This window comes from Pristiophorus japonicus, chromosome 1 (assembly GCF_044704955.1).
Source record: "Pristiophorus japonicus isolate sPriJap1 chromosome 1, sPriJap1.hap1, whole genome shotgun sequence".
NCBI lineage: Eukaryota > Metazoa > Chordata > Chondrichthyes > Pristiophoridae > Pristiophorus > Pristiophorus japonicus.
Genome location: NC_091977.1, coordinates 202,782,929 through 202,927,107, shown reverse-complemented (window position 1 = coordinate 202,927,107; position 144,179 = coordinate 202,782,929). Strand labels below are relative to the sequence as shown.

The window sequence follows — 144,179 nt, the reverse complement described above, 5'->3', positions numbered from 1 at the left end:
ATTCACCTCGGTTGGCTGATGACTAGAAATGGTGTGGAATTCTCAGCAATATTGGCCGGTCATATCCATCGACTTAACTGTCTGACAAGCTAAATCAAAAGTCAAGTTAGGCATTGTCAACAACTTTCTTCTGATTTTCTCATTTTTCATCCCACAACCAAAACGGTCACGCAATGCTCAGTTCTGAAAGTTTCTGAACTGAGAGTGAATGGATAGCTTTTTTAAAGTTACAATGTACTCACTGATACAGGTTGAACCTCCATAAGCCGGCACCATCAGGACCTAGCCTGTTCCGAATGAGGGATATTTCCGGATAAGAGGAGGTCACGTGTTTTCAGTGTGTGTGTGCGCCAATTGGTTGGAACCACTGTCAGTCAGTCAGTCTCAGCTCATATTGGAGACCAAACTATTCTAGAGTTCTAGAGTTAGAATATTCTCAATATCTATGGGATGGTTAGCTGATCCAAAATATAAAAAAGATAAGTACTTTGAAAACATTTTCTGAACAAGTATTATTGGAATTTCCATCAGTGTGGTATTGGTGGGTCATTGGGCCCTGAGTTGTCGGTGGGCCATCGGGCCCTGCAGTATTGGCGGGCTGTCGGGCCCCGAGGTGTCGGAGTGCTGTCAGGCTCCAAGTTGTTGGAGGGCCATCAGGACCTGAATTGTTGGAGGGCTGTCGGGCCCCAAGGTGTTGGTGGGCCGAGCGAGGTGTTCTAGGTTGAGGGGGCTTCTGCTACTGCTGATGACTTTCTTTCTATTAAGTGTGTGGATTTTCTGTTTAGGTGAATGGTTTAATTAAATTATAAAGGAAAGGTATCACCGTTGTGCCTAAAATGAGAATGGCATTCCCCTCATAGCAACATGCCAGTGCAATATGGGAGACAAGATCAGGTTGCGCAGGAGCACCCACCAGAGATGCAGCCAGTGGCGGATCCAAGCCAAGAGCCCACTGGAATGAGATGAAGGCCTCATTGGTTCCAGGACCCTCCTGCAGAGCTAACTGTTAGCACATGAGTTTGGAATTTGTCCTTATGTATTTTGTTTCAACTTCTTGTTAATGGGGTAGAGTTTCCGTTTTGGGTGCAATCGACAATTCAGGCACCCAATGCGGGCGCAAAATCTGTTCAAAATTGCACTCATTTTCTGAATTGAATTTTTTGCTCAAGTTTCCACTCAAACTCATTTGCATATCACCAAATGTAAAGTCTTCAATGAACCAGGGCAATCGGGCAGTGTTTTAGAATATAATATTTTTCTTGCATTACAAAATATCCCTTGATATATTATGCTATTATATGTTATGCTCAACCTTTATAAAACGCTGGTTAGGCTTGTGTATTGTGTTCAATTCTGTGCACCACATGTTAGGAAAGATGTCAAGATCCTGCAGAGGGCGCAGAAGAGATTTACCAGCATGGTACCAGGGATGAGAAACTTCAGTTATGCACTGAAAAACTACACAACCTAGCAGAAACTCCAGGCCCATGTTATTTGTTTTCTTCAAGTCTGACATAGATTGATACAGTTGCTAATCTGATGTAAACTATTGTTGGAGTAATGAGATGATCAGAAATCTATGTCTGGTGCGACTTTCATAGGCAGTTCCCCGAAATCGAGGAAGACTTGCTTCCACTTCAAAAGCGAGTTCTCAGGTGACTGAACAGTCCAATTCGGGAATTACAGTCTTTGTCACAGGTGGGATAGACTGTTGTTGGAGGAAAGGGTGGGTGGGGAGTCTGGTTTTCCGCACGCTCCTTCCGTTGTCTGCGCTTGTTTTTTGCATGCTCTCGCCGATGAGACTCGAGGTGCTCAGCGCCTTCCCAGATGCTCTTTCTCCACTTAGGGCAGTCTTTGGCCAAGGAATTCCCAGATGTCGGTGGGGATGTTGTACTTTATCAAGGAGGCTTCGAGGGTGTCCTTGTAATGTTTCCTCTGCTCACCTGGGGCTCGCTTACTGTGTAGGAGTTCCGAGTAGAGTGCTTGCTTTGGGAGTCTTTAGTCTGGCATGCGGACAATGTGGCCTGCCCAGTGGAGCTGGTCGAGTGCGGTCAGTGCTTCGATGCTGGGGATGTTGGCCTGATAGAGGACACTGACGTTGATGCGTCTGTCCTCCCAGGGGATTTGCAGGATCTTGCAGAGGCATCGTTGGTGGTATTTCTCCAGCGATTTGAAGTGTCTACTGTATATAGTCCACGTCTCTGAGCCATGCAGGAGAGCGGGTATCACTACAGCCTTGTAGACCATAAGCTTGGTACCAGATTTGAGCGTCTGATCTTCGAACATTCTCTTCCTCAGGCGGCCAAGCGCTGCGCTGGTGCACTGGAGGCGGTGTTGAACCTCATTGTCAATGTCTGCCCTTGCTGATAATATGCTCCCAAGGTATGGGAAGTGGTCCACGTTGTCCAGGGCCACACCATGGATCTTGATGACTGGGGAGCAGTGCTGTGTGGCGGGGTCAGGTTGGTGGAGGACCTTTGTCTTATGGATGTTTGGTGTAAGGCCCATGCTTTCATACCAGTACAAACCTGAGCAGGACTGGAACCAATGACTTAGGGGGAGTGTTTGCTAGCACTGTTGAGGAGGATTTAAACTAATAGGGCATGGGGATGGGAATCTATGCAGGAAAACAGGGGGAAGTAAAATGGGGTCAAAAGCAAAAGGTATAAAGGAGAAAAGTGAAAGTGGAGGGCAGAAAAATCAAAGGCAAAAATCAAAAAGGGCCACATTACAACATAATTCTAAAAGGACAAAGAGTATTAAAAAAACCTAAAGGCTATCTGTCTCAATGCAAGGAGCATTCATAATAAGGTGGATGAATTAACTACGCAGATAGCTATTAACGGGATATAATGTAATTCGGAATACGGAGACATGGCTGGGAACTCAACATCCAAGGGTATTCAATATTCAGGAATGATAGACTGAAAGGAAAAGGAGGTGCGGTAGCGTTGCTGGTTAAAGAGGAGATTAACGCAATAGTAAGGAAGGACATTAACGTGGATGAGGTAGAATCTGTATGGATAGAGCTGCGGAACACCAAAGGGCAGAAAACGCTAGTGGGAGTTGTGTACAGACCACCAAACAGTCATAGTGAGGTTGCGGATGGCATCAAACAGGAAATTAGGGATGTGTGCAATAAAGGTACAACAGTCATCATGGGTGACTTTAATCTACATATAGATTGGGCTAAACAAACTGGTAGCAATATGGTGGAGGAGGATTTCCTGGAGTGTATAAGGGAAGGTTTTCTAGACCAATATGTCGAAGAACCAACTAGAGGGCTGGCCATCCTAGACAGGGTGTTGTGTAATGAGAGAGCATTAATTAGCAATCTTGTTGTGCGAGGCCCCTTGGGGAAGAGTGACCATAATATGGTAGAATTCTTCATTAAGATAGAGAGTGCCACAGTTAATTCAGAGACTAGAGTCCTGAACTTAAAGAAAGGTTACTTCGACGGTATAGAAATATAGAAAATAAGTGCAGGAGCAGGCCCTTCGGGCCTTCGAGTCTGCACCCCCATTCAATATGATCATGGCTGATCATTCAACCTCAGTATCCTCAGACACGTGATTTGGCTAGGATAGACTGCCGAATGATATTAAAGGGTTGACGGTGGATCGGCAAGGACAGACATTTAAAGATCACATGGATGTACTTCAACAATTGTACATCCCTGTCTGGCGTAAAAATAAAACGGGGAAGGTGGCTCAACCGTGGCTTACAAGGGAAATTAGGGATAGTGTTAAATCCAAGGAAGAGGCATATAAAGTGGCCAAAAAAAGCAGCAAACCTGAGGACTAGGAGAAATTTAGAATTCAGCAGAGGAGGACAAAGGGTTTAATTAGGAGGGGGAAATTAGAATATGTGAGTAAGCTTGCAGGGAACATAAAAACTGACTGCAAAAGCTTCTACAGCTACGTGAAGAGAAAAAGATTAGTGAAGACAAATGTAGGTCCTTTATAGTCAGAATCAGGTGAATTTATAATGGGGAACAAAGAAATGGCAGACCAACTGAAAAAATACTTTGGTTCTGTCTTCACTAAGGAAGACACAAATAACCTTCCAGAAATACTAGGGGACCGAAAGTCTAGTGAGAAGGAGGAACTAAAGGAAATCCTTATTCGTCAGCAAATTATATTAGGAAAACTGATTGGGTTGAAGGCTAATAAATCTACAGGGCCTGATAGTCTGCATCCCAATGTACTTAAGGAAGTGGCCCTAGAAATAGTGGATGCATTGGTGATCATTTTCATAGAAATATAGAAACATAGAAAATAGATGCAGGAGCCCTTCGAGCCTGCACCACCATTCGATAAGATCATGGCTGATCATTCCCTCAGTACCCCTTTCCTGCTTTCTCTCCATACCCCTTGATCCCCTTAGCCGTAAGGGCCATGTCTAACTCCCTCTTGAATATATCCAATGAACTGGCATCAACAACTCTCTACGGCAGGGAATTCCACAGGTTAACAACTCTCTGAGTGAAGAAGTTTTTCCTCATCTCAGTCCCAAATGGCCTACCCCTTATCCTAAGACTGTGTCCCCTGGTTCTGCACTTCCCCAACATTGGGAACAATCTACCCGCATCTAACCTGTCCCGTCCCGTCAGAATCTTGTATGTTTCTATGAGATTCCCTCTCATCCTTCTAAACTCCAATGTATAAAGGCCCAGTTGATCCAGTCTCTCCTCATATGTCAGTCCAACCATCCCGGGAATCAATCTGGTGAACCTTCGCTGCATTCTCTCAATAGCAAGAACGTCCTTCCTCAGATTAAGAGACCAAAACAGAATAGAATATTCCAGGTGAGGCCACATCAAGGCCCTGTACAACTGCAGTAAGACCTCCTTGCTCCTAAACTCAAATTCCCTAGTTATGAAGGCCAACATACCATTTGCCTTCTTTACCGCCTGCTGTACCTGTATGCCAACTTTCAATGACTTTCCAACATTCTATAGACTCTGGATCAGTTCCTATGGACTGGAGGGTAGCTAATGTAAACCCACTTTTTAAAAAAGGAGGGAGAGAGAAAACAGGGAATTATAGACCGGTCAGCCTTACATCGGTTGTGGGGAAAATGTCGGAATCAATTATTAAAGATGTAATAGCAGCGCATTTGGAAACAGTGACAGGATCGGTCCAAGTCAGCATGGATTTATGAAAAGGAAATCATGCTTGACAAATCTTCTAGAATTTGTGAGGATGCAACTAGTAGAATGGACAAGGGAGAACCAGTGGATGTGGTGTATTTAGACTTTCAAAAGGCTTTTGACAAGGTCTCACACAAGAGATTAGTGTGCAAAATTATTGGGGGTAACGTATTGACGTGGATAGAGAACTGGTTGGCAGACAGGAAGCAAAGAGTAGGAATAAACAGGTCCTTTTCAGAATGGCAGGCAGTGACTAGTGAGGTACCGCAAGGTTCCGCAAGATCCTGCAAATCCCCTGGAAGGACAGACGCACAAACATTAGCGTCCTCGTCCAGTCCAACATCCCCAGCATTGAAGCACTGACCACACTTGATCAGCTCCTCTGGGCAGGCTACATTGTCCGCATGCCAGACACGAGACTCCCAGAGTAAGCGCTCTACTCGGAACTCGTCCACAGCAAACAAGCCAAAGGCGGACAGAGGAAACGTTACAAGGACACGCTCAAAGCCTCCCTGATAAAGTGCGACATCCCAACTGACACCTGGGAGTCCTTGGCCATAGATCACCCTAAGTGGAGGAAGTGCATTCGGGAGGGCGCTGAGTTCATCGAGTATCGTCGCCAAGAACATGCAGAAACCAAGCGCAGGCAGCGGAAGGAGCGTGCGGCAATCTAGGCTCCCTGCCCACCCTTCCTCTCAACGACTATCTGTCCGACCTGTGACAGAGACTGTGGTTCTCATATTGGACTGTACAGCCACCTAAGAACTCATGCTAAGAGTGAAAGCAAGTCTTCCTCGATTCCGAGGGACTGCCTATGATGATGATGATGATGATGATGATGATGATGATGATGATGATGATGATGATGATGACTGCAAGGTTCAGTGCTGGGACCCCAACTATTTACAACATACATTAATGATTAATGAAGGAATTGAATGTAATATCTCCAAGTTTGCAGATGACACTAAGCTGGGTGGCAGTGTGAGCTGTGAGGAGGATGCGAAGAGGCTGCAGGGTGACTTGGACAGGTTAGCGGTGTTATATATGTGGACTTATATTTACTCTGTACAGCCATCAGAGGGCTCATCCCCTGGAGTCCCAAGTGATCCCATAATCCCTTGGGAGCACAGGTATTTAAGGAAGCTTCACAGGTTGGAGAGGCACTCTGGAGACCTGCAATAAAAGACTAAGGTCACACTTTACTTTGAGCTCACGTTGTTCAGTCTGACTCTTTCTCCATACACAACAAGCTGCGTGGGCAAATACATGGCCGATGCGATGTAATGTAGATAAATGTGAGGTTTCCACTTCGGTGGTAAAAACAGGAAGGCAGATTATTATCTGAATGGTGACAGATTAGTAAAAGGGGAGGTGCAACAAGACCTGCGTGTCATGGTACATCTGTCATTGAAAGTTGTCATACAGGTATAGCAGGCGGTGAAGAAGGCAAATGGCATGTTGGCCTTCATAGCGAGAGGATTTGAGTACAGGGGCAGGGAGGTGTTGCTACAGTTGTACAGGGCCTTGGTGAGGCCACACCTTGAATATTGTGTACAGTTTTGGTCTCCTAACTTGAGGAAGGACGTTCTTGCTATTGAGGGAGTGCAGCGAAGGTTCACCAGACTGATTCCCGGGATGGTGGGACTGACCTATCAAGAAAGACTGGATCAACTGGGCTTGTATCCACTGGAGTTCAGAAGAATGAGAGGGGACCTCATAGAAACGTTTAAAATTCTGACGGGTTTAGACAGGTTAGATGCAGGAAGAATGTTCCCAATGTTGGGAAAGTCCAAAACCAGGGGTCACAGTCTAAGGATAAGGGGTAAGCCATTTAGGACCGAGATGAGGAGAAACTTCTTCACCCAGAGAGTGGTGAACCTGTGAATTCTCTACCACAGAAAGTAGTTGAGGCCAATTCACTAAGTATATTCAAAAGGGAGTTAGATGAAGTCCTTACTACTCGGGGGATCAAGGAGTATGGCGAGAAAGCAGGAATGGGGTACTGAAGTTGCATGTTCAGCCATGAACTCATTGAATGGCGGTGCAGGCTAGAAGGGCTGAATGGCCTACTCCTGCACCTATTTTCTATGTTTCTATGTTTCTATGACAGGGACTGACATATGAAGAAAGATTGGATCGACTAAGCTTATATTCAATGGAATTTAGAAGAATGAGAGCGGGTCTCATAGAAATATATAAAATTCTGATGGGATTGGACAGGTTAGATGCAGGATGAATGTTTCCGATGTTGGGGAGGTCCAGAACCAGGGGTCACAGTCTAAGGATAAGGGGTAAGCCATTTAGGACCGAGATGAGGAGAAACTTCTTCACTCTGAGAGTTGTGAGCATATGGAATTCTCTAACACAGAAAGTTGTTGAGGCCAGTTCGTTAGATATATTCAAAATAGAGTTGTTAACCTGTGGAATTCTCTACCGCAGAGAGTTGTTGATGCCAGTTCGTTGGATATATTCAAGAGGGAGTTGGATATGGCCCTTACGGCTAAAGGAATCAAGGGGTATGGAGAGAAAGCAGGAATGGGGTACTGAAGTTGCATGATCAGCCATGATCATATTGAATGGTGGTGCAGACTCGAAGGACAGAATGGCCTACTCCTGCACCTATTTTCTATGTTTCTATGTTTCTATGTACGCCTCGGTAAAAATGTTGATGAAGACTTGGAGTTCAGCCTCTGAATGTGCTCAGACGCAAGCGTCGTCCGCATACTTTAAATCGATGACAGAGGATGGGACGAACTTGGATCTGGCCTGAAGGTCATGAAGGTTGAACAGGTTCCCACTGGTTCTATAGTTTAGTTCCACTCCAGCGGGGAGCTTGTTGAGTGTGAGGTGGAGCATTGCAGCGAGGAGATCGAGAAGAGGGTTGGCGCAATGACGCAGCCCTGCTTGACCCCCATTCGGACGTTGATTGGGTCTGTGGTGGGTCCGTTGGTCAGGAACCCGGCTTGCATGTCGTCGTGGAGCAGGCAGAGGATGGTGACAAACTTCTGAAGGCAGCTGAAACGGAGGAGGACGCTCCATCGTCCCGCGCGGTTAACAGTGTCAAAGGTCTTTGTAAGGTCAAAGAAGGCCATGTACAAAGTGCCGTTCCCTGCATTTCTCTTGCAATTGTCGCATCGTAAAGGTCATGGACTAGATTTTCCATTATTTTGGCAGACATAGCACCCAATTAACGTCCAATGAGGTGTAACGCCCATATCTCACCCATTTAGCCACAAAATGGAAACTGACGCCTGTTAAGCTCATAATAAAGTAATGCGACTGAGTACTACAGACAATGAGCAAGTGTGACCTTAGCTCCTTTATTCAAACTCCAGAGTGCTGATACAGCATGGGACACCTGCTTATATACAGTGCTTCCAAGGGATGCTGGGATCCCTTGGGACTCCAACAGGTAAGCCCTCTGGTGGCGGTATGATACAGGTTGCCTCGGATTGCATAGATAACAACATCCATTTTTCAGACACTTATCGCCGAGCGTTACTTTCGGCATGTAAGTAATGCCGGGAAAAAATAATGCCGCCTGCCCACTTTTTTGGGGCGGAATAATCAGAATGGGCAAAACTAACAGCCATAATATCGGCCAGCATTACTTTCGGCACATAATTAACGCCGAGATTCAATAATACCGACCGCCCACTTTTTTTTGTCGTGAAGATCACATTTGCCGAAACTAACGCCCAGTATATCACCCAACATCACTTTCACCACCTCGCACACATCTCGCCCATGTTATCGCTCGCCCAAAACACCGCATTAAAAAACTGGAACTGTTCACAGCGGTGTGGGCGCCATTTTTCAAATCGCAGATCGCTTCATTCAAAAGGCTGCTTCAACTTCGGGGGAGTTTGGATTGGCTCTGGAGTTCTTCTCAGGTGAAGTGACCATCTGAACAGACATCTTTTCAGACTGTGGACAATTGGGTTTTACTGTAGGTGTCTTTTAGTGTTGAAATTTATTGCTTGTGAACAATCGGCATTATACTTTTATTGGAATGGGACCAGCCATTTCTCACCCTGCATCGATTACTACGCAGATGCTGCAGAGTGCAAATGGCACAACGTCTAATCCATAGCATTATGTGCCCAATCTAAGCTGTGCCAGACTGAGGAGGAGGTCCAGACCATACACATCCTGCACTTACAGGGAGAAGCGGTCTTACCTCGACTTATTGGAGAACATCTGCATTCGGAGACTGCACTTCCACAAAGTTGTTATCAGTGAAATATGCCAGCTCATCAGGTCAGATCTGCAGCCTGCCAGCCCTTCAGGATATCAGTGTCCGTCAAGGTCAAGGTCACTGCGGCACTGTCGATCTATGCATCCAGTTCCTTTCGGGCCTCCGCGGTGGACATTTCCCCTCTGTCTAAATATGCCACACATTGCTACATTAGACAAGTCACGGAGGCCCTGTACGTGCGTAGGATGGACTTTATCGGCTTCCCTATGACCACGGAGGCTCAAACTGACAGGGCTGGAGCAGTCTACCACATTGCTAAATTCCCCAAGGTGCAGGGAGCAATACAGTGTACTCACATGGACATGCGGGCACCTTCTCAGGACCCAGAGGTTTTTCGCAACAGAAAAGGATTTCATTCCCTGAAGGTCCAACTAGTTGTCAACCACTACCAGATAATTATGGCAATGAATGCCAAATGTCCGGGCACCTTCGATGAGACTCACATCCTGCGTGAAAGTGCCGACTCTGACATGTTTACAAGTCAGCCACAAGGACAATGCTGGATACTTGGTGACAAACGATATGGCCTAGCCATCTGGCTGATGACTCCCCTGCGTGACACCCACACTGAGGCCAAGAAGCGATACAATGAGTGCCACAGAGACACATGCAATGTGGTCCAGAAAACAGTTAGTGTGCTTAAGCAGCATTTTAGATGCCTGGAGCACTCAGGAGTCGAGCTACAATACAACCCTGAGCAAATAGCTCAATTCGTGGTCATGTGTTCCATGCTGCACAACCTGGCTATCAGGAGGGGACAACAATTGTCAGAAGGGACTGATGGTCCACCTCAGGAGAGAGAGGAAGAGGAGGACGAGGGGCTGGACGCTGACCTCGGGCCAGACAGTCAGGCTGACTATGCAACCATGCCTACACCCCCCTCCAGACCACAGGAAAGGGCTCGGGGTGGCTATATAGCTGCAAGACTCTTACGTCAGGAACTCATAAATAAGCGATTGGCCTGAAAGAACATTGCTGTTATTGACAAAGCTGACACACTGCTGTGTGTGTACACCTCAGACATCAATGGTGGGCATCATCTTGGTGCCAGTTAAAGTTTAAGTTGATTCAAATTAAATGTAATTATACCCTTTCAAGTTCAGGAATCAACAGTGTGTAACGGTCCAGCTTTCTGAGACAAAGCGCAACAAGGTTATGTTGAATAAAAAACATTTAATACGACCATTGGTCTGAAATCATATGTATCATGGGCAAAAACACCCCACCCCCACCCCATTTTTCGACCATTGACATCAATTAAATGTTCAACATGTCCAGCAGCACAGAACACAAATGCAAAGCAGGAGGGTAGTCCCCTCCCCCGATACATTACAACAAATTGCATACACCCAGATGGAGATATAACACAGACATTACCTGTGGACATGCACCTCACTTTCCTTCCCACCTCCCCTTCTTCTCCCCACCTCTACCCCTTCCCTTCCTCACTCCACGCTGCCTGGCCGAGGAGCTCCTTTGGTGGTGCCTCATTGGGGGAGATGAAGGCAGAGGCGGTGGTTCCTCTGGTACGGGAGCCGGGGGTGCCGAAGTGGGGGCAACCTTGGATCCAGAAGCAGGATCTTGCTCCTGTCTTTCATTTATCATTGGCACTGGGGGTGCGGAATCTAGGGGTGGAGTGCCGTGCTCCGGGATCTCTGGGAGGCCTGTGACACCAGTGTTCCTGGCTATCGCCTCCAGGGCCTCCGCCATCTGCGGAACGTACTGCCGGAGCCGTCGGGATATGTCCCCCAATGCATTTATGATCTGGTCATCTATATCTACAGTTCCCCTGGACAAATTTACCATCTCTCCGCTCTCATCTGGCGCTCGTGGACCACACCTGCCACATCCACGAAACCTCCGCGGGGTCGGCGCTGTGTTGGGGACAAATGTGGTGCCCTGTGGCGAGATGCTTGGGCCTGGTACCTCCAGTGTGGAGTGGGAATGTCCAGAGAAGCACTAGGTGGCCTTGGGGTGGAATGCCTTCTGGAGCGTGGTGATGCAGACTCCTCAAAGTCCGCGCTCTCATCCGTAGAGAACAGACCCAGCTGATTGACCGGCGAGAATCGGAGCTCCTCAGCACCAGATGTAGGATCGTCCACCGAATCCGGCCCATGGCCCCATCTTCTGGCCTCTGTGATTTTGGGACGTGCTGGTGGCTGAGCTGCAAAACATAAATGAGGTTATTAGAGGAGAAGTGGGTGCTAGGGTCACAAGGTGAGTCCAGCGCTACACACAGCATATGCATGACAAAAGCACCATCGCTATCAAAATCATCACAGACATCACATTTCATGACCATCAACACATTCTGCATTGCAATGATTCTCATCAGGCCAGCATTATTTATAGTACAATTTGAGAAACCATTTATCATATATTATTGTTCGGATATGAGTGGATGTGGCATCTATTGACTTTACATCACACAATGGTGTAAGCTTTACTCACGTGGCATCATTTCACGGTCTGCAGATGTTTCCGTGAATGTCCGGGGGTCCTTCCCCACAAGTGCAAGCACCCACTCCTCCATGTCAGTGATGTCGCCCCCCACCCATTCGCCTCTGCTCGGACCTATTCGTCGAGAGCTTCTTCTGTAAAAGGCAACAGGACGACATGGCATGAGATCATTACATGATATCATTGCTAGGTACTGTCACAGAGACTGATAGAACACATAACCGACAGATGTAATTATGATGATTATGATAATTATCATTCTTTAACTAAAGACGTGCATCGTAACCGCAGGCTTTGAGTACAACATTTCCGGTAAAAGTGAAGGACCTGACATCTGATGATAGTCATTCATGATTTGTACAAATCAATTATATAAATACATAAGTACATATGTAAATAAATGTAATACTTACTCTTGCGGATCCGACAAGGTCGTTCCATCGCTTATGCATTGGTTGCCCTCACGCACCTCATTGGTCACCGGCGAGACCACCTCTGCTATTTCGGCCCATATCTTCTGGTAGGTCTTTGGGGTGGGCTTCCCACGCCTTCGCTGTGTCAAATCACCCCAGTGTGACTTGATTTCCTGCAGGAGGGAGGCATTAGCCTCGTCCGAGAATCTCCTCGTTCCTTTGCGTCCTCCAATGTGTTCCTTTTCCAGCTCACTACTCTCGCCAGCGTTAGGCTCCATAGCATGCTGTGTCGCCTCCTCCACTCCCTCCATTATAGGCACCAAATTCTGGAAAATATCTGGCTGATAACAGCTAATTTTTTTTGCACAATTTGCTATAAAGCTCGAAAGTCTCCCTCCTTCCTCCCAAAGCAACGACACCACACCCACACATGCCTTTACTCCCTCTCAGCTCCCTCTCTGTCTCCTCTTATGCGCATTTTGTTGTGCATCTGTAAAGCATGCACTCCCATGTTCCGCCACCAGGGAGCTCATCCCCTGAAGTCCCAAGGGATCCCAGCATCCCTTGGGAGCACTGTATATAAGCCGGCCCCTAAGGCCTGTTCCTCACACTGGAGTGTCTTATTAAAGACTGAGGTCACTGTTACTTTAACCTCCCTGTGTGCAGTCTCATCTGTGTTAGGAACACAATAACTGGCAATGAGAATACGAATCCAATGCAAAGATGCAGCAAACTGTGGGCATCCTGGAGAAGTTCTCGGAGGGTGAGGACTGGGAAGCCTATGTCGAATGGCTAGACCAGTACTTTGTAGCCAACGAGCTGGACAGAGAAGGAGAGCGGTCCTTCTCACAGTCTGCGTGGCACTGACCTACAGCCTCATGAAGAATCTTCTGGCTCTGGTGAAACCCACAGATAAGTTGTATGAGCAGCTGTGTACACTGGTTTGGGAGCATCTTAACCCGAGGGAGTGCGTGCTGATGGCGAGGTATCGGTTCTACACGTGCCAGCGATCTGAAGGTCAGGAATTGGCGAGCTACGTCGCTGAGCTAAGGTGACTTGCAGGATAATGTGAGTTTGATGGCTACCTGGAGCAAATGCTCAGAGACTTTTTTGTACTGGGCATTGGCCACGAGACCATCCGACGAAAACTTTTAACTGTAGAGACACCGACCCTCAGTAAGGCCAGTGCGATAGCACAGGCGTTTATATCCACCAGTGATAACATCAAACAAATCTCTCAGCACACAAGTGCGAGCAATGTTCATAAATTAACTGGAACTATGTTTGCAAGCAGAATTGTACAGTGCAGAAACCACGAGTCTGCAACTGCCAGCAGGCCTCAGGTGATCCAGATGACTCAGAATCCCCAACAAAGGATGAATGCAAGGCAATTCACACCTTGTTGGCATTGTGGAGGCTTCCATTCAGCCTATTCATGCCGCTTCAAAGGGTATGTTTGCAAGAGCTGTGGAACACTGGAGCAACTCCAACGAGCTTGCAAATGAGCTGCAAGTTCTGCAAAACCTGCTAACGAACACGTGGCAGAGGAAGGTCAGTCCATGGTGGATCAAAGCAATTTCGAGCCTCAAAGAGAGGAGGCAGATGCTGAAGTACACAGGGTGCACACATTTTCGATGAAATGTCCACCTATAATGCTAAGCATAAATTTGAATGGCTTACCCGTAGCCATGGAACTGGACACTGGCGCTAGACAATCTATCATGAGTAAAAAGATGTTTGAGCGACTGTGGTGCAACAAGGCATTCATACCAGCCCTGAGCCCCATCCACACGAAACTGAGAACGTACACCAAAGAGCTTATCACTGTCCTGGGCAGCGCCATGGTCATGGTCATTTACGAGGGCACGGTGCACGAACTGCCACTCTGGATTGTCCCAGGCGATGGCCCCACACTTCTTGGAAGGAGCTGGCTGGGCAAAATCCGCTGGAACTGGGATGACATCCGAGCACTATCACATGTCGATGAGGCCTCATGTACCCAGGTTCTTAACTAATTTCCTTCCCTTTTTGAGCCAGGCATTGGAAACTTTTCCGGGGTGAAGGTGCAGATCCACCTAGTTCCAGAGGCACGACCCATTCACCACAAGGCGCGAGTGGTACCTCACATGAAGAGGGAGAGAGTGGAAATCGAGCTGGACAGGCTGCAATGCGAGGGCATCATCTCCCTAGTGGAATTCAGCGAGTGGGCCAGCTTGACTGTTCCAGTACTCAAAAGTGATGGCACGGTCAAGATTTGCGGCGATTATAAAGTAACTATTAATCGTTTCTCGGTACAGGACCAATACCCGCTACCTAAGGCAGATGACCTATTTGCGACGCTGGCAGGAGGCAAGACGTTCACCAAGCTCGGCCTGACTTCAGCCGACATGAAGCAGGAGCTGGAGGAGTCTTCGAAGGGCCTCACCTGCGTCAACACGCACAAGGGACTGTTCATCTACAACAGATGTCCGTTTGTAATTCGGTCGGCTGCAGCGATCTTCCAGAGAAACATGGAGAGCCTACTCAAGTCGGTACCACGCACGGTGGTCTTTCAGGACGACATATTAGTCACGGGTCGGGACACAGCAGAGCACCTTCAAAGACTGGAGGAGGACCTCCAGTGACTGGATCGCGTAGGTCTGCAGCTGAAGAGGTCGTAATGCGTCTTCATGGCAACAGGAGTGGAGTTTTTGGGGAGAAAGATCACGGCGGATGGCATTCGGCCCACAGACGCCAAGACAGAGGCTATCAGGAATGCGCCCAGGCCACAGAACGTCACGGAGCTGTGGTCGTTCCTGGGACTCCTCAAGTATTTTGGTAACTTCCTACCGGGGTTAAGCACCCTTTTAGAGCCCCTACACGTGTTATTGCGCAAAGCTGAGAAGTGGGAATGGGGGAAAAAACCAAGTAATTGCTTTTAAGAAAGCCAGAAACATTTTATGCTCCAACAAGCTGCTTGTATTGTATAACCCGTGTAAAAGACTTGTGCTAGCATGTGATGCGTCGTCGTACGGAGTCGGGTGTGTATTACAACAAGCTAACGTTGCGGGGAAGTTGCAACCTGTCGCCTATGCCTCCAGGAGCTTGTCTAAGGCAGAGAGGGCCCACAGCATGATTGAGAAAGAGGAATTCGCGTGTGTGTTCGGGGTAAAGAAAATGCATCAGTACCTGTTTGGCCTCAAATTTGAGCTGGAAACCGATCACAAGCCCCTCACCTCCCTGTTCGCTGAAAACAAGATAAGTACTAATGCCTCAGCCCACATACAAAGGTGGGCACTCGCGCTATCAGCGTATAACTATACCATCCGCCACAGGCCAGGCACTGAGGACTGTGCGGATTCTCTCAGTCGGCTACCATTGCCCACCACGGGGGTGGAAATGGCGCAGCCTGCAAACTTGTTGATGGTCATGGAAGCATTTGAAAATGATAAATCACCTGTCATGGCCTGCCAGATTAGGACTTGGACCAGCCAAGATCCTCTGCTATCCCTAGCAAAAAACTGTGTACTGCATGGGAGCTGGGCCAGCATCCCCATTGAATTGCAAGAGACAATCAAGCCGTTCCAGCGGCGAAAGGACGAGCTGTACATTCAGGCAGACTGCCTGTTGTGGGGTAACAGCGTAGTGCTACCCAAAAAGGGCAGGGAGACGTTCATCTCGGATCTCCACAGCACACACCAGTTATAGTAATGATGAAAGCGATAGCCAGATCCCACGTGTAGTGGCCCGGTATCGACTCTGACTTAGATTCCTGTGTACGTCAATGCAGCATGTGTGCTCAGTTGAGCAACGCGCCCAGAGAGGCACCACTAAGTTTGTGGTCCTGGCCCTCCAGACCATGGTCGAGGATTCATGTCGACTATGCGGGCCCGTTTCTCGGTAAAATGTTCCTGGTGGTGTTGGATGCTTTTTCAAAATGGATTGAATGTGAAATAATGTCTTGAAGCACTGCCACCGCCACCATTGAAAGCTGAGGGCCACGTTTGCCACCCATGGCCTGCCTGACATACTGGTCAGTGACAACGGGCTATGTTTCACCAGTGCCAAATTTAAAGAATTCATGACCTGCAATGGGATCAAACATGTCACCTTGGCCCCATTTAAACCAGCCTCCAATGGGCAGGCAGAGCGGGCAGTACAAACAATCAGAACCTTAAACGAGTCACAGAAGGCTCACTCCAAGCCCGCCTGTCCCGAGTACTGCTCAGCTAACGCACATGACCCCACTCACTCACAGGGGTGCCCCCGGCGGAGCTACTCATGAAAAGGACACTTAAAACCAGACTCTCGCTGGTTCACCCCAACCTGCATGATCAGGTAGAGAGCAGGCGGCAGCAACAAAATGTAAACGATGGTCGCGCCACTGTGTCACGGGAAATTGATCTGAATGACCCTGTGTATGTGCTAAACTATGGACATGGTCCCAAGTGGATCGCGGGCACGGTGATAGCTAAAGAAGTGAATAGGGTGTTTGTAGTCAAACTAGACAATGGACAAATTTGCAGAAAGCACCTGGACCAAACGAGATTGCGGTTCACAGACTGCCCTGAACAACCCACAGCAGACACCACCTTTTTCGAGCCAACAACATGCACCCAAAGGATCAACGACACCACGCCGGACCAGGAAATCAAACCCATCACGCCCAACAGCCCAGCAAGGCCAGGCTCACCTAGCAGCCCTGCAGGGCCAACAACGCGCCAGCCCAGCGAGGGCACAGCCAACACACCAGAACAGACATTTGTACCGAGGCGGTCTACCAGGGAAAGAAAGGCTCCCGACCACCTCACCTTGTAAATAGTTTTCACTTTGACTTTGGAGGGGGAGTGATGTTGTGTATCTGTAAAGCATGCACTTCCATGTTCCACCACCAGGGAGCTCATCCCCTGAAGTCTCAAGGGTTCACAGCATCCCTTGGGAGCACTGTATATAAGCCGGCCCCTAAGGCCTGTTCCTCACTCTGGAGTGTCTTATTAAAGACTGAGGTCACTGTTACTTTAACCTCCCTGTGTGCAGCCTCATCTATGTTAGGAACACAATACATGTAATGATGACCTTTGACCTCCTGAATCGTAATCAATCATTGCCATGGCGTTGCTAAGGGCGGCGACACTTTACGGCAGAGGTCAGAGAGATTTAACGCTAACGGCCATTTCATATCGCTCACGGTAACACCCAATTTTTAAAATGGAGACTCGCGGCTTTGAAAATGGCCGACAAGCCGCCGATTTGAAAACCCATTTTTACTGCTCACGCCGTAAATAACGCCCATTTTTGGGTGATCTGCACTAAAGTGTAAAATCTAGCCCCATGTCCGTTGTGCCCAATAGTGGACGGAATCCGCACTGTGACTCCGTGAGGAGCGCCTCAGCCACAGGGAGAAGACGGTTGAGGAGGATTCTAGTGATGACATTCCCAGTGGCTGACAACAGGGAAATTGCTCTGTAGTTGTCGCAGTCGGACTTGTCCCCTTTTTTAAAGATGGTCACGATTACTGCATCTCTGAGATCTCCCGGCATGCTCTCCTCCTTCCAGATGAGAGAGATGAGGTCATGCATTCATGCCAATAGTGCCTCTCCTCCATACTTTAATGCCTCAGCGGGGATTCCATCTGCTCCCGATGCCTTGTTGTTCTTGAGCGGGCGGATGGTCTGTTCTACCTCGTTCAGGGCTGGGGTTTTGCTGAGATGGTGGCGGGTAGCATGCTGTGGGATGGAGTAGAGGATGCTCGTGTCAAAGGTAGAGTCTCGATTAAGGATGTCATGTATGTACATGCTGTTTGTAGCCACCAGATGGTGTCATTGTTGGAGGCCACTGAACAGCACACACACGGTGCTGCTCTGGTATAAAAGGCCAGCCATTTTGTGAGTCAGACACTTTGGGACTAAATAAAGCACAGCAAGGTCGTATTTTGCTTAGTTAAACAGTACTCAGTTTGTACCTTTGTTGCAGACATAACATTTGGCGATGAAAATACAAGAAGCTTTGTTTGCAAAATGAGCACGATTGGATTTTTAGAGTGATTCGTAGAGGTAGAAAATTGAGCAGACTTTGTGAGCCATTTGAACCAGTACTTCGTGGCCAACAAAATGAAGGGGGCCGACGATGTAGATCTGCAACGTGCCATATTCCTCACTGTGTGCGGTTCAAACATCTATGGTCTGATAAAGAATCTACTCATGCCTAGTGATCCAACAGAGAAAACGGACAAGGAGTTGTGTACATTGATACGGGAGCACCTCAAGCCAGACGACGGCATCATCATCTCGAGATCCAAGTTTTATACACATGTTCGATCGGATGGCCAGAGCACGGCGGAATTCGTTGCCGACCTGAGACATCTAGTGGGACCGTACAAGTTTGGGACGGGTTTGGCAGATATGCTGCGGGACTTCTTTGTTATCGGTATCAACCGCGATATGATCCTGCGCAAACTTCTGGTGGTGGAGGAGTTGGATTTAAAAAGGGCCATCCAGATCGCTCAATCATGTATGACGATGGACAGGAGTTTAAAGCAAATATCGGTGAAGAACCGAACCTCGGCAAGTAGTGTAAATGCGATTGATTCGATATTCGACAGAGCGGCACATGGCAGGGCCTATCCGGCTGTGTTTGCGACACCTGTGGCTGTCCAAAGTCTGCCAGTGGGAATGTGCCCGACTTCTCCATGTTGGCATTGTGGGGGAAATCATCAGCACCAGCAGTGCCGATTTAAGCAAAATAGTTGCAAAGGCTGTCTGAGAGTGGGGCATCTCCAGCGCAAGTGCCGCAGATGAGCAAGCGAGCTGCGACACACCACGTGGAGGATGAGAGTCAGACTAGCACGGATCCGGATACCCAATCCGAGATGCCAGAGGAGGAAGTGTATGGACTGTACTCTTCCATAACCAAGAGTAAACCAATTTTGATTGAAGTGAAGTTTAACGGGATACTGGTATCGATGGAACTGGACACAGGGGGCGAGTCAATCAATCATGAACGAGAGGGCATTTAATAAGCTGTGGTATACTAAGACTGCGAGACCCAGGCTGAACCCTGTTAATGCCAAGCTGCGCACATACACCAAAGGACTGATAAAGGTGATTGGCAGTGCACAAGTTAATGTGTCATATAACGGTGTGGTTTATGAGTTACCGCTGTGGATTGTTCCAGGCAATGTCCCAACGCCGTTCGGCAGGAGTTGGTTGGAGAAAATCAGATGCGACTGGAACAACATAAAGGCGTTGTCATCGGAGGAGGATACATGTGACCAAGTATTGAGCAAGTTCCCCTCGCTGTTTGAACCGGATATCGGCAACTTCACGGGAGCCAAGGTGCAGATCCACGTAGACTCAGATGCAAGACCCATCCATCATAAAGTTCGGGCAGTGCCGTATATGATAAGGGAGAAGGTCGAAATTCAACTGGACAGACTGAAGGGATCATGTCACTGGTCGAATTTAATGAATGGGCCAGCCCCATTGTTCCTGTGCTGAAAAGTGATGGCACAGTCAGAATCTGTGGAGACTACAAGGCTACGATCAACAGGATTTTGAAACAAGATCAGTACCCATTACCAAGACTTGACGTCAGCCTATATAACGCAGAAGTTGGTCGAAACGTCGAAAAGTCTTACGAGCATTGACACGCACAAAGGACTGTTTATTTACAACAGGTGCCCGTTTGGAATTGGCTCGGCTGCAGCAATATTCCAGAGGCATATGGAAAGTCTACTGAAGCCTGTTGCCAGAACCATCGTGTTCCAAGATGACATCCTGATCACCTGTCATGACTCCAAGGAACATCTGAACAACATGGAAGAAATTCTACTGCGTTTGGACAGAGTGGGACACAGACTTAAACACTTGAAGTGAGTCTTCATGGCACCGGAGGACATAGAAACAGAAACATAGAAAATAGGTGCAGGAGTAGGCCATTCGGCCCTTCGAGCCTGCACCACCATTCAATAAAATCATGGCTGATCATTCACCTCAGTACCCCTTTCCTGCTTTCTCTTCATACCCCTTGATCCCTTTAGCTGTAAGGGCCATATCTAACTCCCTCTTGAATATATCCAATGAACTGGCATCAACAACTCTCTGCGGTAGGGAATTCCCCAGGTTAATAACTCTCTGAGTGAAGAAGTTTTTCCTCATCTCAGTCCTAAATGGCTTACCCCTTATCCTTAGACTATGTCCCCTGGTTCTGGACATCCCCAACATCAGGAACATTCTTCCTGCATCTAACCTATCCAGTCCCGTCAGAATTTTATATGTTTCTATGAGATCCCCTCTCATCCTTCTAAACTCCAGTGAATACAGGCCCAGTTGATCCAGTCTCTCCTCATATGTCAGTCCTGCCAGCCCAGGAATCAGTCTGGTGAACCTTCGCTGCACTCCCTCAATAGCAAGAACGTCCTTCCTCAGATTAGGAGACCCAAACTGAACAATAGGCCGATAAATCCCCAGGACCTGATGGACTGCATCCCAGAGTACTTAAGGAGGTGGCCTTGGAAATAGTGGATGCGTTGACAGTCATTTTCCAACATTCCATTGACTCTGGATCAGTTCCTATGGAGTGGAGGGTAGCCAATGTAACCCCACTTTTAAAAAAAGGAGGGAGAGAGAAAACAGGGAATTATAGACCGGTCAGCCTGACATCGGTAGTGGGTAAAATGATGGAATCAATTATTAAGGATGTCATAGCAGTGCATTTGGAAAGAGGTGACATGATAGGTCCAAGTCAGCATGGATTTGTGAAAGGGAAATCATGCTTGACAAATCTTCTGGAATTTTTTGAGGATGTTTCCAGTAGAGTGGATAAGGGAGAACCAGTTGATGTGGTATATTTGGACTTTCAGAAGGCGTTCGACAAGGTCCCACACAAGAGATTGATGTGCAAAGTTAGAGCACATGGGATTGGGGGTAGTGTACTGACATGGATTGAGAACTGGTTGTCAGACAGGAAGCAAAGAGTAGGAGTAAATGGGTACTTTTCAGAATGGCAGGCAGTGACTAGTGGGGTACCGCAAGGTTCTGTGCTGGGGCCCCAGCTGTTTACACTGTACATTAATGATTTAGATGAGGGGATTAAATGTAGTATCTCCAAATTTGCGGATGACACTAAGTTGGGTGGCAGTGTGAGCTGCGAGGAAGATGCTGTGAGGCTGCAGAGTGACTTGGATAGGTTAGGTGAGTGGGCAAATGCATGGCAGATGAAGTATAATGTGGATAAATGTGAGGTTATCCACTTTGGTGGTAAAAACAGAGAGACAGACTATTATCTGAATGGTGACAGATTAGGAAAAGGGGAGGTGCAAAGAGACCTGGGTGTCATGGTACATCAGTCATTGAAGGTTGGCATGCAGGTGCAGCAGGCGGTTAAGAAAGCAAATGGCATGTTGGCCTTCATAGCAAGGGGATTTGAGTACAGGGGCAGGGAGGTGTTGCTACAGTTGTACAGGGCATTGGTGAGGCCACACCTGGAGTATTGTGTACAGTTTTGGTCTCCTAACCTGAGGAAGGACATTCTTGCTATTGAGGGAATGCAGCGAAGATTCACCAGACTGATTCCCGGGATGGCGGGACTGACCTATCAAGAAAGACTGGATCAACTGGGCTTGTATTCACTGGAGTTCAGAAGAATGAGAGGGGACCTCATAGAAACATTTAAAATTCTGACGGGTTTAGACAGGTTAGATGCAGGAAGAATGTTCCCAATGTTGGGGAAGTCCAGAACCAGAGGTCACAGTCTAAGGATAAGTGGTAAGCCATTTAGGACCGAGATGAGGAGGAACTTCTTCACCCAGAGAGTGGTGAACCTATGGAATTCTCTACCACAGAAAGTTGTTGAGGCCAATTCACTAAATATATTCAAAAAGGAGTTAGATGAGGTCCTTACTACTAGGGGGATCAAGGGGTATGGCGAGAAAGCAGGAATGGGGTACTGAAGTTGAATGTTCAGCCATGAACTCATTGAATAGCGGTGCAGGGTAGAAGGGCCGAATGGCCTACTCCTGCACCTATTTTCTATGTTAATATTCCAGGTGAGGCCTCACTAAGGCTCTGTACAGCTGCAGTAAGACCTCCCTGCTCCTATACTCAAATCCACTAGCTATGAAGGCCAACATACCATTTGCCATCTTCACCGCCTACTGTACCTGCCTGCAAATTTCAATGACTGATGTACCATGACACCCAGGTCTCATTGCAGCTCTCCTTTTCCTAATCTCTGCCATTCAGATAATATTCTGCCTTCGTGTTTTTGCCAGGAAAGTGGATAACCTCACATTTATCCACATTATACTGCATCTGCCATGTATTTGCCCACTCACCTAACCTGTCCAAGTCACCCTGCAGTCTCTTAGCGTCCTCCTCACAGCTCACACCATCACCCAGCTTAGTGTCATCTGCAAACTTGGAGATATTACACTCAATTCCTTCTTCTAAATCATTAATGTATATTGTAAATAGGTAGCTTCCCAGCACCGAGCCCTGCAGCACCCCACTAGTCACTGCCTGCCATTCTGAAAAGGACCCATTTATCCCGACCCTCTGCTTCCTTTCTGCCAACCAGTTCTCTATCCATGTCAGTACATTACCCCCAATACCATGTGCTTTAATTTTGCACACCAATCTCTTGTGTGGGACCTTGTCAAAAGCCTTTTGAAAGTCCAAATACACCACATCCACTTGTTCTCCCTTGTCCACTCTACCAGTTACATCCTCAAAAAATTCTAGATTTGTCAAGCATGATTTCCCTTTCATAAATCCATGCTGACTTGGACCGATCCTGTCACTGCTTTCCAAATGCGCTGCTATTTCATCTTTAATAATTGATTACAACATTTTCCCCACTACTGATGTCAGGCTAACCGGTCTGTAATTACCCGTTTTCTCTCTCCCTCCTTTCTTAAAAAGTGGTATTACATTAGCTACCCTCCAGTCCATAGGAACTGATCCAGAGTCAATAAAATATTGTAAAATGATCACCAATGCATCCACTATTTCTAAGGCCACTTTCTTAAGTACTCTGGGATGCAGACAATCAGGTCCCAGCGATTTATTGGCCTTCAATTCCATCAATTTCCCAACACAATTTCCTGCCTAAGAAGGATTTCCTTCAGTTCCTCCTTCTCACTAGACACTCGGTCCCCCAGTATTTCCAGAAGGTTATTTGTGTCTTCCTTCGTGAAGACAGAACCAAAGTACTTGTTCAACTGGTCCACCATTTCTTTGTTCCCCATTATAAATACACCTGAATCTGACTGCAAGGGACCTACCTTTGTCTTCACTAATCTTTTTCTCTTCACATATCTATTGAAGCTTTTGCAGTCAGTTTTTATGTTTCCAGCAAGCTTCCTCTCATACTCTATTTTCCCCTTTTAATTAAACCCTTTGTCCTCCTCTGCTGAATTATAAAATTCTCCCAGTCCTCAGGTTTGTTGCTTTTTCTGGCCAATTTATATGCCTCTTCCTTGGATTTAACACTATCCTTAATTTCCCTTGTTAGCCACGGTTGAGCCACCTTCCCCGCTTTATTTTTACTCCAGATAGGGATGTACAATTGCTGAAGTTCATCCATGTGATCTTTAAATAAATTCCTCGGGAGGAAAATCGCCACTGATGGCATCAGACCTACTGACGTGAAAACCAAAGCCATCAGGAATGCACCCAAGCCGCAGAACGTGACAAAGCTGCATTCATTCCTGGGTCTACTCAACTACTTTAGTAACTTTCTACCTAACTTGAGCACCTTACTTGAACCACTGCACATGCTATTGATAAAAGGCAACAACTGGGTGTGGGGTGCATTGCAAGACAGAGCTTTTGAGAAAGCCACCAATCTGCTTTGCTCGAACAAACTGCTGGTACATTATGACCCATGCAAACGTTTAGAGTTGGCTTGTGATGCATCGTCATATGGAATTGGTTGCGTGTTACAACAAGCCAATGAGTCGGGGAAACTTCAACCTGTCGCGTATGCATCCAAAAGTTTGTCTAAAGCAGAAACAGCCTACAGTATGGTAGAAAAAGAAGCTTTAGCGTGTGTGTATGGTGTTAAAACAATGCATCAATCCCTGTTCGGTCTGAGGTTCGAATTAGAGAGCGATCACAAGCCGCTCATATTGTTGTTTTCTGAGAGCAAAGGTATCAATACCAACGCTTCATCTGGCATCCAAAGGTGGGCGCTGACATTATCTGCCTATGATGATGTCTTTCACCACAGACCTGGCACAGAGAATTGTGCCGATGCTTTGAGCCGGTTGCCGTTGTCCACACTGGAGGTGGAAACGCCACAATAGGCAGATTTAATGTTAATCATGAATGCTTTTGAGAGTGAAGGCATCCCTGTCACAGCTCAACAAGTTAAGTCCTGGACCAGCCAGGACCCGATATTATCGGTGGTAAAGGGTTGCATCCTCAAAGGGGATTGGTCTGCCATACCTAAGCAAATGTGCGAGGAGGCCAAACCGTACATTCGTCGCAAGGACGAACTGTCTATTCAAGCAGATTGCATATTGTGGGGCAATCGTGTTGTAATGCCTAAGAAAGGAAGAAAGAAGTTTGTGCGTGAGTTACACAGCACACATCCTGGTATAGTGATGATGAAGGCCATCGCCAGGTCCCACATATGGTGGCCAGGAATTGAGTCTGAGCTGGAAGCATGTGTGCATCAGTGCAACACCTGCATGCAGCTCAGCAAAACACCAGTGGAATCGCCGCTGAGTCTGTGGTCATGGCCATCCAAACTTTGGTCCAGGATCCATGTGGATTTTGTAGGTCCCCTCCTGGGCAAGATGTTTTTGTGGTGCTGGATGCTTATTCGAAGTGGATAGAATGCACAATCATGTCATCCAGTACATCCACGGCAACCATAGAGAATCTCAATGTTATGTTCGCAACAGATGATCTGCCTGACATAGTGGTGAGTGATATTGGATCGTGCTTCACCAATCAGGAGTTTCAGGAGTTTGTAAAACTTAACGGCATAAACATGTAAGGTCAGCACCATTCAAGCCTGCGTCCAACGGGCAAGCAGAACGTGCAGTACAAATTATCAAGCAAAGCATGAGGAGAGTAACCCAAGGATCACTGCAGACCCGCTTGTCTTGCATACTACTGAGTTCCAGGACAAGACCCCACACACTCACAGGGATCTCGCCTGCTGAACTCATGAAAAGAGGTCTTAAGACCAAGTTATCTCTTGTACACCCAGATTTAAGTAATTATGTTGAATACAGAAGACAGGGTCAACAAGAGTACCACGATCGCGCAACTGTATCACGCAAGATTTCTGTTAATGATCCTGTATATGTGTTGAATTATGGTCAGGGTCCCAAATGGATTGCTGGTATAGTCATGGCCAAGGAGGGCAACAGAGTATTTGTTATTAAGCTCAAGAATCGGAAAACTTACAGGAAGCACATGGATCAAACAAAGCTGAGGCACACAGATGAACCAGAGCAGTCAGACGAAGAAACCGTCGACGATCAACCAACCTACCAGCAGCCTTCAGTGCACTCAAGGTTCATCAGTGAACCGAAATTTCCATCACGAACTTGTTCAACAAAATGGACTTGCAATTCCTGACATGGCCACTGCCACCCCCAACAAGGCAGCCATCCAGCCACCAGCCACAACAGACTCCGCACCCAAGGCCGGAATTGAAATGAGACGGTCAACCCGGGAGCGTAAAGCACTGGACCGTCTCAACCTGTGAAAGACTGTGAAGCTGTGAAGCACGCACATGGTGCTGCTCTGGTATAAAAGGCCAGCCATTTTGTGAATCAGACACTTTGGGACTAAATAAAGCACAGCAAGGTCGTACCTTGCTTAGTTAAACAGTACTCAGTTTGAATCTTTATTGCATATATAACAAAGGAGATCTTCGAAGTGCTCCTTCCAGTGGGCCCTGACTGCCTCGGTGTCCTTGATGAGTGTCTCCCCATTCTTGGCCAGCAGTGGGGTGGGGCCTTAGGTGCTTGGGCTGTAGGTGGACTTGACTGCGGTGAAGAATTCTCGCACATCATGGCTGTTGGCCGGCTGCTGAATCTCCTGTGCTTTCTCCACCCACCATCTATTCTTTAGGTCCCGGGTTTTTTGTTGGACCTCGGCCTCAAGCTGCCTCGAACAATCCCTGTCCTGCGTCCCTATGGACGACAAACTCATCTTCCTCGGCGACTTCAATGCCAGAGTTGCTAAGGACAGATTTCTGGGGAGGTGTGATCGGCAGAGAGGGGTAAGGGAAAACCAACTCAAGCAGCACCCTGCTGCTGACAAAATGTCTGGACCATGACCCTGTCATCACCAACAGCTTGTTCTGCCAGAGGGACAAGTACTAGGGATTGTGGCAACACCCTCGCTCCAAACACTGGGACCTGCTTGACTACGTCTTCATTCGAAAAAGGGATCACAAGGATGTGCGCATCACCCACGCCATGACAGGAGGCGACGACTGCTGGACGAACCACCGCCGAATCCGCTCCCTCATCAACATCAATATAGCCCCAAAGCGGCGAGGGCAACAGAAGCAGTGCCGCAGAAAAATCAATGCCGGGGCACTCAAAGACCCAGCTAAGAGAGCCCTATACAGCCAGCGCATCACTACTAACCTGGCGACGTTTGATGACCCCGAGATGCAGAGTGCCCACAGCACTTGGTCTGCCCTCCAGGACACCATAACCAGTGCCTGCGAAGAGCCGCTTGTCACTCAACCAAGAAACACTAGGATTGGTTCGAGGAGAATGACCAGGAGATCCAAGAGCTAATAAATCGCAAGCACAGGCCATTGCTGAGCCTAAAACAACAAGCCAATGCGGGAGCAGCAAAGCAGCTTTACAGGTGCTACTTTATGCCCATTCTAAATAGGATATAGTGGAGACGATAGACCTCCTTGCTTATCTTTGGATTCTTCCTGACTTCATCCTAAGTAGGATGGGTACATGACAACATGTTGATTAGCTCTGCTGCTTCTTTCCTTGCCTGGCACACCAAGTTTGCTGGTTGTCTTCCCTTTGCCTCCATAGATAGCAACTTGCCAATGTTAGCCTTGACTAAGTACCAGCATTCTTGCCTTAACATAAGAACATAAGAAGTAGGAGCAGGAGTAGGCCATATGGCCCCCCGAGCTTGCTCTGCCATTTAATACAATCATGGCTGATCCGATCATGGCCTCAGGTCCACTTCCCTACCCGCTCCCCATAAACCCTTATTCCCTTATCAGTTAAGAAACTGTCTATCTCTGTCTGAAATCCATTCAATGTCCAAGCTTCCACAGCACTCTGAGGCAGTGAATTCCACAGATTTACAACACTCTCAGAGAAGAAATTCCTCCTCATCTCAGTTTTAAATGAGCGGCTCCTTATTCTAAGATCATGCCCTCTAGTTCTAGTCTCTCCTATCAGTGGAAACATCCTCTCTGTATCCACCTTGTCAAGCCCCCTCATAATCTGATACATTTCGATAAGATCACCTCTCATTCTTCTGAATTCCAATGAGTAGAGGCCCAACCTACTCAGCCTTTCCTCTTAAGTCAACCTCCTTATCTCCGGAATCAACCTGGTGACTCTTCTCTGAACTGCCTCCAAAGCAAGTGTATCCTTTCATAAATATGGAAACCAAAACTGCACGCAGTATTCCAGGTGTGGCCTTACCAATACCCTATATAATTGTAGCAACACTTCCTTGCTTTTATACTCCATCCCCTTTGCAATAAAGGCCAGGATTCCATTTGCCTTCCTGATCACTTGCTGTAACCTGCATACTAAGCTTTTGTGTTTCATGCACAAGTTTCTGCTGTACTGCAGCACTTTGCAATTTTTCTCCATTTAAATAATAACTTGCTCTTTGATTTTTTTCTGCCAAAGTGCATAACCTCACACTTTCCAACATTATACTCCATCTGCCAAATTTTTGTCCACTCACTTAACCTGTCTATGTCCTTTTGCAGATTTTTTGTGTCCTCCTCACACATTGCTTTTCCTCCCATCTTTGTATCGTCAGCAAACTTGGCTACATTACACTCAGTCCCTTCTTCCAAGTCATTAATATAGATTGTAAATAGTTGGGGTCCCAGCACTGATCCCTGCGGCACCCCACTAGTTACTGGTTGCCAACCAGAGAATGAACCATTTATCCCGACTCTCTGTTTTCTGTTAGTTAGCCAATCCTCTATCGATGCTAATATCTTACCCCCAACCCCGTGAACATTTATCGTGTGGCACCTTGTCAAATGTCTTCTGGAAGTCCAAATACACGACATTCACTGGTTCCCCTTTATCCACCCTGTTCGTTACATCCTCAAAGAATTCCAGCAAATTTGTCAAATATGACTTCCCCTTCATAAATCCATGCTGACTCTGCCTGACTGAATTATGTTTTTCCAAATATCCTGTTACTGCTTCTTTAATAATGGACTCCAACATTTTCCCAACAATAGATGTGAGGCTAACTGGTCTATAGCTTCCTGCCTTTTGTCTGTCCCCTTTTATTAAATAGGGGTGTTACATTTGCAGTTTTCCAATCTGCTGGGACCTCCCCAGAATCCAGGGAATGTTGGTAAATTACAACCAATGCATCCACTATCCCTGCCACTACTTCTCTTAACACCCTAGGATGCAAGCCATCAGGTCCAGGGGATTTATCTGCCTTTAGTCCGATTATCTTACTGAGTACCACCTCCTTTGTGATTGTGATTGTGTTAAGTTCCTCCCCCCCTATAGCCCCTTGACTATCCACTGTTGGGATATTGTTAGTGTCCTCTACCGTAAAGACTGATACAAAATATTTGCTCAGTGTTTCTGCCATCTCCATGTTCCCCATTACTAATTCCCCGATCTCGTCCTCTAAGGGACCAACATTTACTTTAGCCATTCTTTTTCTTTTTATATACCTATATAAACTCTTGCTATCTGTTTTTATATTTCGTGCTAGTTTACTTTCATAATCTATCTTCCCTTTCTTAATCATTTTTTTAGTTGTTCTTTGCTGGCTTTAAAAGCTTCCCAATCTTCTGTCCTCCCACTATTTCCCACTTTGTATGCCCTTGTTTTTAATTGGTTACCGTCCTTTATTTCTTTAGTTAGCCACAGATGGCTATCTTTTCTTTTATACCCTTACCTCCTCACTGGAATATATTTTTCTTGAGAGTTGTGAACTATTTCCTTAAATGTACGCCACTGTTCATCAACCGTCCTACACTTTAATCTATTTTCCCAGTCAACTTTAGCCAACTCTGCCCTCATACCTTGATAGTCTCCTTTATTTAAGTGTAATATGCTGGTTTGAGATCCAACTTTCTCACGCTCCATCTGAATCTGAAATTCCAAGGGGATCCTTTACTAGGATATTGTTAATTAATCCTGTCTCATTACACAGGACCAGATTTAAGATAGCCTGCCCCCCTGGTTGGTTCCGTTACATACTGCTCCAGGAACCCATCCCTTATGCACTCTATGAATTCTTCCTCAAGGCTACCCAGACCAATTTGATTTGCCCAATCAATATGGAGGTTAAAATCACCCATGATTATTGCTGTTCCCTTTTTACAAGCCCCCACTATTTCCTGCTTTATACTTCGACCTACAGAGTTGGTACTGTTAGGGGGCCTATAGACTACACCCACCAGTGACTTTTTCCCCTTATTATTCCTTATCTCCACCCAAACTGTTCAACATCCTGATCTTTTAAGCCAATATCATTTCTCACTATTGCAGTGATTCCATCCTTTATCAACAGAGCTACCCCACCTCCTTTTCCTGTCTGTCTGTCCTTCCAGATTGTCAAGTACCCTTGAATATTTAGTTCCCAGTTCTGGTCACCTTGCAACCACGTCTCTGTAATGGCTATCAAATTATACTGATTTGTATCTATTTTGTGCCGTCAACTTATCTATTTTGTTACGAATGCTGCATGCATTGAGACAAAGAGCCTTTAAATTTGTTTAAGTCCGAATGTTGTGGGTTCAAGCCCCACTTCAGAAACTTGAGCACATTATCCCAGCTGACACTTCAGTGCTGAGGGAGTGCTGCACTATTGGGACGAGACATTAAACCAATACCTTCATTAAACGAATTATATCTGCCCTCTCAGGTCAACATAAAAGTTCCCATTGCATTATTCAGACAGGTAAGAAACTGCCACAAAATCATTGTTTCCTTTGACATTTTTTCTGCAGTTCATGTTAACTTGTTAACAGGTGAGTCAGCAGTCACATTCCGATTGGTTGAGGCCTGTGCATTAAGATAAATTACACCCGGCAAAACTTTCGCTGCTGAAAACCAAATGTTCCCTTAAGTGTGTGAAAAAAGTCACCACAGAATAATTTACAGATCAAGATAGAGTTGGTGTACAATTGAACTTTATTTATTACAAGAGTGGGCAATCTTATAAATTAAAAACTAGCATTCTGTCTAGCTCTTCATTTAATTGTTTATGGTTAGAAAAGTAAAACCTCCGTGTATTGGATCAGGCAATCTGACCCTTCCATTTGAACTAATTACACTGGGTATATACAGTGTACAATCCAGTTTCTAGGTAACTAGGGACAGATGGAAGGACCTTGATTTATATAAGTACAAGTAATTCTATTTAATATCTTTTTCACAATTAGTCGAATGAGGCCATTATAACTATTAAATGGATTACTTATGAAGGCCAAGTGCTTCAAAAGACTGGCAGAAATACAATATTGGGACACATTGAAGCCTCTTTGTCTCCTAATGAAATTAATGCAGACAGATACATCTTGCATACAGTGGGGTGATTTTCAAATGCCCGCTGCTAGTTACTTGCCTGAAAATAGGGCAGCTGGCAGTTTAAAATGGAGGGGAGGAAACCACGATGGTTGCTGCGTTAATTTTTTGTTAGACAGATTTTTGTTAGTTAAAGGTATTAAGGGATATAGAGCAAAGACAGGTAAATGGGGTCGATGTACAGATCAGCCATGATCTAACTGAATGGCGAAGCAGGTTTGAGAGGATGAATGGCCTGCTTCTGTTCTTATCGTCCAATGTTCCTAAGGCCCACCTGATGCAATTTTCTGGTGTGCCTGAGATGGCTGAGTAGTCAGCCTGCCTGTTTGCGGCAGGAAGTTGCTTAAATATGCAAATCCTGCAGGATGCTGTTTGTAATTATCAGGTACAAATGGGCAGAGCTCTTGCTGCCCACACTCCGCCCATTTGTACCAGGCGTTAACTGACCCAGCCAGCAATCCTTAAACTAAAGGGTGGACACTCCACAAAAGGTCCAAAAAACTCATTGGGAGCAGCTTTGTGGGGCCAGGATTACACCTCCTGCTGCACTAATATACTGCGAGTCGCTGCCGGACCGTGCTCACCCGTTTCTGCCCCGACTCCCACCACCACTCCTTGGCCACCAGCTCAGTGAGGGAAGCGGCTGATTCTAACCCCTCCCACAAATGGTTAGCTCCAGTGGGGTGTCCAGTTTGTCTGCAGCATTCAAATAAGGTCTATACCTAAAAATGGTTCAAGCCTCCGAACACCCATTTTGAGGCGGGGGGGTCAGTCCAAAATAATCCTCACAAGTCTCATCCATCTCTTTTTACATCTCAATGTCTCCCCATTAAACTCATTTTTATTTTCTAAAAAAAGATATTGCACTTGTTGTGTATCTGTAACGCATGCACTCCCATGTTCTGCCACCAGGGAGCGCATCACCTGAAGTCCCAAGGGATCCCAGCATTCCTTGGGAGCACTGTATATAAGCCAGCCCCTAAGGCCCATTCCTCACTCTGGAGTGTCTTATTAAAGATTGAGGTCACTGTTACTTTAACCTCCCTGTGTGCAGTCTCATCTATGTTAGGAACACAATAACTGGCGACGAGAATATGAATCCACACAAAGATGCAGCAAACTGTGGGCATCCTGCAGAAGTTCTCGGAGGGTGGGGACTGGGAAGCCTATGTCAAACGGCTAGACCAGTACTTTGTAGCCAATGAACTGGAGGGAGAAGGAAGCGTTGCAAAAAGGAGAGCGGTCCTCCTCACGGTCTGCGGGACACTGACCTACAGCCTCATGAAGAATCTTCTGGCTCCGGTGAAACCCACAGATAAGTCATATGAGGAGCTGTGTACACTGGTTCGGGAGCATCTTAACCCGAGGGAGATCGTGCTGATGGTGAGGAATCGGTTCTACACGTGCCAGCGATCTGAAGGTCAGGAAGTGGCAAGCTACGTCGCCGAGCTAAGGCGACTTGCAGGACAATGTCAGTTTGATGGCTACCTGGAGCAAATGCTCAGAGACCATTTTGTACTGGGCATTGGCCACGAGATCATCCTACGAAAACTTTTGACTGTAGAGACACCGACCCTCAGTAAGGCCATTGCGATAGCACAGGCTTTTATGTCCACCAGTGATAACACCAAACAAATCTCTCAGCACACAAGTGCAAGCAATGTTCATAAATTAACTGGAACTGTGTTTGGGAGCAGAAATGTACAGGTCAAAACCCACGAGTCTGCAACTGCCAGCAGGCCTCTGGTGATCCAGATGACTCAGAGTCCCCAACAAAGGATGAATGCAAGGCAATTCACACCTTGTTGGCATTGTGGAGGCTTCCATTCAGCCTATTCATGCCGCTTCAAAGGGTATGTTTGCAAGAGCTGTGGAACACTGGTGCACCTCCAACGAGGTTGCAAATGAGCTGCAAGCTCTGCAAAACCTGCTAACCACCATGTGGCAGAGGAAGATCGGTCAATGGTGGATCAAAGCAATTTCGAGCCTCAGAGAGACGAGGCAGATGCTGAAGTACACGGGGTGCACACATTTTCGATGAAATGTCCACCTCTAATGCTAAATGTAAAATTGAATGGCTTACCCGTAGCCATGGAATTGGACACTGGCACTAGCCAATCCATCATGAGTAAAAAGATGTTTGAGAGACTGTGGTGTAACAAAGCATTCAGACCAGCCCTGAGCCCCATCCACACGAAACTGAGAACGTACACCAAAGAGCTTATCACTGTCCTGGGCAGCACCATGGTCAAGGTCACCTACGAGGGCATGGTGAACAAACTGCCACTCTGGATTGTCCAGGGCGATGGCTTCACACTGCTTGGAAGGAGTTGGCTCGGCAAAATCCGCTGGAACTGGGATGACATCCGAGCGCTATCACATGTCGATGAGGCCTCATTTACGCAGGTTCTTAACAAATTTCCTTCCCTTTTTGAGCCAGGCATTGGAAAGTTTTCCAGGGCGAAGGTGCAGATCCACTTGGTCCCAGAGGCACCACTCATTCACCACAAGGCGCGAGCTGTACCTCACATGATGAGGGAGAGAGTGGAAATCGAGCTGGACAGGCTGCAATGCGAGGGCATCATCTCCCCAGTGGAATTCAGTGAGTGGGCCAGCCCGATTGTTCCAGTATTCAAAAGTGATAGCACGGTCAGGATTTGTGGCGATTATAAAATAACTATTAATCGTTTCTCACTGCAGGACCAATACCCGCTACCTAAAGCAGGCGACCTATTTGCGATGCTGGCAGGAGGCAAGACGTTCACCAAGCTCGACCTGACTTCGGCCTACATGACACAGGAGCTGGAGGAGTCTTCGAAGGGCCTCACCTGCATCAACACACACAAGGGACTGTTCATCTACAACAGATGCCCGTTTGGAATTTGGTCAGCTGCAGCGATCTTCCAGAGAAACATGGAGAGCCTAATCAAGTCGGTACCACACACGGTGGTCTTTCAGGATGACATATTGGTCACGGGTCGGGGCACCGCCGAGCACCTACAACATCTGGAGGAGGTCGAAATGCGTCTTCATGGCAGCAGAAGTGGAGTTTTTGGGGAGAAAGATCACGGTGGACGGCATTCGGCACATAGATGCCAAGACAGAGACTATCAGGAACGCGCCCAGGCCACAGAACGTCATGGAGCTGCGGTCGTTCCTGGGACTCCTCAACTATTTTGGTAACTTCCTACCGGGCGTTAAGCACCCTTTTAGAGCCTCTACATGTGTTATTGCGTAAAGGTGAGAACTGGGTGTGGGGAAAAAAAAACAAGTAATTGCTTTTGAGAAAGCCAAAACATTTTATGCTCCAACAAGCTGCTTGTATTGCAAACCCGTGTAAAAGACTTGTGCTAGCATGTGATACGTCGGCGTACGGAGTTGGGTGTGTATTACAACAAGCTAACATTGCGGGGAAGTTGCAACCTGTCGCCTATGCTTCCAGGAGCTTGTCAAAGTCCAAGAGGGCCTACAGCATGATTGAGAAAGAGGCATTAGCATGTGTGTTTGGGGTAAAGAAAATGCATCAAATTTGAGCTGGAAACCGATCATAAGCCCCTCATACCCCTGTTCGTTGAAAACAAGGCAATAAATACTAATGACTCAGCCCGCATACAAAGGTGGGTAATCGTGCTATCAGCGTATAACAATACCATCCGCCACAGGCCAGGCACCGAGAACTGTGCAGATGCTCTCAGTCGGCTACCATTGCCCACCACGGGGGTGGAAATGGCGCAGCCTGCAAACTTGTTGATGGTCATGGAAGCATTTGAAAATGATAAATCACCTGTCATGGCCTGCCAGATTAGGACTTGGACCAGCCAAGATCCTCTGCTATCCCTAGCAAAAAACTGTGTACTGCATGGGAGCTGGGCCAGCATCCCCATTGAATTGCAAGAGACAATCAAGCCGTTCCAGCGGCGAAAGGACGAGCTGTACATTCAGGCAGACTGCCTGTTGTGGGGTAACAGCGTAGTGCTACCAAAAAAGGGCAGGGAGACACTCATCTTGGATCTCCACAGCACAAACCCGGGTATAGTAATGATGAAAGTGATAGCCAGATCCCACGTGTGGTGGCCCGGTATCGACTCTGACTTAGAGTCCTGTGTACGGCAATGCAGCGCATGTGCTCAGTTAAGCAACGCGCCCAGAGATGCACCACTAAGTTTGTGGTCCTGGCCCTCCAGACCATGGTCGAGGATCCATATTGACGATGCGGGCCCGTTTCTCGGTAAAATGTTCCTGGTGGTGGTGGATGCTTTTTCAAAATGGATTGAATGTGAAATAATGTCAGGAACCACCGCCACCACCACCATTGAAAGCCTGAGGGCTATGTTTACCACCCACGGCCTGCCTGACATACTGGTCAGTGACAACGGGCCATGTTTCACCAGTGCCGAATTTAAAGAATTCATGACTCGCAATGGGATCAAACATGACACCTCGGCCCCGTTTAAACCAGCCTCCAATGGGCAGGCAGAGCGGGCAGTACAAACAATCAAACAGAGCCTTAAACGAGTCACAGAAGGCTCACTCCGAACCCGCCTGTCCCGAGTACTGCTCAGCTAACGCACGAGACCCCACTCGCTCACAGGAGTGCCCCCGGCTGAGCTACTCATGAAAAGGACACTTAAAACCAGACTCTTGCTGGTTCACCCCAACCTGCATGATCAGGTAGAGAGCAGGCGGCAGCAACAAAATGTGAACGATGGTCGCGTCACTCATGGGAAATTGATCTGAATGACCCTGTGTATGTGCTAAACTATGGACATGGTTCCAAGTGGATTGCGGGCATGGTGATAGTTAAAGAAGTGAATAGGGTGTTTGTAGTCAAACTAGACAATAGACAAATTTGCAGAAAGCACCTGGACCAAACGAGGCTGCAGTTCACAGACTGCCCTGAACAACCCACAGCAGACACCACCATTTTCGAGCCCACAACACACACCCAAAGGATCAACGACACCACGCCGGACCAGGAAATCGAACCAATTATGCCCAACAACTCAACAAGGCCAGTTTCACCTAGCTGCCCTGCAGGGCCAACAACACGCCAGCCCAGCGAGGGCACAGCCAACACACCAGAACAGACATTTGTACCGAGGCGGTCCACCAGGAAAAGAAGGGCTCCCTACCGCTTCACCTTGTAAATAGTTTTCACTTTGACTTTGCGGGGGGAGTGATGTTGTGTATCTGTAAAGCATGCACTCCCATGTTCCGCCACCAGGGAGCTCATCCCCTGAAGTCCTAAAGGATCCCAGCATCCCTTGGGAGCACTGTATATAAGCCGGCCCCTAAGGCCTGTTCCTCACTCTGGAGTGTCTTAATAAGGACTGAGGTCACTGTTACTTTAACCTCCCTGTGTGCAGTCTCATCTGTGTTAGTAATAGCAGTAATCATCCTACCATAAAATCCTTTCTTTCTTATTCATTCAGAATCAATGTAGTCATATCAGCTGGTAAGCTATGTATGTTGGAATCTTGCCTCTATTTCATGGATCGGTGCAATGCCAATTGCTTCCAGCCATATGTACATTATTTAGTTGGTAAGTCTTATTTATATTTCCGATATCAGAACACTGTTGGCAAGTCACATAGTTTTCATTTAGTTGGACAACAAAGTTGATCACAGACACAACAGAATCAATTCTGGCTATGCTTAGTGCACCAGAAATTATTGAGCACTAACTCAATCACTTATTGTGTGAACATCTATCATGTACATCACATTGGCCCAGAATTTGCGGATATAATGACGATGGCCGGGGTTTTCTGGAGGAGGTCGAGGTGGGGGCAGGAGGCTCCGATGTGCTCGGGAAACACGGAAGGCCGGGTTTCCTGTAGGCTCTACTGACTTTAATGGCAGGGCTTGATTTGCATGGGAGACCTTGGTTTCCCTCCTGCAGCTAGCCAGATTGAGTGGCTGGCTGGCTGCAGGTCGATAGGCCTTTGACTTGATGGAGAAGGGAGGGAGGACGAGAGTGAGGGCTGGGCTGCTAGAAGGATCGGGGAGGGGGGCGGTGAGATGACTGGAGATCAGGGTCTGGGTCGAGGATCGTGGGGTGGGGAGAAAGGGGAAGAGAGGACCGGAGATTGGGGGCTGGGGAAATGATCGGGGGGGGAGTGGGGGGAAGAGGGGACCGTGGATCGAGGGCAGGCAAATGATCGGAGGGAGGATGGAGAGAGGACTGGGGATCTGGCCGGGGAAAAGATCGGGGAGGAGGGATCGGGCAGAGATGGGGGTGGGGATGAAAGGATCAGCAATTGGGCTGGGGGAAGGATTGGGGAGGTGGGGGCATTGGGTAGACGATCGGGTGGAGGCAGGAGGGGATCAGGGCCAGTTGACCATGGTGGGTGGAGCAGATTGGGGCCGGCCACTAGAGGATCGTGGCTGACCTCAGTATCATCATCGGGGTGTGGCCTGGGGGTGGGGGGAGGATGGGGGTTGTGGTAGGCCTGGGGGGTGATCACAGGCCCCATGGGGACGTCTCCGATTGCACGGGATGGGCTGGACAGGAACCCTGGATCCAGCAGGTAGGTGATAAGGCATTTAACTCCTGGATGCAGCAGTCCCCATCTTGCTTTAACTGCCAGGATTCACGAATTGTGTGAAACCCGTCCACATGCAGTTAAAAGTAAAGTTAAGATTTTTAAAAAAGGCTTCCAGCCGCATTATACATTTAAATTGACATTCCGCCCCTGAGAGCGGGTTAGTCGCCTGCCCCCCCTGTCCCACCTCAATTAAAACCAGAAGGTTGGAGGCGGGATCAGGTCGGGAATCCCATTTTTAACATGCTTCAAATCCACCCATTGTTTTTGTTATGTATTGATGTGTGTATCGTCCTGGTACCTTAAATGTATAATAAGCACAATGGTACACCACAGAGGGCGCTGTGGTGGGAAACCTGAAAGTACCTGCAAGAGGCAGTATAAAAGGCTGACCAACACACCTGAGAGTCACTCTGAGGCTGTTCAATAAAGGACGAAGGTCACAGCAGTTAGATTAACACCAGACCGTGTGGAGTCAGTGATTTGTGTGCTGCATACACCACAGTTTTAGGTTAGAATTCCCCCAATGAAACTGTCAACGCTCGCTGTATTTACTGTGTAAAACTGACAGCAAATTCTCGCCTCCACACGTGTGCAGTTAAACGTGGAATTCCAGATGTTGCTGTCAGTGATACCCTGCTCCTCCATAGAGTATGCTGTTGCAGTCATCGCAGATGCAATCAGCATAGAATCAGTGAATTGACATCAAATTTTTATGTACTATTCTCGCTGTAAAAACCATTGAAAATGTTAAGCATTGTTGAATGAGGTATAGTTGAGTTTTCAACAGCGTACTAAGTCATAATTACTGGTGAATAACCTCTCTGGGCCTGACAATAACATTTAAGAAATTCATGATTTCTAAATTTTTATTTTTTTTAAAGATTGTTTATGATATTTCAGCTTCTACCTTAATCCCATGTGTATCTCCCAATCTTTATTTTGCTTTCTGTAAAATGATTAAGAAGTAAATGATAACCTGTGCTTTTTACTTCCTGGTTTGTTATCTGTGAAAATTCTTCAATCTGATAGGCTCTCAATCTGCTTGATGACTTCGCGATTGCTGGATGCCACAGATCCCCTATAGATGGTGCCAGATTCAAGGTCATGTCAGAATAGGGGAAATCAACCCTCTAGAGCCCACTAAATTTTTTCTCTCTCTCTCTCTCTCGAGGTCAGCGGTGAGCAATGTCCCTTCGACATTGATTGCAAAATCCAGGCCAATATCATCCCTCAGCATTCCAGCTTATTCACTTGAGTGAAAAGTTAGAACACTCCATAACTGTAAGTGTGACTAAGATTATGCTCAAGAGCAATTCAGCCTTTTACCATTGAGGATGGTTTGGACTAAATAAGTGCTCCACTGCCTTCTTGGAGCACAATCGGCAGCAGGCAGGGCGGAGACTTCAGCAACGTTGCCATGCAGCACTGCTATGTTCAAAGGCTTCTTCCCTCCGTTAAAGGGAAGGGTCATCGCTGCAGGCTCTGCAATATAAAAAGTATCTACCTGGACCATCAAGTCAGCTGCGATCCCGTGCGATCAACCGGCACTCAAGCAGTGTGCCGGGCTGATCGATCGCAGATAGGATCCCATGAAAACAACTGGAACAAGAAAAGTAAGTTATTTTTTTTACTTACCTCGGCCACCTCACCTTTAATCATCACCCCAGAAGCCACCAGCCGCCCAATGCATGTCTCCTACAGTTGCTGTTCTTTTCGCCCGGTGCTGCTGCAGGGAGCGGAAGTCAATTTCGAAGCTGGGGCGCTACGGGGCAATGCATATGGCGATGACATCACAATCTCCAGGTTCAAGAGATCAAGGAGCAATGCTATCGCACCGTCGCAAAACTCCCACCGAATATGGCGGAAGTCGGTGTCAGCGCAGTCGCAAAGTCATTTGCACCCCGGCGCCGCTAACGGAAGGTGCAAAGGCACCCAATTTCACCCCATAATGTTATTAACTACAATAGAAGTACGATTTCAAGTCAACACCTGTGGTGAAGGTTAAGTCAATGGGAAAATTCAAGCGATCACCAGAACTACACATGCACATAAACATGGAATGGCTCAGGCTCAGACTCAGATTAAGGGGCTAAAAGGCTAAAGCTAAAACAATAGAACACAGAAATCAAACCACTTACCTGAGCAGAACTTTTCATTCTTGTTTTAAAGAAATGTAATTTAGAAAATCTGTAGCTCTTCCTTTTATCAATTCTAAATGGTTATTGTGTACAGGGCAAATCAACTGTATAACAGTGATGGAATTAAAATATCTTATTAATAAATTACATAGTCAGAGGTACAAGTAAATAACATGAGGAGAAGATTTGCTCTAGTTGCTTTGTGTTTGTAATGTTATAAACATGAGAGAAAGTTTTCATCTGATTTTTGTCGGGAAATCATAAACCTGTTCTTTTAGAACACATTTACTAATTTTGTTAGAAATACCAAACATAGGAAATTACACGACAAAAATCAGATCGTTCGGCCCAGCCAGTCCATGTTAGTGACTCTCCACTATATGAGCAGTAAAGATAATCCCAGGTGACTGCTCTGGTTCCATATCCCTTTATTCCCCATTCCTTCAATCACCTATTGAAACTATTCTTAAAAGTTGACATAGTCCATGCTTCGATCAATGACTTCAATAGTGCATTCCACAGCCTCATAACCCTCTGTGTAAAATAGTTTCTTCTGTTTCCTGCCCTATCTTCCTTACATTACAACAGTGACTACACTTCAAAAGCCCTTACTTGGCTATAAAAAGCTTTGTGATGCCCTGAGGTCATGAAAAGCATTATATAAATACAAATCTTTCTTTTTCTTTTTACATTCAATCTTATATCTATGTTCCCTTGTTCAAGACCCCTCAATTGTTGGAAGCAGTACAGCCTCAATTTTAACTACTCAGGACAGGCAGGTTACGGGTGGGTGGAAAAACCTGTACCGGGAGCTCAGCATGGGCATGGCGACCAGTAACTAGCGGGATGCCGCAGGGATCAGTGCTGGGACCCCAACTATTTACAATCTATATGAACGACTTGGAAGAAGGGACTGAGTGTAACGCAGTCAAGTTTGCTGATGATACAAAGATGGGAGGAAAAGCACTGTGTGAGGAGGACACAAAAAATCTGCAAAAGGACATAGACAGGCTCAGTGAGTGGGCAAAAATTTGGCAGATGGAGTATAATGTCGGAAAGTGCGAGGTCATGCACTTTGGCAGAAAAAAATCAAAGAGCAAGTTATTATTTAAATGGAGAAAGATTGCAAAGTGCTGCCGTACAGCGGGACCTGGGGGTACTTGTGCATGAAACACAAAAGGATAGTATGCAGGTACAGCAAGTGATCAGGAAGACCAATGGTATCTTGGCCTTTATTGCAAAGGGGATGGAGTATAAAAGCAGGAAAGTCTTGCTACAGCTATACAGGGTATTGGTGAGGCCACACCTGGAATACTGCGTGCAGTTTTGGTTTGCATATTTACGAAAGGATATACTTGCTTTGGAGGCAGTTCAGAGAAGGTTCACTAGGTTGATTCCGGGGATGAGGGGGTTGACTTCTGAGGAAAGGTTGAGTAGGTTGGGCCTCTACTCATTGGAATTCAGAAGAATGAGAGGTGATCTTATTGAAACGTATAAGATTATGAGGGGGCTTGACAAGGTGGATACAGAGAGGATGTTCCCACTGATGGGGGAGACTAGAACTAGAGGGCATAATCTTAGAATAAGGGGCCACCCATTTAAAACAGAGATGAGGAGAAATTTCTTCTCTCAGAGGGTTGTAAATCTGTGGAATTCGCTGCCTCAGACAGCTGTAGAAGCTGGGACATTATGTTCTTATGAGGCCTAATTTATTTTAACTCCTGGACCTAATTTAAATATTGCAGCACTATCTCCCAGCTGAAAGCAGACGACTGACGACAGGACTGGCGGACAGGAGTGTGAAATCGGGTTGGGGACCTTAGGATGCCGGGACCCAACATAACCTCAGCACTGGACAAGGGCTTTGGCAACCGATGCCAGCGCACAGAAGGGGAAGCAAGGCCCTGGGACTCCTTGCGGGGCCTGGGGGGAGCACTCCTGCTCCTCCTGGCCCACAAGGAGTTCTCACAAAAGTCACTTTGGAAAACTTAACGGCCTCTTCTGAGCAGTCGGCGCCTCCTGGTTTACTGTCTTGTTTCACACAGTGCGCAACTCCCCTTGAAGCACCAAAAGATCACACTGTGCACCAATGATGTCATCGGGCCACGACTTTTGATATTAAAGTATGCACCGCCTGCTTGTAATGGGAGCCTTGGCTAACTTGAAATTCGATGAAGATAATATGGCACTGGGTGGGAACAAAGCAACCTCAGGCCGGACAGTAGACTTGGCCTAATCTTAACCCCTTCCATACACTATTCTCGCTGGGGAGGTAAAATCAAGGTCTATATTTCTATTTACTCAATTCCAGCCCTTCATAATTTTAAACACCTCCATCAAGTCACCACATAACCTCCTGTTTTCTAATGAAAGCAGCCTAATTTTTCACAACTTTCTTTGTATTTTATTTCCTCATACCAGGCAGCATCTCAGTGAATCGGCGCTGTACCCTCTCTATTGCCTCAACATCCTTCCTATAGCATGAAGCCCAAAACTGCACACAGTACTTCAAACTAAGATTTTATATTAATTCACCATTTCATCATGGCCGCAAAATTCCCGCTCTTAGTGCCGACATTTAAGGCTGGCTTGGGCAGAAAAATGGCGGTTGCCTCGCTTCCGTCCACTTCCAGCAAGGGCCGCGGCAGTCACCATTTTGGGCAGTTCGGTCGCATGGCCATTGCCTGCCTTCGGCAGAAGAATGCAAATGAGGCAGATTGTGATGTCAATCAGCATGTAACGCTGCTTTGACACACGACCTGCTATTTTAGTCATTGCCATTCGACTGTAAGGCCTTTCCAAAGCACGTTCAGCTACACAACGGATACCGCCCAGCAATATATAAAGGGATCATCAACAACTTTTATATGTAAATTGCTTTTTGATTTCTACTGGCTCTGTATATGTTTGTGGAACTGTTTGGTGCTTCCTACAGTTAGTTACAGTTGGTGAGGTAACAGGGAGTGTTGCTGCAAGTGGAGAAGACCTTGTTTCTGAATTGAAGGGTTCTGCTCCCAGTCATGGGGGCTCTACTTGCAGTTCCCCTCATGCTCGAGTATGACAGGGAGATGGAGCAGAGACAGCAAAGGAGAGGACAAGCTGCTTGCGGAGGGAGGAGGAGGGCCAGGAGGGCCCTCAGCAGGAGGCTTTACCCACCTAGGATCTTCTGAGAGCACGTCTCGTAGGAGCAGTGTATTTGGAGGCACCGCTTCACCAAGGAAGTGGTCACAGAACTCTGCCACCTCCTAGAGGAGGAGGAGGAGGAAGGGAGGAGATAGGCAGCAAATCCCCGTTCCAGACTATCCATGAGTGCCTCATCAGACTTGGGTTCCAATGAATGAAACCCCAGATCCCTGTTGCTGACCACTTCCCCATCTCACCATCCCTCTGTCACGGGACATCACAGCGTCCTCCTGGGCACAACGCTAAAATGTGAGTCACCACCAAACATTCCAAACATAATTTATAAATGATTATTTTGAATCTTACATAACAAAGTCAACTAATCATCCTTGTGCATTCCCTTAGTGTCTGTCTTTGGTGTAACTTATCCTACTCTAATGCTCCTATGCAGCGCTATCCTCCTGGCTGCACCTTTGCACCTTTCTGAATTTCCGTGGGGACACGACAGATGTCCTTGCAGGACGACCTTGAGCAGCTCTGGGACTAGAAGGCTGCACCAGTTGGGCGGCAGCAGTCTGGGCTGGCTGACTGACAGACAAAACTAGCCGAGTGGCAGTGGTGGGAGTAGGAATGTTGTCATCCTGAGAGAGGCCAGTAGGTTCTTTCTCCATGGAACCACGGCCACTCCCCCAGGGCAGCACCTCAGAATTCCTATCTATCTGTTGGAAGGCAGATTGCTGGACTACTGTGAGATCCTGCTAGCCCCTTTCCACACTTGTAAACCCACCCTCGTTGGCAGCAGTCTGACCTTGCATGGCAGCAAGCTGAGACTGCAGGAGAGCAGACTGAGCTTGTGTGGCAGCAAGTTGAGAATGCAGGAGAGCAGACTGAGGTTCTACTGCAGCACTCCGACATTGGGTCGTTTCCACTTGTGCTGCAATGGAAGCTGCAGTAACATCCATCACACCCAGCATCGTGGCTGGGTCCGCAAGTGTTCTAATGGAGTTGCCCATCACTGCTATCCTGGAAATCAGGGGCTTCAAGCTCTGCACAAAGCCCCGTGCAATGTTGGAGCTGGACTCCTCCATGCTCCCTGATACTGACAAGAGGCTGAAGCTTTTCTGTGTGCATGCCCATCACCCTTCTTCTGAACGCCGCCCTATCAAAGTCCTCATCTGAGTCCTGTGCAGCAAAACTCATATGAACTTGCCCTCCTGGGAGCTGGCACCCAAGCGACCCTTTTCCCCTGGCCTAGCTGCAGCCCACTTCTGCCTGGTGACTCATCATGTACAGATCCCACCTCTATACTACCCGCTAAAATTTTTGCAGTGCCACTTTCTGAGCTGGTGCCTGGGAGTGGCAGGTTAGGTGATGGTGCCTCTTCTTCTTCTTCATCACTCTCCTCCTCTAGTTGTTCGTGCACTGAAAGAAGAAAGGTACAAGGGTCAGTTTGTGGTGAGGGAAGGAGAGGAATGCAAGATGTGCATGCTTACACCATCAGTGGCTTGTGAGTGAGAAGAGATTGTGGGATGAGGGGGAAGTGGGATGTGAGAAGAGGGATTTGTAATGAGCGTACTGTCATCATCAATGCTTGCAACCTCGCCACTCACCACAGCCTCAGTGATGGCTCCTCCAATTATCTTCGGCATAGTCTCCTCTGGCACAGTAAAGTTGTACAGATGTACTTGTCCCTGCCCCGCCTGTTTGCTGCTGCTTACGCCAGGTGTGAGCCACCCTGGCCTGCAATAGAAAGGGAAGTGTGTCAGTGAGTTTGGTGCAATGTGTTTGGGTGATGTGCCTGTCATAGTTGAATAGCTGACATTGTGTGCAAGGTGTAAGATGTGGGTGTTCAGCTTGCAGCAGTGGTAAGTGTGTGAGGGTGAGGTAAAACTCTGATTGTGAGGTATGAGTTGTGATTGCTAGAGATTGTTGGTAGGTGAGCAATGGGGGTTGTGGTGCATTGAGCAGTATGTGAGGCTAGTGGTGCAGTTGGTGGGATATGGCATTTGAAAATGCATTGATTCACCTTAACCACTCATGTGAGGTCATTAAACTTCTTAGGGTATTGGATGCAGGGTCTGGGGACAACACTGGTGGCACTAACGGCTTGCACTATCTACTCTCGCAGCCTTCTGACGTTTTGTCTCGAACGCCAGCCCCCATGCAAGTAGAGGACCTGGATAAAAACTGACTGCAAAAGCTTCGATAGATATGTGAAGAGAAAAAGATTAGTGAAGACAAATGTAGGTCCCTTGCAGTCAGATTCAGGTGAATTTATAATGGGGAACAAAGAAATGGCAGACCAGTTGAACAAATACTTTGGTTCTGTCTTCACGAAGGAAGACACAATTAACCTTCCGGATATACTAGGGGACCGAGTTTCTAGTGAGAAGGAGGAACTGAAGGAAACCCTTATTAGGCGGGAAATTGTGTCAGGGAAATTGATGAGATTGAAGGCCGATAAATCCCCAGGACCTGATAGTCTGCATCCCAGAGTACTTAAGGAAGTGACCCTAGAAATAGTGGATGCATTGATCATTTTCCAACAGTCTATCAACTCTGGATCAATTTCTATGGACTGGAGGATAGCTAATGTAACACCACTTTTTAAAAAAGGAGGGAGAGAGAAAGCGGGTAATTATAGACCGGTTAGCCTGACATCAGTGGTGGGGAAAATGTTGGAATCAATTATTAAAGATGAAATAGCAGCGCATTTGGAAAGCAGTGACAGAATCGGTCCAAGTCTGCATGGATTTATGAAGGGGAAATCATGCTTGACAAACCTTCTGGAATTTTTTGAGGATGCAACTAGTAGAGTGGACAAGGGAGAACCAGTGGATGTGGTGTATTTGGACTCTCAAAAGGCTTTTGACAAGGTCCCACACAAGAGATTGGTGTGCAAAATTAAAACGCATGGTATTGGGGGTAATATACTGACATGGATAGAGAACTGGTTGGCAGACAAAAAGCAGAGAGTCGGGATAAACGGGTCCTTTTCAGAATGGCAGGCAGTGTCTAGTGGGGTGCCGCAGGGCTCAGTGCTGCGACCCCAGCTATTTACAATATACATTAATGATTTAGATGAAGGAATTGAGTGTAATATCTCCAAGTTTGCAGATGATACTATGCTGGGTGGCGGTGTGAGCTGTGAGGAGGATGCTAAGAGGCTGCAGGGTGACTTGGACAGGTTAGGTGAGTGGGCAAATGCATGGCAGATGCAGTATAATGTGGATAAATGTGAGGTTATCCACTTTGGGGGCAAAAACATGAAGGCAGAATATTATCTGAATGGTGGCAGATTAGGAAAAGGGGAGGTGCAACAAGACCTGGGTACCATGGTACATCAGTCATTGAAAGATGGCATGCAGGTACAGCAGGCGGTGAAGAAGGCAAATGTTATGTTGGCCTTCATAGCTAGGGGATTTGAATATAGGAGCAGGGAGGTCTTACTGCAGTTGTACAGGGTCTTGGTGAGGCCTCATCTGGAATATTGTGTTCAGTTTTGGTCTCCTAATCTGAGGAAGGACATTCTTGCTATTGAGGGAGTGCAGCAAAGGTTCACCAGACTGATTCCCGGGATGGCAGGACTGACATATGAGGAGAGACTGGATCGACTGGGCCTGTATTCACTGGAGTTTAGAAGGATGAGAGGGGATCTCATAGAAACATATAAAATTCTGACGGGACTGGACAGGTTAGATGCAGGAAGAATGTTCCTGATGTTGGGGAAGTCAAGAACCAGGGGACACAGGCTAAGGATAAGGGGTAGGCCACTTAGGACTGAGATGAGGAGAAACTTCTTCACTCAGAGAGTTGTTAACCTGTGGAATTCCTTACCGCCGTTGATGCCAGTTCATTATATATATTGAAGAGGGAGTTAGATATGGCCCTTACGGCTAAAGGGATCAAGGGGTATGGAGAGAAAGCAGGAAAGGGGTACTGAGGTAAATGATCAGCCATGATCTTATTGAATGGTGGTGCAGGCTCGAAGGGTCGAATGGTCCACTCCTGCACCTATTTTCTATGTTTCTATGTTTCTTCTATTTCAACATAGGCAGTTTCTCAGAGTCGAGGATGACTTGCTTCCACATTAAAAATTAGTTCTCAGGTGACTAAAGAGTCCAATGAAGGACCTGCAGTCTCTGTCACAGGTGGGACAGATGGAGGTTGAAGGAATGAGTGGGTGGGGTGCTTGTGTTGTCGTGCGCTCCTTCCGCTGTTTACGCTTGGCTTCAGCTTGCTCTCGGCGAAGAGGCTTGAGGTGTTCAACGCCTTCCCAGATGCTTTTCCTCCACTTTGGGCGGTCTTGGGCCAGGGATTCCCAGGTGTCAGTGAGGATGCTGCACTTTTTCAAGGAGGCTTTGAGGGTGTCCTTAAAGCATTTCCTCTGTCCACCTGGGGCTCGCTTGTCAGAGCTCTGAGTAGAGCACTTGTTTTGGGAGTCTCATATCAAGCAAGCGGACGATGTGGCCCGTCTAGCGGAGCTGATCGAGCGTGGTCAATGCTTCGATGCTGGGAATAGTGACCTGAGCGAGATCACTGACGTTGGTGTGCCTATCCTGTCAACCCCCTGGACCAAGGCCTCCAGTGCTGTATCTGAGCAGCGAACAGCTCTTTAGCGTCACTATTGTGACATTGCTGCAGCTAATGTGACAATGACGTGCTTCTACAACAAGCACCGCCCCTTTAAGCAGTGCAGAGAGCCTTTCACTCTGCAGGCAAGCTTCAATTGGATAGCATACTGCACCCAATATTGGTCTCCCTGTTCAGGGCTGAGCCAATCAGCAGTGCATATAGTGCTAGGCTCAGCACTGCAATCATGCTAATGAGCAGGCAGCACAAAGTTTGTGTGCTGCCTGCACTCCTTCCAACTAATCGCGATGCCCATGCCCGTTTTCAGGCCTAATCCCATTGTATCCCATTTTATCCCCCTTGACTTTTATATTCTATATTCTTGCGAGCCCCAGTATCCCAAAAACGTTTTATCCATTAGAGGTGTTTAGAACATCATGTGAGTTAAAAGTTTAACAGTCAAACTTCTTTGTATCTTGGATTAGTAGGCTTTCCAGGCTTTCCGATATAAACATGATGGGCTGGATCTTACCTACCTCGGCGGGTCCATGGCAGGTGATGTTGGTGGCGGGTCCCAGCCTTTCTGCCAGCTCCAGCCTCATGTCCAAAATGATTTTCCCCTGATTGGCCTTGTTAAGCTTGCCCAGCGTGTTTGCCGGCCAATTGAAGGAAACAGATCTGATGAAGTCAGTTGATGATGTGTCATCATCCGGTTTCCTTAAAGGGTCCACGTGCAAATTTATTTTGTCATTTGTGCTGTCAGTGTTCTACAGCATTGAGATGCTGCAAACACTGACAAGCACTGCACAGAGATGCACGGTTGCACCCAGGCCATTTTGCACTTCAAGCACAGAGGTTCTCTTTCCTTCCCATGGGTGGAAGGGACCTCCCCCTGGAGGCTAACACAGCCTGGTTGCACATTGTACAGAAGGGCACAAGCAGGGCTGTCGTCAGGAGGATCTGGCTGGAGTGGCGCAAATATTTCAATTATCTCAGTCGATCACGAAACATTATTGCAAAACCACACTCAACCTCATCCTGCTGTGTCACTCATCACATCCCTATCACTCTGCCTTCCCTATCCTACTCCTGCACATCCTGACTCACACCAACTTACCTTGCACCTCCACCCATCCCTCTCTATCTACATCATCATTTCCCCATCTCAATAGCCACCACTCATACTCAGCCTCATCCTCACTCTCTGTATGCATGTAAAGACTGATCACCTTTACTGTGTATCAATAAAGTCTGTTCCATATGCTCCACTATGAAGTCTTGTGCTTACTCGAAATGTGCGTTGTAAACCAGAGGAGAAAGGAGATTGACTGCTAACAAGGTGCTGCTTTTAATATCTTATGAATCTGAATCTCCAAAATCCCTCTGTTCTTCTCCACCAGCCAGCTTTCCCCCATTCTTTATTCTATTCTGTTTTTGATGTCACTAAAATAGCAATCAGAGCAAATCCCCCTCTCATGGAGAATTATATCAAGATCTGATTACCATAAGCAACAGTATTGTGTTTCAAACAGATGGTTTTTCTGCTCGTAGTTATAATTAATTAACTAATCGGCTTGATTCATTTTTTTAAATGATTCCTTTTTAATCAATGCAGACACAAAGGGGTGGATATTTAACTGTTCCTGCCAGGCAGCAAATGGGTGGCAACAGATTGTAAGCCGGTTTTACACCGGACTGGATGTAAAATAGATTGCTGACCTACAGGCGCCCGGTTCCATCCCAGTGGGAACAGTTAAAATTACCGCAAATTTATTCAAATACATTCATGTGATCTAAGTAAGGATTCAGACAGCACCTTGAGCCAAATCAGTAATTATTGGCGTAAATATAATGCTACAATTGTAGTCTCAGAGTTATGGTGTCACCCATTCTGGTTTGGTGTTGTGGCTCAAGGTGTTGTCTGAATCCTTCCCAACTCCCTCCACCTCCCTCTTCTCATTTAAGATGCTCTTTAAAGCATTTGATGAAGTGCCACATAATAGGCTTGCTCGCAAAATTGAAGTCCATGGAATAAAAGGGACAGTGGGAGTATGGATAAGAAATTGGCTAAGTGACAGGAAACAGAGAGTAATGGTGAACGGTTGTTAATCAGACCAGAGGAAGGTACACAGGGGATCAGTACTAGGACCACTGCTTTTCGTGATATAAATTAGTGACTTAGACTTGGATGTACAGAGCACAATTTCAAAATCTGTACATGACACAAAACTTGGCAGTATAGTGAACAGTGAGGAGGATAGTGATAGACTTCAAGAGGACAAAGACAGGCTGATGGAATGGGCAGACATGTGGCAGATGAAATTTAATGCAGAAAAGTGCAAAGTGATACATTTTGGTAGGAAGAATGAGGAGAGGCAATATAAACTAAAGGGTACAATTCTACCAGGGGTGCATGAACAGAGAGACCTGGGCGTATATGTGCGCAAATCATTGAAGGTGGAAGGGCAGGTTGAGAAGGCGATTAAAAAAGCATACGGGATCCTGGGCTTCATAAATAGAGGCATAGGCATAGAAATTCAGGCCATTTGTGCCTACTGTTAGCGCCCGAGGAAGTGCTAACGGAGCGTAAACGACTTTGTGACCGGGTGCGGCGCCATTAACGACACCTGCTATATTCAGCGGGAATTTAGTAGCAGCGGTAATCCTTAGCACCCTACTCCACTGCACCGGTGATGCTGATGTCATCACCGTGCACAGTGTCCCGTTAGTGCCCTGAACCCTAAATTGGGTATCGCCCTCTGAAGCTGCGCTGAATGATGGCTGCAGCAGCTTCAGGGGACATGGACTGGGCAAACGGCTGCTCGCAGAGCGAAAGTTAAAGGGGATGTGTGCTGCTGTTAAAAAATAAATTCCCCGTTTTTTTTCTATGCTCCATTGGCTCTTGAATGTGGGGTCCGTGCCGCGATTGGTCAGCCAGCAGTCTGCTTGAGTGCCAGGCTGTTGGCATGTCACCCTCGCTCCCCAGTGGTCCAGGTAGGTCCCTTTTTATGCTGCAGAGAATGCAGTTTGGGCCCTTCCCTTTAATTCAGGGAAGAAACCCACTGATGTGGCCCAGTGTGTAGCGCTGTGCACCACTCCCGAGGTGTCAGCCCCAGAAAGGAAGTGGAGCACTTCATTTAGTGCTCTTCAGGGGCGGTAACCCCAATTTCTCGCGAGAGGCGAGAATTCTCAGCCAGTGTGTGTGTGTTACCGCTCCCAAACGGGGCACACCCAAATTTTTCCCCGTTAGAGTTACTGAATGTAATGTAGGCAAATTTGATGATGATACAAAGATAGGTGGGAAAGCACGTTGTGAGGAGGACGCAAAGCATCTACATAGGGATACCTATTGTGTTCCTAACACAGATGACAGACTGTACACAGGGAGGTTAAAGTAACAGTGACCTCAGTCTTTGTTAAGGCACTTCAGAGTGAGGAACAGACCTTAGGGTCGGCTTATATACAGTGCTCCCAAGGGTTGCTGGGATTCCGTGGAACTTCAGGGGATGAGCTCCCTGCTGGCGGAACATGGGAATTAATGCTTTACAGATACACATCACTTCCCCAGCAAAGTCAAAGTGAAAACTATTTACAGGGTGAGGTGGTCGGGAGCCTTTCTTTCCCTGGTGGATCGCCGCGGTACAAATGTCTGTTCTGGTGTGTTGGCTGTGCCCTCGCTGGGCTGGCGTGTTGTTGGCCCTGCAGGGCTGCTGGGTGAGTCTGGCCTTGCTGGGCTGTTGGGCGTGATGGGTTCGATTTCCTGGTCCTGTGTCGTTGATCCTTTGGGTGTGTGTTGTGGGTTCGAAAAAGGTGGTGTCTGCTGTGGGTTGTTCAGGGCAGTCTGTGACCCGCAGTCTTGTTTGGTCCAGGTGCTTTCTGCAAATTTGTCCATTGTCTAGTTTGACTACAAACACCCTACTCCCTTCTTTAGCTATCACCGTGCCCGCGATCCACTTGGGAACATGTCCATAGTTTAGCACATACACAGGGTCATTCAGATCAATTTCCCGTGACACAGTGGCACAACCATCATTTACATTTTGTTGCTGCCGCCTGCTCTCTACCTAATCATGCAGGTTAGGGTGAACCAGCGAGAGTCTGGTTTTAAGTGTCCTTTTCATGAGTAGCTCAGCCAGGGGCACCCCTGTGAGCGAGTGGGGCCTCGTGCGGTAGCTGAGCAGTACTTGGGACAGGCGGGTTTGGAGTGAGCCTTCTGTGACTCGTTTAAGGCTCTGTTTGATTGTTTGTACTGCCCACTCTGCCTGCCCACTGGAAGCTGGTTTAAACGGGGCCGAGGTGACATGTTTGATCCCATTGCGGGTTATGAATTCTTTAAATTCGGCACTGGTGAAACATGGCCCGTTGTCACTGACCAGTATGTCAGGCAGGCCATGGGTGGCAAACATGGCCCTCAGGCTTTCAATGGTGGTGGTGGGCGGTGCTTACCGACATTATTTCACATTCAATCCATTTTGAAAAAGCATCCACCACCACCAGGAACATTTTACCGAGAAACGGGCCCGCATAGTCGACATGGATCCTCGACCATGGTCTGGAGGGCCAGGACCACAAACTTAGTGGTGCCTCTCTGGGCGCGTTGCTCAACTGAGCACATGCGCTGCATTGCCGTACACAGGACTCTAAGTCAGAGTCGAGACCGGGCCACCACACGTGGGATCTGGCTATTGCTTTCATCATTACTATACCCAGGTGTGTGCTGTGGAGATCCGAGATGGACGTCTCCCTGCCTTTTTTGGGTAGCACTACGCAGTTACCCCACAACAGGCATTCTCCCTGAATGGACAGCTCGTCCTTTCACTGCGGGAACGGCTTGATTAGTTCTTGCATTTCAACGGGGATGCTGGCCCAGCTCCCATGCAGTAAACAGTTTTTTTACTAGGGACAGCAGAGGATCTTGGATGGTCCAAGTCCTAATCTGGCGGGCCGTGACAAGTGATTTATCATTTTCAAACGCTTTCATAACCATCAAGTAGTCTGCGGGCTGCGCCACCATCGACAAGTTTGCAGGCTGCGCCATTTCCACCCCCGTGGTGGGCAATGGTAGCCAACTGAGAGCATCCGCACAATTCTCGGTGCCTGGCCTGTAGTGGATGGTATAATTATACGCTGATAGCGCGAGTGCCCACCTTTACATATGGGCTGAGGCATTAGTGTTTATCCCCTTGTTTTCAACGAACAGGGATATGAGGGGCGTGTGATCGGTTTCCAGCTCAGATTTGAGGCCAAACAGGTACTGATGCATTTTCTTTACCCCGAACACAAACGCTAATGCCTCTTTCGCAATCATGCTGTCGGCTCTCTCGGCCTTAGACAAGCTCCCCGAGGCATAGGCGACAGGCTTGTTGTAATACACACCCGACTCCGTACGACGACACATCACATGCTAGCACAAGTCTTTTACACGGGTTATACAATACAAGCAGCTTGTTGGAGCATAAAATGTTTCTGGCTTTTTCAAAAGCAATTACTTGTTTTTTTCCCCATACCCAGTTCTCACCTTTACGCAATAACACATGTAGGGGCTCTAAGAGGGTGCTTAACCCCGGTAGGAAGTTACCAAAATAGTTGATGAGTCCCAGGAATGACCGCAGCTCCGTGACGTTCTGTGGCCTGGGCGCGTTCCTGATAGCCTCTGTCTTGGTGTCTGTGGGCCGAATGCCGTCCGCCGCGATCTTTCTCCCCAAAAACTCCACTTCTGTTGCCATGAAGACGCTTTTCGATCTCTTCAGCCACAGCCCTATGCGATCCAGTCGTTGAAGGACCTCCTCTAGGTTTTGTAGGTGCTCGACGGTGTCCCGACCCGTGACCATATATCGTCCTGAAAAACCACCATGCGTGGTACCGACTTGAGTAGGCTCTCTATGTTTCTCTGGATGATCGCTGCAGCTGACCAAATTCCAAACGGGCATCTGTTGTAGATGAACAGTCCCTTGTGCATGTTGATGCATGTGAGGACCTTCGAAGACTCCTCCAGCTCCTGCGTCATGTAGGCCGAAGTCAGATCAAGCTTGGTGAACGTCTTGTGTCCTACCAGCGTCGCAAGATGTTGGTCCTGTAGCGAGAAATGATTAATAGTTACTTTATAATTGCTGCAAATCCTGACCGTGCCATCACTTTTGAGTTCTGGAACAATTGGGCTGGCCTACTCGCTGAATTCCACTGGGCAGATGATGCCCGCGCGTTGCAGCCTGTCCAGCTCAATTTCCACTCTCTCTCTCATCATGTGAGGTACCGCTCGCGCCTTGTGGTGAATGGATCGTGCCTCTGGGACCAAGTGGATCCGCACTTTCACCCCGGAAATGTTTCCAATGCCTGGCTCAAAAAGGGAAGGAAATTTGTTAAGAACCTGGGTACATGAGGCCTCATCGACATGTGATAGCGCTCGGATGTTATCCCAGTTCCAGCGGATTTTGCCCAGCCAACTCCTTCCAAGCAGTGTGGAGCGCGCGAGACAATCCAGAGTGGCAGTTCGTGCACCGTGCCCTCGTAGGTGACCTTGACCATGGCGCTGCCCAGGACAGTGATGTACATTCTCAGTTTCGTGTGGATGGGGCTCAGGGCTGGTCTTAGTGCCTTGTTGCACCACAGTCTCTCAAACATCTTTTTACTCATGATGGATTGGCTAGTGCCAGTGTCCAGTTCCATGGCTACGAGTAAGCCATTCAATTTTATATTTAGCATTATAGGTGGACATTTCGTCGAAAATGTGTGCACCCCATGTACTTCAGCATTTGCCTCCTCTCTCTGAGGCTCAAAATTGCTTTGATCCACCATGGACCACGTGGTGGTTAGCAGGTTTTGCAGAGCTTGCAGCTCATCTGCAAGCTCATTGGAGGTGCCCCATTGTTTCACAGCTCTTGCAAACATACCCTTTGAAGCGGCATGAATAGGCTGAATGGAAGCCTCCACAACGCCAACAAGGTGTGAATTGCCTTGCATTCATTCTTGGTTGAGGACTCTGAGTCATCTGGGTCACCTGAGGCATGCTGGCCGGCTTACATACAGTGCTCCCAAGGGATGCTGGGAACCCTTGGGACTTCAGGGGATGCGCTCACTGGTGGCGGAACATGGCAGTGCATGCTTTATAGATACACACCATCACCGATAGACTGCGAGTGGGTAAAAATTTGACAAATGGAGTATAATGTGGGTAAATGTGAGGTTATCCACTTTGGTAAGAATAATTAAAAAAAAATTATTATTTAAATGCAGAGAGATTATAAAATGCTGCAGTTCAGCGGGATCTGGGGATCCTTGTGCATGAAACTCAAAAAGTTAGCATGCAGGTACAGCAAGTAATTAGGGAAGCAAATGTAATGTTGGCCTTTATTGCAAGGGGGATGGAGTATCAAAGTAAGGAATTCCTGCTGCAAATGTACAGTGCGTTGGTGAGACCACACCTGCAGTACTGTGTACAGTATTGGTCTCCTTATTTAAGGCAGTTCAGAGAAGGTTCACGAGGTTGATTCCTGAAATGAAGGGGTTGCCATATAAAGAAAGGTTGAGCAGTTTGTGCCTATACTCATTGGAGTTCAGAAGAATGAGAGGTGATATTACTGAAATCTATAAGATTCTGCGGGGGCTTGACAGGGTAGATGCAGAGAGGATGCTTGTGGGTGAATCTAGAACTAGGGAGCATAGTCTCAGAATAAGGGGTCGCCCATTTAAAACGGAAATGAGGAAGAATTTCTTCTCTCAGAGGGTCGTGAATCTTTAGAACTCTCTACCCAAGAGAGCTGTGGAGGCTGGGTCATTGACTAATTTTAAGGTGAAGATAGATAGATATTTGAAGGATGGGAGTCAAGGGTTATGGGAAAAGGGCAGGGAAGTGGAGTTGAAGCCAAGATCAGATCAGCCATGATCTTACTGGATGATGGAGCAGGCTCGAGGGGCCAGATGGCCTACCTCTGCTCCTAGTTCTCATGTTCTTATGTTCAAAGAAGTTATAATGAATCTTTATAAAAGACTGGTTTGGCCTCAACTGGAGTATTTTGTCCAATTCTGGACGTCGCACTTTAGGAAGCACTTTAGAGAAGGTGCAGAAAAGATTTCCAAGAATGATTCCAGGGATGAAGGACTTCAGTTACGTGGATAGACTGGAGAAGCTGGGGCTGTTCTCCTTAGGCAGAGAAAATTGAGAGGAGGTTTGATAAAGGTGTTCAAAATCATGAGGGCTCTAGACAGAGTAGATAGAGAAACTGTTCCATTGGCAGACGGTCGAGAACCAGAAGACACAGATTTAAGGTGATTGGAAGAAGAACCAAAGGTGACATGAGGAACAATATTTTTACGCAGTAAGTGGGTAAGATCTGGAGTGCACTGCCTGAAAGAGTGGCGGTGACAGATTCAATCATAGCTGAAGCAGAATAATTTGCAGGGCTACAGAGAAAGGGTAGGGCAGTGGGAGCAGCTGAAGTGCTCTTGCTCAATGGGCCGAATGGCTTCCTTCTGTGCCATAACCATTCAATGATTCTATGGGCCCAAGTTTCCACAGGATAAAAAACGGGCGCCCCTCCGAGCTGGGCGCCCGTTTTTCGCGCCTAAAACGGCGGCAGAAAAAAAACGCGCGATTCTCGAGCGCTTTGAAGCTCCTTGTCTGTTTGGCGTGGCGCCCAGGGGGGCGGAGCCTACACTCGTGCCGATTTTATAAGTGGGAGGGGGCGGGTACTATTTAAATTAGTTTTTTTCCTGTCGGCAACGCTGCGCGTGCGCGTTGGAGCGTTCGCGCATGCTCAGTGTGAAAAAAACATTGGCACTCGGCCATTTTTGTAGTTCTTTGTAGCTGTTTAATTTTTGAACATTTTTTAATAAAATCACATTGCCATCAGCACTGAGGCTTCCCTTCTCACTGTCTCCTTCCCCTCCCCACCCTCCGCGGCAGCAAACCGCTGTCTCTTTCCCCTCCCTCCCCTCCACAGCAACCCGCTGTCTCCTTCCCCTCCCTCCCCTCCACAACAACAACCCGCTGTCTCCTTCCCCTCCCTCCCCTCCACAACAACAACCCGCTGTCTCCTTCCCCTCCCTCCCCTCCGCGGCAACAAACGACTGTCTCCTTCCCCTCCCTCCCCTCCACAACAACCCGCTGTCTCCTTCCCCTCCCTCCCCTCCACAACAACAAACCGCTTTCTCCTCCCCCCCCCTTCCCGCTCAGCGGCACGAACGGCTGTCTCCCCCGCCCCCCTCCCGCTCAGCGGCACGAACGGCTGCAGAATTCTCCCTGGCTGAAGCACTTTCACACAGGTAGGAAGATGGTTTATTTAATCTTTTCTTTGCTTATAAATGTTTATTCAGGTTGGATTTATTTGTATAATATTTGTAGAAGTATAAATAAGGATTTATTGTAGAATTTAATGAGTTCCGTTCCCCCCCCCTCCCCCCCACCTCGTTCTGGACGCCTAATTTGTAACCTGCGCCTGATTTTTTAATGTGTAGAACAGGTTTTTTCAGTTCTACAAAAATCTTCACTTGCTCCATTCTACTTTAGTTTGGAGTACGTTTTCACTGTGGAAACTTTCAAATCAGGCATCAGTGGCTGGACATGCCCCCTTTTGAAGAAAAAATTCTGTTCCAAAGTAGAACTGTTCTACCTGACTAGAACTGCAGAAAGAAAAATGTGGAGAATTGCGATTTCTAAGATAGTCTGTTCTCCACCATTTGCCCCTAAAAATCAGGCGCAAATCATGCGGAAACTTGGGGCCTATGAGTGGACATTTGTGCAGGATAGGATAAGGGTAGCAGAGGTGATCATAGAATCACAGAAATTAAAGCACGGAAGTAGGCTATTTCATCCAATCATGTCCGCGCCGGCCGACCAACAGCTATCCAACCTAATCCCACTTTCCAGCTCTTGGTCTGTAGATTACAGCACTTTAAGTGCACATCTAAGTATTTTTCAAATGTGGTGAGGGATTCTGCCTCTACCCATCCTTTCAGGCAGTGAGTTCCAGACCCCCACTACCCACTGGGTGAAGAAATTTCCCCTCACATCTCCTCTGTGCAGCCTTCGGTCGCCTGAGGAAAAGAGTATTTGAAGACCAGGACCTCAAACCCGGCACCAAGCAGCGATGTGGTCAGGACGACATGGGTGCAATGCCGGAAATGTTTCAGTTACCTCATTAGATCAGGAAGTATGAGTACAAAGCCACCCTCACCTTCATCCTGCTGTGCCTCTCATCACATCCCCATCCCAACCCTACCCATGCACATCCTTACTCATACCAACAAACCTTGCATGTCCACCCATCCCTCTCTCTCTATCTTCATTACCACAGTCCCATCTTACTCGCCACCCCTCACACTCACCCTCATCCTAGTGCAATCATACTAACTAACAACACAAAAAGAAGCCACTTGGTTGTTTCATCCAATGTTTATGTAAAGTTTTCATTATTGTGCTGTGAAACATAGAAATCCTTATTTTCAACACTTTCCGGTCTTGGACAGATTTGTCTGCACCTTTGTAAGTGGCTTAGTGAGTTGCAGTGAAAGGTGAGACATAATGGCCCCCTCCACCGTGGTGATGAGTGTGAAAGGAATGGCTTGGTAACTGCAGGGCTGTTTTATGGTGTTGCTATGGGGTGGTGCCAACCTTTCGTATCATGTGGCAGCCATATGGATGTACAGCATCAAGTGAAGTAACTCTGATCGGTGCGAAACTTCCCAATACCGCCCTGGATGCGAACTTCGGTTCCGCCCCCTGCAGCTTCGCCGGGCGTCAAAACTGGCAGCTGCAGGAGGCGTTGTAAGGTAGGCGGGCCACTTGGGGAATGGTATTTAAGGAAATCGCCGGTGAGGTCATTGCAAAATTTTTCTGCCGCCCTCTGTGCATTTTTTTTTTACCTTTTCTTCAACTGCGATTGACCAAACCTGCATTCTGTTACAGTGCTTGGGGCTGATAATCGTGGATCGTGGCTGTCATCGCCAAGGAGGGAAATCGATTTAATGCAGAGCCTGCAGCAATGGCCCTTCCCTTTAAGGGAGAGAAGGAGTCTCTGACCCCGGCAGCGCTGCACTGGACATTGTGCAGCGCTGTAATGCTACCATCCCTCCTGCCAGGTTTAGCGCTCCAAGGGAAGTGGTAGCACTTGATTTAGCGCTCCACTTCCTTCGTGTCAGCTTCATTTGCGTAGTGCCCAGCAATACTTTTGCACTCCCACAATTTCTAGCCCAATGTTTGGTATTTTCAAAGCCAACGCTTTCTCCAAATCTGTTCAAGTAAGTTGAAGTCATGAGAACATGCCTTGCCTCAGCCTTAGCATCAATATGGAGGAGAATCAGCAGTTTGTTCCTGATGATGAATCGCTGGGCAAACCAAAATGTCAAGGGCATTGCAATTAAGTTAGCAGCATGAAAGGATGAAATGAGAGCTCATGGACGGAGCAGACTGCATTCTTGCTTTTCATTATCTGCAGTATTATGAATCTGTAGGTCATGGATTCAGGACCCACTCCTTGGATTTGAGCACATAATCAAAGCTGGTTCTTCAGAGCAGTACTGATGGAGCATTGCACTGCCGGAGATACCATCCTTCAGTTGAGACATTAAACAGAGTCTTCCCTCTCAGGTGGACCTAAAAGATTCCATGGCACTATTGGAAACAGGGTTGTCTTGGTGTCCCTAGCCAATATTCATGCCTCAACCGACATCTCTTTTCTCTCTCTTTACTTGCTTTAAATTAAGAGCCTTAGATTAAGGGCCGGGATTAATAACTAAAAACTAAATCTAATTAATTAAATACATTAGAGCTGGCAGGACAGGCGATGTGTTTCTGTTGTTGCATGTGGGAGCTGGTTGACCCTATTGAGGTCCATTGCGACCACATCTGCAGCAAGTGTTTGCAGCTCGAGGAACTTTGGCTCTGTGTTGATGAGCTGGAATCCGAGCTGCAGACACTACGACACATCAGGGAGGGGGAGAGTTACCTGGACATCGCGATCTTGGAGCTATTCACAGCAATTATAGTAATTAATTCAAATTCGATCCGTGGTCAGGGACAGGAGGGTATGACTACGAGTGAGGAAGGTATAGAAACATAGAAACATAGAAAATAGGTGCAGGAGGGTGCCATTCGGCCCTTCGAGCCTGCACCACCATTCAACTGATCATGCAACTTCAGTACCCCTTTCCTGCTTTCTCTCCATACCCCTTGATCCTTTTAGCCGTAAGGGCCACATCTAACTCCCTTTTGAATATATCTAACGAACTGGCCTTAACAACTTTCTGTGGTAGAGAATTCCACAAGTGCACATAGGGATCAGGATGGAGTGATGGAGGAGCATCAGCCCTTGCTCTTATCCAACAGGTTCGAGGCTCTTACTCCCTGTGTGGACAAGAGCAGGGACTGCAGGGAGGATGAGCAAACTGATCACAGCACTGTGGTACAGGGGGCCATTCAAGTGGGTAGTAAAAAGAAACGTAGTGATAGGGGACAGTATCATTAGGGGGATAGATAAGGTTCTCTGCAGCCGAGAGCATGAGTCCCGAAGGCTGTGTCGCCTGCCCGGTGCCAGGGTTAAGGACATCTCCTCAGGGCTGGAGAGGAAATTGGAGTGGAAGGGGGAAGATCACAGGGGTACAAATGACATAGATAGGACAAAGAAAGAGATTCTGCTGAGGGATTATGAGCAGCTAGGGGCCAAATTAAAAAGGAGAACCACAAAGGTAATAATCTCTGGATTACTACCTGAACCACGAGCAAATTTGCATATTGTAAATAAGATCAGAGAGTAAAACACGTGGCTCAAAGACTGGTGTGGGAGAAATGGGTTTTGGCTTGTGCGACACTGGCACAAGTACTGGGGTAAGAGGGAGATGTTCCATTTGGACCGGCTCCTCTTAGACCATGCTGGGACTAGGGTCCTGGCGAATCAAATAACTAGGGACTAGATTTTACACTTTTGTGCAGATCGCCCCAAAATAGGCATTATTTGGATGGTAAAAATGGGTTTTCAGATCACTGGCTTGTCGCCCATTCTCAAAGCCCCTAGTCCCCATTTTTGAAATTGGGCGTTACCATGAGCGATATGAAATGGGCAGTAGCGTTGAATCTCTCTGACCTTCTGCTGTAAAGTGTCGGCGTCCTTAGCAACGGCATGGCAACGCTCGATTCCTGCAATTCTGGAGGTCAAGGGTCATCATGACATGTGTAGAAGAGGAGACAGCAAGAGAGGGAGCTGAGAGGGACTCAAAGCATGTGTGGCTGTGGTGTGTGCTTGTTTAGCTGTTGTGGGAGGCACGAGGAAGATTCACCAGCAGCAAAAAGCCTACTAAGCACCAAGAATATAGTTGGCACCGAGATTTTGTCCCACAAATAATATATAACATGGAAGGGATGGAGGAGGCCCTGGAGCTGGTAGCCAGGAACACTGGTGGCAGAGGGCTCCCAGTGGTCCCGGAGCGTGGCACTGCACCCCAAGGTGCCATACCCCCATTGTCAACCACACATGAGAGCCAGGAGCAAAATCTTGCTTCTGGCTTGGAATACGTTCTCACCTCAGGACCGTCCTCTCCCACATCCGTCCAAGCAGTGGTTCAGCCGTCATCCCCCCCTCAATGAAGTATCGTCTGAGGAGCTCCTCGGCCAGGCGGCTTGGAGTCAGGAGGGGAAGGGGAAGTGGTTGAGGTGGGGTGGAGAAGCGGGGTGGAGGGGGGGAAGGGTTGTTTTTTACAGAAATACTTATGATTTCGGACAAATGTTCAACTTAAATGTTTTTTATTTGACAAAACCTTGTTGCGCATTGGCTCAGATAGCTACACCGTTACACACTGGTGATTCCTTAACATCAAAGGGTACAATTACACTTAACTTCAATCAACTTAAACTTTAACTGGCACCAAGGTGATGCCCACCATTGATGTATGACCTGCACACCAAGCAGTGTGTAAGTCTTGTAAATACCACCAAAGTTCTTTCAGGCAAAGTGCTCATTTATGAGCTCCTGACCTAAGAGTCTTGCAGTTATCTTGCCACCACGGGCCCTTTCATGCAGCCTACAGGGGGGCGGGGGTATGGCTTCAGTGTCAGCCTGGTTGTCTGGGCCGATGTCAGCGTCCGCCTCATCATCCTCCTCTTCCTCTCTCTGGTGAGGTGGATTGTCAGACTCTTCTGGCAATTCTTGTCCCCTCCTGATAGCCAAGTTGTGCAGCATGGAGCACACCACCATGAATTGAGCTACCTGCTCAGGATGGTATTGGAGCTCGCTTCCTGAGTGGTCCAGGCATCTAAAGCACTGCTTAAGCACTCCAATGGTTTTCTCCACGATATTGCGAGTGGCTCTGTGGCTCTCATTGTATCGCCTCTCGGCTTCGGTGTGGGTGTTATGCAGGTGGGTCATCAGCCAGGTGGCGAGGCCATATCCTTTGTCACCAAGCATCCAGCATTGACCTTGTGGGTCATTGTTAAACAAGTCAGATACAGTGCTCTCACGCCGGATGTGAGCATCATGGATGCTGCCCAGAAATTTAGCATTCACTGCCGTTATAATTTGCTGGTGGTCGACAATGAGTTGCACATTCAGGGAGTGGAATCCCTTGCGGTTCCTGAAATCTTCTGCATCCTGCATTCTGCATCACGATGTGCGTACAGTCTATTGCTCTCTGCACCTTGTGGAAGTTAACAATTCGGTAGAATCCTAAAGTCCTCTCAGTCTGAGCCTCCCTGCTCATAGGGGAGCTGATAAAGTCCATCCTACATGTGTACAGGGCTTCAGTGACCTGTCTAATGCAGCAATGTGTGACATGCTGAGACAGATCGCAAATGTCGCCAGCTGAGGCCTGAAAAGAACCCGACATGTAGAACGACAGTGCTGCGGTGACTTTGACTTCGACGGACAGTGCAGTACTGATAATGCTGGCAGGCTGCAGATCTCCCCTTATGAGCTGGCATACCTCAGTGATAGCTTCTTTGTGGAAGCGCAGTCTCCGAAGGCAGGTGGTGTCGGGCAAGTTGAGGTAAGGCTGCTTCTCCCTGTACTTGTGGGAGGTGTAACATCTGGTCCTCCTCATCAGTCTGGCACATCTTACATTGGGCACATGATGGTGTGGAACGTACCTTCGGCCATCTCGAGTCTGCAGCATGTAATTGGTCATCAAGTGAGGGTGTGAAAGAACAGGCCCCATTCCAATAGCTATCTGTTTTCCACCGATTGGTCACAAAAAATGAATGTCCTGACGAAGAAACCTATTAAATTCCAATCGTTCACAGTATGATAAAGATGTTTGTTCAGATGTTCACATCACCTTCAAAGACCTCCAGAATACATCCGAACTCCCCCGGGGTTGAAGTAGAGCAGCCTTTTAAATGATGCGACATGTGATTTAGAACATGGCGCCTATAACGCTGTGAGTAGTTCCGGTTAGTTCCACATTTTCCCGGTGGTTTTTTGGGAGAGCGATATTGTGGGCGAGATGTGTGCGAGGTGGTGAAAGTGACGCTGGGCGATCTCCTGGGCGTTAGTTTCGGCAAATGTGATCTTTACGACAAAATAAAGTGGGCAGTCGGTATTATTGAATCTCAGCGTCAATTATGTGCGGAAAGTAATGCTGGCCGATATTATGGGCGTTGGTTTCGCCCATTCTGATGATTCCGCCCAAAAAAAGTGGGCGGGCGGTATTATTTTTGCTCGGCGTTACACACATGGGGAAAGTAATGCTCGTCGATATGTGTCCGAAAAATGGGAGGCAGTTTCCATTTTGTGGCTAATTGGGCAATATCTGGGCATTATACGTCATTTCAGTGTTAAAATAGACGTTAAGTGGGCGTTATGCATGCGAAAATCTAGCCCCATGGCTTTAAATTAATTAGTGGGGGGGAGGATTCAGGTGACCGAAAATTTAAAAAGTCAAAGAATAAGGAGAAGGCAATAGATCAGGGTAGGACTGGGGGTAATGAAAGCTAGAGCGTGCCAACATAAACATAAGAACATAAGAATTAGGAACAGGAGTAGGCCATCTAGCCCCTCGAGCCTGCTCCGCCATTTAGAAAGATCATGGCTGATCTGGCCGTGGACTCAACTCCACTTACCCGCCCGCTCCCCGTAACCCTTAATTCCCTTATTGGTTAAAAATCTATCTATCTGTGATTTGAATACATTCAATGAGCTAGCCTCAACTGCTTCCTTGGTCAGAGAATTCCACAGATTCACAACCCTCTGGGAGAAGAAATTCCTTCTCAACTCGGTTTTAAATTGGCTCCCCCGTATTTTGAGGCTGTGCCCCCTAGTTCTAGTCTCCCCGACTAGTGGAAACAACCTCTCTGCCTCTATCTTGTCTATCCCTTTCATTATTTTAAATGTTTCTATAAGATCACCCCTCATCCTTCTGAACTCCAACGAGTAAAGACCCAGTCTACTCAATCTATCATCATAAGGTAACCCCCTCATCTCCGGAATCAGCCTAGTGAATCGTCTCTGTACCCCCTCCAAGGCTAGTATATCCTTCCTTAAGTAAGGTGACCAAAACTGCACGCAGTACTCCAGGTGCGGCCTCACCAATACCCTGTACAGTTGCAGTAGGACCTCCCTGCTTTTGTACTCCATCCCTCTTGCAATGAAGGCCAACATTCCATTTGCCTTCCTGATTACCTGAGTGCCAGGAAGGGACAGAATGTATAAACATAAAGGTGATTCAAAAAGTGGGGTCAAAGCAGCAAAAAATTGTAAATAAAACAAATTTAAAAGCTCTTTGTCTAAATGCACGTAGCATTCGAAACAAAATAGATGAGTTGACGACACAAATAGATACAAATAGGTATGATCTGATAGCCATTACAGAGACGTGGTTGCAAGGTGACCAGGACTGGGAACTAAATATTCAGGTTGGTATTTGACAATTCGGAAGGACAGGCAGAAAGGAAAAGGAGGTGGGGTAGCACTGTAAATAAAGGATGAGATCAGTGCGTTAGTGAGAAACGATATTGGCTCAGAAGATCAAGATGGTGGAATTCTACATTAGGATGGAGAATGAAACAGTTAATTCAGAGACCATGGTCCAGAACTTAAAGAAGGGTAACTTTGAAGGTATGAGGCATGAATTGGCTAGGATAGATTGGCGAATGATACTTAAGGGGTTGACTGTGGATGGGCAATGGCAGACATTTAGAGATCACATGGATGAACTACAACAATTGTATATCCCTGTCTGGCGTAAAAATAAAAAAGGGAAGGTAGCTCAACCGTGGCTATCAACGGAAATCAGGGATAGTATTAAAGCCAAGGAAGTGGCATACAAATGGGCCAGAAATAGCAGTGAACCCGGGGACTGGGAGAAATTTAGAACTCAGCAAAGGAGGACAAAGGGTTTGATTAGGGCAGGGAAAATGGAGTACGAGAGGAAGCTTGCAGGGAACATTAAGATGGACAGCAAAAGTTTCTATAGATATGTAAAGAGAAAAAGGTTAGTAAAGACAAATGTCGGTCCTCTGCAGTCAGAATCAGGGGAAGTCATAACGGGGAACAAAGAAATGGCAGACCAATTGAACAAGTACTTTGGTTCGGTATTCACTAAGGAGGACACAAACAACCTTCCGGATATAAAAGGGGTCAGAGGGTCTGGTAAGAAGGAGGAACTGAGGAAAATCCTTATTAGTCGGGAAATTGTGTTGGGGAAATTGATGGGATTGAAGGCCGATAAATCACCAGGGCCTGATGGATTGCATCCCAGAGTACTTAAGGAGGTGGCCTTGGAAATAGCGATGCATTGACAGTCATTTTCCAACATTCCATTGACTCTGGATCAGTTCCTATGGAGTGTAGGATAGCCAATGTAACCCCACTTTTTAAAAAAGGAGGGAGAGAGAAAACAGGGAATTATATACCGGTCAGCCTGACATCGGTAGTGGGTAAAATGATGGAATCAATAATTAAGGATGTCATAGCAGCGCATTTGGAAAGAGGTGACATAATAGGTCCAAGTCAGCATGGATTTGTGAAAGGAAAATCATGCTTGACAAATTTTCTGGAATTTTTTGAGGGTGTTTCCAGTAGAGTGGACAAGGGAGAACCAGTTGATGTGGTGTATTTGGACTTTCAGAAGGCTTTCGACAAGATCCCACACAAGAGATTAATGTGCAAAGTTAAAGCACATGGGTTTGGGGGTAGTGTGCTGATGTGGATTGAGAACTGGTTGGCAGACAGGAAGCAAAGAGTAGGAGTAAATGGGTACTTTTCAGAATGGCAGGCAGTGACTAGTGGGGTACCACAAGGTTCTGTGCTGGGGTCCCAGCTGTTTACATTGTACATTGATGATTTAGACGAGGGGATTAAATGTAGTATCTCCAAATTTGTGGATGACACTAAGTTGGGTGGCAGTGTGAGCTGCGAGGAGGATGCTATGGGGCTGCAGAGTGACTTGGATAGGTTAGGTGAGTGGGCAGATGAAGTATAATGTGGATAAATGTGAGGTTATCCACTTTGGTGGTAAAAACAGAGAGACAGACTATTATCTGAATGGTGACAGATTAGGAAAAGGGGAGGTGCAACGAGACCTGGGTGTCATGGTACATCAGTCATTGAAGGTCGGCATGCAGGTACAGCAGGCAGTTAAGAAAGCAAATGGCATGTTGGCCTTCATAGCGAGGGGATTTGAGTACAGGGGCAGGGAGGTGTTACTACAGTTGTACAGGGCCTTGGTGAGGCCACACCTGGAGTATTGTGTACACTTTTGGTCTGCTAACTTGAGGAAGGACATTCTTGCTATTGAGGGAGTGCAGCGAAGGTTCACCAGACTGATTCCCGGGATTGCGGGACTGACATATCAAGAAAGACTGGATCAACTGGGCTTGTATTGACTGTAGTTCAGAAGAATGAGAGGGGATCTCATAGAAACGTTTAAAATTCTGATGGGTTTAGACAGGTTAGATGCAGGAAGAATGTTCCCAATGTTGGGGAAGTCCAGAACCAGAGGTCACAGTCTAAGGATAAGGGGTAAGCCATTTAGGACCAAGATGAGGAGAAACTTCTTCACCCAGAGAGTGGTGAACCTGTGGAATTCTCTACCACAGAAAGTTGTTGAGGCCAATTCACTAAATATATTCAAAAAGGTGTTAGATGTAGTCCTTACTACAAGGGGGATCAAGGTGTATGGCGAGAAAGCAGGAATGGGGTACTGAAGTTGCATGTTCAGCCATGAACTCATTGAATGGCGGTGCAGGCTCGAAGGGCCGAATGGCCTACTCCTGCACCTATTTTCTATGTTTCTATGTTTCTATGTTGAATCAGTTTGGGTGGAGATAAGGAATAATAAGGGGAAAAGTCTCTGGTGGGCGTAGTCTATAGGCCCCCTAACAGTAGCTACACTGTTGGACGGAGTATAAATCAAGAAATAATGGAGACTTATAATAAAGGAACGGCAATAATCATGGGGGATTCTAACCTTCAGAATTGATTGGACAAAGCAAATTGGCCAGGGTAGCCTTGAGGAAGAGTTCATAGCGTGTATCCGGGATAGTTTCCTTGAACAGTATATTGCGGAACCAACCAGGGAGCAGGCTATCTTGGATCTAATACTGTGTAATGAGACAGGATTATTAAATGATCTCATAGTAAAGGATCCTCTAGGAAACGAGTGACCATAATATGGTTGAATTTCCAATTCAGTTTGAGGGTGAGAAAGTTGGTTCACAAACTATGTCCAAAGCTTAAATACAAAGGTATGAGGGCAGAGTTGGCTAAAGTGCACTGGGAAAATAGATTAAAGTATGGGACGGTTGGTGAGCAGTGGCAGGCCTTTAAGGAGATATTTCATAATTCGGAACAAAAATATATCCTAATAAGAAGGAAAGACTGTAAGAGAAGGGATAACCATCTGTGGCTAACTAACGGAATAAGGGATGGTATCAAATTGAAACCATGATCATATTGAATGGTGGTGCAGGCTCGAAGGACTGAATGGCCTACTCCTGCACCTATTTTCTATGTTTCTATGTTTCTATGAAAACAAGGGCATACAATGTGGCGAAGACTAATGAGACCCCAGAGGATTGGAAAACTTTTAATAGCCCGCAAAGAACGACTAAAAAAAATGATAGAGGGAAGATAGATTATGAAAGTAAACTAGCACGAAATATAAAAACAGATTGTAAGAGTTTCAACAGGTTCATAAAAAGGAAAAGAGTGGCTGAAATAAATGTTGGTCCTCTTGAGGATGAGACTGGGGAATTAATAATGGAGAACAGGGAAATGGCAGAGACGTTGAACAAATATTTTGTTATCAGTTTTCACGGTAGAAGACATTAAAAACATCCCAATAGTGGATAATCAAGTGGCTATAGGGAGGGAGGAACTTAATACAATTACTATTGAAGGGGGTGCAAAATTTACAAGAACCCCCCCTGTGTTTGGGCTCATTCGAAAGGAAATTTAATTTGGGACTATCTACCGAAAAGTTTGGAACCCGAAAGTGCTTATAGAAGAAACTACAAACTTTAAGCGAATTTTGGATTTTAAAAGACAGATTCAAGGCTGTGGGCGGGCCTAAAAGGACTAACAGGAGACAACCTGATTAGTGAGACTACCTGGGTGTGAGGACTAAAGTAACCTGTCTGGATAAGTGGGTAATTGGAGAATCCTTTTCCACAAGAGACATTAACATTACAACATGACCCAGAGATAGCTAACCATCAACTTGAAACTGGAAAACCATTTCAGCATATACATCACAAAAGAGGCCCAAGCCAGCCTGTATGCGAAAACTAAGCACAAAAGGACATTGCAATTACCAAACTAATATTTTCATCAGGAAACAGTTTTCGAACATCAACCCACCCAAAACATATCAATTTTTAACGAGCCCGCCAAAATATCACAAAGAAGAGCCAAGCCCGCCAAATTTAAACAAAGAATTCTGAACAGATTTGGCGCCAAGATTAGAACCACTGAAATCGTATAACAGAGGTTAGGTTGCTAAGTAGCTACAAGGTTGCTACTACCTCAGATGACATACTTGGCTATACAACCGAGAGCACGCTTGTGTCATCAAGACAAGGAGAGAAACCAACGCGACAGTTGTAAACTAACTTCTCCAGCCTCGAAGTCCTGAAGTCCTGAAGGAAAGAAGAACATCGCCATCGCGGCAGCAACCGACCACAACCAACGTGATATCAACGAAAAACCACCGTGATCGACCAAACTCGAAACAAAACTCCAACTGAAGAATCGAAAAGTTTCCACTCTATAATCTAATCCTGACCTACCAAACATTACCTAAAAGACTGTAGAAACCTATTTCTAATGAAGAAAACCGGGTACTTACCCCATAGATCCAAAACGCGCCTTACCGCATCAGCGGACTCAACCCAACTGAAGATTGCGCAGCAAGAAGTCTTCTCCGACGTTCGGGGTACGGCAAGCAGACCCTACCGCATCCAGCGAACCCCGAAACCGTGATCTACCGCTAACTGTCAAAAGGATTGGTAAGCATAGTCCCTGCCCGCCCTGGAGTCTAACCTAGCTAGAATTAGGTATTGGGAGGTGGGAGGTGTAATTCTACTGTAACCCCCTCTGAATGTAATGTGTTGTTCTCTATTGGAGTCATTATAAGCTACTGTAACCCCCTCTGAGTGTGTAAGGTATTGTTCTTTAATAAGTTTGAATAAGTTCTGATATTGTACTTTCTTATTACAGTAATTATAAGTTTGTAATTTCTTGACTGTAATAAAATCTTTTGCATCAAACCAGTGCCCTTTGCACTTTGTCACACCCCCCAAATAAATCCAGAGTCTAGAACCCAAGGGAGTGGGAGCGATTCGAACCGCTCAAGTTGGTCAGAAGGGAGCCTGACCACCTTGTAGAGACCACCCACTTACACTATCACGAATGAAGTAGTACTAGGTAAAATAATGGGACTAAAGGCGGACAAGTCCCCTGGTCCTGATGGATTACATCCTAGGGTCTCAAAAGAAGTGGCTGCAGAGACAGTGGATGCATTGGTTGTAATTTACCAAAATTCCCTGGATTCTGGGGTGGTCCCCGTGGATTGGAAACCTGCAAATATAATGTCCCTATTTAAAAAAGGAGGCAGACAAAACGCAGGAAATTATAGACCAGTTAGCCTAACATCTGTCGTTGGAAAAATGCTAGAGTCCATTATTAAGGAAGCAGTAGTGGGACATTTGGAAAAGCATAATTTAATCAAGCAGAGTGAGCATGGTTTTATGAAAGGGAAATCATGTTTGACAAATTTGCTGGAGTTCCTTGAGGATATAATGAGCAGGGTGGATAAGGGGGAACTAGTGGATATGGTGTATTTGGATTTCCAGAAGGCATTCGCTAAGGTGCCACATAAAAGGTTGGGGGTAGTATATTAGTATGGATACAGGATTGGTTAACTAACAGAAAAGAGAGTCGGGATAAATGGGTCATTTTCCGCTTGGCAAACAGTGATTAGTGGTGTGCCGTAGGGATCGGTGCTGGGTCCTCAACTATTTACAATCTATATTAATGACTTGGATGAAGGGACCAAGTGTAATGTAGCTAAGTTTGCTACTGATACAAAGATGGGTAGGAAAGCAAATTGTGAGGAGGACACAAAAAAATCTGCAAAGGGATATAGACAGGTTAAGTGAGTGGGCAAAAATTTGACAGATGGAGTATAAGATGAGAAAACATGACGTTATCCACTTTGGCAGAAAAAATAGAAAAGCAAATTATAATTTAAAGGGAGAAAAATTGCAAAGTGCTGCAGTACAGAGGGACCTGGAGGTCCTTGTGCATGAAACACAAAAGTTGTATGCAGCTAAAGCAAGTAATCAGGGAGGCAAATGGAATGTTAGCCTTTATTGCATAGAGTATAAAAGCAGAGACGTCCTACTAAAATATACAGCGTATTGGTGAGGCCACACCGAGAGTACTGTGTACAATTTTAGTCTCCGTATTAAAGGAAGGATATACTTGCATTGGAGGCTGTTCAGAGAAGGTTTACAAGGATGATTCTGGAGATGAGGGGGCTGACTTATGAAGATAGGTTGAGTAGGTTGGGTCTTTACTCATTGGAGTTCAGAAGAATGAGAGATGATCTTATCAAAACATATAAGATAATGAGAGGGCTGGACTACAGAGAGTATATTTCCACTTATGGGGCAAACTAAAACTAGGTGCCATAGTCTCAGAATAAGGGGCCACCCATTTAAAACTGAGATGAGGAGGAATTTCTTCTCTCAGAGGGTTTTAAATCTATGGAATTCTCTGCCCCAGAGAGCTGTGGCGGCTGGGTCATTGAATATATTTAAGGTGGAGATAGACAGATTTTTGAGCGATAAGGGAATAAAGGGTTACGGGGAGCGGGCAGGGAAGTGGAACTGAGTCCATGATCAGATCAGCCATGATCTTATTGAATGGTGGAGCAGGCTTGAGGGGGCCAAATGGCCTTTTCCTGCTCCTATTTCTTATGTTATTATGTTCTTATGACTAAGAAAGATGAACTGGTTGTTTGCCTCATGTGCTTTTTTATGGAGTCTTGCTGTGCACAAATTGGCTGCTGCGTTTGCCTGCAAAACTGCAGTGTCTACACTTAAAAAGTAATTCACTGGCAGTGGGACATTCGAAGGGCACGAAATGCATTACATAAATGCAAGTTATGGAGGCCTGGAGGGCAGACCAAGCACTGTGGGCATTCTGCGTCTTGGGGTCATCAAGGCACACCAGGTTAGCTGTGAGGCGCTGACTGTATAGGGCTCTCTTAGCTGGGTCTTTGAGTGCCCCGGTATTGACTTTTTTGCGGCACTGCTTCTGTTGCCCTCGCCGCTTTGGGGCTATATTGACATTGATGATGGAGCGGATTAGGTGGTGGTCCATCCAGCAGTCGTCAGCTCTTGTCATGGCGCGGGTGATGCACAAATCTTTGCGATCCCTGGCTCGAACGATGACATAGTCGGGCAGGTGCCAGTGTTTGGAGCGAGGGTGTTGCCACGATGCCTTGTACTTGTCCCTCTGATGGAGCAAGGTGTTGGTGATGACAAGTTCATGTTCTATACATTATGTCAGGAGTAGGGTACCACTGGAGTTGGTGTTCCCTACTCCCTCTCTGGAGAAATACCACCAACGATGTCTCCTCAAGATCCTGAAAATCCCCTGGGAGGACAGATGCACCAACATTAGCGCCCTCGACCAGGCCAACATCCCCAGCATTGAAGCACTGACCACACTTGATCAGCTCCGCTGGGCAGGCCACATTGTTCGCATGCCAGACACAAGACTCCCAAAGCAAGCGCTCTACTCAGAACTCCTTCATGGCAAACGAGCCAAAGGTGGGCAGAGGAAACGTTACAAGGACACCCTCAAAGCCTCCCTGATAAAGTGCAACATCCCCACTGACACCTGGGAGTACCTGCCAAAGACTGCCCTAAGTGGAGGAACTGCATCTGGGAGGGCGCTGAGCTCCTTGAGTCTCATCGCCGAGAGCATGCAGAAATCAAGTGCAGGCAGCAGAAAGAGTGTGCAGCAAACCAGTCCCACCCTCCCTTTCCCGCAACGACTATCTGCCCCAACTGTGACAGGGACTGTGGTTCTTGTATTGGACTGTTCAGCCACCTAAGGACTCATTTTTAGAGTGGAAGCAAGTCTTCCTCGATTCCAAGGGACTGCCTATATGATGATGATGATAAATGCAAGTTCTTTCTTTACAATAACCGAAAAGTACCACAAACACAAAAACCTAAAATTGTTTTTAGTACTGTGCTTGGTTTGAAATACTGAATCATATTCTGAAAAATAGCAGTGCTGAAATGAATGAGTGAAGGACTGAATTGCATGACCTGTCTTTTAACTTAGTGCAATGCTATGCTTTACTGACAACACATTTTTATTTATTAAAAATAAAATGTGTTCCTTTCTCATCCTTTTCCATGACAGCATCTCTGTTCCCTAATAATCCTGTTTTTTCAGTTGAAATGAGGAAGGACATGGTTGTTGACTTAAATTATTAGTAACAAGTATAAAAGCATAACTACATTTTTCAGGGAGGCATCATTTAAATCGGACCAAAATTTGAGACGAGGAGATGAGGCAAAACCAAAAAATATTTCAAGGACCAAACTAACACTGCTAGCAATTAAAATCGAGTGTACTGCAGTCTTGTAGAGGGATTACAGGTACTCTTCATGATCAGGGTTTCATAAACCTTTTATGACGGATCACATTTACCTGTGCTTGAGCTTGACCTTGCCAGATTGTTGCAGGCACATACAGAGTAACCACTAACTAACAGTTGGCTATACCCATGCAGACACGGCCAGATTCATTTTCCTGCGCCCAAGACCATCATGTCTTTAAGCTCCGAGCAGAACGATACCTTGGTGCGCCACATAGAATCGAGACAGAACATTTTCCTCCCTCTCAACCAGAGCCTGTCAGCCTGTGCGTCCAACTGCTCCTTACATCTGCCAACTCTCACCATCTCGGGTGTCATCAGAGTGGTTATTACCTTCGTCCTCTTCATCCTATCCATTACCGTGAACGCGATTTTCCTGGTGAAACTGTCCAAGCAGCATAAGAAGAAGGCGTCGCGGCTCAAAGTGCTGCTCGCCAACCTCATCGCGGCCAATCTGGTGGAGACCCTAATCGTCATGCCGATGGACGGCGCCTGGAACATCACGGTGCAGTGGTACGGCGGCGAGTTCCTTTGTAAGGTCCTCAACTTTATCAAACTCTTCTCCATGTACTGCCCTGCCTTCGTGGTGGTGATGATCAGCGTGGATCGCTGTCTGGCCATTACGAAACCCTTGAAGAGCGTATCAAAAGGTGTCCACACTGGAAAGTACATGGCCGGCGCGGTTTGGCTCTTGAGTCTGGTCTTGGCTTTACCTCAGGTAAACTCTACGTTGATGTGCATGTCTTTCATAATTGTTATTATGTGGATTGATGAAATATTATAGAGATTTGAAACTTTGCTGTTATAGCTATAAATATTAACAACTGTTTCTGAATATAAACTTACTATATCCCGAAGATTTTAACACCAGACCAAGTAGACGCTGGCTTTAATTTCAAAGTTAACAACCAACAATCTTGTCTTGATTTACTAAATCCTGGTCATTAGCAATAATATGTTCTTATTTCAACTGCAGATTGCCGTTTGATAGTGTTTTGTGTGTATGTATGTTTTGTATCGTGAATCTTGTGTTCAAATTGAGGAGGCATAGTGTTGCAAAATAAAATGTCCTGGAGCTCATCCACAGAAACAAGAAAATAGGTTCAGGAGCAGGCCATTCGGACCTTCGAGCCTGCACCACCATTCAATAAGATCATGGCTGATCATTCATCTCAGTACCCCTTTCCTGCTTTCTCTCCATACTCCTTGATCCCTTTAGCCGTAAGGGCCATATCTAACTCCCTCTTGAATATATCCAATTAAATGGCATTAACAACTCTCTGCTGCAGGGAATTCCACAGGTTAACAACTCTCTGAGTGAAGAAGTTTCTCCTCATCTCAGTCCTACATGGCCTGCCCCTTATCCTAAGACTGTGTCCCCTGGTCCTGGACTTCCCCGACATCGGGAACAATCTACCCGCACCTCACCTGTCCCGTCCCGTCAGAATCTTGTATATTTCTATGAGATCCCCTTTCATCCTTCTAGACTCCAATGTATAAAGGCCCAGTTGATCCAGTCTCTCCTCATATGTCAGCCCGGCCATCCCGGGAATCAGTCTGGTGAACCTTCGCTGCACTCCCTCAATAGCAAGAACGACCTTCCTCAGATTAGGAGACCAAAATTGAACACAATATTCCAGGTGAGGCCTCACCAAGGCCCTGGACAACTGCAGTAAGACCTCCCTGCTCCTATACTCAAATCCCTTAGCTATGAAGGCCAACATGCCATTTGCCTTCTTCACTGCCTGCTGTACCTGCATGCCAACTTTCAATAACTGATGTACCATGACACCCAGGTCTCGTTGCACTTCCCCTTTTCCTAACTGCCACTATTCAGATAATATTCTGTCTTTGCGTTTTTGCCCCCAAAGTGGATAACCTCACATTTATCCACATTATACTGCATCTGCCATGTATTTGCCCACTCACCTAACCTGTCTAAGTCACCCTGCAGCCTCTTAGCCTCCCCTCACAGCTCACACCGCCACCCAGTTTAGTGTCATCTGCAAACTTGGAGATATTACACTCAATTCCTTCATCCAAATCATTAATGTATATTGTAAAGAGCTGGGGTTCCAGCACTGAGGGCTGCGGCACTCCACCAGTCACTGCCTGCCACTCTGAAAAGGACCCATTTATCCCGACTCTTTGCTTCCTGTCTGCCAACCAGTTCTCTATCCACGTCAGTATATTACCCCCAATACCATGTGCTTTGATTTTGCATACCAATCTCTTATGTGGGACCTTGTCAAAAGCCTTTTGAAAGTCCAAATACACCACATCCACTGGTTCTCCCTTGTCCACTCTACTAGCTACATCCTCAAAAAATTCTAGAAGATTTGTCAAGCATGATTTCCCCTTCATAAATCCATGCTGACTTGGACCGATCCTGTCACTGCTTTCCAAATGCGCTGCTATTTCATCCTTAATAATTGATTCCAACATTTTCCCCACTACTGATGTCAGGCTAACCGGTCTATAATTACCTGCTTTCTCTTGCCCTCCCTTTTTAAAAAGTGGTGTTACATTTGGACCCTTCAGTCCATAGGAACTGATCCAGAGTCGATAGACTGTTGGAAAATGATCACCAATGCATCCACTATTTCTAGGGCCACTTCCTTAAGTACTCTGGGATGCAAACTATCAGGCCCCGGAGATTTATCGGCCTTCAATCCCATCAATTTCCCTAACACAATTTCCCCCCTAATAAGGATATTCTTCAGTTCCTCCTTTTCACTAGACCCTCGGTCCACTAGTCCTTTCGGAAGGTTATTTGTGTCTTCCTTCATGAAGTTAGAACCAAAGTATTTGTTCAGTTGGTCTGCCATTTCTTTGATCCCCATTATAAATTCACCTGAATCCGACTGCAAGGGACCTACGTTTGTCTTCACTAATCTTTTTCTCTTCACATATTTGTAAAAGCTTTTGCAGTCAGTTTTTATGTTCCCGGCAAGATTCTTCTCAAACTCTATTTTCCCCCTCTTAATTAAACTCTTTGTCCTCCTCTGCTGAATTCTAAATTTCTCCCAGTCCTCAAGTTTGCTGCTTTTTCTGGCCAATTTATATGCCTCTTCGTTGGATTTAACACTATCCTTAATTTACCTTGTTAGCCACGGTTGAGCCACCTTCCCCATTTTATTTTTACTCCAGACAGGGATATACAATTGCTGAAGTTAAGCATGAAGCTAGCATGAAACTAAGTGAGCACATTGCGAGATGTTGGGTCTGTTGTTGTGCACAATGCTTTATTAAGCAGTAGCACTCTCGCCTCTGTGTTAAAAGGTTGTGGGTTCAAGTACCAATCCAGATACTTGAGCACAAAATCCAGGCCGTGATTTTGCTTGCCGAGGTGGGCTTAGTGCGGACACGATAGGTGGCCGACTGTGATCCTGCTCCCGGCTCCATCCCGCTCTTTGAGAAGAATCTTCCATTGAGGGGGCTTGTTAACACTGTCATCAGCTGGTTTCCTTACAGGGACCATGTCCACATTCATTTTGACAGTTGTGCTGCCAGTGATCTGCAGCATTGAGGTGCTGCAAACACTGACAAACACTGCACAAAGGTGCACGGCTGCACCCAGGCTCTCCCATGATGCCCTTCATATGCTTCTAGAGGGAGGCAGAGGTTCTCTTCCCTTCCCATGAGCGGAAGAGTCAACCCCAGAGCACCAATGCAGGTTGGTTGGACATTGCACAGGAGGGCACAAGCAGGGATGTCTTCAGGAAGACCAGGCTGCAGTGGCACAAACCTTTTAATGATCTCAGTAGATCACGAAACATTACTACAAAGCCACACTCAATCTCATATGGCTTTGCCACTGATCACATCCCCATCACTCTGTCTTCCTTACCCTACTCCTGCGCATCCTTACATGCACCAACTTACCTTGCACCTCCACACATTCCGCTCTCTCTACATTCCCATCTCACTAGCCACCCCTCACACTCACTTGTCCAGTCATATCAACTAACAGCACACAATGGTAGGCACTTGGGTCTTTTAGCCAATGTTCATGTAAAGATTTTGTTGATGTGTTGCCAAACATTTAAATCTTTATTTTCAACACCTTTGCCTTCTTGGACAGATTTATGTGCCTCTTTCGAAGTGGCTTAGTGAATTGTATTGAATGATGAGACATAACAGGATCCCCCGCAATGATGATGAGTGTGAAAGAAATGGCTTGGGCATTGCGGGGATGCTTTATGGTATTGGTGTGGGGTGGTGCCAACCTGGCGCTTCATGTGCAACATAAAGTGAAGTAAATCTGGCCATGTTGAAACCATCCCTAGACTCCGGGCAGCAACATGGCCATATGCTGATGTCCTGTGTCCTGGGCAGTATCAGGTGATTGCGGAGCAGGCTGGTATTTTTGGTTATGCTGGTACGCCTGGTGATGTTGGTGCTGGGGCTGATCATGGTGGGATTCTGAGGACCAAGATGATATTTTTTCAAGGGCACTGATGCTTCTGGAATAGATGGCAGCTGAAGTTGAGATGACAGAAGCGATCTGTCAATGGTGAGAGAGGTTGCTCCAAGGAGGTGACATAGAAACATAGGAAATAGGAGCAGTAGTAGGCCATTCAACCCTTCGAGTCTTCAATATGATCATGGCTGATCCTCTATTTCAACACCATATTCCCGCTTTTTCCCCATATCCCTTGATGCCTTTTGTTTCTAGAAATCTATCTGTCTCTCTCTTAAATATATTCAGTGCCATGGCCGCCACAGCCTTCTGTGGTAGAGAATTTCACAGGTTCACCACCTTCTGAGTGAAAACATTTCTCCTCATCTCAGTCCTAAATTTCTTACCCCGTATCTTGAGACTTGTTCTAGACTTCCCAGCCAGGGGAACATCCTACCCACATCCAGTCTATCCAACCCAGTCAGAACTTTATACGTTTCAATGAGATCCCCTCTCATTCTTCTAAACTCTAGTGAATACAGGCCTAGTCGACCCATCTCTCCTCATACGACAGACCTGCCATCCCAGGAATCAATCTGGTGAACCTTCGCTGCACTCCCTCTATGGCAAGTATATCCTTTCTTCGGTAAGGAGACCAAAACTGCACACAATACTCCAGGTGCAGACTCACCAAGGCCCTGTATAACTGTTGTAAGACATCCTTGCTCCTGTACTCAAATCCTCTTGCAATGAAGGCCAACATACCATCTGCCTTCCTAACTGCTTGTTGCACCTGCATGTTTGCTTTCAATGACTGGTGTACAAGGACACCCAGGTCCCTCTGTACTTCGACACTTCCGAAGCTATCACCATTTGAATAATACTTTGTCCTTATGTTTTTCCTACCAAAGTGGATAACTTCACATTTATCCATGTTATACTGCATCTGCCATGTGTTTGCCCACTCACTCAACTTATCTAAATCGCCTTGCAGCGTCTTTGCATCCTCCTCACAACTCACAATTCCACCTAGTTTTGTGTCATCAGCAAATTTAGAAATATTACATTTGGTTCCCTCATCCAAATCATTTATATATATTGTGAATAGCTGGGGCCCAAGCACTGATCCCTGTGGTACCCCACTAGTTACTACCCGCCACCCTGAAAAAGACCCGTTTATTCCTACTCTCTGTTTCCCGTCAGTTAACCAATTTTAAATCCATGCCAATACATTACCCCCAATCCTATGTGCTTTAATTTTGCACACTAACCTCTGATAGCGCGAATGTACCCCCCAAGAATCACTCGTCACTCAGGGTCGGTTCCATACATCAAAACGGTTATTATGCCGGCAGGGAGATGAAGCCACTGGTTCATCCAGGTATCTCTCTCCGCTGAACAAAGGGTTTCATGGATTTTTATATGTTTTACAACAGTTTACTACTGTTACATCAGCCCATTTTGGCTGGACACTATCCAATCATATTGATTATAGATTACATATAGATTCATATTGGTCTCTTAACATTAGGTGGCTGTATGATCGCCTCATGTGTTGCGACGAGTTACTCATGTTCTTGTGACATTGTCCAGCCCCCCCCCCCACTTATCTTACTGTCCTTGGGTGCTGTCTTTGGGTAGTTTCCTTATCTTAATCCTGTTACAGGAATATTATTGTTCTATCATTCAAACGGGACATCTTGTCTGGGGCCTGGAAACCTGTTGATTAGAGCCATCTGCTGAGCTCGTCTTTTATGTGTATTCCTGTGTGAGAAATGGCAATTATCAGTAACTAGGAATGCAGTTTCTTTCGGCTAGCTGAATCCCTTGAGGCTTTGCTGAATCACTGGCAGCCATCTTCATACATTTTATACACACACATTTAATTCTAATATTATGCCATAGGTGCCTTTGCTCTATTGGAAAATCACTCTCCAACAATCCCCCCTTTCGGTAAAGGGGCTAATCCTAGCCCCCTGAAACCGACACTAATTTATATTATGTTATTTCTGTTTTTGTATCACCTGGTACTCTCTACTTCAACGTGCTGGCCAGTCACACAATTTCAGGAGTCCCAGTTGTTTAGATCAAATTGATATAGTTCGAATCGCCCCTCTCGCCTGTCACTTGCTTATCTGAGCTTTGGTGCTAAACCTCCGTTGTTGTGCATAATATCTGCAGGACCGGCAAGCTATGACACCCCATGCTAGCTGTACTCCGACCAGTATATGTGATATAATTCGAATCCAGGGATGGATGTTGACATTTATCCCCCAGTTCCAAACCCTCCTCCACCAACTCTCATCCTGCAGCTCTGTGTCGGTGTCTTTCTCCAGTATCTCAATCTTTGTCCGTAGTTGGTGGTAGAGTTTGACAGACTGTCCGACTCTGAGTCTTAGTTCCCTTAGTACTTCCGCTAAATGGGGAATAGGGGCCTGCTCTGGCTCGTCATAGTCCTACAGGTGATCATGGAGCTAATCGGTAGCGTTAATGATTTCGGTACCTCGCCGTCTAACTTGGATAATGCGGGCTTGTCCTTTAGTAACAGGTCGTAGAGGTGTAAAGCAGAAGTTTGGTTGCGGGATCTGGCATTGCAAGCCATTATACTGATATGAGCGTTCCGTTGTGGAGACACAGTATCTCCCTTTGCCTCCGTACCCGTCCCGGGCAAAATGTGTAGGGGCAGGTACTATTTCCAGAACGCATCCATCGGTTTGATTAAAACCACACTCATCTAATTCTCCCTGTCCCACTGGGTGGGGGCACACCGTGATCACGCCCCACTGTTTGCACCCTGTCAGGGAGACGCCGTATAGCGTGTTATCTCTACGGATAGCGGAGTCTGCGGTTAAGTAGTAACGGAGGGAGGCATTGTCGTGTACGACCCCGATATTCTCCAGTCGATAAAGGGGAAATGGACCTGAGTCTCGTGTGACTATAGGGATCATCAAGACAACCCCCCACTCCTGCAGCTGTGCCCATTTGGCAGTTTGGGATCGCTGGGTATACTCTGGTTAGTCCCTTCAGAGTGCAGTTGTCCGGTGTCCCCTTCAGCTTGGCTAGCTGAGCCAGATGTGAGCTGTCTGATACCTCCCCCCTTTGGATCTGATCGAGGTTGTGTCGTATCTGTCCTACCATCCACAAACCATAAGCGTGACAGAGTTGCCCTTGTCGGAGCTTTCTGGCGTCTTCCTTTTCTCTGTCAATTAGACGATTAATTGTTTTGGCATGTGTCTTGATTATTGAAATTCCATCTAGCTGTATCTCCATGCCTTCCCTTCCTATGTCGGCTTGGTCTTTTTGATTCTGCTCTGCCCGCTCTAGTAGTTCCCTCATCACCTCTTTAAGTTGTTCCACCTTTTCATTCAACCCTTGTATATCCAGTGAATTTACAATGGAGGTTCCGGTATTAAAGCTGGCAGCAGCATCATTAATTATTCCCCTCTTATGCCTATGCACCAGCTCTTGTCCTCGGAACCTGCTGGCGCCCATGGCATCGGCAGCCTGCTGCATTACAACCTTACTTAATACACTATACATCTTCCTTGCCTGTTCTGTACAATATTCTGGCATTTGTATGCCTGAAGTATTGATCTGAACCGGCACAATTTCATGCTTAACATTATCATATAATAGTTCACCTTCGTTAAGTAATACAATTCCGTTCTGCGGTCCCGTTGTGGTTGAAGGACATGGCAAGAGTTCGGGCGAGGTGGAGGTCGCTATGGGGCGCGATGTTGGAGGTGGTGAAAAACATACGTACAAAGATACAGCGGCTGCTCCTACCTCCTCATAATACCCACATATCCCCACCCCCTTTCTGTATGTGCCCGCCGGTTGGGGCTTAACAGGGGCCGTGCAAATTATCCCGAAAGTACACTGATCAGGTCCCGGGCCTCCTCCCTTCTGATGCAGTTGACCCTGGTATCAGTGGAGCAGTGTACGCATACTGTATTCTTGCTTGAGTGTACTTGCAGCCAGGCATTAAAATAAGTTCTGTCCTTGCTCCAGTCTTTGGCTGCTGGGATGCATATCCCGTCAGTTAAATTAAACAAGATCCCATAGTTCGGGTAAATGTGTCTTTCCTGCGTTTGCTGTATCCCTCGTAGTCCATCCGAGTTATCTGATGCTTGTATGAGTATCGAGATCCCTAGTATCATGCTGCAGAGCTGAAGTGGCCACTGTGATTCCATCTTGGTGGGTGGTTTATCTGAAAACTTTAAACAGATTGCCTGGTCGTCACCAGGTGTTAGGTACTGATTTGCTCGCGCCGAAATTATTCTGTAAGATTAGAGGTGAAGATTAGGTTATCCACGTTTTTATAGCCGTACCATCTCTATCGCTACCTGTCCTTATCTGTATGGTCGTCGGTCCTGGACTAATGCGGGTCGAGCTCGGGCTTGCTCGGTAACCCATCTAAATATCATCCATACTCTTACCAATATTAGGGCCACCATTATGCCTGAAAACATTCCATCCTTTAATGTGTTTTGCCATTCCTGGTATTTAGCAGCATAGCAGGCGATCTCCCTGAGGGGTACTATCTCAGTGTCTGACATGGTTTTAGATATAAATCTTCAACTGGGACCAGTGCTTCCACCGGCCCTTTCCTTTCATATCAATACATGCACATGTGTCACTAGTTAAAATTATGTCATAAGGCCTCATCCACCTTGGGGCAAATCCCGTGCATTCAGGGGTGACTTTTTTCAGAACTTTATCCCCTACCTGTGGCAGGTGAGGTTCGGTCGTGCCCTGGTCTTGGCTCTCTAGGTCTCGTATGGTCTGCCGGTCCCTCACTTCCTGTCGCAATTCTTTTAACTGTGAATCTAATTGTTTAACATATTGTTTAATACGATCTCGTAAGGGCCCCATATCTTCCCCTTCCACTATTATGTTCTCAGGGAGTTTCATGGCTCTACCGGTCATTAGCTCAAAAGAGGTCAGATCCGTGGTTCGATTCAGGGTGGCCCGAAGCCTCATTAATATACAGGGTAAAACGTCCACCCATCCCTTTCCTGTCTCAGCTATTGCCTTCGCAATTGCCGTCTTAAGACTATGATTCATGCGTTCCACCATTCCTGAACTTTGGGGGTGATAAGGGGATGTGGAACTGTTGCCGAATCCCTAATAATCCGCAGGCCCGCTTCATGACCTGTCCTGTGAAATGCATGCCTTGGTCGGAATCAATCTGAAGGGGTACCCCCCCAGTGTGGGCTTATGTCGAAGGCGAGGATACGGGCCACGGTGGTGGCCCCACAATCCCGAATGGGGAATGCCTCCACCCATCTGGTGAACTGATCTGTAATTACCAAACAATATTTCTTCCCCCGACTGTTGGGTAACGGTCCGGTGAAATCAATCTGTAAGTTTTCCTACGGTCCTTTAGGGCGCAGCTGATGTCCCAATTTAACCTTTATAGGTTTTCCGGGGTTATGTTGCGCGCATATCAGGCATCGCTGGCAATGTTTCGCTACATCTCGTCCTATTCCCGCCCACCACCAGTCCTTTGTTAATCGACTTAATGTCCCATCCCTCCCTCCCGGCATGGTCCGGTTTATGATGTAATTTTAGTAGTTCGGCCTGGATAGATGATGGGGCCACTGGCTGTCTTCCCTTTCTCCATACACCATCTCCCCCTTTTACCGCCCCTCTTTGTCCCCACTCGGACTGTTCTTTCCTCCTGTATCTTCTGAATATTCAGTTCCTCCGGCCCTATCGTGGCTACTGGGATAGTCTGAGGCTCAGTCTCTTCTGCAGTGCTTCGAGCTGCTTGGTCTGTTAACATGTTTACCCGTTGCTCTTTGCTTTCAATCTTCTGGTGGGCCTTAATTTTTATTACGGCCGCTGCGAGAGGATACTTGTTGGCTTTTACTAGTTCTCAGACTACATTCTCGTGTTTAATATGTCCCCCTCCCGATGTATATATCCTCGTCTATTCCAAGCTGTTATATAGTCGTGAACCACCCCAAACGCATATCGACTGTCCGTAAAGATGTTCACGCGTTTTCCCTCTGCTAGTCTCAAGGCTTCCGTTAGCTTCACCAGTTTGGCTACCTGAGCTGATACAGTCCCTTCCAACCCTCCTCACAGGAGTGAGGTTCCGTCTTGGTCTACCACGGCCCATCCAGTCCGAAACTGCCCGTTGATGTACCGACAGGATCCGTCGACGTAGAGGGTCAGGTCGGGGTTGGCCAGGGGGTCATCGGCTATTTCTCCCTCCTCCCCCTGATCTATCTCTACCTGACACTGGTGGGCTCGCCTTCAGTCACCATTCCTTCAGCTGGGTTAAACCCTACGTCCCTTATTATCTGTACTGACTGATCTTTGGGTATCAATACCGCTTCTCACATAGCCCGTCGGGCATCTGACACCGTTTTTAACCTTCCAGTGTTCAACAATTCCACTATAGTGTGCTTAGTGTGTATAACCAACTGTCCGGACATGGTCACAGGCTCACATACTCTCACAGCCCAGGCCGCACAATCGAGAGCCGCTACGCATCGATGGAGTCCTTTTACTAGCGGGGATTCCTGTGTGGAGTAGTACGCTACAGGTCTCATTGCACCCCCCTTTTCTTGGGTCACTACTGCGCTGTAAAAGCCACCCTCCAGGTTGTAATACACGTGGAATAGTTTGGACATGTCTGGTAACTTTAGAGCAGGGGCTGACAGCAGCCCAGCCTTTAACCGTTCATAGGCTTTCTCCTGTTCCACTCCCCATTCTACTTGATCTGCTCCGGGTTTTCTGCCCTTGACTAGACGCTGAATGGGCTCTGCAATCATTGCGAATTGGGAAATGAAATTCCTACAGTAGTTGAATATCCCCATTACCCGCCGTACGGCCCGCACCATGGTGGGTCGAGGCATATCGGCAATCGCTGTTTTCCGATCTGTCGGGAGAGTCTTGGTTCCTTGACTAATGTCGTGCCCCAAGTATCATACTCTAGCCTGTCCAATTTGTGCTTTCCTCGGATTTATCTTAAATCCTGCCTTCCCTAACGTTCTCAATACCACGGTTAGGGCACCTCAATGCTCTCAGTCATTTGACGAGGCTATGAGAATGTCGTCCACATATTGTAAGATTGTACTGTTGCACGGGGTTAGGTCGCATTCTTCCAGGGCCCTACTCATAACTCGATGGGAAATGTTTGGGCTGTTGTGGAACCCTTGAGGGAGTCGAGTCCACGTATACTGCTTGCCCTGGGAAGTGAAAGCGAACTTTTCCTGGGACTCGGGATCCAATGGGATCGACCAGAATCCATTAGCGATGTCCAGGACGGTGAATACTTTGTGTTCCGGACTCAGGCCGTTAAAGATCGTGGCAGGACTGGCTACGATTGGGTGTTCTTTGCGGGTTACTTTATTCAGGGCAGTATAGTCTATTGTTAATCGGTAGCTATCATCGGGCTTTTTCACTGGCCACATTGGAGAGTTCGTGACTGATACTGTTTGTCTTAATATATCTTGTTCTACCAAGTCCTTTGTGATTAACTCCGTGGCTCGTATGGCTTTAGGTTTAATCGGGTACTGCTTGTGGGGAGGGTGAGTTGGCCCTATGATCTTTTCTGGTAATATATTAATAAGTCCGCAGTCCTGTTTGTCTTTCGCCCGGATATCAGGCAGAGCTTGACATATTAATCCCAACATCCCATCTTTAGTCCAATCCCTAGTTAACTTGGCCGCATTACCCATGGTGGCTACATTCTTCACCGGGACCCATTTTCTGGTGATTTTGTCTTTATGTCATTTTCTCCAAATTACTTGTTTATTTCGGGCATCTACTATCGTGCCGAACTCATTCAACAAATCTATTCCGAATACGGTACCCCCTGGGCTAGGACATACCCAGAATTGTACCGGTAACATAATGCCGCCTACTACTAGTAATTGGTATTCACTCTGATATGCAACGGTTTGGTTTCCTCCTCCTCCCTGTACAATAATTGATCGTCGGGTTGTGGGCAAGTCAAGGTTGGCCAGGGACACCGATGCACCTGTATCTATTAACATGTCGCACCGCCGGCCCCCTAACGATGCGTTGGCCCATATACGAGGGTCGAGTCCCTGTCCGGGGGCCGATGCGATTCATTGGGGCCGCGTCTGTTGCCGGGTTAGCTGCTGTATAATGTCCAACAGCTGCTGGTTCCCCAGTTTACTGACATCTACCGTTTTCTCGTCAAATCCCTGTTTCTTTCTTCGTACCGAGTGGGGTCCCTGTTCCTCCCGTCCGCCGCCCTTCGCCCAACAATCCTTCATCTCATGTCCCGTTTTACCACAGTTCTGACACTTTTTGCGAAACTCCTGCGGTGGGGCTACATTTTCTACACGGCACTCCGCACGGCGGTGTCCCAGTTCTTCACACTTGAAACACACCTCCGGTGTCTTTGTGGCAGCTGCTGCACAGGTTTCTGTAGTGTTGGTTGCAGCTTTAGATCTCTGCTGATTATCTACCGCAGTGGCCCAGTTTTCCAAATCGTCATAATTATTAAATGCCACTAGCCCTGTTTTCAGTATAGTTTGGTGTGCGGGGCTTAACCCATCTTTACACAGCTGTATGAAAGCCGGGTTCTGCCTATCTACGTTTGGTACTCCACTATGTGCTAGGAAGGCTTCATATTTCCTCGTTCCATATTCCTGTGCTCCTTCGCCTTCCTTTTGGGTTACTCCTACTATCGAATTCCAATTCACAGGGACCTGTCCTATATCTTAAATGCTGCTATATCTGTTTCCTGCTGTTGCTGGTCAGTGGACAGGTCCTCACACCAAACCCCGTCCCAATAAGTGGCAGGTGGCCCAGTAGTTTTCAGGCATCTTGGTTCTAACTAATCCTGCTACATCCCGACTGTGGAGTTGGTGGCAAATGTGCAATACCTTAATTTTTTGCCAGAAAACTGCATTGCTACTTCCGGTGTACCAGGATGGGTAATTTGTCTAGCAGCTGCATCGTATTCCCGGGAGATAGGGAGATGTATGTCATTTTTACTTGCGGGGGTCGAGCAGCTTGTCCCAGTCCTCCCTGCCCAGGGCGCCGTGCTGGGGTCCCTGGTATGTACTCTAGTTTTATCGGGGCTGCTTTGGCTGGGTACGTTGGGGCATATGGATGAGGCAGGGCATCTCCTTCGCCCCGATCATACCCATCCGTCCCCTCGTCTGGGAATCCCCAGTCAATGTCCTCCTCACTAGGTGGTGCGTCCGCGCCCTTTGTTAGGGTTGGCAAGACAGTCCGCCCGGACATGACCTTCATCTGCTCCCTTTTATTTTTTATATATTGGTTTACTTTTCCTGTTAGTATTAGATGGGCCCGGAGGATCAGGACCAAGGCCTTTTCATCTTTATCTTTCCTTTCCTGTTTCCACCACTCTCGCTGTTCCTCCGGCGAGTCGTGGGGTTTCCAACCTGATGTAATCATTCGCTCTATCATCCTTTTCTGTTTCTCCGCCAGGTGGCGGGTAAGGGACCCTTCAGGCCCCCACTCGAGTTCTGTTGTTATATTGGCCATATTGGGTATTGGGTATGGTTAGCTCATTAGGGATCTAACTCTCAGAGGTCTGCCTTTTACCCGGCGCGAATTGTAGTAGACCATCTAACACTCAGAGGTCCGCTTTTTCTTTCAAGGGCAACTTGTAGTCGACCATTTCTAGCTACTGTCAGGTCACAAGTCTGCTATTACACAAACTTATACAATTCTTAAAACGCGTTTAAGCAATTCTTGCAGTGCCGAACGCCTCCTTAACGACTATCTACCACTGTTTTGCCTGTTGGTCCGATCCTTCTTACAGGTTGGATATTGCATCGGCCTCTGGACACCACTTGGTCCCTTACCCCCCCAGGATCTACTGCCAATTCACTTATTGGGTCTGGGAGCTGTCGCTCGGTCTCACGATCCTATGGTCTCAGGGGGGTTCTTTACGCCTACTTAATTCTGGCCGTCACGTGGGACTAAGTCCTCTTAATTCAGGCTCAGGCTAGGTGTGTGAGATACTGGACCATACACCCGTGTCGATCAGCCTGTGCGTTCACCTCCAGCCCCCTGATATATATTTTTATACTCGGACTTATACTCACCCGGATTTTCCAGGGGTGTCCCAACGGCCTCCGCAATATCCTGCTGACTACGCCATTAATAGCACGAATGTACCCCCCAAGAATTACTCGTCACTCAGGGTCGGTTCCATACATCAAAACAGTTTATTACGCCGGCAGGGAGATGAAGCCACTGGTTCATCCAGGTACCTCTCTCCGCTGAACAAAGGGTTTCATGGATTTTTATATGTTTTACAACAGTTTACTACAGTTCGGCCAGACACGATCCAATCAGATTAATTATAGATTACATATAGATTCAATTAGACCAATAGAATTGGTCTCTAAATAGAATTGGTGCAGCTACAGGAAGAAGGCAAAAAAGAAGTAGAAAGAAACAGAAAGATGACGTCGCAGCCAAGGGGGTAAGTGATTGGCTGGTGATTGGTGAATAGTTTTTCTTTTTTCTCTTCTATAACAGTGAGTAAACTTTAGCATTGTTGTTGCCTGTCTAAGGATTAAGTCATGGCAGGAGAGCTCGGTCACGTGATATGCTCCTCCTATACCATGTGGGAACTCAGGGATGCCTCCAGTGTCCCTGACGACTACGTGTGCGGGAAGTGTATCCGCCTTCAGCTCCTGACAGACCGCGTTGCGGAGTTGGAGCTGAGGGTGGATTCACTCTGGAGCATCCACGATGCTGAGAATGACGTGAATAGCACATTTAGTGAGTTGGTCATACCGCAGGTGAAGGGTCCACAGCCAGATAGGGAATGGAAGACCAGCAGGAAGAGCAGTGCAAGGAAGGTAGTGCAGGGGCTCCCTGCGGTCACCCCCTGCAAAACAGATACACCGTTTTGAGTACTGTTGAGGGGGATGACTCATCAGGGGAGGACAGCAGCAGCCAAGTTCATGGCACCGTGGCTGGCTCTGCTGCACAGGAGGGCAGGAAAAAGAGTGGGAGAGCGATAGTGATAGGGGATTCGATTGTAAGGGGGATAGATAGACGTTTCTGCGGCTGCAACCGAGACTCCAGGATTGTATGTTGCCTCCCTGGTGCAAGGGTCAAGGATGTCTCGGAGCGGTTGCAGGACATTCTGAAAAGGGAGGGTGAACAGACAGTTGTCATGGTGCACATTGGTACCAACGATATAGGTAAAAAAAGGGATGAGGTTCTACGAGATGAATTTAAGGAGCTAGGAGCTAAATTTAAATGTAGGACCTCAAAAGTAGTAATCTCAGGATTGCTACCAGTGCCACGTGCTAGTCAGAGTAGGAATCACAGGATAGCTCAGATGAATACGTGGCTTGAGTAGTGGTGCAGCAGGGAGGGATTCAAATTCCTGGGGCATTGGAACCGGTTCTGGGGGAGGTGGGACCAGTACAAACCGGACGGTCTGCACCTGGGCAGGACTGGAACCAATGTCCGAGGGGGAGTGTTTGCTAGTGCTGTTGGGGAGGAGTTAAACTAATGTGGCAGGGGGATGGGAAACAATGCAGGGAGACAGAGGGAAACAAAAAGGAGACAAAAGCAAAAGACAGAAAGGAGATGAGTAAAAGTGGAGGGCAGAGAAACCCAAGGCAAAAAATAAAAAGGGCCACTGAATGTAAAGGGGCTGCAGGAGGGGTCAAAACTAAAAATCATGGATTAAAAACTAGTATTAAAACACTCTACCTAAATGCACGCAGCATTCGAAATAAAGTAAATGAATTGACGGCACAAATCGTTACAAATGGGTATGATTTGGTGGCCATTACAGAAACGTGGCTGCAGGGTGGCCAAGACTGGGAATTAAACATACAGGGGTATCTGACGATTCGGAAAGATAGACAAGAAGGGAAAGGAGGTGGGGTAGCTCTGTTAATAAAGGATGATATCAGGGCAGTTGTGAGAGACGATATTGGCTCTGATGAACAAAATGTTGAATCATTGTGGGTGGAGATTAGAGATAATAAGGGGAAAAAGTCACTGGTGGACGTAGTTTATAGGCCCCCAAATAATAACTTCATGGTGGGGCGGGCAATAATCAAGGAAATAATGGAGGCATGTGAAAAAGGAATGGCAGTAATCATGGGGGATTTTAACCTACATATCAATTGGTCAACTCAAATCGCACAGGGTAGCCTTGAGGAGGAATTAATAGAATGCATATGGGATTGTTTCTTAGAACAGTATGTTACAGAACCGACAAGGGAGCAAGCTATCTTAGATCTGGTCCTGTGTAATGAGACAGGAATAATAAACGATCTCCTAGTAAAAGATCCTCTCGGAATGAGTGATCACAGTATGGTTGAATTTGTAATACAGATTGAGGGTGAGGAAGTAGTGTCTCAAACGAGCGTACTATGCTTAAACAAAGGGGACTACAGTGGGATGAGGGCAGAGTTGGCTAAAGTAGACTGGAAACACAGACTAAACAGTGGCACAATTGAGGAACAGTGGAGGACTTTTAAGGAGCTCTTTCATAGTGCTCAACAAAAATATATTCCAATGAAAAAGAAGGGCGGTAAGAGAAGGGATAACCAGCTGTGGATAACCAGGGAAATTAAGGAGAGTATCAAATTAAAAACCAATGCGTATAAGGTGGCCAAGGTTAGTGGGAAAATAGAAGATTGGGAAAATTTTAAATGACAGCAAAGAATGACTAAGAAATCAATAAAGAAAGGAAAGATAGATTACGAAGGTAAACTTGCGCAAAACATAAAAACGGATAGTAAAAGCTTTTGCAGATATATAAAACGGAAAAGAGTGACTAAAGTAAATGTTGGTCCCTTAGAAGATGAGAAGGGGGATTTAATAATGGGAAATGTGGAAATGGCTGCGACCTTAAACAATTATTTTGCTTCGGTCTTCACAGTGGAAGACACAGAAACCATGCCAAAAATTGCTGGCCACAGGAATGTGGGAAGGGAGGACCTTGAGATAATCACTATCACTAGGGAGGTAGTGCTGGACAGGCTAATGGGACTCAAGGTAGACAAGTCCACTGGTCCTGATGAAATGCATCCCAGGGTATTAAAAAAGATGGCAGAAGTTATAGCAGATGCATTCGTTATAATCTACCAAAACTCTCTGGACTCTGGGGAGGTACCAGCGGATTGGAAAGCAGCTAATGTAACGCCTCTGTTTAAAAAAGGGGGCAGACAAAAGGCAGGTAACTATAGACCGGTTAGTTTAACATCTGTAGTGGGGAAAATGCTTGAAACTATCATTAAGGAAGAAATAGCGGGACATCTAGATAGGAATAGTGCAATCAAGCAGACGCAGCATGGATTCATGAAGGGGAAATCATGTTTAACTATTACTGGAATTATTTGAGGATATAACGAGCATGGTGGATAGAGGTGTACCGATGGATGTGGTGTATTTAGATTTCCAAAAGGCATTCGATAAGGTGCCACACAAAAGGTTACTGCAGAAGATAAAGGTATGCGGGGTCAGTGGAAATGTATTAGCATGGATAGAGAATTGGCTGGCTAACAGAAAGCAGAGAGTTGGGATAAATGGGTCCTTTTCGGGTTGGAAATCGGTGGTTAGTGGTGTGCCACAGGGATCGGTGCTGGGACCATAACTGTTTACAATAGACATAGATGACCTGGAAGAGGGGACAGAGTGTAGTGTAACAAAATTTGCAGATGACACAAAGATTAGTGGGAAAGTGGGTTGTGTAGAGGACACAGAGAGGCTACAAAGAGATTTAGATAAGTTAAGCGAATGGGCTAAGGTTTGGCAGATGGAATACAATGTCGGAAAGTGTGAGGTCATCCACCTTGGGAAAAAAAACAAAAAAAGGGAATACTATTTGAATGGGGAGAAATTACAACATGCTGCAGTGCAGAGGGACCTGGGGGTCCTTGTGCATGAATCCCAAAAAGTTAGTTTGCTGGTGCAGCAGGTAATCAGGAAGGCGAATGGAATGTTGGCCTTCATTGCGAGAGGGATAGAATACAAAAGCAGGGAGGTCCTTCTGCAACTGTATAGGGTATTGGTGAGGCTGCACCTGGAGTACTGCGTGCAGTTTTGGTCACCTTACTTAAGGAAGGATATACTGGCTTTGGAGGGGGTACAGAGACAATTCACTAGGTTGATTCCGGAGATGATGGGTTTACCTTATGATGATAGATTGAGTAGACTGGGTCTTTACTCGTTGGAGTTCAGAAGGATGAGGGGTGATCTTATAGAAACATTTAAAATAATGAAAGGGATAGACAAGATTGAGGCAGAGAGGTTGTTTCCACTGGTCGGGGAGACTAGAACTAGGGCGCACAGCCTCAAAATACAGGGGAACCAATTTAAAACCGAGTTGAGAAGGAATTTCTTCTCCCAGAGGGTTATGAATCTGTGGAATTCTCTGCCCAAGGAAGCAGTTGAGGCTAGCTCACTGAATGTATTCATGTCACAGATAAATAGATTTTTAACTAATAAGGGAATTAAGGGTTATGGGGAGCGGGCGGGTAAGTGGAGCTGAGTCCACGGCCAGATCAGCCATGATCTTGTTGAATGGCGGAGCAGGCTCGAGAGGCTAGATGGCCTACTCCTGTTCTTAATTCTTATGTTCTTATGTTCTTATGTAAACATTAGGTGGCTGTGTGATCGCCTCGTGTGTTGCTAAAAGTTACTCATGGTCTTGTGACATTGTCCAGGCCCCCCCCCACTTATCTTACTCTCCTTGGGTGCTGTCTTTGGGTAGGTTCCTTATCTTAATCCTGTTACAGTAGTATTATTGTTCTATCATTCAACTGGGTCATCTTGTCTGGGGCCTGGAAGCCTGTTGATTAGAGACATCTGCTGAGCTTGTCTTTTATGTGTATTCCTGTGTGAGAAACGGCAATTATCAGTAACTTGGAATGCAGTCTCTTTCGGCTAGCTGAATCCCTTGAGGCTTTGCTGAATCACTGGCAGCCATCTTCACACATTTTATACACACACATTTAATTCTAATATTATGCCACAGGTGTCTTTGCTCTATTGGAAAATCACTCTCCAACACTTCTTATGTGGGACTTTATCAAAGACCTTCTGAAAATCCAAACACACCACATCCACTGGTTCTCCCTTATCTATTCTATCAGTTACATCCTCAAAAAGCTCCAGTAGGTTTGTCAAACATGATTTTCCTTTCATAATTCCATGTTGACTTTGTTTAATCCCATTGATATTATCTAAGTCTGCCATTATCACACCCTTTATTATAGACTCCAGCATTTTCCCTACTACTGAGGTCTGTAGTTCCCTCCTTTTTTAAATAGTGGGGTTACATTTGCCACTTTTCAATCTGCAGGAACTGTTCCATAATCTATAGAATTTTGGAAGATGACAACCAATGCATCGACTATTTCTATGGCTACCTCTTTTAGTACTCTGGGATGCAGATCATCACTCCCTGGGGATTTATCTGCCTTCAGTCCCATTAGATTCTCCAACACTATTTTCTTACTAATTATCATTTCCTTTAATTCCTCTTGCTCACTAGACCCCTGCTTCCCTAGCATTTCTGGGACGTTATTTGTGTGCTCTTCCATGAAGACACAAATAATCTGCAAAAGGACATAGACAGGCTAAGTGAGTGGGCAAAAATTTGTCAAATGGAGTATAATATTGGAAAGTGTGAGGTCATGCACTTTGGCCGAAAAAATCAAAGAGCAAGTTATTATTTAAATAGAGAAAGATTGAAAAGTGCTGCAGTACAACGGGACTGGAGGGGGGGGGGGGGGTTTGGGGGGGGGGGTAATTGTGCATTAAACACAAAAGGATTGTATGCAGGTACAGCAAGTGATCAGGAAGGCCAATGGAATCTTGGCCTTTATTACAAAGGGGATGGAGTATAAAAGCAGGGAAGTCTTGCTACAGCTGTACAAGGTATTGGTGAGGCCACATCTGGAATACTGCATGCAGCTTTGGTTTCCACATTTACGAAAGGATATACTTGCTTTGGAGGCAGCTCAGAGAAGGTTCACTCGGTTGATTCCGGAGATGAGGGAGTTGACTTATGAGGAAAGGTCCAACATCTATTTGCGCTGTTAATTCATCTACCTTGTTACAGATGCTTCATGCATTCAGATACAATGCTTTTAAATTTGTCTTTTTAACATTATTAGACATCTTAACATTATTTTGTATGTGTCTTAATGCTATTTTTTCTTACCTGGACCCTTTTTGCTTGTGTACTCTTTTGTTTGTATGCTCTGTCCCTTCCTGACATAATCTGGTTATCCGTACCACAATCACTTTCCTGCATTGCTTCCTTTTCTTTTCTCTTTAGCATTCTAGATTTCTCTCTACTGCCACCGTCCTCCCCCTACCCCACCCCTTATTTAGTTTAAAGCCCTGTCTACCTCCCGAGTTAGTCGGTTCACTAGAACTCTGGTCCCAGCATAGTTCAGGTGTAGTCTGTCTCCACGGAACAGCTCTCTATTTCCCGTGTATTGGTGCCAGTGCCCCACGAATCAAAACCCATTTCTCCCACACCAACCTCTGAGCCACGCACTCATCTCCCTGATTCTATTGACCCTATGCCAATTTGCTCATGGCTCAGGTAATAATGAAGAGATTCTTACGTTTGTGGTTCTGCTTTTCAATTTAGACCCTAGCTGTTCAAACTCTCTCAGCAGAACCTCTTTCTTAGTACTACCTATGTCATTGGTACCTACGTGTACCGCGGAAACTGGATCCTCCCCCTCCCACTCCAAGTTCTTCTCCAACCTGGAGGAGATGTCCTTTACTCTGACAGCGGGTTGGCAACACAGCCTTTGGGACGCACACTCTGGGCTGCAGGGAACCCTATCTATCCCCCTAACTCGACTGTCCCCTACTACAACAACCTGCTTCTTTACTGGATAGAGAGTTCACTGCAAACACTTCAAGACTCCATTAAGCTGAAAAGTGCATTCTAAATCCTGAAGGCTCAAGCTTCTAACATTGGATAGTGAACAGTTGTGAAATGCAAGCTTTTATACCACTTTTGCAGCAGTCACCGTTTCAGAAGAATGCAGAATCATTGAAAACCCAACCTACTTCATAGAATCATAAAAATTTACAGCTTGAAAGGAGGCCATTTCAGCCCATCATGTCCGTGCCGGTCGCTGAACAGCTATCCAGTCTAATCCCACTTTCCAGCTCTTGGTCCGTAGCCCTGCAGGTTACAGCACATCTAAGCACCCCTTAAATGTGGTGAGGGTTTCTGCCTCTACCACCCTTTCAGGCAATGAGTTCCAGACCCTCACCACCCTCTAGGTGAAGACGTTTCCCCTCATTTCTTCTCTAAACCTCTTACCAATTACTTTAAATCAATGTCCCCTCGTTGTTGACCCCTCTGCCAAGGGAAATAGATCCTTCCTATCCACTCTATCTAGGCCCCTCATAATTTTATACACAACAATAAGGTCTTCCCTCAACCTCCTCTGTTCCAAGGTATAAGGGTTCCTAATTATCTAAACACACATTACACAGTTCTTTGACTTCAGGAATTTTAAGAACAAAATACACACGGCACAGGGTTTTGACTCAACCAAGATTTGTTTGTTTTATTGAAAATACACACAGTTTAAAATCACTACAATTTATATTGGACTAACAAACCCCAAAATACAAACCCCTATGAAAGGGTCATTTGCATCGGCACAACTTGACACAGTTAAACCTGTCTGCAATTTGACTGTTACATATAAAGTTACCCAGACTAAATCACAAAACCTTTCTATGATTTGACTGGAAATAACATACAATCACCAATTCCCCAGTTGGCTGTTGATGTTGATTGTAGGCCCAGATTGTAGTTGCAGCTTGTGTCTCGAAGACACACCACTGTTTTCTGTTGCTGTTTCGATTCTATTCCTGTACTGCTCCTGTACCTTCGACAATGGGTCTTCTTTATTTCAAAAAACCAGCTTGTGATCTCGAAACAGGTTTCCTGTTTCCTCCTGTGATATCAGCTCTCCCGCTGTTCAGCACAATGCAGAACCTTCCTTGGTATCGATGGTTGAGGAATGTGTGAATGTCCCTGTATCTTTTCAGACAGAAAAGCATTGAAGGTATGACTGTTTCTCTTTTGATGCCATTGTCTATGTGGATTGTCTCTGACTTCCACTCGCTGGTCCAGATAGAAAACCATTGAAGGTGTGGTTGTCTCTCTTCTGGTGCTCTGATGATGACCAATCTCTCGATGAGTCATAGTTTCGCTGCAATGGCCGGGACCATTGTCATCATCATCATCATCATCATCATCATAGGCAGTCCCTCGGAATCGAGGAAGACTTGTTTCCACTCTAAAAATGAGTCCTTAGGTGGCTGAACAGTTCAATACAAGATCCACAGTCCCTGTCACAGGTGGGACAGATAGTCGTTGAGGGAAGGGGTGGGTGGGACAGGTTTGCTGCACGCTCTTTCCACTGCCTGCGCTTGGTTTCTGCATGCTCTCGCCGATGAGTCTCGAGGTGCTCAGCACCCTCCCGGATGCACTTCCTCCACTTAGGGCAGTCTTTGACCAGGGACTCCCAGATGACCATTGAATGTGTGAATGGCCATCGTCTGGTGATTTAGATCGATGGCAGATATCCTGTATCATTGTCTCCCACGATGTGTGATGGTTTGCGTCATGTTTGTAACTACAATGTAACAACACTGTATTACTGTATACACTCAACTCAGATGCACACCTTGACCACAGGGGGTGAACTTGTGGGAGACACTCCTTACCTGATCACACAGATATATAAAGGGAGGTCCCAGCTGGGTAATGTCCCCAGGGAGGCCCCGCTCAGCCCGTGGCCCTGGCCTACCAAGCCATGGTCACGCATTCATGTTGACTACGCGGGCCCGTTAATGGGGAAGATGTTCCTCATTATAGTAGATGCGTACTCGAAATGGATCGAGTGCATCATCCTGAATTCATGCACGTCATCCACCACCGTGGAAAGCCTACATGCGATCTTTGCAACCCATGGCTTGCCAGACATCCTGGTTAGTGACAATGGCCCGTGTTTCACAAGCTATGAATTCTGGGAGTTTATGTCAAGCAATGGCATCAACCATGTCAGGACTGCGCCGTTCAAGCCGGCCTCCAATGGCCAGGCGGAACGGGCAGTCCAAATCATTAAACAAGGTATGCTCAGGATTCAAGGACCCTCCCTACAATGCCGCCTATCGCGCCTCCTGCTGGCCTATAGGTCCCGTCCGCACTCGCTCACGGGGGTCCCGCCCGCAGAGCTACTCATGAAACGGACACTCAAAACTCAGTTGTCCCTCATTCACCCAGTCCTGACCGACATAGTTGAGGGCAAGCGCAAGTCACAAAACGAGTACCATGACCAAAATTCGAGGGGGAGATGTATAGAAATAAATGATCCTGTATTCGTTCTCAAACACGCCATGGGGCCCAAGTGGCTTGAGGGTACTGTAATTGGCAAAGAGGGGAATAGGATCATCGTGGTAAAACTCAATAATGGCCAGATATGCCGTAAGCATCTGGACCAAGTAAAAAAAAGGTTCAGCTTCGACACGGAGGAACCTGAAGAAGACCATGAGATGGAACTCACACTACCGCCAGCGAATGTGCAACAAGAGCAATCAGAAGAATGCACAGTCCCTGAGGTCAGCCCGGACAAGCCGGTATCACCACAGGTGACAGACACTCACGTCAGTGTCCAACAACCAGAGCCCCAAGTGCGGCGCTCCACGAGGGAGTGTAGACCTCCTGAAAGACTGAACCTATGATCCCAGTAAGACTTTGGGAGGGGGGAAGGTGATGTCATGTTTGTAACTACAATGTAACACCACTGTATTACCGTATACACTCAACTCAGATGCACACCTTGACCACAGGGGGTGACTTGTGGGAGACACTCTTACCTGGTCACACAGGTATATAAAGGGAGCTCCCACACAAGGTCATCACTTCTGGAGTCCTGTAATAAAGAATTAAGGTCACAGAGTGGCCTTGTCCCTGGAATGTGCCTCGTGTGGTTTCATGCTGTAGAGTAAGGACTTTACAGTTTGGCTGCAATGTTTGAATCAACCCTTTCATAACATAAGAACATAAGAACATAAGAATTAGGAACAGGAGTAGGCCATCTAGCCCCTCGAGCCTGCTCCACCATTCAACAAGATCATGGCTGATCTGGCCGTGGACTCAGCTCCACTTACCCGCCCACTCCCCGTAACCCTTAATTCCCTTCTTGGTTAAAAATCTATCTATCTGTGACTTGAATACATTCAATGAGCTAGCCTCAACTGCTTCCTTGGGCAGAGAATTCCACAGATTGACAGCCCTCTGGGAGAAGAAATTCCTTCTCAACTCGGTTTTAAATTGGCTACTCGGTTTTAAATTGGCTACTTGGTTTTAAATTGGCTTTCCTGCCCAGATCTTTTTGCAGGCTGTAATGCAGTTCTGGATTTTTATCTTTAATAGTCCAAGTTTTACCATTGTGGGGGAAGGAACCGATCCTACTAAGGAAAATGAACCCAGTCTATTCAATCTTTCTTCATGGCTAAACTTTTACAGACTGGGCAACATCCTCGTAAATCTCCTCTGTATCCTCTCCAGTGCAATCACATCTTTCCTGTAATGAGGTGACCAGAACTGCACACAGTACTCTAGCTGTGGATTTATTAGTGTTTTATAGAGTTGAAGCATAACCCTCCTGCTCTTGTATTCTATGCCTCGATTAATAAAGGCAAGTATCCCGTATGCCTTCTTCACCACCTTATCTATCTGGCCTGCTACCTTCAGATCGGTAGACATGCACTCCCAGGTCCCATTGTTCCTCTGCACCTCTCAGTGTCTTACCATTTAATGTGTAATCCCTTGCCTTGTTAGCCGTCCCCAAATGCATTACCTCACACTTCTCCAGTTTGAATTCCATTTGCCACTGTTCTGCCCACCAGACCAGTTCATTGATATCTTCCTGCAATCTGCAGTTTTCCTCTTCATTATCAACTACAGCCTATTTGTGTATCATCTGCAAACTTCTTAATCACGCCCCAACATTCAAATCCAAATCATTGATATATACCACAAAAAGCAAGGGTCCCAACACTGAGTCCTGCGGAACCCCACTGGAAACATCCTTCCAGTCACAAAAACACCCATCAACACTTTGCTTCCTGCCTCTGAGCCAATTTTGGATCCAACTTGCCGCTTTGCTCTGAATCCCATGGGCTTTTACTTTCGTAACCAATCTGCCATGTGGGCCCTTATCAAAAGCCTTGCTAAAATCCATATACACCACATCAAATTCACTACCCTCATTGACCCTCCATGTTAGCTCTTCAAAAAATTCAATCAAGTTAGTGAAACACGACTTTCCCTTAACAAATCCATGCTGACTGTCCTTTATTAATATGTATCTTTCGAAATGAAGGTTTATCCTGTCCCTCAGAAATGTTTCCAATAATTTTCCCACCACGAGGTTAAGCTGACTGGCCTGTAATTACTCGGTCTATCTGTTGTATATGAATAAAGAGTCTGACTGGATACTGTGAGCTCAAAGTAAAGTGTGACCTTAGTGTTTTAATGCAGGTCTCCAGAGGGCTTCTCTAGCCTGTGAGGCCTCCTTAAGTACCTGTGCTCCAAAGGGATTGTGGGATCCCTTGGGACTCCAGGGGATGAGCCCTCTGGTGGCTGTACAAGGTATATACACTTTTCCATACATAACACTATCCCTTTCTCCCTTTTTAAACAATGGTACAACATTAGCAGTCCTCCAGTCCTCTGCCACCGTACCTGTAGCCAGAGAGGATTGGAAAATGAATGCCAGAGCCTCTGCTATTTCCTCCTTTGCTTCTCTTAACAGCCTGGGATACATTTCATCCAGGCCTGGGGATTTATCCACTTTCAAAGCTGCTAAGCCCCTTAATGCTTCCTCTCTCACTATGTTTAGTTCATCTAATATTTCACAATCCTCCTCGCTGATTGCAATATCTGCATTGCCCCACTCTTTTTGAAAACAGACGCAAAGTATTCATTCAGAACCATACCCATGTCTTCCGCCTCCATACGCAGCTTACCTTTTTGATTACCTACTTACCTGCTATGATCCCCGAACGCCGTGAAACTCGTCAAAAAACTGGAAAATGGTAAGTATATGATAAAATGCTGTTTAAGTACCTTTTAACTAGCTCTTAAATATGTCAATTAGTTCGTCTGCCGCTTATTGTCAGGTTTATAAAGCGCAGACAGAACCGGCACTTGGGAAACTGATATGGAGGCGGTTTGACAGCAGGATCCCAACCCGCTGTCAATCTTTTATATTTTGACAACAGACCTACTGTGTTCCTAACACAGATGAAGCTGCACACAGGGAGGTTAAAGTAACAGTGACCTCAGTCTTTATTAAGACACTTCAGAGTGAGGAACAGGCCTTAGGGGCCAGTTTATATACAGTGCTCCCAAGGGATGCTGGGATCGCTTGGGACTTCAGGGGATGCGCTCCCTGGTGGAAGAACATGGGAGTGCATGCTTTGAAGATACACAACATCACTCGCCCCCCAAAGTCAAAGTGAAAACTATTTACAAGGTGAGGCGGTCGGGAGCCTTTCTTTCCCTGGTGAACCGCCTCGGTACAAGTGTCTGTTCTGGTGTGTTGGCTGTGCCCTCGCTGGGCTGGCGTGTTGTTGGCCTTGCAGGGCTGCTGGGTGAGCCTGGCCTTGCTGGGCTGTTGGGCGTGATGGGTTCGATTTCCTGGTCCGGGGTGGTGTCGTTGATCCTTTGGGTGTGTGTTGTGGGCTCGAAAAAGGTGGTGTCTGCTGTGGGTTGTTCAGGGCAGTCTGTGAACCGCAGCCTCGTTTGGTCCAGGGGCTTTCTGCAAATTTGTCCATTGTCTAGCTTGACTACAAACACCCTACTCCCTTCTTTAGCTATCACCGTGTCCGCAATCCACTTGGGACCATGTCCATAGTTTAGCACATACACAGGGTCATTCAGATCAATTTCCCGTGACACAGTGGCGTGACCATAATTTACATTTTGTTGCTGCCATCTGCTCTCTACCTGATTATGCAGGTTAGGGTGAACCAGCGAGAGTCTGGTTTTAAGTGTCCTTTTCATTAGTAGCTCAGCCGGGGGCACCCCTGTGAGTGAGTGGGGTCCTGTGCGGTAGCTGAGCAGTACTCGGGACAGGTGGGTTTGGAGTGAGCCTTCTGTAACTCATTTTAGGCTCTGTTTGATTGTTTGTACTGCCCGCTCTGCCTGCCCATTGGAGGTTGGTTTAAACGGGGCCGAGGTGACATGTTTGATCCCATTGCGGGTCATGAATTCTTAAAATTCGGCACTGTTGAAACATGGCCCGTTGTCACTGACCAGTATGTCAGGCAGGCCGTGGGTGGCAAACATGGCCCTCAGGCTTTCAATGGTGGCGGCGGCAGTGCTTCCCGACATTATTTCACATTCAATCCATTTTGAAAAAGCATCCAACACCACCAGGAACATTTTACCGAGAAACGGGCCGGCATAGTCGACATGGATCCTCGACCATGGTCTGGAGGGCCAGGACCACAAACTTAGTGGTGCTTCTCTGGGCGCGTTGCTCAACTGAGCACATACGCTGCATTGCCGTACACAGGACGCTAAGTCAGAGTCGATGCTGGGCCATCACACGTGGGATTTAGCTATCGCTTTCATCATTACTATACCCGGGTGTGTGCTGTGGAGATCCGAGATGAACGTCTTCCTGCCCTTTTTGGGTAGCACTACACGGTTACCCCACAACAGACAGTCTGCCTGAATGGACAGCTCGTCCTTTCGTCGCTGGAACGGCTTGATTAGCTCTTGCATTTCAACGGGGATACTGGCCCAGCTCCCATGCAGTACACAGTTTTTTACTCGGGACAGCAGAGGATCTTGGCTAGTCCAAGTACTAATCTGGCGGGCCGTGACAGATGATTTATCATTTTCAAATGCTTCCGTGACCATCAACAAGTCTGCGGGCTGCGCCACCATCAACAAGTTTTCAGGCTGCGCCATTTCCACCCCCGTGGTGGGCAATGGTAGCCGATTGAGAGCATCCGCACAGTTCTCGCTGCCTGGCCTGTGGCGGATGGTATAGTTATACACTGATAGCGCGAGTGCCCACCTTTGTATGTGGGCTGAGGCATTAGTATTTATCCCCTTGTTTTCAGTGAACAGGGATATGAGGGGCTTGTGATCGGTTTCCAGCTCAAATTTGAGGCCAAACAGATACTGCTGTATTTTCTTTATCCCTAACACACATGCTAATGCTTCTTTCTTAATCATGATGTCGGCCCTCTTGACCTTAGACAAGCTCCTGGAGGCATAGGCAACAGGTTGCAACTTCCCCGCAATGTTAGCTTGTTGTAATACACACCCGACTCCATACGATGATGCATTACATGCTAGTACAAGTCTTTTACACGGGTTATACAATACAAGCAGCTTGTTGGAGCATAAAATGTTTCTGGCTTTCTCAAAAGCAATTACTTGGTTTTTACCCCATACCCAGTTCTCACCTTTACGAAATAACACATGTAGGGGCTCAAAGAGGGTGCTTAACCCCGGTAGGAAGTTACCAAGATAGTTGAGGAGTCCTCGGAACGACCACAGCTCCGTGACGTTCTGTGGCCTGGGCGCATTCCTGATAGCCTCTGTCTTGGCGTCTGTGGGCCGAATGCCGTCCGCCGCGATCTTTCTCCCCAAAAACTCCACTTCTGTTGCCACGAAGACGCATTTCGACCTCTTCAGCCGCAGCCCTACGCGATCCAGTCGCTGGAGGACCTCCTCCAGGTTTTGTTGGTGCTCGACAGTGTCCCGACCCATGACCAATATATCGTCCTGAAAAACCACCATGCGTGGTACTGACTTGAGTAGGCTCTCCATGTTTCTCTGGAAGATCGCTGCAGCCGACCGAATTCCAAATGGGCATCTGTTGTAGATGAACAGTCCCTTGTTCGTGTTGATGCAGGTGAGGCCTTTCAAAGACTCCTCCAGCTCCTGCGTCATGTAGGCCGAAGTCAGGTCGAGCTTCTTGCCTCCTGCCAGCGTCGCAAATAGGTCATCTGCCTTCGGTAGCGGGTATTGGTCCTGTAACGAGAAACAATTAAAAGTTACTTTATAATCGCCGCAAATCCTGACCGTGCCAACACTTTTGAGTCCTGGAACAATCTGGCTGGCCCACTCACTGAATTCCACTGGGGAGATGATGCCCTCATGTTGCAGCCTGTCCAGCTCGATTTCCACTCTCTCCCTCATCATGTGAGGTACCGCTCGCGCCTTGTGGTGAATGGGCCATGCCTCTGGGACCAAGTGGATCCGCACCTTCGCCCCGGAAAAGTTTCCAATGCCTGGTTCAAAAAGGGAAGTAAATTTGTTGAGAACCTGAGCACATGAGGCCTCATCGACATGTGATAGTGCTCGAATGTCATCCCAGTTCCAGCGGATTTTGCCCAGCCAGCTCCTTCCAAGCAGTATGGGCCATCGCCCAGGACAATCCAGAGTGGCAGTTTGGGCACTGTGCCCTCGTAGGTGACCTTGACGATGGCGCTGTCCAGGACAGTGATAAGGTTTTTGTTGTACGTTCTCAGTTTCGTGTGGATGGTGCTCAGAGCTGGTCTGAGTGTCTTGTTGCACCACAATGTCTCAAACATGTTTTTACTCGTGATGGATTGGCTAGTACCAGTGCCCAGTTCCATGGCTACAGGTAAGCCATTCAATTTTACGTTTAGCATTATAGGTGGACATTTCGTCGAAAATGTGTGAACCCGGTGTACTTCAGATTCTGCCTCAACTCTCTGAAGCTCAAAATTACTTTGATCCACCATGGACTTATCTTCCTCTGCCACGTGCCACGACATGGTTAGCAGGTTTTGCAGAGCTTGCAGCTCCTCTGCAAGCTCTTTGGAGGTGCCCCATTGTTCCACAGCTCTTGCAAACGTACCCTTTGAAGTGGCATGAATAGGCTGAATGGAAGTCTCCACAACGCCAACATGGTGTGAATTGCCTTGCATTCATCCTTTGTTGCGGACTCTGAGTCATCTGGGTCACCTGAGGCCTGCTGACAGTTGTAGACTCGTGGTTTCTGCCCTGTACATTTCTGCTCGCAAACACATTTGCAGTTAATTTATGAACAGTGCTAGTACTTGTGTGGTGAGATATTTGTTTGGTGTTATCACTGGTGCACATAAACGCCTGTGCTATCGCAATGGCCTTACTGAGGGTCAGTGTCTCTACAGTCAAAAGTTTTTGTAGTATGGTCTCGTGGCCAATGCCCAATACAAAAAAGTATCTGAGCATTTGCTCCAGCAAGCCATCAAACTCACATTGTCCTGCAAGTCGCCTTAGCTCGGCGACGTAGCTTGCCACTTCCTGACCCGATACCTCGCCATCAACACGCTCTCCCTCGGGTTAAGATGCTCCTGAACCAGTGTACACAGCTCCTCATATGACTTATCTGTGGGTTTCACCGGAGCCAGAAGATTCTTCATGAGGCTGTAGGTCGGTGCCCCGCAGACCGTGAGGAGGACCGCTCTCCTTTTTGCAGCGCTTCCTTCTCCGTCCAGCTCGTTGGCTACAAAGTACTGGTCTAGCCGTTCGACATAGGCTTCCCAGTCCTCACCCTCCGAGAACTTCTCCAGGATGCCCACAGTTTACTGCATCTTTGCGTTGGATTCGTATACTCGTCACCAGTTATTGTGTTCCTAACACAGATGAGACTGCACACAGGGAGGTTAAAGTAGCAGTGACCTCAGTCTCTAATAAGACACTCCAGAGTGAGGAACAGACCTTAGGGGCCACCTTATATACAGTGCTCCCAAGGGATGCTCGGATCCCTTGGGACCTCAGGGAATGCGCTCCCTGCTGGCGGAACTAGGGAGTGCATGCTTTGAAGATACACAACACCCACCTCCAAACCTGCCCTCTGAGTGCCGGCAAAATTCAGGCCTTTAGTTCAATACTGAGGAAGTGCTACATTGTTGAAGATGTCATTTTTCCGATGAGAGGTTAAACCAAGGCACCATCTGCCTTCTCAGGTGGGCATAAAAGATACCATGGCACTATTTGAAGAAGAGCAGTGGAGATCTCCCCGATGTCCTATTCAGTATTTATTCCTCAACCAACATTGCTAAAACAGATTATCTGATCATTATCTTACTGTCTCACTGTTTATTAGACCTTGCTAGATGCAAATTAGCTGCTGCTTTTCCTATATTACAACAGTAACTACATTTCAAAAGTACTTAATTGGCTGTAAAGCATCTATGGGACATCCTGAGGTTGTAAATGATGCTATATAAATGCAAGTCTTCCTTTCTATGGATGACAATTATCATAAAACTGAACCAATCTGTCAATCAGACAGTCTGTAACAAGCTCCATAGTGTATCTGGTCTTCGTTTCTATTTCATTCACATGACTCATCTACATGGTGGCCATAAGCACATAAGAAATAGGAGCAGGAGTAGGCTATTTGGTCCCTCGAGCCTGCTCTGCCATTCAATAAGATTATGGCTGATCTGATCATGGACTCAGCTCCACTTCCCTGCCCGCTCACCATAACCCTTAATTCCTTTATCGCTCAAAAATCTGTCTCCTTAAATCTCCGCCTTAAATATATTCCGTGACCCAGCCTCCACAGCTCTCTGGGGCAGAGAATTCCACAGATTTACAACCCTCTGAGAGAAGAAATTTCTCCTCATCTCAGTTTTAATGGGCGGTCTCTAGTTTTAGTTTCCCCTATGAGTGGAAATATCCTCTCTGGATCCACCATGTCTAGCCCCCTCATTATCTTATATGTTCCGATAAGATCATCTTTCATTCTTCTGAACTCCAATGAGTATAGGCCCAACCTACTCAACCTTTCCTCATAAGTCAACCCCCTCATCTCCGGAATGAACCTAGTGAACCTTCTCTGAACAGCCTCCAATGCAAGTCCATCCTTCCTAAAATACGGAGACCAAAACTGTACGCAGTACTCCAGGTGTGGCCTCACCAATACCCTGTACAGTTGTAGCAGGCCTTCCCTGCTTTTATACTCTATCCCCCTTGCAATAAAGGTCAACATTCCATTTGCCTTCCTGATTAATTGCTGTACCTGCATACTAACCTTTTGTGTTTCATGCACAAGGACACCCAGGTCTCTCTGTACTGCAGCACTTTGCAATTTTTCTCCATTTAAATTATAATTTGCTTGTCTATTTTTTCTGCCAAAGTGGATAACCTTACATTTTCCCACATTATACTTCACCTGCCAAATGTTTGCCCACTCACTTAGCCTGTCTATATCCCTTTGCAGATATTTTGTCTCCTCCTCACAACTAGCTCTCCAACCCATCTTTGTATCGTCAGCAAACTTGGCAACATTACACTAGGTCCCTTCATCCAAGTCAGTAATATAGATTGTAAATAGTTGAGGCCCCGACACCAATCCCTGTAGCACCCCACTAGTTACTGTCTACCAACCGGAAAATGACCCATTTATCCCGACTCTCTGTTTTCTGTTAGTTAGCCAATCCTCTATGTATATGCTAATATATTACCCCCAACCCCGTGAACTTTTATCTTGTTCAGTAACCTCTTATGTGGCACCTTATCGAATGCCTTCTCTAAATCCAAATATACCACATCCACTGGTTCCCCCTTATCCACCCTGCTCGTTACTTCCTCAAAGAACTCCAGCAAATTTGTCAAACATAATTTCCCTTTCATAAAACCATGCTGACTCTGCTTAATTGAATCATGCTTTTCTTAATGTCCCACTACCGCTTCCTTAATAATGAACTCCAGCATTTTCCCAGCGACAGATGTTAGACTAACTGGTCTATAGTTTCCTGCTTTTTGTCTGCCTCCTTTTTCAGAATCTAGTTATTTTATTAATTGCATCCTGGTATTTTGTCTCCACCACTGTATAAGTTTGCAGTTGTCATGGTGAAGGCTTGTTTCCATACTTCACACCTGAATATTTCCATCCCCCACACATTTTTTTATGTCTCGTTCATACCCTTCTTTTCTGAAAGCATTGGCTCTTGCTGGGTATAAGGTTACAATTTTTCCAAGAAGCACAGAACAAAGCCACAAACTACAAAGTTGATTAATTGATTTGATACAAGTTGTTGAAATTAACTGAACAAAGGCAGCAAAAGGACGCAAGTCTGGGGGCAGATGGTGATTCAGCTCCAATTCAGGACAATCTTTTTTGGTCTAGTACCAGACTGGTTTTATGCATAACAACAATGGGGTTGTTACATTTTCATAAACTAACTGCAGAGGCCCTGATCTGATTGGCCAGAGGGGGTGAAAAACAAATCTCGCTGGAGACACCAAGTCTGCAAGAAGATCAGAACAACAAAGGGATCACACCAGGTGTACATTTTTGGAGAACGAAGTATTAAGGATGAGGAGTCATCTTTTGCCTGGTAGACTCCGTGTGCAAACTGGGGACATTCGGGTCTATCATTGCAGTCAATCAAACAAGATCACCGCAAACAACGTATCAATTTAAACACATTATCGAAAACCGCAGCAGTGGAGGATTATTCATAACATGGATATATATATGCGAGCTAGAAGCGGCTCATGGACGAACAAAAGGAGTGAAGAAGAGAAGCGAAGTGTGGTACCGTACCGAAGCAAGGTATGGAACGGACACGGAAGGGACAGAACTGAGAACAACGGCTCTGGTCAAGGAACCAATGACCAAGAACCTACGATCCACAATTACAGCGATAAACTGGATGGGTGATTGTATGTCTTCAGTCAATTCTCTCAGGAATCTAGTTCTGTAGTTTTTAGTTAGTTTTTGCTGAATAAAACTGACACTGGGTTGAGCCTAAATTTTATGCCATGTGTTGTCCTTTTTCCTATAATTCTCGAGGTTAAACAAATCAAGGTAGAGTGTAAAAACAAACACCCTACATGGGGTACAGTTCCACCAATACTCATTGCACCATCCCCTCAAAATCTCATCCAGCTAATGAAGGTGTTTCTTGATTCTACTAACCATGACAATACAAGTTAATTATCTGAACTGGAAAGAGCTAGCTGTTGAAATTCTGAAATTGTTTGACAAAGTACCACATAATAAACTTGTTAGCTAAATTATAGCCATGGGATTAAAGTGACAGTGGCATCATGGATACAAAATTAGCTAAGGGACAGAAAGTAGAGAGTAATGGGGAAACGGATGTTTTACAGATTTGATAGAGGTGTAAATCATGAATGGTTTTGATAGAGTAAATAAGGAAAAACTGTTTCCAGTGGCAGAGGTCAGCAACCAGAGATTTAAAGTGATTTGTAAAAGAACCAGAGTCAAAATTTTTTTACGCAGCAAGTTGTTGTGATCTGGATAGCACTGCCTGAAAGGGTGGTGGAAGCAGACTTGAAGTGGAAAAGTTTACAGGGCTACGGGGAAAGAGCAGGGGCGTGGGATTGATTGGATAGTTCTACCATAGGCACGATGGGCCAAATGGCCTCCTTCTGTGTTGTATCATTCTACGATTCTATGATCCTATGATTGTGAGTCTGGAGAGTGAAGACAGTTTTCAGTTACAGTGAATAGCCAAGCTGTGACAATGTGGTTTACTAGAAGTGGATGGTGTTATATTCTGTTGGAAGCAACATAAAATATAGATCTACAGGTGCTTTATTTTGATTATAATAAAGTTTCAGGAGTCAGCTTATGGGTTCAAGTTCCACTCCAGAAATTTGAGATCATAATCCAGGCTGGCACTTAGGTGCTGTACTGAAAGATTGCTGCATTTTTGGAGATCACTATCATGAGATCACACTCGTGCCTAATTCACTCAACATCCACACATGTGTGCTTCCAGCAGAGGCTATAGGATGCAATCTGGAGTGAAAACCCTGGATGAAAGATCAACAAAATGGAAGCTTAGAACCAATCTTGAAAATAACAAAATAACAATGAGTCTTGATTAAACTGGGAACAAATTAAGGATCAGTAAATACCAATGTTGTATATTTGCTTCAATTTGCAGTGAAATTTGCAGAGTAATATGAAGCAAGAGGGAAAATGCAGAATGAAGCCAAATGGATTAATCTGTGGAATGTTGGCTGTCTTCAAATCAGACTATGGTAGTCCATCCAACCCCATTGTGTTGAAATTACCCTTTCAGAAGTAGCAGAGGTTAGCTGTCAGTTTAATGGGCAACTCTACTGGCTAACCCCTGGGCAGATTATTAGTCAGAGAACCTCAACTCCCCGATCAGAGAGGGAACAAAGGAACAGGGAAACACATATAAATGGGTCGATTTGTTCCGAGGTACTGAGAGAGGCAAGTAAGTGTCTAGACTAGGCTATCTTCAGAAATTCATATGCTTTCCCTCACCCTCACACACTTAGCACTGTTGCAAGCCCCACACCCACAACTCAGTTTGTACACACTGGAAGCTATTCAACCATGACAATCACATCACCCAAACATATTGCACCTCGCTCACTGACACTCTTCCCTCTTCCTTGTAGGAGAAGGTGGTGCAAACAGCAGGCATCAGCAAAGAACTGGAGGAGGACAAGCACGCTTGCATATTTTAACATCCAGTGCTGGCCATCATGGGAAGGAGCATTGTTGAGGCCATGGTTGAAGCGATTGATGATGAGGATATCCGCATACCTAATCCTCCTGCTGTCATCCCACTTCTCCCACATTCCACAGTCTTTTCTGAGTGAGAGGCTGCAGAGTGTGTAAGCACTTACTTTTTCCTCTCTCCTCACCACAACCCAACCCTTGCCCCTTTTTCATTTCAGATACCTAAAAAGAGGAAGAAGACAGTGAAGCTGAAGAAACACCGTCACTCACTCTTATACTTGCAGCCACCAGCTCAGATATGGACACTGCGTGCATTTTAGAGGCAAGGTTACATGGCGAGAAACCGGGCACAAGTGCACTGGAAACAGTGTGGGGGAAAAGGATAGTGCAGGTACCAGCTTGCTAGAGGGTGAGGTCGTGCACTAGTTCTGCAGAGGACTGAGATGAGGACTTCGATGGGCCAGGCTACAGAAGAAGGTTACTAGGGATACATAACCAATTGCATAACGCACTGGAACATCTGTGCTCAATGTCAAGTAGTATAGAGGGGTCCAACGCTAACTTGTCACCGGGCTTTGTGCAGAGCTTAGGGCTTATCCTTTCCAACATGGAGCAGATGGTTACCTCCATCAGCACACCTGTGGAACCCAGCAGTGATGTAACAACTAATGGCTGATGTCTCAGCTTCCATTGCAGCACAAACAGCTTCCATCAAAGGTCTGAGTGCTGCAGTGAAGCTCAGACTGCTGCCATGCAAACTCAGACACCAGTGTTCAAAGGGGCTGCCAGGGCATCACAGCAGTCCATTAATCTGTTCTCCAACCGACTGCTAGTATTGCTGAGGCGCCGCCCAGAGGAGTGGCAGTGGCTCCATGGAGCATGAACCTGTTGTCATTTCTCAGGGTGACAGCATTCGTGCTCCCACCCCTCCCTCTCCGCCAGTGCCCTTGTTGTTGCCTGTCAGCCAGCCAGCCCAGACTGCTGCAGCCCAGGCTGAGTTGGTGCAGTCCAAAGCTGGGTTTTCTAGGGCCAGAGCTGCTCGAGTTCGCCCTCCAAGGCCATCTGCAATCTCCACAATTGGAGTTCAGCTGTCTTCCACTTCCCATGCTACAGCCACTGGGGAAACACCTCACAAGAGCACAATGACAGGTAAAGGCTCATGGAAGAGGCACTAAGGGAATGCCCAAGGGTGAATAGTTTATTTATGTATGCCTTATGTCATGATTTAATTTATAAATTTGGACTGGAAAGTGGCTTTTATTTTTGTGTTGTTGGAAGGAGGACGATGTGATGGTCAGTGATAGAGAAAAGCTAAAGAGTGTGGCACTGTTGGTGAATGGGGAGTTGTGGTTGAGGTTACTGGTATCGCTCATGAATTATTTAATCATGCAGAGCCTGGGCAGAAACAGGCTGTGTATGTTGCATCTTCCCTTCCTCCTCCTGTTCTACTACCACAAATCTTGATACTTGCTCGACTGAGTACTGCAGGGCTCCTCGAGAGCAGTCTAGATAGTGGAACCAATGGTGTGCTCTCTAATGTTCCTTGTGGCAGCACAGTTCTCATTGTATGCCTGCTGTGCACAGGTGCATGGGTTCCAGACCGGAGTTATGAGCCATGTCATGAGTGGATAACCTTGTTGCTTAGTAGCCAGCCTTTGACTTGCCGTGGTGGGTCAAATGCAGCTGGCACAGAGGTCTGCCACAGATGAGAAATTCATGACTGCTGCCAGGATAACAGCTTTCACCTGCATGATGCACTGCCTGTCGTCACACACCATCTACACATTGAAAGTGTGGAATCCTTTTCGGTTCAGGAAAAAGGCAGAGTTCTCCCTTCTGCAGCAGTGCATTGCAAACCGAGAGATGCTGCTTATATCCCCAGCAGCAGATTGGAAGGAGCCAGACACATAAAAGTTAAGAGACATAGTCATCTTGAGAGCCACTGGCAACACAGTCCTTGCCCTGCTCTGAGGTTGGAGTTGTGGCTGCAGCAGTTGGAAGATTTCAGTCACAATGTTGCAAAGGCATCTCATGCATTGGTCCTCACTGAAGTTGAAGTAAGAGAATTGCTCCCTGAACATCCTGGGTGAATATGGTCTCCTGCTGAGAGTCCTTCTCCCCCTGCTCCTCCTTCCTCTTCGAGCAGCTTGACCTGCTCTGAATGGCCTCTCTTCATTCTCACTGTAATCCTCAATTCCAAGAGGAAGACCGACCAGACCACCCATGGCTTGTTTCAACACAAGCTTTTAAACCACCCAGAAAGTATTTCAGCAGCAGACTGAAACTTTAGATGAATATAGGAAAGCTCCAAAAGTGTGTAGAACTGCATCAGTAGCCAGAAGAAATAATTCAGTACTACTCATCTGTAAGTGGTTCATGTTCCCTTTAAGTAGTGCTGGTGGGGAGGAGGGGGGCATGGATTTTCATGCCATTGAACACATGTTCAGGTGTGGGATTTTAAGAAAAGGTATTGGCCAGACCATGGCATTCGAAAATGGCAGTGCTGACATCAAATCAGTGTTGCACACTGATAGACATCATAATCTATCTGCTCTGCATGCTGCCAGCGGTCTACTGTACCAAGATGGCACGAGCAAACTTCTGTGCCAAGATGACATAAGGTGCACTTCCCGTCGGAAGAGTATGCATGGATTTAGGACCCAATTTTTGACCCTCCAGAGGCCTAAAAAACAGGCAGCACAGAGCCCAATTTCTCCCCCAAAATTTGTAACAGGGGGCTAGATACAACTGATCCATTGAGTAGCTGAGGCAGATGCTAACTTAGCTATATCCCAATAATGGATAATCAATCATGTGATATTTTCAGGGAGCTCACAGCACACACAGCCTTAAGATGGCAGAATCTTGTAGAAGTCACCAGTCAGGTGACCTGGTCCCTTTATTATAAACAGCACTGGCTGCAGTGCCACAGGAGTCCACAGTGTGGAGCTACAAACATTACACTTCTCCCTCCTTAATGAAGAAGTAATTATAACAAACAATCATCATACATAACTTGCATGGTTATACATAACAAAAGATATGGACTTATTTTGCCATATTTACAAATCAAGCTTAACCACTTGTTTTCTGTTTTGAACAGGAGACGTTCGCTCTCGAATAGAACCTTCCAAACATGGTGTCGAATTTAAACTCATTTGAGGCTGATCCTGAGGAAAATTTTCCTCCAAGGGATGCCCTTGATTTCCATTTGGACTCTCTCTAACTTCAGACTGTTTGTCTGTCTGATTCGGACTCAGACTTAATCTCTGACTTTCTCTTGTATTTGTTTCCAGTACATTGGATGTAGGATATGCTACTGGTGTATCAAAACTATTTGATGAGTCAGAAATAATTGAATCATTCCCACCTTCAACTATTTTAATGTCTGTAGGTAAAATATGATCAATGTGAACAAAGCTAACCTGTCCATGATCAAACACCTTGACCAAATATGTGCGCGGATCACATAAATTCACCACACTTCCTGGTAACCACTTTAACCATTTACGGTGATGGTTCTTCACTCTCACCTTCTGATTTAATTTCACACTTCTCTCTTTTACTCTACCTCTATCATGATTCTCTTTCTGTCTTAATTGTGTCTCTTCTACAGACTGTGCCAAGTTTGTTTTTAACAACGAGAATCTGGTTCGTGGCTGTCATTTGAGAAACAACTCTGCTGGTGTTCTACCAGTAGTTGTGCGAGGAGTATTATGATAGGTAATTAGGAAATTAGCCAATGTGTGGTCCAATGACAACTGTCATTTCTTTGGATTTGGATCCAACATCTGATTGATGAGGGCACATTTTACAATTTGTACAGTGCGCTCTGCTGCACGATTTGAAGCAGAGCGGTATAGTGGAACCTTGTATGTTTCACACCATTTTTGCTTGTAAACTGTGCAAATTCTTCTGAATGAAATTGTGGTCCATTATCCAAAACAATTTCTTCTGGGAGGCCAAATGAAGAAAATAATCTTCGTAAAATGTCTAATGTTTTACTTGTTGTTATTTTCCACATTGGAAACACCTCGACCCCCTTCGAATGGCTATCAATCACAATGAACAATTGTTGTCCTTCTAGCTCAGCAAAATCAATATGTAGCCTTTGCCACACCCTGGGAGGCCATTTCCATGGCTGTAATGGTACTGATGGTGGTTGCTTGCTTACCGATTGACATGTCGTACACTGACTGACGATGTACTCTATATCTTCATCAAGACCTGGCCACTATAATTAACTACGTGCAAAACTCTTGGTCAAGCACATTCTCAGGTGCTGATCATGGAGGTTTCCTAATAATTTGGACCGGAATTTATTTGGTATAACCACCCCACATGATACAATCTTTATTGACTGATACTTCGTTTCTACGAATGAAGAATGGATGAATATCTTTGTCTGTCACCTGGTTTGGCCTTCCATTTGCAATATAATCATACACCTTTGACATAACTGGGTCACGTTTGGTTGCTCTACCAATCTCTTCAGCTGTGACTGGCAGTTCATCAATCTATGAAAAATAGACCCCCTTAATCAGGGGGCACTTGATTTAATATTTATTTTGTTTTCTACAAAATAGTTGTACGAAAAATAGAACACTTCTTCCCCATCGGGTGTAACTTGTGATGGGGAAGGCAATCTAGACATAACATCAGCATTACTGTGATCAGCTGATCGTCTGTATTCAACATCATATGTATATGCTGACAAAATCAAAGCCCATCTCTGCATTCGGGCTGCAGCTAATGTTGGAACTGGGGTCTTTGGATGGAGGATTGCTGTCAGAGATTTATGGTCCGTAACGAGAGTAAATTTACAACCATACAAGTATTTGTGGAAATTCTTGACTCCAAAAATTAATGCCAAAGCTTCCCTTTCGATTTACGCATAATTATGCTCACTGGCACTGAGAGTGCGTGAAGCAAAAGCAATTGGTCTCTCCTCTCCATTACGTAATACGTGAGAGATCACTGTCCCAACTCCATATGGAGACGCATCATATGCTAGCTTGATCTCCTTAGATACGTCATAGTGAACTAACATGGTGCTCTCTACCAATTTGCTTTTACACTCCTTGAATGCTATATCGCATTCTTGTGATCACTTCCAATGAACCTGTTTTTTCAATAGTTCAATCGGTGGATGTAATACTGTAGCCAATTTGGTAGGAACTTCCCATAATAGTTCAAAAGATCCAAAAATGATCGAAGTTCAGTGACATTCTTGGGAGTGGGTGCATTTCTGATTGTATCCAGCTTTCCTTTGTTGGATGTAAACCATCTTTGTCTACTCTGTACCCTACGTACTCCACTGAGCTTTGAAATAACTCACACTTGCGAGCAGATACTCGTACTCTGTGCTTCTCTAGCCATTTGAGGACTTCATTCAATATGTTATGAATTTGCCTATTTGGTGCTGAAATTAGTATGTCATCTAAATAACATACTACCCCTTCAATACCTTGCAAAATCTAGTTCATCACCCCTTGGTATATGGCAGGAGCGGAAGGCACTCCAAATGGTAGCCTATTAAATTGATATAGGCCTAAATGAGTACTTATAATCAAGCATGACTTGGACTCCTCATCTAGTTCAAGCTGTAAGTAGGCATTCGTAAGATCCAACATTGAGAAGATCTGACCACCTGTCAGTGTTGTGAACAGATCTTCTACATTTGGCAATGTATTGGGGATGTTACCCTCTAGAACTTTATAATCACCACACAAACTTACCTTACCATCAGACTTAGGTACAACAACAATGGGTGTAGCCCAATTACATAGATCTATCTTAGAAATAATGTTCTCAGTCTCTAGTCTTTTGAGTTCTTGCTCAACTTTCTCCTTGAGTGCATATGGTACGGAACGTGGCTTGTAGTAAACCGATCTAGCATCCTTCTGTACCCTGACATTCACCTTGAAGCCTTGCATCGGACTGCCCGTTTCACAGAACACCTTTGGATAATTCTTGATGGCATCATCCTTTGACGCAAATCTCGTTTCAACACGAAAAATCTCACTCCAATCCAGCTTCAGTGATCCTAACCGATTTCCTCCTAGTAAGGCAGGCTTGTCTCCTGCCATTACTATTAGAGACAAGTTCTGAAATTGATCCTTGTATTTCACCGGTACGGTGATACGACCTACCACAGGAATGTTCTCTCCCGAGTAGCCTCGCAGCTCTATCTTGGATTTTTCCAATGGGAAATCACGTAATTGTCGAGGTATAGTGACTCCGGTACTACACTCACAGATGCACCAGTGTCGTTTTCCATGGGTATCTTGATTCCTGCAACATCTATGTGGATTATGATACTTTTTGAATCGCTGTTAGTTAATCTCATGCTCCTGATGATATTTAGCTCTAACATCTCCTCATCCTGTTGTTTTTCTTCCATGCTATGTAGTCTCTGGGGATTTCGACTCATAGCTTTGAACGCTGGTTTACCCTTCAGTCGGCATGCCTTCACAAGATGCCCAGTTTTCCTGCAGAAGAAACACTCTCCCTTCCCATATGGACAACTTTGAGCAATGTATTGTCCCAGACACCAATAGCAGGACTTCAATGCTCTGTTACCATTGCCAGTTTCTGAAACTTTGGGGCCCAACTGCCTTTTACTTTTAACCTGCAGGCGATTCACCTCAGTTGTCTGATGACTGAAAATAGTAGGAAATTCTCAGGAATATTGGTCGGCCATATTCATTGACATTGCTGTCTGATACGCTAAATCAAAAGTCAAGTTTGGCATTGTCAATAACTTTCTTCTGATCGCATTATTTTTCATCCCACAAACAAAGCAGTCATGCAATGCTTCGTCCTGAGAGTTTCCGAAATGACAGTGAATAGATAGCTTTTTTAATGCTACAGTGTATTCACTGGTATTTTCTTCGGTTAACTGATTTTGAATTCTGAAATGATAACTTTCAGCAATTTCCAAGGGCATGTACTGTAGTGCTGAGCATCTGCTTAAGAGTTGTGTCCTTTGGCTTGTCAGGTACAAGCACATTTTTCAAGGCTTCATACACCTCGGGCCCTGCTTCAGTTACGAAAATAGCTCTTTGTCGGTCCAACACCACCCGGTTATGGTTTTCATCATCGGGGACTTCGATGATATTATTTGCAGTGAAAAACATTTCTAGCCGCTCCACATACGCTCTGAAATTTTCACGGTCACTTTGAAATTCCTCCAAAAGCCCTATTACCCCCATAGGCGCGGCCATCTGGACTCTGGCAGTTCAAACAAGTGTGCTTGTAAGTTACCTCAGATTTGTAATTTGTAGTTGTTAATCAAAACAGAGAAGCTCTCAAAATCTCTCTGTTGGCTGGCTGAATCCTCCACCAACAAAAATTGCAGCTTTGTTTTATCCGCTTAATCCCATCCTCGCCGCCATTGTGATATTTTCAGGGAGCTCACAGCACACACAGCCTTAAGATGGCAGAATCTTCCAGAAGTCACCAGTCAGGTGACCTGGTTCCTTTTATTATAAACAGCACTGACTGCAGTGCCACAGGAGTCCATAGTGTGGAGCTACGGCCATTACAAATCGCATCCATAGATGACCAAATTCTGACACGCATCCTTTCAGGTTAAGATATTACAAGGTATATGACAGTCCTCTGATATAGGCCATTCAAAAAAGCTGGAAATAAAAAGCTGGTACAAGTGACACAAAACTTGGAAGTATAGTGAACAGTTAGGATGATAGTGATAGACTTCAAGAAGGCATAGACAGGCAGGTGGATGGGCGGGCGCATAGCAGATGAAAGTTAATGCAGAAAAGTGCGAAGTGATACATTTTAGTAGGAAGAACGAGGAGAGGCAATATAAACTAAAGGGTACAATTCTAAAGTGGGTGCATGAACAGAGAAACCTGGGGCATATGTGCACAAATCATTGAAGGTGGCAGGGCAGGTTGAGCAAGTGTTTAAAAAAGCATACAGGATTCTGGACTTCATAATTAGAGACATAAAGTACAAAAGCAAGGAAGTTATGATGAACCTTTATAATACACTTGTTCGCCCTCAACTGGAATATTGTGTCCAATTCTGGGCACCGCACTTTAGGAAGGATGTGAGACCTTAGAGAGAGTGCAGAAAAGATTGACAAGAATGGTTCCAGGGATGAGGGACATCAGCTACATTGATAGATTGGAGAAGCTGGGGTTGTTCTCCTTGGAGCAGAGAAAGTTGAGAGGAGATGTGATAGAGTTGTTCAAAATCATGAGAGGTCTGGACAGAGTAGATAGAGAGAAACTGTTCCCATTGGCAGAAGGGTTGAGAACCAGAGGGCACAGGTTTAAGGTGATTTACAGAAGAACCAAAGGCGACATGCGGAAAAACGTTTTTACACAGCAAGTGGTTTGGATCTGGTATTCACTGCCTGAAAGACTGATGAAGGCAGATTCAATTGTGGCTTTCAAAAGGGAATTGGATAAATACCTGAAGGAAAAACATTTGCAGGGCTACTGGGAAAGGGCGGGGGAGTGGGACTAGCTGAAGTGCTCTTGCAGAGATCCAGCACAGGCTCAACAGACCGAATGGCCTCCCTCTGTGCTGCAACCATTCTATGATTCTAAACGTGGCCATGAAGCTATTGGATTGTTGTTAAAACCCAACTGGTTCACTATGTTCTTGAGATGTTTTGCTACTTTATAGCGCTGCATAAATGCAAGTTATTGTTGGTGCTAATTTTGTTTCTTCTTCATCTTTCATTGCAGTTATGGCTCTTCAAACTGATCCACTACTCAGAACCATTCTCCTTCTCACAATGCGCGACTCTTGAAAGCTTTCAGGATCAGTGGGACCAGGCATTCTACAACTTCTTCACCTTTGGATTCCTATTCGTCATCCCTCTCTTCATCATGCTGATCTGCAATTTCAAAATAATCATCAAGATGACAAACATTCTGCACCCAAAATTTAATCGTATGTTCGCAAACTTTGAAGTCACCTTTTTATAGGGGTGGGCCTATGTGTTCAGTGGTCAGAAAAAGCTGTAATGCATTTACAGCCAAATAAACTTATTAGGTTAAAATATATTACACACCAGGTTAAGATAAATTAATAATTGTAGCTACCTTAAAGCAGCAATTCATCATTAGTTTGAAACATACAAACAAAAAATGGAGCTTATATAAATAGTGAAATTCATCACCTAGATTTCTATAGAACATACAAAAAATAATGGTCAGGACAAGACCTATTGTATGGTTCATAATACAATAGGGAACCAAGCTAAATAACCAAGCTACAGAGGAGATATATAAAAGGGAATGAAGGGCAAATACAGAATGAGAATGCATTAGGAGCTAACATAAAATGGAACCCCAAAGTATTTTATAAACACATGAATAGTAAAATGGTAGTCAAAGGAAGGGCGGGGCCCATTAGGGACCAAAAAGGAGATATTCTTGTGGAGGCAAAAGGCAATGCTGAGGTACTAAATGAGTATTTTACATCTGTCTTCACTAGAGAAAAGAATGCTGCCAATGTAGCGGTAAAGGAGGAAGAAGTAGCGATATTGGATAGGATAAAAATAGATAAAGAGAAGACACTTAAAAGGTGGCAGTAGTCCTCAAAGTAGCAACGTCACCCGATCCGGATAGGATGTATCCAAGGTTACTGAGGGAAATAAGGGTGGAAATTGCAGAGGCGCTGACTGCAATCTTCTAATCCTCCTTGGATATGGGGGTGGTGCCAAAGGACTGGACAATTGCAAATGTTACATTCCTGTTTAAAAAAGGGGAGAAGGATAAACCTAGCAACTACAGGCCAGTCAGCCTAGCATTGGTGGTGGGGAAACCTTTAGGGCTAGGCTTTTCCCGAGAACCCCTCAACGCCTGATTGTCCGCCTAGAAAAACCGCTAACATTTTTGCAAATAATGCTGGTGAAAATTTCCATAATTAAATTAAAAATAATCGCCCGGTGAGAAAATGGATCTTGCACCAATATTCTCGGTGGTTTCTCGGCGGTTAAAGGGGAAACTAAGTGAAACGGGCAGTTCATAAAATGTTTTTAAAAATTTAGTCCGAGGCTGCGGTCGGGCCTAAGGAAGGGGGAAAACTTTAAAAAAAAATTTCTCTAAAAAAAAATGTTAAATATCATTCCCAAGACAGTTATAAAGCTAATCGCCATTTTACAATTTAAAAAAAAGAACCTTTAACTTACCTTTCTTTGCAAAGTACTCACCTACCGTCCTGTTTAAGCAGCTTTCACAGGGTGGTTCCCTCGGCGAGCTGGATGGGCTTCCGTTGAGGCCAAACTTTTTTCGTCGGCAGTTTGCTCCCGGTGGGCGTTTTGTGATTTGGGCGGTATCATTCAAAAACTAAGGGGGAAATGTAAAGTCCTGTCCCCTCAGTACAGATTCACATGAGGCATGTAGTGAAGTCAAGGTCACTCTGGACCTGCACCTTTATTTCACAGCTCTGGAATGCTGCACTTGCCTGAGACCTGTCCTTATATACCTGTCTCTTGCAAGTGCACCCCTGGTGGTAAGGTATGCTGGTGGTTACAGGTCATATCTTATTACAGTCATGTATAGCATGTTAGGATACAGTTATATATAACAATGTAAGATACATGACAAGAAACTTTCACCGGGCGGTTTCTCTACCAAAAACAGCTGTACCGCTGAGAAAACCACCAAAAATGAAGGTGAAAGTTTTTAGCCCACAGAGACAATAATCCGAAAAAAAAATTAATTGGCACTTGGAAAAGTATGGGCTAATAAATGACAGTTAGCACGGATTTGTTAAAGGCAATTCGTGTTTGACTAATTTGATCGGGTTTTCTGTTGTCACAGAGAGGGTTAATGAGGGGAGTGCTGATGTGTATATGGACTTTCCAAAGGCGTTTGACAAAGTACCACATAATAAACGTGTTAGCAAAATTATACCCATGGGCATCATGGATACAAAATAGACTAAGGGACAGAAAGCAGAGATTAGTGGTGCACGGTTGTTTTTCAGACCGGAGGGAAGTATGCACTGGTGTTCCCCAGGGGTTGGTGTTAGGATCACTGCTCTTTTTTATATATATTAATGACCTGGATTTGGGTACACAGGACCTAATTTCAACATTTGCAGATGATAAGAAACACACTTCAGGAGGCCATAGATACACTGGTAAAATGGGCAGACATATGGCAGATGAAATTTAATGCCGAGAAGTATGAAGCAATACATTTTGGTAAGAAGAATGATGAGAGGCAATATGAAATAAATGGTACAATGGTACAGGAACAGAGAGACCAGGGGATGTATGAAGATCACAGGTCAAGTTGCGAAGGCAATTAAAAAAGCATTTGGGATCCTTGGATTTATTAATAGAGGAAGAGAGTACAAAAGCAAGGGATGTTATACTAATCCTTTATAAAACATTGGTTAGGCTTCACCTGGCGTATTGTGTCCAATTCTGGGCACGACACTTTAGGAAGGATGTCAAGGCCTTGCAGCGGGTGCAGAGAAGATTTACTAGAATGGTACCAGGGATGAGAGACTTCAGTTATGTTGAGAGACTGGAGAAGCTGGGATTGTTCTCCTTAGAGCAGATAAGGTTACGTGGAGATTTGATAACGGTGTTCAAAACTGTTTCTAGTGGCAGTGGGTCAGTAACCAGAGGACACAGATGATTGACAAAAGAACCAGAGGCGACATGAGAAAACATTTTTTACACAGTGAGTTATTGTGATCTGGAATGCACTGCCCGAAAGGGTGGCGGAAGCAGATTCAACAGTAACATTCAAAAGAGGATTGGATATATGCTTGAAGGGAAGAAATTTACAGGGCTATCAGGAGAGAGCCGGGGAGTGGGTTTAATTGGATAGCTCTGCCAAAGAGCTGGCTCAGGCATGATGGGCCGAATGGTCTCCTTCTGTGCTGTATCATTCTATGATTCTATGATTCATAATTTTGGCAATGTTCTCTCAAATAGGTTATGCTGAACCTTTATAAATCACTGGTTAGGCCTCAGCTGGACCTTTGTGTTCAATTCTGGGGACCACATTTTAGGAAGGATGTCAAAGCCTTGGAGAGGGTGCAGAGGAAGTTTACTAGAATGAAGCCATGGATGAGAGACTGGAGAAGCTGGGGTTGTTCTCCTTAGAGCGAGAAGGTTAAGTCGAGCTCTAATTTGAAGTGTTCTAAGTTATAAGGGGTTGTAAAGAGACATTGGCCCCGATATTAATGAGGATATTAACGTTACTTTTTCTTGGGTCTCAGCTGGCATGAGTTCGACTGAGCTCTTTTAAGAACAGACTCTTTCTCCATTTCAAATCTCCACCGTTGTTTTCCATTGTTCTCTGACAGGCTCTCTCTGGGCTGCTTTGATGATCCAATTCCTCCCCATAGCAACAACAGCTTACATTTATAAGGTACTCCTCAAAATGAATCCTATGGAAATAGGGGAAAATATTTTTTGCAGAGACAAATTGGGGGGTGGGGGAGACTGAGAAAGGTAAAAAACAGAAAAGTAAGAAAATAAGAAAAGGATTAGAAAAACACAGAAACAAAAGGGAAAGAGGAGAGGCGGAAACCAGTGTGACCGTTCTATTTCCCAGTGCAGCCACACTACGAGCTTTCCGGGGTAAGAATTTGACCCATGTGCAATGCCAATCCCGACTAGGTGGAGACTGCTCAAACTCATTTCCCATATTGCCCATATAGACAAGAGGACACTTTCATTCTATCGGCCCGGGCTAGATTCAATCCCAGGTCCCAGCACTGAAAGAGCAATGTATTAGTACAGCATCATGCAATCCCATTTTCTTTTTAGCGTGTCCAGTGTTACATTGTGTGTGCAGATGTTGGCATGGAGTTGGATTGTGCCTTGCAATGTTGAGGAAGAATGGAGCAGTCCAGGAAGATGAATGTACATGTCAGAAGATATCGATTGCGATCACCTGGTTTTCTAGTTGGCTTGCACTTGGGATTGTTCAATGTTATTCCTCAAGGCTAATTTAGAACCACACCAACACTCTTTGCCTTATTTACCATATTGTGCATTTTGTTGTTCACTGCTGGCCTCCACACTACTTCAGGAAGTGCTGAATTTTTCAAAATATTTATTTTACAGAGATGGACCTGAACCGATCGAGGAATGTCTTACCACAAGCTCGCATGAAAACAATAAAAATGACCATTGCATTTGTTACTTCTTTCATGATCTGCTGGACGCCATACTACCTCATGGGGATTTGGTACTGGTTTGATCCAGATCTGCACAATAAGTTGCCCGAACCTGTCAATCATTTCTTATTTGTCTTTGGGCTACTAAATCCTTGCTTTGATCCACTTATTTACGGATATTTTTCTCTTTAATTCATTCTTAAATGTGACATTTGCCTAATAATGATACATTGTTCACTGCTCCAGCTATTTTGCTGCTCTCAATCTATGCACAGTTTCATTCTCAGCTCTGAAATAGAACCCTAGAAATGCTGTGCCATCCCTGGTACTCATACCGACCATGTTCTGAGATCCCTGGCAATCGTACAGACTATGGTTTGACACCCCAGCACTCATATTGTTGGAACATGGGACATGTAGGAATGAGGAGAAGGAAGAGGCAGAAAGCTTGATGGGAAATTAAAAGTTAGCTGAACATACAAAATTAAAATCAGGTAACTGAGACGTGAAGAAATTAGCTTGGCAGAAAGATAGGTAGGAAACTAAAAGCTAGTTTAGCACAGCGAATAGGAAACATTATTGCGAGATAGTGTGTGTGTGTGTGTGTGTGTGTGTGTGTGTATTTGATTGAAATAAAGCATTGTGCCTGGACCCTGAAAGCCTGCCAGAAGAAGGCCTTTTGGCGGTAAAGGTTTGAAAAACAAAGGAGTCATTAAAATGCAACTGCTTTTCACACAGAAAACAGACAGATAAAAGGATCAGGACGGAGGAGATAAAGGAATGCGACATGCAGAATAAACTAGGCCTTGGACCAGTCGAGAGGCAATGGAAAGTTACTGGAGGGGAGGTGTCATGTTAAGTCAGGTGACAGAAGGAATCCAATCAAGGGAGAAGATTTTACCAGTGGGGCAGGATCATATAAAAGGAAACATTTTATGCTTAGAAAAGTTAGGGCAGCGAAAGAAATGCATGTCTACATTTCTGTACTCATATCTGTTTAATCAACTTTGCTTGTAAAATGCTTTGCATGCTGACTGAAGAAATAAAGGTATTGAACCTGAAACAATGACCGCATTTATTACTGCTCAAGTAAAAAGATAATGGCCCCTATGAGGTACATACATATATGTAAGGACCGTATAAGTTCCAGGTTTTCACACGCAAAGCGCATTTATAAAACGATATACTTTGTCTACTTCTTACGGCCATTGTTTCTCAGAAAGTCTCAGAAGTGAGTATTATTTCCAGGGCCATTCGTGATTGGATTCTCCTCATTCATGTGTCTGGAGGGCCGGTGTCATTCCTTGATTAGGTTAATGGCTTTACAATTAACATCTTTTCTAGTTTGGTGAGTTTCAAAGCCATGCTGACGTGAACTTGGGGACGTCATCCATTTTGTTTCCTTTAACACTGCAGCCTTTCCACATAATCTACACTTATATCTATAATCAATTTTAATCATTACTAAACACTTTTATTCTTACAGATTCCCCACCTTGAGGGGGAAATATCCTTATTGACTCCTCATATGGTTTATCTCCTCAGGGCTCACATATCATAGACATTGAGAGGGTTCTGAAATCTCTGCTGTTTATGTTTCTGTGAGGTGGATGACTGCTGTAGAATGTGTTTTAAACTTAAAGAGAGAGAGACAAGTGGATGGCCTGACTCAGTCCCAAATTCGTAAGATGTAGGCCACACGTAGGGGATTTACTATAGTACAATAACATCTCCAGCGGAGACCCTCCCCTTCCCGTATCTTCTGTGCACCATCGCTTCTCTAAGCACATTGATGATATTCGTAAGTCATGCTGCAGCTCCCGCTTCTCCATCTTCCCTCAGCTTCAGTCGTGGCCAGTATCGTCCCGACAATCGTGAGGATCTGTATCACGGTGTGTGGGAAACAAGATCAGTGCAGTATTTACTCTTTGGCAGTTTTTAACTGATTAATGTGAAACCATTTCTTGCACATAACGCCCTTTTTCCCCGGTAATTGAATCAAATAAACCGCGGGGTTCAATCGGTCTATAATCGTATGCGGTCCCCACCACCTGGGCTCAAAGACATGCTTCTTTTTCTCATAATTTGTAATCATTACTGACTCTCTCACCTGATATTCAAAGGGACACACTTTCTCGTCAAAGTTCCTTTTAATTTGTCTTTTTGACTTCCCCAATTTGGTGGCCACAAATTGATAGATCACACCGATCAGATCAACCATTTGTTCCAGCCACTTGGAACTACATGGTTTCATTGTCAGGGGACCCATCCCTGTTAGTGTTAGCTGGTCTGCCGTTCTCATGAACCTCCCCGTCATGGCCTGATATGGGGAGACCCCTGTTGTTTTATGAGGTGTGGACCTCATTGCCATTAAGCACATTGGCATCATGTTAGCCCATTGAGTGGGGTGGTCCACGCACAATTTTTTTAACATTAACTCAAGGGTCCTATTCCCACTTTCGACCCCTCCAGATGACTGGGGTTGGTGAGCAATATGTAATTTGTGTTTTATCCCCAATATTTCCTGTAGGTGGGTAAAAATTTTACCTGATAAAGCGTAAACCTTGATCACTATCCATTTGTACTGGGACTCCCCACCTACAAAACATATGATTCAATAGTGTTTTAGCTGCCGTGATTGCGGTGTTGGAGTGGCAGGGAAATGCTTCGATCCATTTAGTGAATTGATCCACCACCACTAGGACATGCTGAATATTGCCTTGTGCTTGTGGAAGTGGCCCAATGAAGTTTATCTGGCTGTGAGTCCATGGCCCTTGTGGTGGGGGCGCGCTTTGAAGCAAGGCTCGGTTAGTGCATGTGGGAGGATTGTGCTGCAGGCACGGTAGGCATCATGCCACATATTGGTTGATTGTTTTCCTCATGGAAGGCCACCAAGCTGTGGATGCTACCTTATAGAAGGTTACCAGGGCTGAATAGTGCCCTGCTGTGGGATGGGAGTGAAAGAGGTAGAGCAGTTCCTGACCCACCTCTGGTGGAACACACACCACCGGGCAGGCGTTTGGGTTTCTTTTGAACATTAGCAACTGCTCATCTGAGTCAGGAGCAGTGGCTAGTATGGTATTGGGAGCCCAGGCTGTCGGTTGAGGAAGGGGTCCGCCTTCCTCGTGCCAGGTACTTACAACAGCATATGACCAGTATTGCTGCTGCAGGGATTTTAAATCTAGGTGATCTGTTGGGGAGGCCTTGCTAACAGCATTGCAGGGCTCAACAACTATATTCTCTATCTCCCCATCAATCGCAGCATCCTTGGCTGCTCTGTCTGCTCTGGAATTTCCCTCACTATGTGGACCCCATTTTCTATGGGCTGCTACCTTTCCTATGAAGCAGGGCTGGGATCACCGTTTAAGGTATGACCATATCAGGCGTAACCAGGGGCCATGGACCAAGGCCTTACTGTTTATCGTACAATAGTCATTTTTGTGGTAGAGGGGCAAAGAGAGCATGATGTTTATAGCATATGCACTACATGACCAAATATTCACGGATCTATCTGAGGTTTCCTTCACAGCGGTTAGAAGTGCGACAATTTCTGCATATTGTGAAGACTGTTGCATCTTCGCTGGATGGTTCTGGCAATACCACAGCATACCCGGTGTGAGGGATCCCTCAATGTGATATGAAGACCCATCGATGTAGACATCTGGGGCACCTGTATGGGTTCTTTCTGCACAGGATGGGTTTCAAAGTTAACCAGGTGTAACGGACATTCATGCGGGTCCCCCTCATAGATCAGAAATTGTGGCAGCAACGTGGTGGGTTTGGAAATTGTATCAATGTTTCTTTCCATTAATTCCAATGTCCATTTGCTGAGGCGCTGCGAGGAAACTAGCGAATCTCCAGGTTTCATCAGTAGCCAGGATTGTAGCCTGTAACCCAGTAATAAAGGTAAAGTGATGTACCGACCAGAAGATGGCCAGTAGGTGGCATTCCATGCGGTATACATCTTTTCTGCCCTCTGCAGGATTCGCGACACATATGCAATTGGCTGTAGTTGATCAGCTCACATTTGGCACAGAACTGCAGAGAGGCTTTGCTCTGTGGCCCCGACCTCTAAATGAAAGGGCTGCATGGGATCTGGAGGGATCAGACATGCAGCCTGTATCACTGCTGTTTTTAATTTAGCCACGGACTGGATGTGAGCATCAGTCCATGTTACCACCCTGCAGTTTTATCAAATCATACAGGGGCTTTGCGTACTCTGCAAAGCCTGGGATAAAATTCCTTTGGTATCCCACCAGACCCAAGAATGATCATAGGGCTGTTTTGGAAGTGGGTAATGCCAGTCCCTGCATTATCGCCAACTTGTGAGAGTCGGGGTCGATCCCTCTGGAAAAATGGACACTCCTAAAAAGGTGACTCATTCTTTTACTAGTTGAGCCTTATAGGGATTCACCTTTAGTCCCGCCGGAGCCAACAATGTCAAAAGTTCGTGCAAAAGGGATGTTCCTCCATGCTGTCGATTGCTGGCAATAGGTTGTCTACGTACTGCAGCAAGCAGGTAGGGGAGAAAAGTATTTTAAAATTGCACCCATTCTTTTGTGCAAAATCATCGGGGCATTGTGGAACCCCTGAGGCAGGCATGTCCAGGTGTAGCTCTGGTCCTCAAATGTGAACGCGAATTTGTACTGGTCTTCCCTTTTAACAGGGATACTCCAGAATCCATTGACAATGCCAAGGGTTGAGAAGTACTTGGAACCAGCAGGAATTTGAGACAATATGTGAAAGTTTCTCTTACTACCAGTGAACAGGCCGGTGTTACAGAATTTAACTTTCTGTAACCAATAGTCAGGCGCCAGCTGCTATCAGGCTTTTTAACCGGCTATGTGGGTGAATCGGTCGTGAAAGTGCCTGTCCTAACAATACCCTGCTCAACTAGGGATTTTATGGTGTCTCGGATGTAAGGGTGACTCTCCCTTGGGATGGGGTACTGTTTAGTGAATGAGTGGGGGGATCCCTCATGTTATCTATGCAACCCTCCTCCATCGTGTTGCTACCAGTTTGGTTAGCCCAATCTATGTGTAGATTAAAGTCACCCATGAAAACTGCAGTACCCTTATTGCACTCATCCCTAATTTCCTGTTTGATGCCATCCCCAACCTCCCTGGTCTGTACACAACTCCCACTAGCGTTTTCTGCCCTTTGGTGTTTTGCAGCTCTACCCATATAGATTCCACATCATCTCCGCTAATGTCCTTCCTTACTATTGCGCTAATCTCCTCTTTAACCAGTAACACTCCTTTTCCTTTAACTCCTCCTTTTCCTTCCTGTCTATCCTTCCTGAATATTGAATACCCCTGGATGTTGAGTTCCCAGCCTTGGTTACCCTGGGGAGCCATGTCTCCGTAATCCCAATTACATCATAGCCGTTAACAGCTATCTGCGCAGTTAATTCATCCACCATATTATGAATGCTCCTCGCATTGAGACTCAGAGCCTTCAGGCTTGTTTTTTTAACACTCTTTGTCCTTTTAGAATTATGTTGTAATGTGGCCCTTTTTGATTTTTGCCCTTGATTTCTCTGCCCTCCACTCTTGCTTTTCTCCTTCTTACCTTTTGCTTCTGGCCCCTTTTTACTTCCCTCTGCCTCCCTGCATAGATTCCCATCCTCCTGCCATATTAGTTTAACCCCTCCCCAACAGCACTAGCAAACACTCTGCCTAGGATATAGGTTCCGGTCCTGCCCAGGTGCAGACCATCCGGTTTGTACTGGTCCCACCTCCCCCAGAACCGGTTCCAATGTGCCAGGAATTTGAATCCCTCCTCCTTGCACCATTCCTCAAGCCATGTATTCATCTGAACTATCCTGTGATTCCTACTCTGACTAGCACGTGGCACTGGTAACAATCCGGAGATTACTACCTTTGAGGTCCTACTTTTTAATTTAATTTCTAGCTGCCTAAATTCAGCTTGTAGGACCTCATCCCATTTTTTACCTACATCGTTGGTACCTATATGCACCACAACAGCTGGCTGTTCCCCCCTCCCCCCCCCCAGAATGTGCTGCAGCTGCTCCGAGACATCCTTGACCCTTGCACCAGGGAGGCAACATACCATCCTGGAGTCTCGTTTGCGGCCATAGAAATGCCTATCTATTCCCCTTACAATGGAATCCTCTATTACTGTAGCTCTCCCACTCTTTTTCCTGCCCTCCTGTGCAGCAGAGCCATCCATGGTGCCATGAACTTGGCTGCTGCTACCTTCCCCTGGTGTATCTGTTTTGGAGGGAGATGACCGCAGGGGACCCCTGCACTACCTTCCTTCCACTGCTCTGCCTGATGGTCACCCATTCCCTATCTGCCTGTGTAACCTTTACCTGCGGTGTGACCAACTCACTAAACGTGCTATTCACGACATCCTCAGCATCGCGGATGCTCCAGAGTGAGTCCATGCGCAGCTTCAGTGCCGCAATGCGGTCTGTCAGGAGCTGCAGCTGGATACACTTCCTGCACACATAATAGTCAGGGACACTGGTAGCGTCCCTGACTTCCCACATAGCACAGGAGGAACATGACATGGGTCTGGGCTCTCCTGCCATGACTTAACCCTTAGATTAACTTAATTTGTCAACAATGCCAAAGGTTTCCTACTGATACTAAAAGAAGAAAAAGATCAAATACTCACCAATTCACCAGCCAATCACTTACCCGCTTGGCTGTGACGTCACACTTTGATTTCTTTTTTACAACAAGCAAATGAATCGGGAACATTGCAACCGGTTGCCTATGCGTCCAGTAGTTTGTCCAAGGCCGAAAGGTCCTACAGCATGATTGAAAAAGAAGCTCTAGCAAGCGTTTACGGGATAAAAAAAATGCACCAGTATCTGTTTGGGCTTAAGTTCAAGTTAGACACTGACCACAAGCCACTCATATCGCTATTTTCAGAGACCAAAGGTATTAATACCAATGCCTCTGCTCACATCCAAAGAGGGGCACTCACGCTGTCTGCATATAACTATGTAATTTTCCACACACCAGGCACAGAGAACTGCGCTGATGCTCTCAGTCAGCTACCATTGCCCACCACCGGGGTGGGAATTGTAGAATTTACCAATATCTTGCAAAGATTCCAGGTACCTTTCCCCTGCAGAGGAGAAGAATCCCTTTCTGGGCTTTTAAAATGCATTTAAAGGGGCAGACGAAGCCTGCGGGGGATAAAAGGGGATGCATTCATGGAGACCCCCCTCCCAGTGTTTGGACTCATAGGAAAGGGAATTCAAAATGGACCTAAATTACAGAAGCTTGAGATCCCCTAAACATCTATGGGAAGGAGCATATCAATTTTAAGATTCTACAACATTTTGGCTGCGAAAAAGAGTTACCAAATACAAGAGGTGGGGCCAAATTCGTGCATTAAGGACCCCAGGCTATTCACCCTCTAAGAGATAATCGAATTACCCAATCAAGCACAATGGAAATCATGGTCAAGAAACTGGACAATCCTAAAACAATGCAAAACCAGTGATAGCACATTCTCACACACAAATCGAGTTACTGCTGACAAAGAAGACATTTGAAAATCAATGGACAGAACAGTTTAAACAGAGCCCAAGAGATTTTATGGGAGATAATGGAGCCTTTTTTGGGGGGATATATCTATCCCCCAGTTTTACAAGGAAAGACTAGCAGAACACAGAAACTAGCAGATCACAGGAGAGAAGCAGAACACAGACTGGAACTCGCACAGACTGGAACACAGACACAGACAAGCAGCCTGCTTGCTCTACAGTGAAGAAATGGAATAGTGAAGGAAACTACCAGAACTCATCAGGAACTGACCGAGCACGAGGCCCACGAAACGGAAGGTTGTCAGCAACCAAATTGACAACCACTCTACAATCTACTTCTGAATGACCCAACGGGGGAGAAATTACCAAAAGAGACTAACAAAAACTATTCCTAACCAAAGAAAATGGGTACTTACCCCATACATCCAAAACGCAACTTAGCGCATCAACGGACGCACCCCAACCGAAGGCTAGGCAGTCCGAAGTCCTCTCCTCCGTCCGGGGTACGGCTCGCCTAGAAGGCCAAGTGCAGCGAAACCCGAAACCGTGATTCACCGGCAACTGTCTAAAGGGATTGGTGAGCATAGCCCTTGAACCCTCAGAGCTATAACTTAGTTAGTTAGGGGAATTGGGAGGGGGTGGGGGGGAGGCTGGGATAACTTGTGTAAATGTATCTGCATTCTCCTCTTTACCCCATTTAGAGTTTAAGCTGTATTCTTTTCCCCACAGGCTGTAATTTGACATTTTATTCAATGTGTTGTACCCTTCAGTGTGTATTGGTCTGTGTGTGTTATTAAAGGTGTGCCTTTTTACTTCTTTTTTAAACACAATAAAGCCATACCTGCTTCCTACCTTGAAACCGATTGTCTGTCCAAGTCTGTCACAGTCCCTTCATAATTCCAGTGTCTAGAACCAAGGGTGTGGGAGCGATTCGGAACCGCTCAGAAGGGAAAGCTGACTCCCTGTAAACCACCCCTTACAGAATGGCACAGCCTGCAGACTTGCTCTTGGTGGTGGATGCATTTGAAAATGAAAAGTCACCCGTTACGGCCCGCCAGATCAGGACGTGGACTAGCTAGGATCCTTTACTGTCCCTTGTAAAAAACTGTGTCCCCCGTGGAAGCTGGTCCAGCGTCCCAGTGGAGATGCATGAAGAGATCAAGCCGTTCCAGTGGCACAAAGGTGAAATGTCCATACAGGCGGATTGTCTTTTGTGGGGTAATTGCATGATGTTACCTAAGAAAGGCAGGGACACGTTCATACGCGACCTACACAGTACCCACCGAGGCATAGTCATGATGAAAGCTATAGCCAGATCTCATGTGTGGTGGCCCGGCATCGACTCAGATTTGGAGTCATGCGTACGTCAATATAACACTTGCTCTCAACTGAGCAACCTGAAGAGTACACCACCAACTTCGACCCTCCGACACACTCACAAGTGGCAACCGACATCACGGTTGGCCATCAAGCTGAACTCATCATCCCCAGCAGCCCAGCAAGGCCAGCTGAGCAGCAGCCCAGCGAAGAACCAACCAACTCACCCGCACCTGCATTTGTACCGAGACGATCGACTAGGGAGCGAAAAGTCCCAGATTGTCTCACCCTGTAAATAAGTGTACTATTGACTTTGGGAGGGAGTGATGTTATGTATGCAACCCTATGTAACCAGTATCCTACCGCCACCAGAGGGCGTATCTGTTGGAGTCCCAAGGGATCCCAGCATCCCTTGGGAGCACTGTATATAAGCAGGCCTCCCATGCTGTACCAGCACTCTGGAGTTAAAATAAAGGAACTAAGGTCATACTTACTCACGTCTACAGTACTCAGTTACATTACTTTATTACGAACGTAACACCTCAATAGACTCTTCGCCTGCCATTTTTCCATACTTATGCTTGCATGTGGTGAACACCGCATTAATTAATTTTGCCACAGCTTCATTTTCGCTCCCTGGAGGGTCATACTCAGATGGCTTTTTAATAGCAAAAACCGAGTAAGCATCTGAAATTTCTATCACTCTTGCGTTTCCTCTTATTCCCATCCAAACACAGTCCTGATTGTAATCTATTACTTCGCCATACTGATCCAACACATCAGTCCCTACAATTCCCCTTCTGTCGGGGGTGGTCATCAGCATCGGCGCTGGGACTTTACAGGTGAGGCCTCCCAACTGATGTTCAGTGGCCTTCCCTGTATCATCATCATCATCATAGGCAGTCCCTCGAAGCGAGGATGACTTGCTTCCACGCCAAAAAGAGATGAGTTCACAGGTGAAGGACTTAATATTCAAGGTCCATAACTACATCTTGGAGGGTGGAAGATGCCTGTGCTTGGATTTTTTTTAACGTGTGGTGGCCGTTGCACATCAGCCACCAAACGGGCTTGACAGAGCTTGGTCTTGATCCAGTGGCAAGGATTAACCACGATGACTGGAGACCAGCTCTGCTGCATGGACCGAGCGCGCACACATATTGTAGTGTGGGCTGGTCCCTGCTGGCCCTGGGCCCTTGCCCCTTCTGGGCCCCAGACTCATGCCTCTCCTGGGCCCCGGTCACTTCCCTCTATGGACTCTTGCCGCTCCTTCACCCTTCCTGCTGTGCCTGCCCGCACTGCAATCAGCAACCTGACTTCGCAGCCGTCGCCCTCCTGCAGTGGTCTGCCGCCGCCGCACACTGCTCCCTCTGATGGCCCCGGGTTGCTGATGGTCTTGCAGGCCGGGGCCATCCCTGTATACGTGGTGGTTGTATCACCATTAAACCCTTTAAGGGTCATGCAACCCTTGCCTGCCGCTGCATGGTGTTCAGGGTATGGGATTTGGATGGTAATGGTGAGCCAGTATCGATAAGCGTAATCTGCTGCCGGCCCGCTTTTAAGACATCATGGACTACTGGTCTCCCGCTACCATCACATCGGAACCCCACTTCTGACCAATCTTTGGAGGCCGAATCCTGTCATAGGGCAGATCCTTGAAGGGGTCTCTCTAATGAGTGTGCTTCGGCGATTGCGTGCACCGGTAAATGATTTTGCACCCCCCTCGTGGCAATTTGGGTTTGTGTGAGAGTTATCAATAGGTTCAATCGTTGATCCGTCGCAGAGGGCTTGGATTTGTCCCAAGGGAGGTATCGATGCATTGCACCATGGTCCGGTGCCTGTCTGGGTCTGCTGCAGTCATTTGCTAGGTGGCCTACCTTCTTACAATTAAAGCACTGTCCCTTAAAGGGGTAACACCTAGATCCCTCCACCATTGACACTGGTTTATTTGCGGTGGGTGGTGACTTCACCTTTAACTGGTCTTTTACCACCTCCCGGGCTATTTGAGCACTGGTCTCTATATCTGTCCACTGATTGGTGGGTCTCATGGCTATGCCCAGGGTGGTTTTAACTAAAGAGTGAAGTTGGGTCAGGAACATCGATTTAAATTGTTCCTAATTCTTTTCTACTGCAGCATTTGCAGGTGCCTGGTTCTGCGTACGTTGATAAATATCGTACAGGCGATTACTGAAGGCTCTAGGGGTCTCTTCTGGACGCTGCTTGGTCTGATTAAGCAGAGCCACTAAGTTAAATTTTGGATCCCTAAATGGTTTAGGATCTTGGTCATGACTGCATCGGCCACTGTGCCAGGCTGGAGGACTGCTTCTGACAGATTATCTTTTTGGGAAGTGGAACAGGCCAAGAGGAGAACTTGTGTTAAGTCTCTCTCTCCTAACTCAGGGTGACTTCTCCTGAAATTTGCCCACCTCCTGTTAACTCCCAGTGAGTTGTCCCCATCATTAATGGGCCCCAACTCGTGGCTACCCGCCGTGGCGTCAGCACCAGATATGGGCCGTGAGTCGGTATGGTTACTGGTGATGTGACCGTGCGTATTACGTTGTAAAGACATGGTTACTACTGCTACGTTTGGCTCTTGTGTCTCCAAGGTATCCCATCCTTCACCACCCTCCTGGTGATTATACTGACTGCCTTCCTCTTCCCAATCTGTCTCCCCCTTGTCCCCTTCTGTAGTCTCTGTTATGGCTCCCCGTGTTATTGCGGATACCAGGGCCTGCTGCTCCCCTAACTTACTTTCTAGTTGGCACCAGGAGTGGTTTGCCTCCCTATGTGGTTTCTTAATTACTTCCGTTAATGCCCCCCTAGCATCTTCTACCTCTTGCCGGAGCCCCAAGTTTTCCAATTTATATTTTTTTAACTCTAATTTGTTTTCATTTGCTTCAATGACGGCTGCTGTAGCATTTAAATTTGAGAGATGTTGTTGCTGTAGCAACGAAGCTGCCTGTTTGGCCCCTCTTTCTAATTGCCTAGTACTGTGGTTTAATCGATCAATTTCTTGCCTCAAATACTGTATTTCTCCTTCCTATAACTGCCGAATAAGTTGAAGGCTTTCTTCCTTTCGCTCTTTTATATTTTTAATCTCTTTTTCGTTTAGTCGAACCTCTTTTACTTGCGATTCTTTTAAATCTTGTATCTCTTTTGCCCTTTGGTCTTTTAAATTTTGTATCTCTTTCCTTAAATTTTCAATCTCTCTTGCATCCTGCCTCATTAATTCCTCATCTCTCTGAGTGCAGTAATGTGTGCAGAATGCCAAGAGACCATTTACCCGTTTTAACCTTAGCTCACCTTGATTTACTTTCTCTTGAATAAATGCCACGAGCTCCCCAAAGGATGCATGTTGGTCCTTACGGAAGTATGGTGTCTGTTCCTGTAACTCTTGTATGTCCTTTATAGACACCTTTTCATATACTTTCTCCTCATAGACTACCTGTATATCTTTTGCTGTTTTTTTTGTATATGACCGATCCCTTCATCTTGTCTTTTGAATTTAACTACTGGTGTGTCTCCACTTAAACAGTTCCAACTATCGAGATGACTGCTCCTTAAGAGGTAACTTCTCCCGATCCATTTAAAAGTTTATAGTTTATACTTCGCAACACAGGTTAGAATCACAACTCCTGAGATTTCCAATTGTTCAAAAGAATGATCCAAAGCTGTCTCGCCAGATCTTGGATGAGCCCCCAATTGTGTAAGATTTCTAAATTGAATTGACAGCAAGAAAAATTATTTTAAAACAATTTGGAATAGTTTATTATACACTCACACATTCAGCAGTCGTCTGCTATCCTATGGACTCTACTTAGTTACACAGATACAATGATGTTACAATAATGATTTATAAAACAATATACTTTACTTTCCTCTGGCAAAGCACAAGCACACGGCGTTCGTCCTTGCTTCTGCTGTGGAGGGAGGTTCCTGCTTTTGCCGTGTGCTAAGGAGAGACCCAGCAATCTTTGCTTGGATTATTATACCCCTTACGGCCATTGTTTCTCAGAAAGCCTCAGGATTGGGTATTATTTCCAGGGCCATTCCTGATTGGCTTCTCCTCATACATGTGTCTGTCTGGAGGGCCGGTGCTATTCCTTGATTAGGTTAATTGCTTTCCAATTAACATCTTTTCTAGTTTGGTGAGTTTCAAAGCCATGCTGACATGAACTTGGGGACGTCATCCATTTTGTTTCACATAATCTACACTTTTAACATTTATATATATATACAGAATCAATTTTATCATTACTAAACACTTTTATTCTTACATTAGTTATGCTGCGGATATGTGGTTGAAAGCTCACTTCAGGGTTAAATATGACACCAAGGTTGTGAATAGTCTGGTTCAGCCTCAGACAGAAGTTGGGGAACGGGGTGGAATCAGTGGCCAGGGAACGGAGTCTGTGGCGGAGACTGAAAACAATGGCTTCGGTCATTCCAACAGTCAACCGGAGAAAATTTCTGCTCATCCATGAACTGGATGTCGGATAAGCAGTCTGACAATTTAGAGACCGTGGAGGGGTCAAGCGAAGTGGTAGTGAGGTAGAGCTGGGTGTCATCAGAGTACATGTGGAAACTGATGCTGTGTTTTCGGATGATGTCGCCAAGGGCAACATGTAGATGAGAAGTAGGAGGGGCCAAGGATAGATCCTTGGGGAACACCAGAGGTAATGATGCGGGAGTGGGAAGAGAAGCCGTTGCAGGTGATTCTCTGGCTACGATTAGATAGATAAGAATGGAACCAGGCGAGTGCAGTCCCACCCAGCTGGACAATGGTGGCGAGGCGTTGGAGAAGGATAGAGTGATCAACCATGTCAAAAACTGCAGACAAGTCAATAAGGATAAGGAGGGATAGTTTGCCTTTGTCACAGTCACAAAATATGTCATTTGTGACTTTGATGAGAGCCGTTTCAGTACTGTGGCAGGCGCGGAAACCGTATTGGAGCGATTCAAATATGGAATTGCAGGAAAAATGAGCACGGATTTGGGAGGTGACAACACATTCAAGGACTTTGGAGAGAAAAGGGAGATTTGAGATGGGGTGGTAGTTTGCAAGGATGGAAGGGTTGAGGGTTGTTTTTTTGAGGAGGGGGTGATGACGGCAGATTTGAGGGAGAGCGGGACAGTACCTGAGGAGAGAGAACTGTTATCAATGTCAGCTAACATGGAAGCCATAAAAGGAAGCTGGGTGTTCAGCAGTTTAATGGGAATAGGGTCAAGGGAGCCGGAAGTAGGTCTCAAGAGACAGGATGAGCTCGGAAAGGTCATGAGGGGAGATCGGAGAGAAACTGGGAAAAAGCTGTGAGGTCCCAGGGGCACCTATGAATCACATGTGCGCCTGGGATATATGGGCCTCTACCCGCAGGTACTCGGAGAGGTCCAGGACCACCAATCTCCGTACCTCCTGGACCACCAGGTACATGGCATTTGATTTGCGGATCGGAGGTATTTTTCCCCGTGGGAAGCCTCCAACTGCAAATTCATGGCCATTGTGGGTCTTTGGACCAACATTTTTGGCAAGCCACCAGGACTTGCAGCTTTTTATTTTGAAAACCGGGATCTCACCAACATCGGATTAAAGAGACCTCATCCATGAAGAACTCAATTGTGAGCAAGCTCTAGGACAGGAATACACTACTTCTGCCACCTGCAACTTACGGTGACAACTACGCTGCAGGGCACAGGATAAAGAACATCAATACATGTGAGCAGTATACATTTTATGGGGGAGTAGAGCAGATACAAAAGTCTGTGTTGATTTAATGTAACTGAGGAGGAGCCAATGTGCTAGCCATACAAACCTCAACCTCTTATAAGCATCACGGACAGGGGAGGTTGTTGAAGGGAAAAATAGGGGAGACTGATCACCTCCACCTAGGGGTCAAATCCAGATGGGAAAGCGACAAGATAAATAGGGACCAAATCCAGATGGGATATTGAGAATCTGGAGTCCCGAACTGCAGGTCTTCCAGTGTGCTCTTTTTTCAGAGCTGTTCTGATATCTACAGCCTGTGTGCACATCCCTTTTAAGAGGTGCTGGCTGCTATAAGTTACTTCCAGCCTGATATGCCAGCAGCCCCCTTACACTGGCGACACCGATTTAACGTGATCCCTGTGACCACGTGACCCGACCCCTATTCCTGTTTTCGGGTCCAATTGAATTTCTAGGCCGTTGCTTTCCTAGTAGTGAAAAAAAATACTGCCATATTACAAGGTGCACAAGGCAGGATGAAGGGAGGAAAGCACAGGAATGTGTGAGCACTAACATTGTGAGTTAGCATTTGTAAAATGTGAGGGTCAATTTTAACTCCACCCATCTGGTCTGAATGGGATGGTCAGATCATTTACCATCCTGTTTGCGCTGGCGCTCCGCAATCACCATCTTGGCTAGGAGCACCTGCCTGTTTCAGGAGGGAGGGCGCATGTGGAATGCACATCGAAGATCCTATGATATACACAAGACTTTGCCATTTTGAGGTACAAATGAACGGTGCATGTGCATTGCAAACTCCTCCCATTCGTACCAGTCACTGGGCAGCCTAACCAGTGATCCTTAAAGGGGAGGCTGGAGACCTCTCAGTAAACCATCCCAGAAATGTGTAATTTTTTTATGATGGGAACCAGGAGGAGCAGGAGTGCAGGGCCACAAAATAAACTCCAGCTCATTGCCGGCCCATCCGAGGTCTCCACTGGATGATCTCCCCATCACCGCCCCTGCCCCCCCCCCCTCCCCCACCCCTCACCAGGCTCCAATTGCCAGCCAGCTCAGTTGGAGCCCGCCAACCTTCTGCCCTCTCACGACCAGTGAGCTGTAATGGCGTGCTCACAGCTTGCTGGGGTAGTGATGCATGTCATTATTTTTACATAATTGTGTGAAGATAATTTTTACCAATTGAAACATAGAAATATAGAAACATAGAAAATAGGTGCAGGAGTAGGCCATTCAGCCCTTCAAGCCTGCACCACCATTCAATATGATCATGGCTAATCATGCAACTTCAGTACACCATTCCTGCTTTCTCTCCATACCCCTTGATCCCTTTAGCCGTAAGGGCCACATCTAGCTCCCTTTTGAATATATCTAATGAACTGGCCTCAACAACTTTCTGTGGTAGAGAATTCCACAGGTTCACAATTCTCTGAGTGAAGAAGTTTCTCCTCATCTCGGTCCTAAATGGCTTATCCTTATCCTTAGACTGTGACCCCTGGTTCGGGACATCCCCAACATCGGGAACATTCTTCCTGCATCTAACCTGTCCAATCCCGTCAGAATTTTTTTGTTTCTATGAGATCCCCTCTCATTCTTCTCAATTCCAATGAATATAAGCATAGTCGATCTAGTCTTTCTTCATATGTCAGTCCTGCCATCCCGGGAATCAGTCTGGTGAACCTTCGCTGCACTCCCTCAATAGCAAGAACGTCCTTCCTCAGATTAGGAGACCAAAACTGTACACAATCTTCAACGTGTGGCCTCACCAAGGCCTTGTACAACTGCAGTAAGACCTCTCTGCTCCTATACTCAAATCCTCTCGCTATTATGAAGGCCAACATGCCATTTGCCTTCTTCACCGCCTGCTGTACCTGCATGCCAACTTTCAATGACAGATGTACCATGACACCCAGGTCTCTTTGAACCTCCCCTTTTCCTAATCTGTCACCATTCAGATAATATTCTGCCTTCCTGTTTTTGCCATCAAAGTGCCAACCTCACATTTCTCTACATTATACTGCATCTGCCATGCATTTGCACACTCACCTAACCTGTCCAAGTCACTCAGCATCTTCCTCACAGCTCACACTGCCACCCAGCTTAGTGTCATCTGCAAACTTGGAGTTATTACATTCAATTCCTTTGTCTAAATCATTGATGTATATTGTAAATAGCTGGGGTCCCAGCACTGAACCCTGCGGTACCCACTAGTCACTGCCTGCCATTCTGGAAAGGACACGTTCATTCCTATCTTTACTTCCTGTCTGCCAACCAGTTCTCTATCCACATCAATACATTACCCCCATGTGCTTTAATTTTGCACACCAATCTCTTGTGTGGGACCTTGTCAAAAAGCTTTTGAAAGTCCAAATACACCACATCCACTGGTTCTCCCTTGTCCACTCTACTAGTTACAAACTCAAAAAATTCTAGAAGACTTGTCAAGCATGCCAACCTTCAATGACAGCTGTTTGCACTGTTAATAACTACACATCATTTGTATAATATATGTCTTTTAAAAATGATACGTAGCTGTTTATCCTGCATGATATCTTGCAGTTTTTATGGACTTTTCAGTTATGTATCAAATGAGGAGAAATGCGTACTTTTAGCAAATAATTGTGTTTATAGGCTTGCTGCATATGTAATAAATTCAGTGTGCAGAAAGTACCTTCTCCTTATAATAAAATTGTAAATAGATTCATTTTATTTTTGATATATGAATTCAATAATTTAAAAAAGCAATTGCGAAGGTAGACAGAGAGAAACTATTTCCTCTGGTGGGGGAGTGTGGAACAAGGGACACAACCTTCAAATTAGAGCTAGGCCATTTAGGGGTGATATCAGGAAGCACTTCTTAACACAAAGGGTAGTGGAAATCTGGAACCCTCTCCCCAAAAAGCTGTTGAGCTTGGGGGTCAATTGAAAATGTCAAAATTGATGTTGATAGATTTTTGCTTGGCAAGGGTAAAAAGGGTTACTGAACCAAGGCGGAAAGATGGAGTTAAGACACAGATCAGCCAAGGGGCTGAATGGCCTACTCCCGTTAATATGTTCCGCTCAGCTAATTCTACGCAGACTGGGATTGGAAACTGTCATCTTGTATCTCCTATGAGACAATGGGCTAGAAATTCGGTTCTCAGCGATAACGGTATTTTTTCACCAATATTATCGTTATCGCATCGCTATCGCTATCAGGTCAGAAATTCAGGCCTTAATTTGCGCAGCGGTAAAAATCAGCGTTGCACGAGAATTCGCGGCGCAAACCACGATCTTCGCCAGCTTTAGCCCGAGGTCGATACCGCAGCGAGTTGGGCCTAGCGAGCGTGAAAAAACACCTAAAAATAAATTGGAAAAAAAAGTTCACAAAACATTTATAAGGCGCTTATCTAACGAATCGCTGCAAAAGAATTAAAAAATAAAAACTTTAACTTACCTTTTTGCAGGTCTTCATACTTACCGCTGCTGGCAGGCTGCTACAACAGGTTTTTCCCTGTCGGTATTTTTCGTGCAAAATGCGGGTGTACACAGAATTTTCCGCCGACCAGGTTTTCGCCAAAAAAGGTGAAATAGCACCAAAAATCCAGTTGCAAAATCGCCAGATTTCCAGTCCTTTACATTTTGACAATATTCCTCCCAGAGAATCCAACCCTAATCTTCTGTCACTAGAGGGTGCTTATTAATGGAAACTTTAATGGTAAGTATCAGAGTATGAAATGTCATGCCTTTTTTCTCATAAGGTGAACAATTTAAAGGGGAAATATTAGTGTATGCCAAGAGAATTGCTGGTGTAACCGGTAATTCGAGTTAACGGCCGCTGCAAATGGCCGCAGCGCTGCCAGGCAACAGTTCACGCTGGAGGCTGGCGATGTGTAGCACAGCCCTACCATACTATGCCATGCCCGCCTGGTGACATTAATGGAGGCCTCCGACCCGAGTTCCCTTCCACAGTCAGTATTGCAGCTTCGTACAACCTCTGGGAGCGAGGCTGTGGCATTCGCAAGGCATTGCGGGCAATTAAGAGGGCTATGAATAAAAGTGCCAATGGATTTAGAAATATCAAAAATTACAATACAGTGATAAAAAGTTACGTTCAATCTTAATTGCCTTTCAACAAAAAAAACTTACCATTAAAACTAAGTCCCTAATGGGATTCTTCAGCACTTAAAGCTGAATTCCTTTCTGAACCTCAAAAAAATGGGAAAAATGCTTGAAAACTAACACAAATGGCTCAGCAAGCCAGGGAAGGGGCACCCAGGGTCTCACATGCAGCACTTCAGTTTTGTGCAGAGGGTCAACACTGCATTACAGGTCCTCTACTCACAGTGTCCAGGAGGCCCTCCAGAAAGAACAATGTGGGACCACATCACCGAGGATTCCATTGCCAGCAGTGTTGCCTCCACCACCTGGCTCTAGTGCCAAAGAAGCTTCATGACCTCAGACCACTGTTCAAGGTCAGTGAATGCATCTTCAAAAGCTGTCTCCTACCAACTACATCACTAGCCTCACATATCATAAATCCATGACAAGACCTTGGACAACGTGAACCATTTTCCATACCTCGGGAGCCTACTATCAACAAGGGCAGACGTCGATGACGAAGTCCAACACCGCCTTCAGTGTGCTAGCGCAGCCTTCGGTTGCCTGAGGAAGAGAGTATTTGCCAGGATCTCAAATCCGGCACCAAGCTCATGGTCTACAGAGCAGTGGTGATATCCGCCCTCTTATATGGCTCAGAGACATGAACTATATACAGCAAGCACCTCAAAACACTGGAGAAGTACCAGAAACGCTGCCTCCGCAAGATCCTGCAAATCCATTGGCAGGATAGACACACCAACATCAGTGTTCTCACTCAGGCCAACAATCCCAGCATCAAAGCACTGACCACGCTCGACCAGCTCTGTTGGGTGGGCCACATCGTCTGCATGCCCTATATGAGACTCCCAAAACAAGCACTCTACTCGGAGCTCTGACACGGCAAGAGAGCCCCAGGTGGGCAGAGGAAACGTTTCAAGGACAACCTCACAGCTTGGACTCTCCACAGGTGTCCCTGCTCCCAACGTCTGCTCGCGCTCACTTATGAGGTGGGAATCACCAGCTGAAAACCCAACTAACTCTTGAAGTGGACGCACCAAAGTGCGAGTATTTGCACTGGTGCTTGGCTGTATCTCCTGTGTCGGTGCATCCTCAGAAGGAATGAGGTCCTTTGATGAATCGTCCTCATGGATGTCCTGCGACACTTGCGTGAAGGACCTGGAAGAAAAAGAAAGGGATATAATTCAGTCTTGACAAAGTCACAATCTTGACAATCACCATATTCAGTTTTTTCATAGTTCAGCCAGTGATGAAATTAAGTCAGCATATATGTGTCAGATATATTTGTAATTCTGTTACCAGTTATCTGCGAGCTCCCTGTTTCTCCATCTCTGACTGAGAGGAATGCAGATGTGCCACTTATCCCCAGGATGCCCTCCTCTGCATCTGTGAGCTATACTATTTGTGGTGGCCCACATCCAGTCCTGTCCTTCTCGCTTCCATATTTTATCACAAGGGGCAAAAAAAATAGTGAGTGAATGTGAGGTATTCACCCGATGGATGCAATGTATTCAGTGAGGGTGACTATGGGACACATGCATCACATTGCATAGGCTTGGGGTGAGTGCCAACATTCATTCATTCATAGGCAGTCCCTCTGAATCGAGGAAGACTTGCTTCCACTCCTGAAGTGAGTTCTTTGGTGGCTGAACAGTCCAATAAGAGAGCCACAGACTCTGTCACAGGTGGAACAGAGAGTCGTTGAGGGAAGGGGTGGGTGGGACTGGTCTGCCGCATGCTCTTTCCACTGTCTGCGCTTGATTTCTGCATGCTCTCGGCGGTGAGACTCGAGGTGCTCAGTGCCCTCCCAGATGCACTTCCTCTACTTAGGGCGGTCTTGGGCCAGAGACTCCCAGGTGTCAGTGGGGATGTTGCACTTTATCAGAGAGGCTTTGAGGGTGTCCTTGTAGTATTTCCGCTGCCCACCTTTGGCTCGTTTGCCATGAAGGAGCTCCAAGTCGAGCACATGCTTTGGGAGTCTCGCGTCTGGCATGCAGACTATGTGGCCTGCCCAACGGAGCTGATCGAGTGTGGTCAGTGCTTCAATGCTGGGGATGTTAGCCAGAGTGAGGACGCTGATGTTGGTGCACCTGTCCTCCCAGGGGATTTGTAAGATAAGGCGAAGCCGACTCCGTGGAGGTGGCGTTCTTCTTCTGGTTTCCCTTTCCAGAAGAAGGTGTAACCTCCATCTTGTTCCTTGAGCTGGCCTTCCCCTGCCCGCCAGGTCTCGCTTAGGGCGGCAATGTCAATATCAAAGCGTCTAAGTTCACGGGCAACCATGGCAGTGTGTTGTTCCGGCCTGTCGCTGTTGGCGTTGTCCACGAGAGTCCTGACATTCCAGGTCCTGAACTTCATGTTAGCGGAGCGGAAGATGCCAATGCGTGAGTTCTTTTAATGTGGGGTGGTCGTTGCACACCGGCTAGCACACGGGCTTAGCTGAGCGAGGTCTTGATCCAGTGGCAAGACGGCTGGAGATCAGGCACTGCTATATGGGCCTAGTTGCCTGCGACGAGATGTTGGCCACAGGCTCAGCGCTGGGTAGCGTTCTTGGTGGTAGGTGATCCGAGGCCTGGTTGGGGATAGGTATTGGGAGGATCAGTGGCCCACCGGAGTTCAGGGTGGGAGGGCAGGGGGTTCACAGCCATGGTACTCACCACGTTGTCGATGGGCGATGTGGTAGGAAGCCTGAGGTAGCTGGATGGATAAATGGAGAGGTGATGAAGTGTATAGAAAGTGAAGGTCCGGTTCTTCTGAAAGATGAGTGGGGAGTAGTGTGATGGAGAACACTTATTCTATTGGCTGCATACTGCATGGAGGGTGTCGCTCCCTTTTGGGTCTGGCCACCCTTGCTGTCTCCGAGTGCTCCTCCCCCTCCTTTTCCTCTAACACTCATATCATACATAATAAGATTGCCATAGGAAACTCTGTCATGTATCCTACATGGCTACAGTTGGTACTATCACAAAGTGTGCCACTAGAGGGCACAGCAGTGGGAGACTTGTAGGTTACCTGTATAGGTATAAAAGGCAGGCCACCAGGTGTGCTCCTCACTCTGGAGTTAACTAATAAAGGACCAAGGGCACTACAATTCAAGTACAACACATTGCCTCGTGGAGTCATTACTGGAGCATCTAAGGACACAACAAACTCCATTTTGTTTTTTGAATTAATTCCCCTAAGGAACCAGCTTCTTCCAGTGGAAAGTAAATAGTTGCTGAAGGGTTCAGATTCCCACAGAGGAAAAATTTCCAAATTAGCGCATCAGTTCAGAACTTATATGCAAGAGTCATTAGCACAATCAAAACTGCAGCATTTCACCTTTAAGAAAGCATTTCTACCTTGATCAATTGGTCCTGGCAAGAACTGCCTGCTTCATACATCACCGGGGTAGATGGGAAGGTGGAAATGCCAGGATTCAGGATGGATGCATGAAGCATTTATATAGCAACTTTCATGAACTCAGGACTTCCCAAAACACTTCACAACAAATTAAGTCATTTTGAAGTGTGATCACTGTTGTAATGTAGGTAACGCTGCAGGCAACTTGTGCATAGCAAGATCCCACAAACAGCAATATGATAGTGACCAGAAAATCTGTTTTTTAGTGATGTTGGTTGAGGGATAAATATTTGCCTGAAAATATGGTCGAACTCTTCTTATCTTTTTAGAATATTGCCGTGGGATCTTTTATGTGCAGTTGAAAGGGCAGACGGGGCCTCAGGTTAACATCTCAACTGAAAGATGGCACCTCTTTCAGTACTGCACTGAACTGTTGGCCAAAATGTTGTGCTCAAGCCTCTGAAGTCGGGCTTGAACCCATGACCTCTGACTCAGAAGTGAGGTGAGAGTGCTATCAATGAATCAAGGCTGTCACAAAATATAAATACAAGAGGAATTAGAATGGAAATGGTGGTTTGAACCATGGAAATTTCTTCGTGCAATACACTGTCTTTCCTATTATGACATGTAAAA

At 46.2% G+C, this 144,179-nt stretch overlaps 1 protein-coding gene across 1 annotated transcript; it reads left to right on the top strand.

The window, feature by feature from the left end:
* Window positions 1-72,673: 72,673 nt before the first annotated feature.
* Window positions 72,674-121,743, top strand: LOC139260250 (gonadotropin-releasing hormone receptor-like). Its single transcript, XM_070876639.1, has 3 exons — window positions 72,674-73,219; window positions 117,144-117,351; window positions 121,499-121,743. Exons 1-3 carry the CDS (start codon window positions 72,674-72,676, stop codon window positions 121,741-121,743), a joined length of 999 nt encoding a protein of 332 aa, XP_070732740.1.
* The last annotated feature ends 22,436 nt before the right edge of the window (window positions 121,744-144,179 follow it).

What these genes read in the sequence shown, in the direction of transcription:
- LOC139260250 (XM_070876639.1), top strand. Translation starts at nt 72,674, where the DNA reads ATGTCTTTAAGCTCCGAGCAGAACGATACCTTGGTGCGCCACATAGAA. An exon ending in TGGTCTTGGCTTTACCTCAG is followed by an intron (nt 73,220 to 117,143) that starts GTAAACTCTACG and finishes CTTTCATTGCAG; the next exon opens with TTATGGCTCTTCAAACTGAT. An exon ending in TCTGCACCCAAAATTTAATC is followed by an intron (nt 117,352 to 121,498) that starts GTATGTTCGCAA and finishes TTTATTTTACAG; the next exon opens with AGATGGACCTGAACCGATCG.